Source organism: Podarcis melisellensis (genome assembly GCF_964234715.1).
Source record: "Podarcis melisellensis genome assembly, chromosome: 8".
In the NCBI taxonomy this organism is placed as follows: Eukaryota; Metazoa; Chordata; class Lepidosauria; order Squamata; family Lacertidae; genus Podarcis; species Podarcis melisellensis.
The window spans coordinates 53,869,826-53,976,388 of NC_138540.1; the positions used below are offsets into that span (position 1 = coordinate 53,869,826).

Here is a 106,563-nt window from a genome sequence, read left to right on the forward strand (position 1 = left end):
CTGCTTATTTGGTAATCTGGCACTGGAAAAGTAGCAGTGTAATCTGTGGGGAATGTCTTTGGCATGGGGAGGAAAAGGAGGACTGCTTGATCAGGGTTTAGGGTTCCAGGGAATAACTTCCATAACTTCCTTTTTTCATCAGCTAACATTATACGTGTTTTGTAGAGCTCAGATTTTGAACTGCACAAATGTTTCCCTTTCTAACTGTGCCTGGCCCTGGATCTGCCTGCTTTGGGTCTGGCTGGTGGACACAGCAGTTTCCGAGTCATTCCTCCTAAACCCATCCTAAACTCTGCTTGAAGGGCAGAGCCTAAGGTTTACAACATAACCTGTCCTCCTGCTCCTCCTAAGCTACCCTGCTTCCCACCAGTTTTGTGTTAAAGCAAAACTGAACTGCCATCCCAGTTAGCTTTTGCATAGAATTGTTTCGAGGGTCGGTGGATAAGTGGGCTCTTGCCCTTACATGCTCAGTAGCCATTTGCTCCCATCCAAGCTAACACTGCTCAGTGGTTGCTGAACTCCTTGCAACTTCCCTACTGATACTGTCAACCGTTCGGCTTCACACCCACCTGCCCAATTCAGCTCTCCTCCAGATATAGCTTGGGGTGATGATGATGATGATGCCATAGCAGAGGCACCAGGAGCGTCCCAGTCTTCCTAGCTGCTTCCTGAAGTCACGTCTCAAGTGGGCACAGCTGCACCGCTGCTAGGCCAGGAAGCCAGGGCAGGAGCCAAGTGTCTGCGACTGAAGCTCATTTCTCCTGACCTCTGGGTTAATGAATGCACACAAGGCAACAGAGGGAACCCTGTTCTCGAGGTGGACAAAGAGAAGCAGCCACTGGCAGCTGCCGGGGTAGTGTTTATTATGCAGCAACTGAACACAAGTGGTAGAGGCGGCACGTATAAAACTTGTCGGCAGAAGACAGGAGCCAACCAGGGTGTGGTGTGTGCACAGCACAGGGGAGCAAGGTGCAACCTGGCACCTGTTGCCTTAGTGGCTTTTGTGTGTGCGGAGCAAAAGCCACCAGCGAGAGCCATCAGGGATTGCTACCTAAGAGGACCCAAAACCAAGGCCTTCTCTACAGCAGGAAGATGCAGACCAAAGTGCCCCTGGTCTATGTGTGTGGAAGAACCTGCTTCCTTTTCAACAAGGAAGTGCATGTAGGGCAAGCATACTTTGTTATTTTTATTATTAGATTTATTGCTACCCCTTCACCAGCAGGTCCCAGGGCAGGTGATTTAAAATGGAAACCAGCTAAAACAGATTACAGTCCCAGGAATAGTGTGGTTCCCCAAAAGACCTATCTCAGGCACCAGAGCCCAGACATCCACCCCATTCTTGGCCATCAGCATCACTGGTGGCTTTGCAGGAGACACACAAGGTGGGTGTGGAAGAGAATATTCCCTTTGGCATTATAATCTCCACAAAATGATTAACGCACAACAGATACCTAACTAAAATGGCAATTCTGGGAACAAAATGGGAAAACCCAGAGCTACAGGCAGACATTATCCTATCGAAAACACAACTTTTAAAAAGAAATAGACACCACAGAAAATTGCTGAAAGCGCACTTGGAGGCAAAATGAGTTCCACGCTTCAAAACCTAAAGGTCAGCACAAATGTTGTGGTTTATTGGCAAGCTGTGAATGTTTTATTTTTTTGGTAGTTCTGAGCATTGAAAATTAATTGGCTTTTCAGTCTTTGCACTTAGGAGATGCACCAATATATTCGGCCCATCGAAGGCACGCTCCGAGAACAGCAGGCTGGCCCTCATCCCCACAGCAAAGCTGGGGTTTCATTTTCTCTTGCTGTTTTAAAGTTTCGGGATTCAACCATGTCTGAAGTTCTACTTGTGACCCGGTGCCCCCCTTTTCTTCTTCTTTTTTTGCACATGACTCTGCTTTGCTCCCATCAATGTAAAAGCAGGAGACAGCTTGTTGTGGTTTTAGAATGGAGGGGCAAGAGAAATTCGGTTTGGATGAAGGGCAGGGCTGGGGGAGACTGCTTGGGTTCAGGCCACAACCCCCACCCCACTACCACAGAGATGTCAACACTCACAGCAGCAAGTTTTACACCAGTGTATGCACAAAATTAGGCTCATTTTGCCAAGTCAGTCAACCTAGATATTGGATGACTTCTGCAACAACAATAGAGGAAGAGGGAAGAGTTGGGGCCAGGACCCCAAGTGAGGATCAGGAGGAAAAAAGCAGATGCTGCCAGGCCTGACCTGAACACGAGAACCTGGGTGCTCTTAAGAAAGGCAAAATGATGTGTCTTTTAAACAACAACTATTTGATGTGTTCTGGAGCTCACTTTTCTGGAAATAACATATTCAGGACAAATTGAGCTAGGCTTGAGCAAGGGGCTGAAGAGGGTCTCTCCAAGTAGGGGTGGTTTTGCTTTCTTCATGCAGACAGCCAGGTTTATATGTGGACTCCCACACACACACCCACAACCCCCCCCCCCAAATTATGTGCAATTGCTTACGCTGCATCATTAATTCTGCTTCCAAAGCTCCAGGTTTTCAAAAATACATGTAATTATTATTAAAGAGAGAAATAGTGTAGCGATAAGAGGCTAAAAAGCCTATAGGAGGGCAGTGGGCAGGAACAGGGCCTGTGGGGCAACTCCTTGGCATGGGGGTTTCCCTTTTCAGAATCAAGGAGATTGTGTTCCTGTCATTGTAGAGAAGACTGAGGAGGGCAATCATGTTTTAAATACAAATGAGAAAGGGAGGGGGGGTGAGAGAGGATTCTCAGTCTGCTCAGCTTCAGAGATTCAGAGAACAGGAAGACAAGCCACAATATGGTGCTAATTTCAAGCATAAAAATATTAATATCTGTAAAGCTGAGATGAAAACACCTAGAGAAGCCTCAGAAAGGGAAAAGAGTCATTAAATTAGATCTCCAGTGATTAGGGAAGGGGTAGGGGGTTCTTTGCTCTTTGGTCCTCATTACCATTGACAGAAGCAGAATAAATGATCATACTAGCAGGCCCGCTTAATTTGTATAACATGTACAGGTTACAGAATCCTTCCTGTTTACAGTCCAAAGAAATACACCCCAAAATGCTATGTGAAGGCACTTGGAAGTCACAGAAATCTATGTAAATCAATGCAACTTTGCTTCTTTTGCCTGTTGCGATGCAAGGCGGTTGGTAGTTGGAGGCAGAAACTCTGAGGCAAGAGAGTGGCCAAAGAGGAAGGGGGGCAGGCTCCCCCTCAAACATTGGGGCTGCTTGGAAGTGCATCTTGAGAGACCAAGGGAACTATAGCTGAGTTGCAAGGAGTGGTTGCAGAGTCTCTTTGGAAAGAACAAAACCTGTTAGGACAGCAGCCCTAGTGCCCAACTGATCTCAACATAAATCTCTCATGGCCTTGAGCCGAGTTCTGCAACCCTGCATAGGTTTAGTAAGGCCATCCTCCTTGCACCTCCCACTTTCAGGAAAATGCACACGTGCAATTTCCGTGGCCAATTTTTCAGGTGAACTGCCTGTGCGAATGTCTCATGCACTCAGTTCATGCAAGGTGAGTGTACATCTCCACCTTCCTTGGGAGAGAGGATATATTCCATGGACAAACTGGTCCTCAGCCTTCCAAAGCCCAGGGGTTATCCTTACACCAGCTCAGGTCCCTCCTCTGAGGAGCTGAATCATCGCCTACTCCAAAGTGATACAGGGGGGCCTCAGAAATCAAGCCACATGGTCACTCCTCATTCACAGTTACAGCACAATACCCCCAACAGCCTCCAAGGCAGCCCAGGAACCCAAACCCCAGGGCTATGTCTGCATCAAGGCTATTCCACCCAGCAGAGTCTGCTTCCAAGATATGCAGCAAAGACCAGGGCAATGGGAACAAAGAGAAGTAGGAAATGCGGGGGGAGAGGTAGGTAAGGAGCAGTAGTCACATAGTGGGAAGGAGACAGTCACACAGACATGCACACACACAGGGCACCCAAACAGTCCCTTCTCCAAATATCCCTGCGCAATCTCCTCACAGCAGTAGTAGCTCTGGCAATTACAGTAGAAAAGTTTCCCACGTTTTGCTCTGCAAATGAAGAGGCAGGGTGGGACGGGAAGCACCTTTGAAAATAAAAGTCAAGGTTTTCAGGATGTCGGTTACTGAGCCCAAGGGAGAACACATCTGCAGCTATCCATGGGCACACCAACCTGTCCAGGGCAGCCCATTGGCTAGGGATGGGGGGAGGACTCAGCAACTTGCCCTGGCAGGCAATGAAGTGTCTCTCCCACCCCCAAGGGGGCGGGGGGCATCAGGTCACAGTTTCTGGAGTACATGCACAGCAGGGGTGGCACAGACACAAATTGGGGAAGCAGGGCCCCCTCCTTCAGACCTGCAAACAGGCCTGGACTGCCATGCGTGTATTAGGTAGACGAGGGGGGACGAGACCCACAGGTTAAGAGAAGGCCACATGCCGCACCCTTTCCAAAGGGCTGTCCGTCACTCGGGCAGGCCAATCAAACAGGGGAGGTCAGTCACACATCCTCCACCTGCCCATGCCTGGGGGGAGGCGGGGTCTCCAAGGCTGAGGCACAAAGGTAGGGATGGGGGACCTTCCTGTGAAAAGACTCTGCTGGGAGCCATGGTCCAGACGAGCCCAGAGACTTCAAGAGCTTCTCCTCCAGAGATGCCCGGGGGAAGACAAGGCAGTTTCCCCACCTGTCCTGTGCTCCAAAGCTCTTGATGGAGCTTGGAGGTGGTGCGGAAGCAGCAGCAGCAGCAGCAGCAGTAGCAGCAGCCAGGTCAGCTGTGGCTTCAGACCCAGTCCTGCAGGGAGCGCTTGCAGTAGAGCAGCATGCGTGGGGTGCCCTTCCGCTGCAGCTGCACAATGACGTAGACGAGGCCCAGGATGCAGAGCAGGAGCAGGAGCAGCAGCGTCACCATGATGATGCTCATGGTCAGGGGGTAATCGTTAATGTGCACCACGATGTCCACATCGCTGCCATGGCCAGGACCCTGCTCCCGGCCGCCTCCCACGCCATCACTATAATCGTCCTCCGCTTCGGTTTCCTTGTCCTTCTCTGCAGGGTGAGTGTCCACGACATTGTCTTCCTCATCCACCACCACCTCCTCTTCCTTGTCCTGCCCCGGGCCATCGGGGCGGGAGGGGGGCTTGCTCACATCGGGCCACCTGCGACCAGGGTCGGGGTTTGTGGCCACCTCGTCGTGGCATCCCATGAAGTCCCGCAGGATCGACTTGGGGTACCCGGGTTCTGTTTTCAGCCGCTCATTGTCAAACTTCCAGTACATTCTGCCTTTGTAGAAGTAAGTGTAGGCTGGAAAACAGGAGGTGGTAGGCACTGTTAGTTGGGGTCCCTTTCCATGGCTCACAGCTTTTTCATGTTCTCTTTTTGCCCAGGCTTTCTCTGACTCTTAAGATCTGCTTTATGTGTTTGCTTTTTCCGAATTCCTGCTTAATCCACTTTTATATTGACTTTATACGTATTTATATTACTCTCTAACCGGTTTTGTTTTTGTGATATATTGTTTATTTTTAGACTATAAAACCACCTAGAGATTTTTGAAATATTAAGTTGTATATAAAATGCTTTTAAATGAATGAAAGAAAAAAATAAATAATGATATTCTAGTGTATTCTTAGCTGCTTGTATCATTAAGCATTGGCTTCCACTGTTACGAATTATTTGAAGCCCTTTGCGAACTAAATCACCGTATCATTCCCTGACTCTGGATTATCAATAAATATATTTAACCCTATTGGTCCTAATACAGATTCTTGCAGGACTTTACTATTCAGTTAGCTCCATGGTGAAAAAAACAATTCATTCATTCCTCAGCAGAGCGTTGCTGCTGTGATCATGCTTTACAGTCCACATGGGGGACATACTGTATTTTTTGCACCACAACGCTCACTTTTTTCCTCCTAGAAAGTAAGGGAAAATGTCTGTGCGTGTTATGGAGGAAATGCCTACGGGTAGCATGCCTACGGATTTTCCTCCTCTAAAAACTATGTGCGTGTTATGGTCGGGTGCGTGTTATAGAGCGAAAAATATGGTAATTCAAGCAGATGGGCCAGTAGCTCTCAAGAACTCCTTGGGTCATTTTTAAGGAGCTGGCTTTACATTGACTCAGTTCACACCTCATAGTAAACCACAGTTAAATCATGGAGTGTAGGGTAGCTTATTCCAACTTAGGGGGCCTGATCTGTGCCCTCTTTCTAAGCAAATTTTTCTAGCTTCCCAAAACTCCCAGTTTGGGCAATGGCAGCAAAAAGAAATAAAAAGTAATTTGGCTCACCAAGGATACACCTGAGAGGACCTGTTCTTTTCCTTCTCTCAGGTTACACAAAGAGGAAAGAAGCCGCCCCGCCCCCGGCTTCGAACAAGGATCATGAGTTTTGTTTCACGCCCAACAAACCACAATCTGAAGCCAAGTTTTCTTCTTGATTAACTGGCCGTGGTTTCTCGGGAGCAGAAAAAACCACAATCCCTAATTGAAACATGATGTGAAGCCGGCGATGGTGTCTCGTTCCTCGCTCTGCGTGAGAGTAAGGAGGAGTGAAAGGCTCCTTCAGAGGCAAGACTTACTGGGTGACCTGCAAATAGGGTTATCAACTATCCTCCCGTGGAGTAAGGAAGCAGACTTCAACAAGCTGCATATTGTTGCTACAAGACTGGCATTTCCACATTTGAATGCCAACTTGCTAGTTTTTAATTTAGCAGGTAGCTCTAAAAAGTTCTTTTATTTTAACAACATTTATATACTCCTTGACTGTAAGAAAACCTGAAAGTGGTTTACAAAAAAAGTTATTTTGCAGATCTCTTTCTTCTCCCCCCTTCCTCACAAAGGGTTTAGATGTGGGTCTCTTTTCAGCATCATCTTCAGCGCAGATGGAAGAACAAGCTTTGCTCTTCCCTGTAACATCTAATGCAAGGATCGCAAATCTGTAAAGGGCACCACAATTCCCATCACTCCCGAACATGAGCTGATGGGAATTGTAGTCCCCGATGTCCTGTGACCTAATGCCCGTCTTTCTCCTCTCTGGTGTCCTGCTTCCAACAGCACTAACGAAATATTCATTATTAGCGTTCATAACTTAAGCAACCTGCTCCTCAAGCTGCTACTCTGCTCACTATACCCAGAGTCCACATTTGTCTTGCCAGGTCAGAATCCTTTTCTACTTACTGGCATCAGAACTTAAGAAGGCTCCCTTGGGGGCATGAGGGATTCCGGCCCATACGCTGATCTTCCTTGGGTATCCTGGATCCACAGAATGGCTCTCCTCATCAAAGCGCCAGTACCTAGCATCATAGAATCATAGAGTTGGACCCCTGAGGATCATCTAGTCCAACCCCCCCCCTGCAATGCAGAGATGTGAATCACTGGCCCTTCTTTCACCATTCACCGTCCATACTTCTTTATCAAGTGCTAGTCTTAAAGGGCAGGAGGGAAGCGTTGTCCCTGAATTGGGGACTTCTTTACAGACCCTGCCCACACCTTTGGTAAATGCCTCAGCCCCTGGGAAGGTTAGGAGGCAAAATTCTCGGGATTCTCCAGCCATCTGAAGATCCTGCCACCGAGTGCTATTAGAAAAACTCACCAAGAATGCCTCCCTTGTTCTCTTATAATGACAACGGCGCTGGGCTGAGAGGTGCCGGAACTGAGTTCTGGTGAGTTCTGGCTGGGGAAAAAGCCCTGCTGCCGCTTTTCACATGCCAGCTACCCACCTGTCCCCTCTGAAGAAGAAGGTGTGCCCTGTAGGCTCCCACCAGATGGCTGCGTCCATCTTGTCGTAAGGAATGCCCTGGCCGTAGCTGGTCAGGGGTTGCGGGTAACCCGCTTCCAAATTTGCCTCACGGAAAAGCCAGTACTGATCCCCTGGAGGAAGGGCAGAAAAGAAAATTAGGCAGAGGCTGGGCCATGAAGCACACAAGAAGCCTGTCTTTCTTGTGGGGAAACACCCCCCCACACACACCTCCATGCCCAATTCTATGGCACTTATCAAGTCCTGCCTATTTCACCTCAATAATATGTATGGGGCAGGATGGGGTGAGTGGGGCAGGTTGCTGGTTTCAGTGCTGAGTGCAGGCGTCTGTCTGTTTACGCTACTTTTTAATCCTGGTTTTTCACACTTGAAGTGCATATTGTTCGGACCAACCTGATTTCTGTGACTGTCAGTTGTTTCAAACTGTTTTTTAATAATGTGCTTTAATGCTGCCCTGGGACCTTAGGCTGAAGGGTGGGTGATTCATTATATGAATGATGATAATGGTAATACAGAGGGGGCCAGAACACAACACTCAGCTTCCCCACCACCCTAAAGAGCACAGGAGGGAGTTTTAAGAACAGCTCTTTGGGCTGAACTCCAGGCCCTGAGGTAAAACACAACACATGGACTTTCTGTGGGGTGACCATGAAACGCCCGCCATCCTTTTGCTGACCCCACAGCAAGGAGAAGAGAAAGGAGTCTGTCAGGAAAACCCACAGGGGCACTTTGGAGTGGGAAGGAGAGGGAGGGAAAGACACACAGAATATTTCTCCTGTCTCGACAGAAGACTCAGGAGACCATCTATGGGGCCTTTGCTTTAAACTTCTCTCACCTCTAAAGAAGGCGAACCGCCCGTCTTGCCTCTCATATGCAGCATCGATGTTCCCAGGGAGGCCCCTCCAGAAGTGCCCAATGGGCATGGGGTAGTTGTCCAGCACCCGGTTATGACGAACCCGCCAAAACCAGCGACCCTAGATAAAAAAACACAGGGAGCTGCTTAACACCAAGTCAGGCCCAGTGGCCCATCCAGCTCAGTACTGTCTAAAATGGCTGGCAGTGTCCATCCCCAAGGTTTCAGGCATATGGAAATGAGGAGCAGTGAACCTGGAACCTCTGGCATGCGAATCAAGTACTTTCTACAGCCTCCCCCCTGCCCTGGGGAAAGGAAGCTCAGGCCTGCTGATTCTGGTCCTAGGGCATGACACCCACACCCTTCTCCTATTCACAGGTTCGCCCACAGGTAGGTGCCACCCATCATCATGGCAAATAAGGCTCATATCCCACTGCTTGCTGCCCACTGCAAGAGCTCCAGGCCTAGGAGCTCCAGGCCTAGGACAAGAGGAGGGAAGGGGTCTAGGACACTTGAACAAGTCACAAAATCTGGAATTCGGGGCACAGTTATTCCTGAGCTCCCCTCAACACCCCACTGCACAAGCCAGACTCTCATCTTGAAGCATCGCTCTGGTAACTGCGGAGAGAAACCATGGAGGCAGGACAGAGGAAGCTACAGGTACCTTGAACACAAACATCTCCCCACGGAGCATCGTCACTGTATCAAAATCCCCGTCGCAGATGTTTGGGCCGTACTGGTCTGGGTTGCCTGGGCTGGGGGGCTGGTCTGGTTTGCCAGGAGGGGGTGGTCTAGGAGGCTTGGGACCTGGCTTTCTGGGTACCACAGTAGGGAGGGGTTTGGTGGGCTGAGGCTGTCCCCCTGGAGGACCTGAGTTGGTGGGGCAGGAGGAAGAAAAGAGGGAGAGGGTTTTGTTTATTGCAACTTATATCCAGCCCTTCATCTGGTATAGGAGCAGAGCGTGACTTACAAAAAGCACTAAAATATATAAAAACACAATCAGAACTGTTAAAATATAACAAAACACACAATTCACAGGTAATCTATAACTTGACATGAAGTGAACCCCCAACAGAAGTCACATCAGACAATCAACTAGCTCAGTGTCAGGTCAATTCTCCCCCCAAAAGCCCTGGGGGAATAAACATATTTTTAACTGATGTCAAAAGCTAGCCAAAGATGGCAGCAATCACTTCTCAGCAGGAAGGGAATTCCAGAGCCAAGGCACCACCACAGAAAAGGCCCAGTCTCAGATCACTGCCTGGCCCTGCAGAGCTTAATATATCGGCTGGCTGATGAATGAAGAAGCTGCCAAACAAAGGGGAAGATAACACAGCATCTGTCTAAGACTCAAGCCAATCCTGCATTCTTGTTTATATGACAGCTGATGGTCAGTCCCGAAACACACACACACACACACACACCTTGTTTGCCTGGCACTCACCATAGAGCTGCTGGATGCCACGAAGGTCATCGTCTGGCAGCTGGAAGTTTTCTGTGTCCATCCACTGATAGAAAGGAGCCATGATGGCGCTGGGGTTGTTGGAATGCTCCAGGCCCAAGGAATGCCCCAGCTCATGGACGGCCACCAGGAAGAGGTTGTTCCCTGCTGACAACAGGGAAGGATCGTTCCCCAGCTCCACTCACTTCCGCACTGGACAAGAAACACTTCCCCTCAATTCCACTGCTTATTAGGCTGACGTGGAAGTGGAATCCCAGCCAACCCCACCCCATGGCCAACCACTAGGCAGGGCCCAGCTGAGGTTCCTGGTTTTCCAGGCCAATGTCAACGTCAGATCCCTTTGCCCATGGCAAGAAGAGCACTCCTTCCTTACATCCTTCTTCCTTACCAGACACGTCGGCATTCTCAAGGGTCCAGGGCTCATCCAAGTCAAAGTGCGCGTCTCCTCCCATACCGGGACCCGGGAAGTATGCATGTGCCAGAAAGCCCCCAGTGCCATCAAAGGGGGAGCTGTCCCCATGGAATCCGGAGGCAAAGAGCACCATGATGTCTGCTTCCTTCCTCCTCTTGTGCCGGATTTCATCGTATGGGATCTCCTGGAAGATGAGGGGCGTCACTTGTTCCCACACCTGGAAGGCTCGGCGGACGGCATCGTAAGAGTAGTAGAGCCCCAACTTCTCTGTGTAGTTCTGGATGCTGGGAACACAGAAGGACAGGCATTACTGGAAGCGGGTGGGGGAACCATGCAAGGCAAGCCTTCCCCACAGCGGCAACGCCACGTGCCTTTTAGTCCCAAGGAGCCCTTCAGCAGCAAAGATGCACACCAGCCAAAAGTTACTGAAAGGCAGGTGTAGCGGAAAGGCAAAGACTGGCAGATGAATTCCACAGAGGCTTACAGCAAGAATGAATGGAGAGTGGGCTGCCCTGCTCACAGAAGCAACTGGCCCCTGTTTCATATTGTGATTTCTGAGGCTTTGGTGCTCCAGAAAACGCAAGCAGGCAGAGGAGGAGAGGGTGTGTTGAGTGCACATCTGGGCAGGTCACCCTTTTGCTAAGAAGAGGCAACTTTGCATTTGATCTCGAGGGTCTCACCTGGGTTTTTTTTTCGTCCACTGTACCTCAACCCACATGTGGGTTTATATATCGCTGCTGCCACCACCACCTTCATGCCCAGTGTATGTGGCACAGCTGACGAGGCAGGCCATTTCCTACAGAGGCTCAGGTCACAAAAAACTGGTCAGCCTTTAATGTCCTAGACAATCTATAGGGAGAATGCTCCCCCCCCCTCCTGCAGGATCCAGACCCAGATATTCTAGGCATCTCTGGAAAAGCAGCAGGGACCAAATGAGGGAACTGTCTGTCCACTCGCAGCATAATCCATATGAATGCCATGTAGTAGCCAGTGCAAAATGCAAGGTAAAACTTCCTAGGCTAATTTCAGCTTCCTGTTTTTCAGAGATATTGCTAGTCTTTATGGCGGTGTAGAAATGTCAGCAAGGGGTGGGGCCTCTGAATTATGCTCCCTCCCCATCTTCCACTTTGCCCCTCCTAATGCTGCCCATCTCTCCTTTGTTTCTCAAAGCGTTTTGAATTCTGTAATTCCAGACTCTGCAATCTAAAGATGATTATCAAGCGTATTTCTGCAAAATTGCATCATGCACATTTTAAAGCACAAAGACATTTGCAAAGTCTTCAGGCTTCTGTCAACTCTACAGCCAGTTCCTGCCCCCCACCAAAGGTTCCTTCCCCAAACAGTCCTGCTTCATGCCTCAGCAGCTGTGGAACGTACCTGAAGCTCAGGTGAGCCTGGCTCCACCTCCGCCCAGTCAGTGCATAGCGTTTCCGCCGCATGTTGGCCTTGACTTGAGCCCCAATCTTGTCGGCGACGCCGCAGCGGGGCCGCTTCATCCACCTGCAAGCGACAGTCAAGCCTAAGCCCTTGGTACACAGGACACCAAGAGCCAGCACCCATGCCCACTTGCTCAAAAGTGATTCTCTTGCAGATATGAATTCAGGAATTCCCACATTAAAAGCTGAAGGAAGTCGCCCCCATCTCCACTTGCCTTGCTCTTGCAAAGTGCTAAGGTGAGCAACTGGGTGCTTGGAAGGATGGGGAGAGAGGGCGGAAACTCTCATCTAACAGAAAGATCAGTGGCAAAAGGATGGAGGAAGGAGGGCTGAGCTGGCTGCAGGAAGGAGCATCCTTCACAACATCCATTGTATCCTCCTGGAGTTCCCCTTGCCGTGCCTCAGTTCTCCAAGAAGGAGAAATGCCTCTTCCCATCACAGGTGACCTGCAGGAGGAAGACCTTCTGAACAGGAAAAAACTTACGCTTTTGTCTCTTCATCCAGAATGCCTGTCACAGGGATGCCATAGAAGCTCTGCATCTCAGAGAGGGCTGAGGAGAGGGTCTGAGCTGAGCGCAGGGTGGACATCTGGCGGTTGGACTGCGGAAGGTAGCCATAGAACTGTAACCAGCCCTGCAAGTGAAGAGGAGCCCTGTCACCAGTGTGCAAAAAGCCACACCACCTGCAATCACACAGCTGGAATATTTTCTTTCTGCTTTAAAACGCCTAAGCTTTTCTTATGTGGGGTATTGTCAAGCACTCCAAAAGTAAAGCAACTTTCAATGTATTTTGTGTCAGACAATTCCTTAAAATAAAATAAAAGAACCCTTCCTGTGCGCCCATGCAAGAGTTAAAACCCAGGACCTCCAGTTTAAGCCCTACTATCACACTGGCAAACTTTCTACAAATTAATATGTAGCCGTTATTAGGTGGTGGCCCCCATTTTCAGACTAGAAATTGAAGGGAGAAGGCCCTGCTACATGAACACATTTCTCAGGCTGGCAACCAAGACTATTCATGAAATAGGAATGGCCTTTAGCCTGCAGGCCAATTTTGGCCCACGAAGCCATTTCCCCCATTAGTGGTGTCAGCTGATGGGCAGGAGGACATAATCCTGCCTCATCTAAGAACAGGATTTTGCAGCCTAGGTATCAGGATTTAATCCCCGTTCATCATCTGATGAGCTAGGAATAAAGCCCTTTGTCCTTCTACTTGAAAAGGGTTGGTGGTGGTACCTGTGGAATTGTGTGGAACTCCCCCATACCCTGCTGACACCCACCCACTGCCCAAATGACACCTTTGCAATGGGAAAGCCCCTTTCAGACAGCCCCGGCCTCCCCCCTCTAGCTACCAGAGCTGCTTCACATAGCCCTTTTGCAAAAGGCAAGACTATTAAGCACCATAATGGCATTGTGTGACTGGCAGGGTGTGGCCCTGCCCACCTGTCCAATTTGGCCCAAGGGGCAGATTCCTACCCCTGGACAGATCAGCTCAGTCTGAGGTGCCCTTAGTCCATGTGGGACGTTCCAGCTAGCAACAAATCTTGTGAGTGGGTCGGCTTCTCAGCCAACTCCTGAATAGGACAATTGTCTAGTGAATGAGCAGCTGGTAGTCTTGTTGACCCGCACACTCTGAAGCACAGAATCATAAGCTGGAGGCAGACAACAGATTTTCATCAGGTTGGAAGTAGTGCAGCAGATGCCTTGTTACATGTGGAGGACCCCCATTCCTTGACTCGGTCCCCCATCATCCCTAGTTAAACTGGGTTTTAAAAATATGCTTTACTATCAATAATGCAGAATAAATATATTAATAACAATCATACAAAGAAAACAACCAAACAATAACAGAATCCATTTAGTATTAGTCATACATGAGAAGCACGAGTAAAAAACGTAAATTAGGATTAATTCACTTTTTAAGATTAATCATTACTAATTTTGTAAAGACAAGGCTACAATTTGCCAATAACAACTGCATGACAGAAATCTCCACAATTACAACAAGGGTAAGTAAAAATAAATAAAATATTAAACAAGAGCTCTACAAGTCTACAGTGTACAAGACAGAGTTCCCAAGATCCTGGTCACTGAACTCCATTGTCATGTCTTTTAGCTATCACAGGCTCCATAAATTTGCATGTTTCTGCTGGTATATTTGTTTCCTCTGCTCTATAATTTATATATTTAATAAAGTCAAATGAGACTGGGTAAAAGACCTTTTTCTTGACAGCCCTTTGTGCAGATGAACTTTACATACCAAATTTCCACCGTCGGTTTATCTGTGTACTTTCCAAAGTGTGTGATGGTCAGTTGCTGCCATTAGCAAGTAGCATATTATTTTTATAATCCAAATTTCGGCTACCCCAGATGTTCAAAATCACCAGGGTGGGAATTGCTAGTGTTTCTTGGTGAGTAATATATTGGACTTCTTCAACACGTGACTCCTGAAAATTGTCACTTTAGGGCAATTCCACCATTTATTTAATTACATTTATATCCCACCTTCTTCTCCAAGGAGCTGAAGCTGGCATACATGGTTCTTCCCCCATCTCATTTAACCATCACAACAACCCTGTGAGATAGGTTAGGCTGAGAGGCAAGATCACCAAGTGACTTCACATCTGAGTGGGATTTGAACCCTGGACTCTCAAGTCCTAGTCTGACACTCTAACCACTACACCACAGAGAGAGATATCAAGGTGGGAGTATGTGCCCTTTCCTTGTCCAACAAATCAGCAAGTCTGTGAAGATGACCAGGAGATGCAAGGCAATTAAACTGATGTAAGATGCCAGCAAAATATGGTTTTAAGCCAGGCATAAGCAAACACTGCACTCCAGATGGTTTAGGACTACAACTCCCATCATTCCTGACCACTGGTCCTGTTAGCTAGGGATGACGGGAGTTGTAGTCCCAAAACATCTGGAGGGCAGAGTTTGCCTATGCCTGTTTTAAGCATTGTTTCCTTGACAATGAGCCCAAGAGCCTTGCTAATCCAAGTTTCCCTCAAGCTGCACCGTCCCCATCAGTGCCGAGACCAAGATTCTTTCAAACTCTGACCTCCCCATGTCCAGTGACAATAAATTTTGGGAAACTTGCCCTTTTAAACCAATACAGCCACCCCCAACCTGTGCCCTCCAGATGTTGCTGGACTGACTACAACTCCCATCAGCCCACCCAACACACCATGCTAATGGGAGCTGCAGGGCACCAGATTGGCATAGGCAGACTTCACATTTGCCGCCTTGCACCATTCCTTCAAAGTCAGCCTAAGTTCTCACTCACGTCTCCGTACATTTTGCCTTGCAGGAAAGCAACTACTTCCTTAATACTGAGCCAGCTGCTCTCTAACACACCCAAAGCCTCCTGCAAAGTTCTCTCACCTCTGGTGGGGGGGGGGGGAGAGAAGACCTTGGCTTGTATTGCTCTCACAGGTTGTGAAGAGAGCATTTTTAAAAAATCCAATTGAATTATTAGAATAGAAATCCGGTCTTGGCACTGATAACATGCAAGTTGTAACTTAGCAAGAGAAGGCTCTGCTGAAAATGCTTCACCACCTCACTAAATGCAAACACAGACACCACAACTACTCATGGCAGGTGTGTGTGCTGTTGCTGCAGCCTGTGAACACATAGACCACTGGGCTCCCTGATGCACATCTCCTCTGAGACAGGAGGTCCTCCCAGCCACTGATTCAAGGGCATCTGCTGCCAACTGTGCCTGTTTTTAGAGCTGCAGCCCAAAGCTCTTCCCACCCCCTATTTATTTCCCCCCAGGAAGGTGTTTTGGGCTTCCCTGCACTTTCCTGGCTGTGCTGGGTGGTGCCACTGCAGGCATTCACCTGTCCTTGCAGCTCTAGCCCAGGTCCTGGGGCTGCCAACCTCTGCCACTCATGTCCAGGTGGGTGAGGACAAAACTAACCAGGATGAGAAGTTTGCAATCTTTTGACAAGAACCCCTTTGGTATCCTCCCCCCTTTTTTGTGAACAGTCATTCTGGAAAGCAGAGATCGCGTTGAGGTTCCCAGCAGCCTTCACCAACCTGGTGCCCACCAGATATTTTGGATCACAATTGCCACCATCCCCGACCTTTGCCTGTGCTGGCTGGGGCTGCAGCCCAAAGCATCAGGATAGTACCAACTTGGCAAAGGCTGTCCGGAAGACCGTGGCAGCCCAGCCAAAACAGGGCCTGGGTCCTGAGTTGATCTAGAACCCAGGGCTCTCCTCTGCCCTTTACACTTGGACTTTGCCAAGAAAGCTCCCTCTTCCAGTATTGGATCAAAGCTCTCCAAAGCTTAAGAGCAAAATAAAAGGCAACCCCAGCACCCATCAACCCCACATAATTTGGGCATAGCTGGGCACCTGTCAGGACATCAAGCCCGAAGCCCAAACAGACAAGAAGAAGAACTGAGCGCTCCTCTTCCCACGAGTTGCTTGTTCCAAGGCCAGACTCGCTTTCCCCCTATTTGTACTCGGCCCCTTCCCGGGCAGTGGGGCGGGAGCAGCCTGGGGCCCCCACGTGGGCCCTCGGCTGCTTGGGTCTTCCCCGAGCCGGCGCGCTGCGACGTTGCCCCACCGACTACCTGCGCTCTCCAGGCTGGTGCCCGGGGCGCAGGTGGCCGTCTGGAGAGCGCAAGGCAGGGCTCCTGGACGCCTCCCGCGGGCCCAGTCCGCCCCTTCCCCCCGGAGCGCCGCTCTTTTGTTCGGCCGGCGGGCAGGCGGGAGACCTTGCCCGGGCGGCCTGCCTGGCCAAGACGCAACAAGAAGCGCAGCAGAGCGGGGGACCTACCTCGGCGTCCACTTCGCCCGGGACCGGCCCCGCCGAGGCCCGCAGCAGCAGCAGAACCCCCAGCAGCAGCAGCAGCGAGAGCTGCGGGAAGCCTCCGCCTCCCATACTGGACGCTCCTCTCTCGGTCCACAGCACGAGCCGCCGCCGTCCTCGCCCCGGGCCTAGCCAGGCCCCCTTCGCTACTTGTCTCCCGCCCGCCTCTGCTGTTGCCGCCGCCGCCGCCGCGCCTCGGCCATCGCCTTTGTGTGGCGGGCTGGCGCTCCAGCCTCGGCGCTGCGCCCGTCCCGTCTGCTCGCCGCTCCCTCGCCCGGCTGGCTCAGCGGAATGCTCCAAGCGCCGCCCGCCCGCCCCGTCGCGCCCTGCGCTGGGCTGGGCTTGTGGCGGCCGCCGCCTAACGGCCAGCCGACTCACTGACCGCCCCTCAAGCCCAGGAGCCAGTCCGGAAGGCCCCCGAGGGACGGGCAGCTAAGCAGCCCCACGCCTCCAGGCTCAAACCGGAACGAGGCGGCGGCTTGGCCGTCTGGGCTCCGAGTCCACGCTTGGAGCTGTTTCAGGCATGGGAGGCGGGGTCCCTGTGCGTTTGCTTACTTAGGATTCGGCGGGGTCCCAAAAGCCTCGGAAGCGGCGGGAGGACTGAGACGAGCAGAGGATAGCTCACTTGGTGAGCGCATGGTGCTGATAACGCGAAGGTTGCAAGTTCGATCCCCGTATGGGACAGTAGCATATTTCTGCCTTGCGGGGGGTTGGACTAAATGACCCGCGGGGTCCCTTCCAATTCAACCATTCTATGATTCTAAGATATTTCCCTGCACTTGATCAAAGTTATCGCTATTTAGATGTCAAGACTTACACTCAGCACCATTCTATGGAATCATTTATTTATATTGTTATAATGAAACTTTCCCTCAAAAGGCAAGGGCAGAAGCGACAGGTGCAATGCCCAGCCTAACTGTGTTTACTCAGAGGGTAAAGCCTGCTGAGTCCAAAAGGGCTCACTTCCAAGGAAGCCTGCAAAGAATTATTGCCTTAGCAACTTTCATGTTCTACATTCAAAACAGCTTCTCTTCACCTGCCCCACCCCACTCTTGAAATTGCACAAGTTCACCTTGAATGTGGAGCAGCTTAAAGGCTAGAAAAGCATCTGCCACCCATCCTAAAAAGCTCCCTGCCTGGTTTTGGCACTTTTCTACCCAGTCTCACCAGGACCAGGGTAATCCATAAGTTGTGGATTTGTTGCCAGTTAGCACCTTCCCAGTTCCCTGGGCCAATAAAGCGAGATGAGTGCTGCAACCCCAGAGTCGGCCACAACTGGACCTAATGGTCAGGGGTCCCTTTACCTTTTAATATTTGGCTGCTCAGCAACTGTGGCCTTAATTAGACACCAGTTCAGAAGTAAAATTTCACTGAAGAGAGTGGGATTTCTTCCAAACAGAGAAGAGAATATGGGCTGTTATTAAGAACAGCTAGGAAATTCTGTTCAATGCAAAACCAAATAACTTGCAGAAAAGGTTTGGCCTTTGCCAACCTGGTAACCTCCAGATGGACTACAATTCCCATCAGCAGTCCATAACTTCTGGAGGGTGCCAGGTTGGCAAAGGCTGTTCCTAAACGATGATTGGTGGAGAAGGGCCACAGTGGGCAATAGAACTGGCCTGGCAAGAGCAACTCCCAGTGCAAATTGAATTCGTATTTTAACTCCTGCCCTTTTGCTTACTTTGTGACGTTGATCAGGACTTTGCCTCTTCCCTGGTAAACAAGAGTTCAGCAGCAACTGTCAGTGCATAGTTAAGAACCTTTCTTGGTTGGGTGATAAAATTAGGTATTCTTGTTTTCATCAATCGGGAATCAGCTTTGGCTTGGGTTTATTGCATTTTCTGCCAAAAGATATGGCATCCCTAACACAATCTGACCAGAAGTGCATTAAGGTCGGCACCATCTTTTTCTCACAGAGGTGTTTCCGGGCAACCAATAAGCAGGACACAGAAGATGACAGCTGCTTCTCACAAGGTGTATTCAGAGGAACTCTTCCTGTGACGCCAGACCTTCAGCACCCATAGCAAGGAGGAGGGCATAGCTCAGAGACAAAGTTGATGCTCTACTTGTAGAAAAGGCCAAGTTCCACTCTCGCATCTCTAGGTGGGCTAGGAAACACTCCTGACTGAAGCCCCAGAGAGTCAGTGGCCTATAGACAATACTGAGCTGGGTAGGTTATTAGCTTCAAGTGACACTTGAGAGAACTGCCTTGTCCCTTATATGCCTGGTGGGTCATCGTGGTCTGGAGGAGAGCTTCTCCTTTCAAGCCCCCCAAACATCAGAGGTTCACTGCATAGTGGTTTGGAGCAGGGCTCTCAGCCTGGCTGCACCTGTTTTGTGCGACAGCATTCCTGTCGAGATGCAACAGGCGCTCACTTCTGTGCTTCTGGAAACAACAATACTTCTGTTTTGACAAGCTTTTCCAGCTGGAGGAGAAGAGTCTTAGGTGCTCATTTTGTTTTTTATTTTTGTACTATTTTTAAAAACTTTTAAAAAGCATTTTTAATGTGTGTGTTTTTCCTCAATTGCTTTGACACAGATGCAGATGAAAAGGGTGGTTCATAAATGAATAATAATGAAGCAGCTTTATCAATTGCTGTCCAAATATTTGTTAAATGCTCCTTTACAGCCCCATTATTACAACTCGTGGGAGCAAACTCTATAAACTATGTATTGTACGTGGTGGTACAGCCTTCTTTAGCCTGGTGCCCTCTCTCTGGATGTTTTGGACTACAACTCCCATCAGCTATGCTGGCTGGGGCTTGTGGGAATTGTAGTCCAAAACATCTGAGGGCATTAGGTAAGGGAAGGCTGAGGCAAGACTTTAAATCTGTCCTGAATCCACTGCCAATCTATCTCATTAAGTGGGCCCACCTTATAATACTATAAGGGAGAATATTTTTTGGATATGTTGCATAGTTTTATAAACCTTCATTGTATTCCCCTTCCTTGCACAAGCCCCCCTCTCCCAGCTAAAATAAAACCTCAAACCCTTTAGCTTTTCCTCCTTATGAAAGTACTCCAACTAATTGGTTGCTTGGGTTATTTTTCTGCACCCCTTCTACAATGTATTTTAATTTTATTTTTTTAGTTATGACAACCAGAACTGTACATAGCATTCAAGTGTAGCCCATGTAACAGATTCATGTACTATGCTGGCTATCTTTGAGGCAGCAATGCTTCTGAATACCAGTTGCTGGAAACCTGAGGGGAGAAGGCTCTTGTGTTGAGGTCCTGCTTTCAGGCTCCCTGTTGGGCATCTGCTTGGCCGCTGTGAGAACAGGACTAGATGGGCCATTGGCGTGATCCAGAAGGGCTCTTCTTATGTTCTTATTTTCAGTCCATATCCTAATAATCCCTAGCATGGAATTTGCCTGCCCCGAGCATTAGAGACAGCAGCTCCAAACTGTTGATACGGTTTCTCACTGAAAATTCCAAGGCAGATTGTAACAGTAATACAAAACTTAATTCAAACCTTTGCAGATTTATTTACACTTATAAAAAAAAATTTAATACCGTCTTTCAGCTCCAATTGGCACCCCACCCCCCACTACCGCAAATCAAGGCTGTTTTTCCTACACTCTGTTCTTAAACCAGCTGTAAGTTGTATACCTGTCCTGTTTTACCCCACAGAACTCTGGTGTGGTGGCCTTTTGGGCAAGCTGAGAATTCCCTGAGAGATACCTTTATAGACCCTTTATGCAGCCCGTACCAACCTGGTGGCCTCCAGAAGTTTTGGACTACAATTCCCATCGGCCCCAACCAGCATGGGATGGGGAGGAAGACAGGGCAATTAAACCTCCATTAAGACGCAGACTGTGAAGTGATGGTAAGGAAAGCCAACTCAACACTGACCCCTGGTGGTTATCTGGCCAATTGACAACAACACTACTATGGTAAAACCCGATGCCTCTTCTCGCACCACCATGTACCCCAGTATATAGGTGGGAATCTGTACTTCTGTTTGTCATTTGATTAATTTTTAGCTAACAGCTCAGTCCGACAGCCAGGAGGCTTCATGCTCTCAACAAGCAAGGATGCTTTCGAGCAAAATGCCTCTTGTGACATCAGCTTTAGGGGCAGGCAGGAATCCTCTCAAACTTCTAATGGGTAATTTCTGTTGTCCTCCAGATCAGGAGAGATTCTACTCAGCTGTTGTCCACTTCAAAACTGAGCATTGTTTTCAACTGGCCCTCAAACTGAATGGCACTTTTGCATGTCACAACTCCCTCAATAATCATCCTGGCACAAAGCTGTGGCTGTTAATGTATCCTCTGCATTCTTTTGTAGCACTGGACCCTTCACCTTAGGCCCATCACTTGCAAGACCCTTAACAATGAGCAGTGGGGGCAAGGGGCTACCACCATCTTACTGCTGAGCCACGAATACCATTGGTGGCTTCTGACCATTCATTGTGTCCTGGCGAAAAAGTAGGTAAGGTCCATCCTCAGCTGGTGGCTGCTGCGGATTATTCTCCCAGCTCCTACCGTAAAGGGAAGGAGAAGATCTTCTTGCCAGACTTGCAGCGGACTTCGGCCCCAGGGATTCGCACAAGGTATGAAGAGTCCTCAAACCTATTCACAATCTCCTGGAAAAGACAAAGGAGGTGAGAGGGGTGGGAATTATGCAGAGCCCAGGAATCTGATTGGCCCCTGAACATTTCATAGGCAGCATGCTGGACGTATTAATATGTGACAAATGTGGGTAGGAGAGGGCTTATACTTCTGAATACCAGTTTCTGGAAACCACAGGAGAGGAGAGCATTCTTGTGCTCGGATCTTGTGCGTTCAGGGTTTCCCACTGAGGCATCTGGCTGGCCACTGCGAGAACAGGATGCTGCACTAGTTTGGCCATTGGCCTGATCCAACAGAGCTCTTCCAATGTTCTTACGGCTTTGTGCTCCCATCTGGGCCCATCTACTTTTGTACTAATTGGTTCTGAGGTCCATTTCAAGGCTGCTGGTTTTAACTTTTGGAGCCCTTCACAGTGTGGGTCCTGTGTGCAGGAAGGAGCACATTCTCCTACACAAACCTTCCTGTGTGCCTGCTCTGTCTCCCATCAACATTTAAATCAGCCTTCCCCAGATGTTTTTTGGAGCAGCACTCACATCAGCCCCAGTCAGCAGGAATTGTAGTCCAAGACATAAGGTTGGGGAAGGCCGATTTAAATAAGAGGGAGATGTAGAGATAGCTTTATAGTTGCAGAACCTTCTCTGTGGAACTCCAGGCTGAGGAAAGCTCAAGAATTCCTAGGTAAGCTTTTCCTCACCAGATGTTGCCCTGAGCACTTCTGCAAACTGAAAAGGTATCTCTAGAAATGCCAAGCCAGACACCTCTATTTCAGCCCCCTGAGCAAGCTAATTCCTTAAACCTCTATGCTCGTGAATGACATCCGAGGTGGTTACCTGCAACTCCTGAAGACAACTTTCAAGTTCTTCAGAAAGGTTTCCAACACACCACGCGAGGCTGAGATGGAATGAGGGATTCTGTACAGAAGCCAGGAAAAAGCAGGTGCTAAGAATCTGGAGAAGCTGCACTAACCCAGCTAGGTGCCACCACCCCAGAATTCCTGGTAGGAGCTGAGCACCCTTCTCTATCTTCCATGGAAATTAGACTCCAGGGCAAAGAGGGAGGCTTTAGGTGGGCTGGTTGGTTTCCTCAACAAGTTTATGTTACCACAGCTAGTTTATACACATATCACATGAGATCTGCAGTCTTATTTGGGAATACTGGTTGGGGCTGATGGCCAAAATATCTGGAGGGCACTCGGTTGGTAACTGTATATATATATCTATATCTATATCTATATCATATATATATATATATATATATATATATATATATATATATTATATATATATAATGTAATAAACAGTTTATGTAATAAACTGTTTATTTCCAGGGCCGTGGTCATTCAGCAGCAGCCTCTTTTTGCAGACTCCACTCCCTCCTAGAACAGTGGAAGTCTTACCTTGTAGAAAGAAGGGAGACTGAATTCCTCCATAACTCTGTCCACTTCAGAAACCAACTCCAAGAGCTGAGTGTGCCCAGAAGTTACCTCCAAGCCAATGAAGGTCCTGCAGAGAGATATGACAGAATCTTAGAGCAGTTCAATGTTAATGTTCAACGTGAGTGCCCACTTTGCCCCAGAAGGCAAAGGGCTGAGGGGGCACTAATAGAATGCTGCCCCACTTGAGGCAAACACTGGCCTCCCCCTCCTCTCTACCAACCTTGTCCTTGTGCGATTATTCTGCTTGTGCCAATCAAGCCACAGGATGGTTGGCAATTTCAGCCTGAGGACATGATGCAAAGCAGCCTATTGCTCTCTGAGGAATAGCCTCAGTGCCATTCACTCACCTGCTTTTGGGATCATTGGTGTAAACCTTCACTCGATCTGCTCTACAGGTGAACCTGAAATGGGGAAAGAATCCATCTGATTCCTTTGCAAGATGAAGAGGAGAAGGAGGACAGGGGAGAAGAAGTAAGGCATACTGAAACCCAGGGGCTGGGGAGTGCATTTTCTGATTTGCCCCTCCCTGGAGCCTTTAAGTCACTCTCTTCCAGCAATTACAGCTCTCCACACTTACCTTTCCCTTTGCTCCCTTTTACTGATCCAGGCTTTGCTGCTGTTCTCTAAAACAGCTCTTGCCACAGCCATTCAGATGTTTTGGACTACAACTCCCATCAGCCCCAGGCAGTGCCAGAATATATAGAGGGCACCAGGCTGTAGCAAAGACTGCTCTAAAGTATAAAAACTGCACACAAGTTTTCAAGTGGAATAAGGTCAGCTGATTTAGTAACCATGTGGAAGGGTGGGTGAGTTCCACGAGTCATTCTACATCATGATTCTGGGGTGAACAGGGAGAGGTGTCTTTTGGTGTGGGTCAATAATGCCCTGTCTGCCTCCTCACAGAAGAAGCACGGATTAAGAATATGCGCTGGGTCAAGGGGAGGTGGTGCCCAAAGTGCAAGAGGAAGGCGTGGTCTAAGGGTCCAAAGCATCTTACCTGGGGAAGGAAGCCAGGTGTTCCTTGAGGGACTGGACAACAGGGCTTATCCAGTGGTGGCGCAGGATCACACCCTGAGAAAGGCTGATGTGGAACTCTGCCATAGCCGTCAATGATGGCACGGATGCACGTGCACGCAGGAGGAGGAGCTGGAGCAGGTCGAGGAAGTCCTCCTGAGCCTGATCTGTACAGAATGGTAGAACAACAGTGGAGGATTGGAGTAGGTGGGTGCATGGGTCCATCTCTGCTAAGCTGCGGTGGCAACTTGGTAGTAAGTCATACTTTCCATGCCTCAAATCTCTTCCGTAAAATGTGGATTACAATGGCCTCCTCTACCCTACAGCCACTACCAACCAGTACCTGTGGATGGGTAGAGAAAGATGCTCTTTGTCTACCCCAAGCCTCCCCTAGTCATGACGGCTCTATATTACCTCTGCTATTGGAGGAAGCAGGGCATTATTCTGTATATTGGGTGGGGGAGAGCACAAAGAGCTGGAGAGTGTGATTGAGCTGGTGTTCTGGTTTGGGAGAGAACAAGGCAAGAAGCAGAGACCCCACGGAGTGAGTAGGTGAGGTCTGCATCTGGGCCTCCCTCAACACTTGCTGCTCGTTTGCTGCTGCCCACTGGCTGTGGAATGATTTGAGGTGTGCTTTGTTGGTGGGGAGGAAGGTAGCAAACTGGCAGCTTCCAGGAACTTTGGGGTAGGGGGAAAGTGATGGGGTGTTTTGTGCAGAAAAGGGAAGAGCTGCATGCTCACAGGTGTCTGTGAAAAAGCTCCATGGTGGTTTTGGAAAGGCACTCCAGATATGCCTGTAGCCAAATCCAGGGTGTGGTGTCATAGATATGGCTTAAGCCTCCTGCCAAGACTCAGGGTCACCCATGTAACTGGGGGAATGTTGGTCAGCTCTAATGAAAGGTAGGTGTGTGTGGTGGTGATGTCCCTATGAGGCAGACATAGGAGTGGACAAGATCATATCTGGAGCAGTGCTTTACACCGCAACACTTCATTGTGGTTAAATGATCTGTGGTGCTTCTGATCTGGTTTTCCCCCTTCCACTTCATATTATGAATAGGAACAAAGGAAGCTGCCTTATACAGAGTCAGACCACTAGCCCATCTGGATCAGTATTGTCTACACGGACAGTGGCTCTCCAGGGTTTCAGACAGGGAGAGTCTCTCTCATTCCTACCAGGAGATGCTGGTGACTGAACCAGAGACCTTCTACATCAGTTGTGGCATTCTATTGAGGTGTTTGACAAGAGCTATCCTCTTAGACTTGTTTAGCCTGGAGAAAAGATTGAGAGATGATAAAGGTAAAGGGACCCCTGACCATTAGATCCAGTCGTGACCAACTCTGGGGTTGCGGCGCTCATCTCACATTACTGGCTGAGGGAGCTGGCATAAAGCTTCCGGGTCATGTGGCCAGCATGACTAAGCCGCTTCTGGCGAACCAGAGCAGCACAGGGAAACGCCGTTTGCCTTCCTGCCAGAGCGGTACCTATTTATCTACTTGCACTTTGATGTGCTTTCGAACTGCTAGGCTGGCAGGAACTGGCACTGAGCAACGGGAGCTCACCCCGTCGCGGGGATTCAAGCCACCGACCTTCTGATCGGCAAGTCCAAGGCTCAGTGGTTTAACCCACAGCGCCATAGCCACCTTAAATATCTAAAGGGCTGTCCTATGGAAAATGGAGCAAGCTCGTTTTCTGCTGCTCCAGAGAGGAGGGCCCGAACCAATGGATTTAAATGACAAAAGAAAGGAGATTCCAACTAAACATCAGGAAGAACTTTCTGACTGTAAGAGATGTTTGACAGGAGAACAAACTCTCTAGGAAGGTGGTGGACTGTCCTTCACTTGTGGTCTTTAAACAGAGATTGGATGGCCATCTGACAGGGGTTGGATTAGATGACCCTTTGAGTCTCCTCCAACCCTACAATTCTATGATTCTGTGTCAGTAAGCACAGTTCTATTAAAGATGTCTGGTCAGCCACTGTGGCTCTGTGGGCACCTCCCTCCTTTTGCCCATTGGAATGGCACGTCTCTGCTATACAGATCAAACAGCTGGAAGGGCTCTGCTCCTTGGAGAAAAGGTACCATTTCTGGCTGAATCCCAAAGATGTGTGTTTCCAGAGTTTGACTTCCTAGGGACACTGGGGTCGGAGAAGAGGACAAAGACCAGAAGGGCACTCACAAGGAACGTAGACATGTGTTGCCCAGTTGCCTCGCTCATGGGGAAAGGTCCGCAGGCGGCCTCCATGCTTGCTGCTGTCGTCCACCACTGTCTCTGCCTCCTCCTGATCTCTGAACATACTTAGCACGCTGTCTGGCACAGGAAGGCGGGGAGCTGTTGAGCTGCAAGGCAGAGGGAGAAAAGAGAATTCCCAGCCCTTTTAATACCCCTCTTCATTTGGAGCAAAACAGGCCAAATGACTCTTGGCCCCTGGACACTGCACACGTTTTTCAGTCCATGCCCTACCCACAACTTCAGCACTCAGATGAGTGCAAAAATAAGTTGAGTGACTGGATACTAATGGCTCTGCAATGCATGGAGAAACAGAGGAACCCATCATGCCCAGAAAGAGTGAGGTTTGAGGAAAACTGGGCAGAAAAATATTTCAGATGACCACCTCCCTACATCAAATTTGTATCTAGAATTGGGTTTTTCCTGCTCTAGGGAAAGTACTGTAACTAAATACTTACTCTCTGCTTTTTGTGAAGAAGCAAAAACATTGTTGCCTTGTGAATTAACCGCAGCCCTGTACAGTATCTGCTTTATTTCAATTGCTATGCTGTTGATTTCAGTCTGAATTACATTTTAATAATTGTTTTAATTGTTGCAAACCTCTGGAAAACTCTGGTGGGTAGCAGGATGGGGCTGTGCCCCAACCCACTCAGCTTTGGGACAGAATAAGGAATGGTGGTACCTCAGTTGCTTGGGCTTCTGCAGAAGACCCCTGGCTCAGCTGGTGCTTTCTCCTGCCAAAAGGGCCCCAAAAGGGCCCCAAAGCTCAGACCTTGCCTTGAGACCCTAAGGGGCGGCACTGAGGAGCAGACACCAAACTGAGGTGCTTTAAAGGACAGCAGTTGGCACCAATTGCACCAGGAAGTGCATGGAACTGTTGGGAGGTATCTACCAAAAGGTGCTGGGAGGAGGAAGAAGGGGCAACAGCAGCACAAACCAGTCTAGCAACCTGGGGTGGCAGGGGGAGAGAGAAAGAAAGCAGGACCCAGCCCAACCGTTCCTGCTGCCTCTGAATTGTTCCCAATCTAGATGGTCCTTACATGCCATTTTATTTATTTATTTCTTAAAAGTTATACACTGCTCGATTGTAGGGGGGAAAACAACAACCTAAAAGCAGTTTACAAAAAATATTTAAGAACTGGTGCCCGAGTTTGCCTTTTTCCTTTTCCCTCCCCGCTCCGTCTTCCTTTTCTGCGTGTCTTTTTCGGCTGAAAGGGAAGGGGGGGTTTTCTGTGTTGAACTGATACGCCCACCTGTCGCCGGGAGAGCGGCGGCCTTGACGTCCCTCCACCGAGCTTGCGCCGCCGGCCTCGCCGCCTTCCCCTTGCGCTCCCGAGGATGCGCTCTCATCTTCCGAGTCGGAGCTGCTGTAGCCCACCAGACCTGCGACCGCCGCCACTCTACTCATGGCCGGCACGTCAGGATCCCCACTTCCGCCACCTAGAGAGAAAGAGGGACTATTGCGCCTGCGCAAAAGCGCCTCTTTTAATGAGCGAAGCTTGCTGAAGTCATGCTGGTGCCACCCGGCAGTGGCTATAGACGTTTAGACTCGCGACGCGTAGCGCGGGGAGTCGCTTACGGGTCGCTTCGGGAGAGCCTTTTCCCGCGCGTTCGCGAGTGGGCCTAGCGGTAAGACGAACGGTGGAAATCATCATGTTTCAGCATCGAATTGGTGTGTTTTGATATTTGACTTCGTAAATCGTATCGTTGTATCGCAACTGTGATAACTTTCTCTATTTAAAAATACATTTCCCCCCTGCAACTTGTTTTGTTATTAAAATTCATTACAAATACAATGGGAAACGAGGGCAAAATAGAAAATAAGTCAGTGGGGCTCATTATTTCTGAACTGCATGATTTCTCCCAAATATTTCCTAGTTTGGGTAAGTGCGGGAAAGCACCAGGTAAGCATCAAGACTAAGATGCATAGTCTTGTTTATAAAACCAGCTGAATTTTGCAATGAGTGAATTACTACAGCAATAGTATTTTAGAGCATTTTCCTATCATGGAAGGAACATTGTGAGATTGCATGATTAAGATCTCTTTCCTTTCCTTTGAAAGGTGTGAACGTTGACTATCCATTTCCAATATCATGACTTACAACTTTGAGTCTTTTGTTCTTCTAGTAAAGTTCACAACTCTTCAAAGCGTGATCCAGCTCCAATTTAACCAGATTTTAGAATCATAACTTTTCCTAAAGTGGTTGGGTTGTTTCATGAAGACTCCATGAATAAGGAACCTGTCAAAGCTGGTAAAATGCGGTCTTGACTATGCTACCACTCAGTGGATTTGTAACTGGCTGACTGACCGAACCCAAAGGGTCTCATCAATGGTTCCTCTTCATCCTGGAGAAGAGTGACTGGTGGGGTGCCACAGGGTTCTGTCCTGGGCCCGATCTTATTCAACATCTTTATCAACAACTTGGATGATGGACTCAAGGGCATCCTGATCAAATTTGCAGATGACACCAAACTGGGAGGGGTGGCTAACACCCCAGAGGACAGGATCACACTTCAAAACGACCTTGGCAGATTAGAGAAACTGGGCCAAAACAAACAAGATGAATTTTAACAGGGAGAAATGTAAAGTATTGCACTTGGGCAAAAATAAAAATAAATGAGAGGCACAAATACAAGATGGGTGACACCTGGCTTGAGAGCAGTACATGTGAAAAGGATCTAGGAGTCTTGGTTGACCACAAACTTGACATGAGCCAACAGTGTGATGCGGCAGCTAAAAAAGCCAATGCAATTCTGGGCTGCATCAATAGGAGTATGGCATCTAGATCAAGGGAAGTAATAGTGCCACTGTATTCTGCTCTGGTCAGACCTCACCTGGAGTACTGTGTCCAGTTCTGGGCACCACAGTTCAAGAAGGACACTGACAAACTGGAACGTGTCCAGAGGAGGGCAACCAAAATGGTCAAAGGCCTGGAAACGATGCCTTATGAGGAACGGCTAAGGGAGCTGGGCATGTTTAGCCTGGAGAAGAGGAGGTTAAGGGGTGATATGATAGCCATGTTCAAATATATAAAAGGATGTCACATAGAGGAGGGAGAAAGGTTGTTTTCTGCTGCTCCAGAGAAGCGGACACGGAGCAATGGATCCAAACTACAAGAAAGAAGATTCCACCTAAACATTAGGAAGAACTTCCTGACAGTAAGAGCTGTTCGACAGTGGAATTTGCTGCCAAGGAGTGTGGTGGAGTCTCCTTCTTTGGAGGTCTTTAAGCAGAGGCTTGACAACCATATGTCGGGAGTGCTCTGATGGTGTTTCCTGCTTGGCAGGGGGTTGGACTCGATGGCCCTTGTGGTCTCTTCCAACTCTATGATTCTATGATTCTAAATGCATCTTGCAGTTAGTTGGTAGTGAAGCCGTGGAGCATTTTTCAATCACTTCAGGCACAACTTCATTTCTGGAATCATACACATCAGCTTTTGCTAACCTGATAATCCAACATCTGGAGGGCACCAGGTTGGGTGAAAGTTGATATATATACTAGCAGTGACCTCAGTAGTTTTATTGCATTTTATAACCCACCTTTTTCTCCAAGGACTCAAGGTGGCATGCATGGACCTTCCTGTCCTCACTGAATCCCCACAACAACCTTGTGAGGTAGATTAGGCTGAGAGGGGGCAAGTGGCCTAAGGTCATCACCCAATGAGCTTCATGGCCAAGTAAGAGGATTTGAACCCTGGTTTCCCAGGTCCTACTCTGACACTCTAACCACTACACCACACTGGTTCTCCAAGGGCTTGCGCTCCATGGCACCAACAGCCACAAACAAGGTTTGAAGTGTGGGGGGGGTGGACCCCAGGTTGGCATAAGTACAAGAAAACTTTGGGAAACAAAACCTGTTTGGAGTGGGGAGACAGCAGCCTAAGGACTCCTGAGAATGTCAGATGGGCATGGAACTGACTGGATGACTGTTGAGGCCAAGGCAGGGGACAGAAAGCTTGGCGGAATCATCAAACTGTAAGTTGGGAGGGACCCCAAGGGTCATCTAGCCCAACCCCCTGCAATGCAGGAATTGTAACTAAAGAATCCCTGGCAGATGGCCATTCTTAAAAAGCTCCCATGAAGGAGACTCCTTCACCTTCTGAGGGAATCCGTTCCACTGTCAAACTTACTGGGAGGGGGCGGAGGGAGAGATGAATGGAATATCCTGGAAGAGGGCCGCAAGCCAGCCATGCTCACCCGCAACAGCCCCACTGACACTTGCTCTCCTTGCACACCCGCTTCTCTCTCTCTCTCTCACCCTCTGGACCACTTCGTGGCAAGGCCATCCGTTCTGCTCCTCCGCCTCGGGTCTAACGAGCCCGCGGGCGCTGCGCAGGAGACCTTCGCCCTCCACGAGGTTTGCCCGCAATAGAGAGAGATGCCTTGGGGTTATTATTGTTGCTGACCCGGGGCGGGGGATTTGGAGGCCTGGCGGCTTCTGGCGTCGGGGATGCGCAGCTGCAACTGGCTGCTACGGCACAGGCTGGGTGCGAAAGAGGATCCCCGCTTCCCTGCCTGCCTTCCTAATCCTGCTATGGGTGAAGCCCCCAAAGGATCCCAGCAGCAGCAGCAGCAGCAGCATCGGCTACAGTTTTGCCGGTAAGTGACGGAGTGGAGGCCTCTCCCCCCGGTTCCTCCTTCCTCACCCGGCCCGAGCATAGCGCGCCGCAGTTCTCCGCGCGGTCCGGCAGAGGGCGGCCCCGATCCCACGGCTGGGTCCTTCCCCTGCTGGACGCCGCCCCTTCCTCCTCCTCCTCCTCCTCCTCCTCCTCCTCCTCTGCCTCCTCCTTCCCCTCCTCCGGCTGGCTCGACGCCGCCGCCCCTCCCCTAGCCGCCGCCGCTTCGCCTCTCCTCACCGCTGGGACTGCTGCTACGCGAGGCCGGGGATCCGACGGGGCGAGCAGGCCGCGAGACACCTCCGGGCCTCGCTCTCCAGGTAGGGGAGAAGGGAGGAAGCTGGGCAGGGCGAAGCTAAAGCGCCTCTTTCCTCGCCCCGGAGCTCCTGCCCCGCCGGCCACACGGAGCCGAGCGGGGTGGCGGTCGCTTTCCCCGCGGGCGGCGGAGGAAGGAGGAGGAGGAGGAGGAAAAAGGCGCTCCTGGCCCCGAGCGGGGCCGCCTGCCCTGCTCCTTGGACGGAGTAGGCCGAGGCCCGGCCAGCGGCACGGGAGACGCCCCGATAACAGTGAAGGCGGCGCTCCCGGGCCGGCGGGGCGAGGCAGCCCTTCGCAACCTCTTGGCCGGCGGCCTTGGGCAACATACGACCCTCCAGGTGTGTAGATCGCCCCCCCGCAACTCCAGATGTTTTTGTCTAGCACAGCTGCCTGGGGCTGATGGGAGTTGGCGACCAGCAACATCCGGAGGGCGCCTGCCTGGCCAAAAAAAAAGGCTGGCATCTTGGCTGGGGGGGGGGGGGGACACCTTTGCGTTGCAGGGCGATGGGGATGAACCATCTCCATGGGCTCTGCAATGTGGAGAAGCCCTTAACAACCCAGTCACCCACCAGGGCATTTCTGCGGTCATGTTAGGCAGGATGTGGCCCTGGGCAATCTGAAGGGAGAGGACCAGTGAAGCAGCCTTTAGCCACACAAGGGCTCTGGACTGTCCAGCCTACATCTGGTTTCTTGGGGTGGGTGCAGCCCCCCAAGTCTCTGGCAAATAAGAACCTTTCTGTGCCACCTGGGATTCTTTTTTACCTGGAGGAGGGAATCTGGGACCATCTGTGTGTAAAGTAGATGCTGTGCCACTGAGCTGCAAAACCTGGCAAGGTGAAATTCTCTGTAAGTTGGAAGAGGGCAGATGTATGCAGCTGAGCATCTCTCTAAAGATAGGCTCAAGCAGAGAATCTGGCCAAATTATTGTGCCCTTGAGTGAGGAGATGGAGCTGCTTTAAAAACTTAAGAATAGCCCTCCTTTAAAGCCACCCTAGTTGGTGGCCGTCACTGCCTCCCATGGGAGTGAGTTCCATAGTTTTAACTATAAACTGCGTGAAAAAAGTACTTTTTTTTGTCTGCCTGAATGTCCCAGTGTTTTAAGGTAGTGGAGCAGAGAGTTCACAGTTACGCTGCTATATTGTCTTACACACCTTGAGAGAGTAGATGGATTGGCCACAGGGTGTACAGATGTTTCCCTGGGCTCAGTAGAGCTGTGATCACTAGAGATGATGGGAGCTATAGTATCAAAACATTTGGAGGGCACCAGTTTACAGTAAAATTCTTAAGCTCTAAGGCTGGTCCCCAGATAGACCAATTTCCAAGAAAACTTGTGATAGGTGGCTCTGCTTCACCAAACTGGAAGGTTTCTTTCCTATAGTTTGGCTGTGGATTTGCTTGCTTGAATTCTTGAGCTTTTCCCCTCTTGGATTGTTTCTTTTCCATGGGACATTTTGCTTCTGCTTCTCCACCACTTGATACCTGGCTGTTGCTAGCTTGCTTACATGGACAACCATCTTAACACACACACACCTGCCCTCATTGTATTGTATGGTATTGTCAGACCTTGGCATGAGGACAGTTGAGAAGCTCTTCCCATCCCCTGGGGCAGTTTTGTCATCTGCATGCTTATATCAGCCTTCCCCAACCTGGTGCCCCCCAGAAGATTTGGACTACAACTCCCATCAGTCCTGACTATAGGTTAGTGATGGTTGGGGCTGATGGGAGTTGGAGTCCAAAACATCTGGAGGGTACCAGACTGGGGAAGTATGGTTAATTGGTATCCAGCAGACAGAGGGGTTCAAAAGATGGGCTGAAGATGCAGTAGGGATTTATTTCAGATTTGTATTTTGTGCTTTCCAGATAGCTATGCAAATGCTAGATGCAACTTTGATTAGCGTTCAGCTTAGTGTTTGCAGAGCTGATGTCATATTGTCAACAAATGATGTTTGTCTACCTGGCTGCCTCTTTATATTAATTTTAAACTTTTTATTTTCTTTGTGCAAGGGTCTTCAAAGAATGAAAAACAATAATCTTGAGCACAGTACAAAATGGATTGTCCCCTTTGTGCTATGGCAGGAAAGACAGAGGTGAAGGCAGGCAGGTTGGAGGGACGGCCTTGACCCATCCCATGGCAGCCATGGAGAAGGTGAACTTGGCCTTTGAGTTACCCATTTTGTGGCTTGTACAAGTGCTTGCTGCTGTCCAGAGAGATGCAGCTTGAACTGTACACACAGTCCCTGGTGACATCCTGCCCTGTTTCTGGATGTTTATTTATAGCCAGCTCTGTTCCATGGACTCTTGATGGTGCAGTTTAGCAAATAACTTAGTAGTGTGGACAATCTTTGGCAAAGGAGAATTGTGACCAGTGGAAAGTGTATTTTGAAGCTCCAGCTTGGGCAGAGCCCAGTTTTCCAGAGTTTTCAATAATAATAATAATAATAATAATAATAATAATAATAATAATATTTATACCACACTCATCTGGCTGGGTTTCCCCAGTCACTCTGGGGTAAACTGGTTTGGGCTGAAAAACAAAACAAATCTCACAAAACTTTAGATGTGCATTTTTGTGTGTGGATATAAATAGGTCAGCCTTTGCCAACCAGGGATGCTCCAGGTGTTCCAGGCTACAGTGGTTGCTGACTGAATAATAATAATATTAATAATATTTTATTTGTACCCTGCCCTCCCCGACCAGAGCCGGGCTCAGAGCGGCTAACATCATATAAATAATACAATATGCATAAAAACAAGCAATCAATTTATTAAAATGCATCCCAAAATTAATTCAAATAAGTTAAAAAGTTAAAACCGGACAAATGACAATCCTCAGGTTAAAATTGAAGTGGATGGGAGTGCCTCAGGTCAGCAAAGGGTGTTCCATGTTGAACACCTGGGACAACGAGGAGCTATCAGAATGATGGAGATCTGGGCAGGAGGAAGAGGAGGAGAGAGTCGATCCTGGGAGAGCCCCTGGTTGTGCTCCCCAAATCAGTGAGGGGGAAACATGATGGAATGGGTATTCCTTGCTTTGGACATGATGGCAGGGTTGAACATTAGGAACAGAAAATGGATCTTGAAGAATTGGTGTGTACTATTAGTTCAGCAGGGACGAAACTGTAGTCAGAAGCGTGTCTTTCTCCGCATCCCAGCAAGCTGACCAGCTTTTTTCCAGAAGTGCCACTGAAACTAAAATGCCACACAGATCTCTGGGGAAAGGGTCCACTTCAAACTACCAGGTTATTAATAAATAAAAAAAACCTAAGACATCTGGGTTCTGGATCCATCGGTCATTTTCTTCTCTCCCCCGCAACATATATGCTACCCTAATATGTTTAATAAGCTCATATGACTGCATCAGGTTCTAAAGGTCAAAGATCCTCAGGTGTGTTTAGCCTGAAGGTTAGGCCATTGCAATATATTGGCTTACTAGCTTAGCTTGAGTCCAGAGTGTGTTCTACTTGTTTCCTGGATTCCTCTTCAAACTCTTTCCTACCCAAGCATATGAGAGGACAGAGAAAATACTCAGTTCTCTTGACATCACAGGCACTGTGTGCCCTACAACCTAAATTATCAAATTATCTACCAGGGCTGATGTTTTTAAAGGAAAACAAGCATGGTAAAGCAATATAAATGCTACTGGGCAAACTGTAGATTGAAAAGAGTATGAAAAAGGGAACCCTGGCCATATAGACTTACACAAAGGGATTGTTTAGGTCTTTTAAAAAGCATAACAACATTAGATAAGCCCTGAATCTGGGTTAGGCCGGACACCTCCATCTAGTCTAATATCCTGTTCTCTCAGTGGCCAGCCAGGTGACTATGTTTTAACTGAAACTTTTTATAACATTTTAACTCTTTTAAGATTTTTTTAAAAAAGTAAGTTCATCAAAAGATTCTTGTAGGATGTACAAAGAGATAAAATACAAAACAAACAGGAACAAAACCCGAAACTAAGGCATAATTTAGCCTGGATATTGCACCCCGCCTCCACAAACTCTAGCGTCACAAATAAAATGAGAAAGTTGGATAGCTTTCTACAGATTCACAATAAAAAATGTAAAGCACATTTCAAGAAGCACATAATGTTTTTGTCTCATTTAGCTCTGGTTTTCCAGCCAGTGACCAACAATGTTTGGGAATCTTGTCCAGCTACATAGATTTTTGAGATGCAGGTGAAATAAATTGACCCTCCTGTTGAGTCACATAAGTTATGAGAGGGGACCCCGTGCCATCAAATGTACTTTTCAGTTTGACCCCTCTCAGACATCAGTTGTTGTTTTTCAGCTCACTTTTCCACTAAAGCCAACTATTGCACCAAAACCTTTAAGACAAAATTGTGTGTGGTGTCCCCATTGATGCACAATAGGATGTTTTGTTCATTTGTTTATATGTTGTGGATGTGTTTGCCACTCTGGGCTCCTTTGAGGATATAAATTCAATAAATACATATGGGAAGCCCACAAGTTGGACCTAAATGCAATAGCACTCTCACTTATTGGGATTCCCAAAGCCATTGTGGCTAGTAGCCACTGAGAGCCTTCTTGTCCGTGTATTGTCTAATTTTTTGTTCCATAAATATCTTGTGCATGTCTGTCTATGCTGCTTGCAACTAGTGTGTGTCCCCTAGTGAAATAGACCTCCTCTTAGAGTTAAAATGTTAGTGGGGACAGCTGCTTGCTTCCAAGCTTCTTATTTTTTAAAAAAAAAATATTTTCCAAAGTTTAGTGCAGGATGTCTTGAAATGGGTGGGTCCTTCAGGAGAGATCTGCAGCCATTCCTCATTTGGGAGTTCTTGTTTCTTAATTAGTGAGTGTTTTGTTGCTAACTTCAAGACTGCCTTCCTGGCTAGCCTTGGAAGTGTCCGTTGATAATTCTCCAGTAGCAATTGCTTCAAACTGCAGAGCTTTTTTTTTAGTATAGTCGTGTATTTGGAACTTGCATGGCAGAGTTGTGAACAATGGTTGTGTAAGTTTTCAATATAAACTTTCAATATGGAAAAAGGTTTGTCCCTAGTTGGAGAAACACTTCTGCAATCTCCAGCCTGCGGTCTCTGGCCTAAAATAAATTTTTTGTTTGCTTGTTCTCCCCGCAGTTGTGGGTGGTGGGGAGGTAATCGTCAGTAGATTAAATAGACATTTTAAGCGAGATAAGCAGCTTTTTGTCTGAATTGCTGTCTTTCCTTGCAGGTTCCCTTCCTTGATACCCATTCTGGTGCCAGGCAAAAGGCCTCCTGCATCCTTTAGGATGTCCCGTCTGCTGGTGTCTGCTTTGGTTTGAGACGTACCGCGGTGGGGAATTGTTGCGCCCAGTGCGACGAGTTTGTCACTTCCAGGTTTGGGAGCAACTGCTGCGAACTCAGATCTCCTTAATTGATTTGCCTCAGTCGAGAAGCTGAAGCCCTTATTGTGGAAACCCCGATTTCTTTTCCCCAGCATGTCAGAAAGCTGGCCGCAGCAGCCCCCACAGCAGCAACTGCCGGCGCCGCACCATGCTGGGACCACTGCCCTCCCGGAGCATCCCATCACCTCCAGCGCTGTGGTGGAGAATCCCTTGGGCTGTGCCGTCTACGGCATCCTCCTCCAGCCGGAGCCCAGCAACCTGCAGCACCACACTTCCATCCCAACTGGCGGCGGAGAGCCCTCCACAAAATGCGGGCTGTGTGGACACGACTTGGGGCACCTCTCAAACCCCCAGGAGCACCAGTGCCTGCAGGGGGGCCATGACCGCTCCTTCCAGTGCACCCAGTGCCTGAAGATCTTCCACCAGGCCACCGATCTCCTGGAGCACCAGTGCCTGCAAGTGGAGCAGAAGCCCTTCGTCTGCGGCGTCTGCAAGATGGGCTTCTCCCTGCTCACCTCCCTGGCCCAGCACCACAACGTCCACAACGGCAGTGCCGCCGTCAAGTGCTCCATCTGTGAGAAGACCTACAAAGCCGCTGCAGCTGCCGTAGCAGCCCCAGAGGAGCCTGCGCCACCGCAGCAGCCGGCCGCGCTCAACCGGACTCCCGTGGAGAAGCCCTACAGCTGCTCCATCTGCCAGAAGCCCTTCAAGCACCTCTCGGAGCTGTCGCGGCACGAGCGCGTCCACACCGGGGAGAAGCCGTACAAGTGCAGCCTCTGCGACAAGAGCTTCAGCCAGTCCTCCCACCTGGTGCACCACAAGCGCACGCACAGCGCCGAACGGCCCTACAAGTGCACCGTCTGCGAGAAGGCCTTCAAGCACCGCTCCCACCTGGTGCGCCACATGTACGCCCACTCCGGGGAGGCCCACCTCTTCCGCTGCAACGTCTGTGAGCTGCATTTCAAGGAGTCCTCCGAGCTGCTGCAGCACCCCTGCACGCCAAGCGGGGAGCGCCCCTTCCGCTGCGGCGCCTGCCACAAGGCCTTCCGGCGCCCCTCGGACCTCCGGCAGCACGAGCGCACCCACAGCACGGAGCGCCCCTTCCAGTGCGACCTCTGTCAGATGAGCTTCAAGCAGCAGTACGCCCTCATGCGCCACCGCCGCACCCACAAGGTGGTTGCGGGCACCGCCGCCACGCCAGCGCCTTCCACCGAGCAGGAGCTGCCGGTGGGGCCGTTCAAGTGTTCCCTGTGTGAGAAGGGCTTTGTGCAGCCGGCCCACCTCCTCTACCACCAGCACGTCCACGGCATCGAGAACCTCTTCAAGTGCAACGCCTGCCAGAAGGGCTTCAGCCAGTCCTCGGAGCTGCTGCGCCACCGCTGCGTGCAGAGCGCCGAACGGCCCTTCAAGTGCGGGGCCTGCAGCAAGGCCTACAAGCGGGCCTCAGCCCTGCAGAAGCACCAGCTGGCCTCGCACTGCGCCGAGAAGCCCCTCCGCTGCACCCTCTGTGAGCGCCGCTTCTTTTCCTCCTCCGAGTTCGTGCAGCACCGCTGCGACCCAGCCCGCGAGCGGCCCCTCAAGTGCCCAGACTGCCAGAAGCGCTTCAAGTATGCCTCCGACCTGCAGCGCCACCGGCGGGTCCACACTGGGGAAAAGCCCTACAAGTGCCCCGCTTGCGAGAAGGCCTTCAAGCAGCGCGAGCACCTCAACAAGCACCACGGCGTCCATACCCGGGAGCAACATTACAAGTGCATGTGGTGCGGGGAGCGCTTCCTGGACCTGGGCCTCCTGCAGGAGCACAGCGCCCAGCACACCTCCACTGACAGCACGTACCCCGTGACACCTTGCCTGCCCTGAGCATCTCCCCCTGCTGGCGGGAAAAGGTTCATGTCATCCTTCAAGCCCTGTTGGCGCTGGGCTTAGGCTACAGCGAGCGACTAGGCCATGTGGGACCCTTTCCTTCTCCTTTGCAGACCAACCTGCGAACAGTGGAGGGGGTGGGGAAGGCTAGAGCAAGCAGCGGTGGCCTCTGTGTGAGCACTGAGCTCAGCAATTGGTCAATTCAGCCCATTTGCTCCTATGAATGGGCTGAGTGTACCTTTGGAACCAGCTGTGACTCAGGCCTGCTTTGCTGCTCCAGGTGCAGTGTATGTTTTTTGGGTCAGGATGAATGTTCCTTAAGCCTGCCAACCAAATCCAGATCCTCATCTTCCCCCCTACCCCTGCCCCTCATGATTCATTAGTGTCTGCAGAGGGGAGTGTGATATTCAAAGAAATTTGCTGCTTGAAATTTATAGGGCAGGACTCCGCAGCAAGGGAAGCCAGGCAGGTGAAATGGTGAGAGATGGACTTAGTGGGCGTGGCTTCCCTTAAGGTGCCATCCCTAGGGAAATTCTGCTTATGTGCGTCTATTCAGTTCAAGCGTACATCCGAGAGAGGGAAACTTCGAAGGGAACCAGCTACTAGATAGTCTGATTAGTCTTTCACCCTTATACATCCGAGAGAGAAGGTCCCAGAGCAGCCATGCCTTGTTTTCCTCTTCCTGGCTTCCGTTGTCCAAAACCGTCAGGGCTAGAGGCTTTTCATTTCCTCCAAACACCGGAGCTCTCAAGGTGCTGTCTAAGCCAGTGGTGTGAGTGGTCCCAGGGCAGCGTGAAAGGCCACAGAGAGGGAGGGTGTGGTGGAACACAGTTACATATTTAAACGTCTTCTAAAGCCAGAGCAAAGCTTCACACTGTAGGGTGGAAGGTTCTCTGTGTCGTTTCTAGGCTCTTATCAAAATGGAAGGAAAGTTTTTTGTTTTGTTTTTTTACGTGCAACTAAAAAAAGAATTTTAAAAAATGCGCTGCTAGATCTGTCCTGGAATTGTGATCTAGAGGAGCGCCATTTGCTTTAGTGGTATGATTGGCAATAAGATAAGCTACAGCTGGTATCACAGAGACTTTGGAAATGCTTTCTTTTGGGACCGTTCTGTGGGACACTCTGTGTGTGTGGTTTATTGCCCTTTCCACACTCAGCCCCCAAACTGTATTAAATTGGGAGGCTGCTGCAGCAGGTAGAGCAAGAACTGTCGGTGGAGCAGCCCTCAAAAAAAGCTTTTGTTTGTTTTTTATCTGTTTCACATGGGACACACGGAGTGGCACTGGGAAGGCCATTTTCTAGCCCTGGATCCATCCTGCCAGTTGCCCAGGACATGAAAAGAGGACAGAAGTGGATCATTGGGATGGGTCTGGCCAAAGTTGCCTCTCAAGACCCAGAGCCGTGTGCCTGTAAACATGCAGGGCCTGCTGACTTGTCTTTCATGACACCTCAACTGTATAGAACTAACTTTTATGGAGTTTGTCTTCATTATTTTTCATATTGCTTTTTTAAAAAAGCAGTTTAATATTCATTAAAAATCTGTGTAGCTCAGTTGGCTGTCCCTTGGAATCCTTAAAAGACGTCAGCTCAGGTAAAGTCGTTGCATTCTGATGTTACTGAATAGTGAGTTCACAATATGCTGCGTAACTACAGGAGTGACACCGGTCATGAAAATTCCTCTTCTGTTCCTTTTCTGGGGAGGAAGCTGGTGACCAAGAGGCCAGGAATGGTCTTGCAGAACATCCGGTTGTGCTCTGCAGCAGGCTGGGCAGATTGAATTGAAAAGGCCTGGGTGGGTCACCTCGTCCGTCGCCTGCTAAGCAGGATGTTTTGAAAGGAAAGGTCCCCTTCCCTCTGATGTCTGCTCAGGAACTGCTCAGGAAAGCAGGGAGGGTCCTTTTATGGGCAATTTCTTCTTCTTTTGTCCAAATGAGTTTCCAGGCCTGGTGTCTCCAGTGTTCAGCGGAGGAACCAAGGCAGCATTGACAAGGCTGCAGGCTCTCCCTTCCCAAGGCTCAGCTGCACAGGAAGCTCTTGCCTGCCAGTGATCTCAGTTCCATACTGGAGGCCTTGTCAGGGGCTATTCCCCCTTATCCCCACCTCCTGCTCAGAGAGGCCAAACACCATGCACAGGGAGAAGGGGAAATAGCTGCATGTTTGGGGGAGAAGGCCCTGACCTCCCCCTTTTGAAGGAGGTTTTCTCATCAGTCACCAGAAATGTGACTAGGAAAAATAAATCTGCTTGTGGTGGGGGCTCTCTGGGGCTCTGGGACTTAAAGATGAAAGGAAACAAGCAGCAGAAAAGGATTTGGCCTGTTTAGTTAGCCCAACCTGGTGGAGCTCCACGTTTTGGACTACAACTCCTATCAGTCTCCGTGCCAGTTGGGGCTGATGGGACTTGTAGTCCAAACCATCTGGAAAGAACACCATGTTGGGGAAGTCTGAGATAGCCAGTGGGCCTGTTCTCTGCCTTTAGGACATAGGAAACCAAACAAGGCTAAATGTGAATGCAGTCCAAGTTGCCTTTCTCTGTATGTTACTTTATTTGATGGACAGATTTATCCCACCCTTCCAAATAGCTCAGGGAGGTGCACGTGGTGGTTCTCCCTTCAGCCCCCATCCCGGCCCCATCTTTTTCCAATCCTCACAACAACTATGTGAGATTGAAAAAGTGCAGTTGGCCCAAATGAAGTTTCTGACTGAATTGAGATTTCAGCCTAGACTAAGTCCACTGCTAGCCACCAAACCCCACTACCACTGCTGTAGGGCTGGGCATTTGACCTGTAAGATGGTGGCTGGATATTTTAAAAGTATTGATTAGAATCATGGAAACAACACAGACATCATCAACATTTGATTTTAATTCATGTAAGACTGTCACTTTTTCAGCAACAAAGTTAAGCTCAAAGTAGCTCCCAACAATAAGCAAAACATTGCAAATAACATCCCAACAATTGTAAAGTATAATAACATAAAAATGCAGTAACATCAGGAAAGCAAGAATTAAGAAACTGCAGTCCAATACCAGCACATAATATGTAGATTTGAGACCTTGTGCCAGTGGTTTTCAACCAGTGTGCCGAATGATGGTCAGGGGTGCTGCAGGCAACACTGGTCTCTGTTCCTCTTTCCTTCCCTCCCTCCTCTGATGCCCTCTCATGTCTCTGCCTCCCAAAGGCTTGCACAGCTGTTTGTTACAGTAGCTCTGGCTATAGCTGGCGAATGGTGCCTCGGGGGCTGGCCAGGGGGTGTAGGAGCTGAGGCCGTCTCAGAATAAGCAAGCAAGCAGGCAAAGGAGCCTAGGCAGCCAGTCCTCCAGCCCTTGATGTTGGGAATGGACAAACAGGTCCCAGGCCCCTGTGGGGCAGTGTGAGGAGGTGCCTCTCTTTAAGGCAGGGGCAGCGGCAGTGGCTGCCCAGAGGACTCCCAAGGAGAGGGGAGAGGAGAAGACGCTGAGGGAAAACTCCACAAGGGAGGGTGTTCAAAAAAGGGTGAGAGGCTGCCAGCTCTGCAGGCAAAGGGTGACATAACTAGGCTCCTGAGCCCCACCGGGGTTCTGCAGAAAGAATGTACAGTAGTTGGTCAAGGGAGTCATGGACTCAAAAAGGTTGAAAACCTCTGCCTTATGTTAATGACAACCTTCTCTGCCCCTTCCCCTAGGGAGGAAGAGGTTGGAAGAGCATCCATAGGGCTCCCATTTCCCACTTTATCCCATCTACAGCTGCCTCAGCCAACTTGCAGTTGTGGTCCAAACATCTGGAGGCCACCAGGCTGGGCAAGTGACCCTTGTCGCTAATGACTGCTTGCATTCCACTTGGAAGAAACCTTCAGCTGTAGCAGGTAAACAGTGTGAAAGCTTTTGTCCTTGGTTGACGCCAGGCTTGTAACCCACACTGACTCACCCTTGCTAACAAATGGCACCACCGTGACATTAAAAAGGGCAAGTTGCACAGCAAGTTGCACAGCAGCATTCGTGGAATATTTATTGTACAGTACATCATTATTGTATTTAAACCCTGCCTTTCCCCCAGCCTGGGACTCAAGGCAGCTTACACAAATTAAAACACAGATAAAATACAAAAAGCTAAAAACATATAAAATATAATTTTAAAATAATTAAACTATAATAGAATTAAAACAACGCAAAAACAAACCTATTAAAATGCAGCAAAAACCACACAGCACTATTAAAAGCCCTTTCCTTAAAAAACGGTTCCCAAAGGCTTGTCAGAATAAAAAGCGTTTCACTTGCCACATGGACAACAAAGAGAGCCAGTCTGGCTTCTCTCGAAAGGGAGTCCCAAAGTCTGGGAGGAGCCACTGAAAAGGCTTTGGTGGGGCTGAGAGAAGGACCTCCCCTGAAGATCTCAGAGCCTGGGCAGGGTCTTATGGGAGAATATGGTCCTTCAGATAGCCTGGGCCTAAGCCATATTGCTCTGTTTATCCCAGTTTTTGGATGAAGACTGTTTCCCAAAGTGGTATCCATCTGGTGCTGGGCTGATACTTCCATGGGCAGAGAGGTGCTGCAGCAACCAATCCAACAGCCCTTTGCCCCCTGGCCAAGGGCAGCAGCCAAAGGATGTTTCACCTCCCTTCTGTGGCCCAAGGGCAATCTTGGTGAAAAGACTAGGCAGGGAGCTGACCAGCATGCCAACTCTACTTGCCATTAAACAGAAGTGCATGCGGATCTGTGACTTAACGATATACTGGTATCACCGGTGAGGACATGAAATGTTCTCTGGGAAGGGAGGGCAAACACTTTCTGATGATGCCTCATTCTTCTAGCCTACTGTGACAAAAAAAAAAAAACCAGAAGCTCCTACAGGCCCAATCCAGCACCTGCCTGGGATGTTCTGTGGGCTCACAACACGCAGGCCCCTTGTACATCCTCCCATTGCAAAATGTTGAACATTCCAAGCCATCCTGGGAACTCACTGAGGTATGTTTGTAAGTCTAAGCATGCCTCTTAGCCCTGCGGATGCTGAATGCATCAGCTGGGGACAGGGGGGTTGGCCCAAGGTCTCCTGCTCCACTCGCTTTGCCAGGATAAAGTAAGGGGAGCCAGGAGGAGGGATGAAGGAACCCTCCTGCTTCCTTCTCCCTCTTGGGAGTGCAGCCAGGCTGCTGCCAAGTCAGCCTGCACCACCTTTGCTCTGGCTCCCTGTATTTGTCCTTTGGGCGCAGGTGAAAGTTAGACTAACTGACTTCATGTGATGGAGCCCTTCAGGCTTGAGCTATACAGAGGCCAGAAATCGCCTCTCCTCGCTTCCATCATGATCACAACAGAACCACTTCATATAGCACTGAGACTGCAAACTGGGGGATAGGAGCTACAAAGAGACGTTCCCATCTGCTCCCCCTTCCTGTCCTTTACCTCAAAAAATGCATCCCCTACCAGGTAACAGTGCTTTCCCTTTTAAGTCCCACTACTCTTCATTTTGTTGCGGCAATACATTGAAAAGCTCTGGGCCAACAGGCTTGATGGCTGCAAAGAACCAAAGATGGCACCTCCTGAATCTGGTAAGACATGCTCAGTGAAGGCTGGCCAGCAGTCTCTTCGTTGTGAACCACTTTGCTGTAGCATGCTGGGAAGAAGGCCAAGACAGTTTTGGGGTGGGGGGAACTAGCTATCCTTGCTGCTCCCCTCCTGTTTCCTCATCCCCCACTTTGAAGTGTATTTTATTCGACCAGGAAACGCCTTCTCTGCACCTTCCTTGTTGAACCAATAGCATTTATTCCTTGTGGATGTTCAAAAGCTGAAGGAGAAGATTCATGTGGCTTCTTTTTCTGTGGCCTGTCTCCTAGCGCCAAGGTTGGAGATAGTGAGAGCGGCTAGAAAGCAACAGAAGAGACCATTTTGAAATTGGAGTCGCCCAAGGTCAGATCGCTTGAGCTGGGAGCATTGGTGCTGCTTCCTGGGCCATTAGTTGACTTAGGGGTGGTGTACAAAGAGTCTTGTCCAGCCTTGCCCAACTTGGTGTCCTCTAGGTGTTTGGGCTACAACTCCCATTGATGGCCATAGTGAATGGGGATTGTGGGAGTTATAATCCAAAGCACCAAGATGGTACCTGGAGGGTATCAGGTTGGGGACGGTTGGTGGTGGTTGGTTTTGTCCATGTGCGAAAGATGAGTGTTCTGAATTCCCATCTTTGAATTCCCGATTCCACTGTCCATCCAGTGTACTAAAATGACTTTTCCCTGCTGAATGAAAATCTAGTGCAAGTTGTACTCTCAGCAACCACTGTCCTTTTCTATACATTCATTTACTGTGTCATAAAAGCACCATTCTTTGAGGGGGGTTATTCATACACATTGAAAACCTTTTCCTGTTCAATTTAAGAACATAAGAAGAGCCTGCTGGATCAGGCCAATGGCCCATCTAGTTGAGCATCCTGGTCTCACAATGGCCAACCAGATGGCTGTGAGAATCCTTCAAGCAGGACCTGAGAACAAGAGCACTCTTCTCCACTCCTTCCAGCAACTGGTATTCAAAAGCACTACTGTCTCTGACCATGGAGGCAGAGCAGCAGTATGGCTTGTAGCCATCAATAGCACTCTCTTCCATGAAACTGGCTAACCTTCTTTAAAGTCATCTAAGTGGGTGGCCTTCACTGCCTCGTGCGGGAGTGAGTTCCATTGTGGTTCGAGTCACATCCAGTTTGGCCCCCAGATAACAAGGCTCTTCTTAATGAAAGCCATGTGTGAGCCTGAAGGCTTGCTCCAAAAAGAGCAAGATCAAAGCCTGCCCAGTTGACAATGAACCGGTTGTATCGGCTCATGAGCATTGATGGCTGGCTAGCCTTCATTCAATAGCATGTGACTTTTTCCTCTCTCACACTGAATTGGGTGGGATTTAATTTTTTTGGCCCCTTTTGTTCCTTTGGGGCCAGCAGATCCAGTTACCTGTGTGCTGATCCAAAGCTCCTGTAGGTATTGCTGCAACAAAACAAAAAGGCGAGTTATTCAAGGGTTATGGGGGAGGTGATTGTTAACCCTAAGGGGATTTAGGTGCATGTGATGATACTTACACAGTGTTGTAAGGCATGGGCTTTGGTCCATATCTACTCAAACTCGGGTTCTGGTTGAGGCAATACTAGCATGAAACAGGGGAGAAAGATGATGCTTTAAGTTTTCAATTGAATCTTAAATCCAAGGTATGTGGGGGTGGAGTGCAGAACCGAACACAAAATATTGCAGTGTAGTGCATCTGTTCAGAGTACCAGCCACATCCTCTCTGGGGATGCTCTATTTCCTTTTATTCCCTTCCCTACTCAGTTATCCATTCACCCCACAACAGACCCTGTGGACTGGAGACCCTGGCTGTGAATGTGCCCTTCTTAGGAAGGTTAGGACTGAGAATCTTTTCCAGCCTGAGGGCCACATTCTCTTAAGAAGCAACCCTCTGGGGACCTGTATGCCAGTAATGGCCAGAGGCAGCAAGGGGCCAGAGGCAACAGTTGTGACTCTTAACCAGCCCTCCAGATGTTTTGGGACTACAACTCCCATAATCCCTAGCTAACAGGACCAGTGGTCAGGGATGATGGGAGTTGCAGTCTCAAAACATCTGGGGGGGCAAGTTTGCCTATGCCTGCTCTTAACCTTTTGCCCAACAGGGCTTTCTGCCTGCCACACAACCTGAGGCTTCTTTCTAAACACACACACACACACACACACACACACACACACACACACACACACACTGCCCTTCTTCTCTCCCCCCCACTCCCAATTCTGCTTCCAAGCTAACAAAATTCATTTTCAGAGATTCAAGGATGTTTTCCAGCCAGGAAATGACCTGAGAAAGGGGCAGTGAGAGACATAGCTTGCAGAGAATCCCAGGGGCCAGAGAGAGGCAAAGGGGGCCGCATTCAGTCCCTGGTCCTGAGGTCCTTACTCCGCCACCCCAGGTTCAGAAATTCTCTCCAGGGCATCCAGACAAAAGCTGCTTCAGCCACCACCTCCCACTCCTCACCCCAAATATGCACACTAGTGAACAACAGTCTCTTACCCGCCAGGTCTGCGTGACGTCGGGTTTTAAGTACCTCACGGCATAACAGCTGAACCCAAGAACTGTGAAAGAAGCACAGAGGGCTTAATCTCCTGGTCTGCCTTGCCAGCTGTGGCTGATGCAGCTAAGTAGCCACAAGTGCTTCTGGCGTGTTCCTATGCGCAGGCCCACAGGGAAAGCTGGGAATGGCAGGGATTTGGCAAGACTTGCTGTGCGAAAAGCAAGTGCCCCAACTCCTTCCTTCTGCACTGAGTGGCTTCAGAATGAGAAAGTAAAGGAAGGTCAGGAGGGAGGGCAGAGTCAGTCCATGCAATGCTGGGGATTGCTTTGGGATTCCTGCATTTGAAAAAGCTGCCCATTCAAGAAGGGAACTTTACACTTCGCCACTCATAGGAAACCATTTGGGCTGTTAGTAGCATGTCTCTGTGGCCAAGCATTGCCCGGGGCTGATGGGAGTTGTGGTGCAAAACTTCTGGAGGGCACCAGGTTGGGGATGGCTAATCCTAATCATTTCCACTACGTGTTGCTGAAAGACATCAGGGATTGGTGCAAAGGCCCTCGTGGTTCTTCTGCCTTCCAGTTCACAGAACCTTCTTTCTAATCAGTCCTGGCTTGGGAACATTTTTTCATGACCGTTCTATGACTTGGCAAAATCACCATGTGGACAAAGCAAGACCACAGGCTGGGAAGCACCTGGAAGAGTTTTAGGGGTTGATCCGAGACCTTGCCATGTACATCCCAAAGGCCACTCCCTGGGGAAGCTCTCACTTTGAGGACCTGATCACTCCAGCAAATGGCTGTGGTGCAACTTCCTGAAAGACAGAAGGATGCTGAAGGCAGCTGTACCTCCTACCTTTTTTGCTAAAATTGGGCACCTTGAACTCTCCTGCGCTGGAGACGAAGCGAGACCAGTCGTCCATAGCTCTGGTGTAGCTGGGCCATTCCTCCTGGTTGGTGCTGGGCAAGAGAGGCGCCATCTTCCCTGCTCGGTACTTTTCAGTCAATGACTTGCCCAGTTCTGTCATACCCTGAGCAATGACAAAGTTACTACAAGGCGGCCCTGCAGTCGGACGCAGCGGAGCACAGAAGAGTTTCCTGCGCTCAGTTTAAGGGATTGCATGTGGTGATGCCCATCTCAATTTCTGAGGGGGAAATGTGTGCAGATCAGCTTCCCCCAGCCTGGTGGTCTCCAGCTGTTTTGGACTACAAATCCCATAGGGGCTGGTGGGAGTTACAGACAGTCCAAAACTGCCAGAGGGCACCAGGTTGGGAAAGGCTGGCACAGAGCACACAATGAGTAGTGGCAACAGGTAGATGGGCATTTGTGCCACTTACCCCATGCAACCACCTCAGGCTTTGTGAGAGATGGTTAAGTGCAGCTGCATGTTTCTAGGAAGCATGTATGAACACACATTTTTTCTGCTTTGAAATGCATGTTCAGAATGCACTGATGTCTCCAAGGAGTAAGTATGACTTTTAGAAGGCATCTGAAGGCAGCCCCGTATCAGGAGGTTTTTAATGTTTGATATTTTAGTATGTTTTGATATACGCTGTGAGCCAACCAGAGTGGCTGGGGTGGGGTATAATAATAATAATAATAATAATAATAATAATAATAATAATAATAATAATAAATTTAAAGCCTCCTATCTCCCTTCCCCCCAAACACACACCAGGAGGCAGAGAAGTTGCTTCCTATTATAGAAGCAGCAGCTCATCCAGGCTCATCTTTTAAAAGTGACACGATAGAAGTTTATGCATAGTCGGAAAAGTGGACAGAAGAAAGTTTTTTCTCCATCTCTCATGGCACTGGAACTCATGGACATTCAATGAAGCTGTATGTTGGGAGGCTCAGGACAGAGAAAAGAAAGGACTTCTTCATGCCGCTCATAGTTAAACTATGGAACTCACTTCCACAGGAGGCAGGAATGGTCACCGACTTAGATGACTTTAAAAGAGGATTAAGACTAATTCATGGAGGGAAAGGGCTGTCAATGGCTACTAGAATAGCCATGATGTCTGCCTCCACAGCTGAAGGAAGCAGTGCTTCTGAAGTTGCTGGAAACTACAGGAGAGGAGTGCTCCTCTGCTCACGTTCTGCTCACTGGTTTCCCATAGGCATCTGGTTGGCCACCGTGATCCACCTGAAGGCTCTTCTTATGATCTTAAGTTAACGACTGTGCTTTGCTCAAAAAAGCAAATGGGGTGGGGATGGGCGTAATGCACGGGCCACTGAAGGGGCAGCCAGTTAAGGTGGCCGGATGTAAAACTGTAGAGGGCTCCTGCGCCTTTCATAGTTGTGTGGAAGAGGGAATTGCAGCAGGTGAAGTGTGCCATGCAAGCAGCATCTGCTGGAATCCCTACTTCATCCAACTATGAGAACTTCAGGAGCCCTCTCCACTTCCTCACCTGGCCACCCAACACTCTGCAGAGATGGATGGACCACAGGATGACAGCGACAGCAACAGCAGCAGCATTTGATGGCAGTGACTCACCAGGGATGGGAGGCGCTGGGTGGGCACTCCAGCCAAGGTGAACGTTGCATTTTCAAAATCATCTTTGGGGGAGGGGAAACAAACACAAACAAGAAACATGAGTCAGAGTTGTCAAGATTACCTTCCCCATCCCAGCTGGCCAAGGGCCCTGCCTCTCTGAAAATGTCAAGTGCATTGCAGAACGTGCCACTACACCAGAATCCTGGTTTTGGTTTTAGAATACAGTGTACGAGTTCCTGGTCCTCACCACCTTGATGCATAGGTGGACTGAAGGGGAAAAAGAACAGCCTCTGAGGTTTCTAAGTAGATCTGCCACTCACTGCCTCCTGTGCTTCTCGCCTGCCACAACCTCCATCTCCTCCCTCCAGTGTGGTCGCATCCTCCTACCACCTGCTCCTCTCCAGCCTCTTCCCCCTCCTCCTCTGCCACCTTCAGCATGCCAGGGCTTCCACAGTCTGCTTCCAGATGGTGGCAGCAGCAGAGGTTTTTTGCCGCAAGTGGTGAAGCATCCTGGGCCAGCCCTGTACTCACACAACACCACAAGCAGAGCAAACTCGGGTCTGGCTTGGCTCTCAATACCAATGAGCCATTGGCCCGTTACCTTTGCAGCAAGTGGTGGTTGTCCTGCAATGCTCGTCTGTGAGCTTGAAGGCCGCGGTGTCCATATCCATCTGCCTTAGCGTCGGCAAGCGAGGGTGATAGATGTGATGCTTCACTCCAGACAGCATGACTTTTCTGGGCTCCAGTGGGATGAGGACCGCCGGAGAGGCGTAGACAGGAGGAGCATCTTGAGGACAGAGGGTCAAATCCAGTGTTTGGGCCATTGCTGCAAAATTAGCCAGAGGAAAGGGAAAGGGGAGTTACCACCTTGCCCATGCTGTCCTCTGGGCAAGTGAAGGCACCCTCCGTCCCTCCTGCAGAAACTCTTCCTTGAGCTAGAGTTATCTTGAGTTCACTGTTTGAAGGAGTGGCCTCCTCTTACCAGTGGAAGATGTGGGGGGCAAGATTTTTATTCACCAAAATGTCCTGGGCCAGCCCTGGGCATCCTTCTGAACAAAGGGCATGCATAAGACTGGTTTGCAAAGGTCCTCAGGCTGGGATATGAGCCATGAAGCTCTCAGAGGACGCTGAACACTAGGAGGATCACAGAAGTCTTCTGACTTGTTCATAATCCCTTCCCCTTCCATGCAAAATTATGAAGAATAATAATTTTCCAGGACTTAGAAATGGTTTGAATGCATAACTGCTGTGATCAGGCCACTGGAATCCATGCAGATCAGGGGTGACTGACTTCCAGCCCAGGGATCTGATCAAGCACATTTTTCAGGTTTCCCTAAGACCCAGTGGCAAACCTTGAGGTCTCAAATCTTGCTTTCCATTCTATGCAATAGTTGCAGAACCCCTTGCAGCGCCCCCAAGGCTCCGTGCCCGGTGTAACCAAACAGGTCATGTTCCCCTAAATCTGCCTCTGAAAGACCCCACCAATTTTGGCAGTCATTGTACAATGGATTTAAAAAATAATAATTAACAGTGTTGGTGTCGGCAGAGAGCTTGAAATCTGGCTGGCATCTATGGACTATGTCTTCTATCAGCCGGTAGGGTTTAAAGGCACTTAGGCTTCTGGGGATTGTCATCTAGAACTGCTGGGCGGCACCATCTTGGGGAAAGCTAGTTTAAATTAAGTTACGTTTCCAAGCTGGGATGTAACAGAGACCTGTGATGAGCCTAAATCAAAAGTGGCTGCTTTCCATCTCCTCTGACATGCACAAAGAGAGGGGAGGATGTGAATGTGAGCCTACAGCTTCTCATGGTTCGTGGAATGCTGACATCCAAACTGATCCTGTGCTTGCTGTGTCTCAGAGCAGCAGAAGGAACAGAGGTGCAAAGGGCTGTATAAAAATGCTGGAGGTTGCTTGGGGAGGAAGTTCCTCAGGAAACAAAAGAGCTGGCTTAGGAGTGAACTTCCTCTCTACGTTTGCAAGGACTGTAGCGGCTGCAGCTTCCCAGCTCACAGGGACACACGCAAGCAACATGTGTCTTTTATCAAATGTGTCAGAACAAGCAGGGCTCTGCAGGTCCCATTTCCTGCTTCCTGTGGAAGGAATTCGAGGCAGCCTTCAAAAGCAGCATAGAAAATGTCTTTCCTCCGACTCCATGCACTCAGGACCTGCCAGGCGGCTGTCACAGTTGCAGGAGTTGCAGCTCTGCATCACTTTTCCATCCCCACCTCACAATTGCTAATTTGCTGCCCTTTCCATTGAATTATCGTCCTTCCCCACCCCCAATCTGGCAGGCCTACCAGTATTTAAGCAGCCTTATTGATTGCCAATAGACTTGCTTCAAAGAGAGTCTCCTGTGCAATGCTAAGCAAGTGCCTCCTGTGTCTTTCACAGAGTTCCAGCGGCAAAAAAGCCCCCATGGGGCCTGCCTCAGGGCTGGAGGGCAAGGAGTGTGGCACACACAGCTCTGCCTTTCAGCACATGTCACTGCCACTCTGTCTGCCCCCTGAGGCACCTGCCTCACTCTCCCTAAAGATGGGGCTGAGCTGGCAACCAGAGTGGTTTAGGGAGAAACCCATGGAGCTCTAGAAGATGAAGATTCCTCCTGGCAGCAGTGCCAGTCTCCTTCAGGTGCCTTCTAAGACGTCCTGCCCATGGCTCATGGAGGACAGTCTTTTGTCTGAAGGACTCTCTGACCCAAGTCTGGTTCAAGATCAAGAGCCCTCGGAAGGGAGCAGTGCGTGGGTTTTCCACCAGCAGCTAGGATCCCCCACTGCAAACTGAGTGGACACAGAAGGCTCCTTGTCACCACCTTCCCCCACACCAAAAGATGCATTTCTATTCAACTTACAGCATTTATTTCTAAATTTGCTTCTATGCATGTCAATTAGCAAATGCAAATATAATGCAAACCTGTCTCTTCTTTGCATGAGGGGCCGCTGAAGCACCCTCACACCCGCAAGTCCACAAGAAAAGGGAAAGGAATACCTCATCCAAGGGGAGACCTGCTTTCTTCTCTGAACTTGTTTCCCGTTCCAGGGCTGAGGGCTCACTTGCCCCTCCAGACATTCTTTGTATTGACCCCCAATTCTCCATGGCAACGGGAAGCCAATACCCCAAGGAACAGTTGGGTGATGAGGGCAAGGTTGCTAGGTGACTAGAGCGATGTCACTGGAGTTACCTGGTAACGGGTGATCTCCCCCATTCACCAGGGCTGAAAGAAGGAAGTGTCGAGCCTGAGGTTGTAGTATCTGCTGTGGCCACTAACTGGCCTGTGCAGGAAAAGGCCAAAGAGAAGTTCTCTCTCTCTCTCTCTCTCTCTCTCTCTCTCTCTCTCTCTCTCTCTCTCTCTCTCTCTCTCTCTCTCTCTCACACACACACACACACACACACACACACTCTGTGCTGGTCTGGGAGGAAAGGAATTCAGAAAAGAATTGAAAATAAAACTGCCAACATAATAATGCCATTAGAAAAACCTATGATGTGACCACTTTTGGAATACTGTGTACAGTTCTGGTCAGCTTACCTCAAAAAGGATGTTGTAGAGTTGGAAAAGGTTCAGAAAAGGGCAACCAAAACGATCAAGTGGATGGGGCGACTCCCCTATGAGGAAAGGCTGCAGCATTGGGGACTTTTTAGTTTATAAAGTTATACATGGCATGAAGAAAGTGGGTAGGACTCGTGGGTGGCTGGTAAAGCTGGCTGTTGGAAGATTCAGGACACAGTGCATAGTTAAACTGTGGAACTCACTCCCACAGGAAGCAGTGATGGCCACTGATGTAGATGGCTTTAAAAGATCCAGCACAACTTGTTGGTGAATGCTAGACAGGGGTCAGCAAACTTTTTCAGCAGGGGGCTGGTCCACTGTCCCTCAGACCTTGTGGGGGGCCGGACTATATTTTGAAAAAAAATGAACAAATTCCTGTGCCCCACAAATAACCCAGAGATGCATTTTAAATAAAAGGACACATTCTACTCATGTAAAAGCATGTGGGCTGGATCTAGAAGGTGGCTGGGCCAAATCCAGCCCCCAGGCCTTAGTTTGCCTACCCATGTGCTAGAGCAATAGTTTCCTAGCAACCAAGGTGTTAGCTGGGGAAAGGACATTTGGATGATCCAGGAAGAGACTTGCTACTCCATTCTTCCACATATGAGCAAGCCTGGTAAGGAGCAGGCCTATTCAAAGAGATTAGGGGCAGTAGAAAATCCTGTTAGCAGCACAGAGTCAGTGGGAAAGGGATCATCCTTTAATTGACAGCATCTGCAATGACACAATTAACTTGACTGGCCTCTGGCTCCCGCAGATTGGTCCTGAAGATTGAGAACCCACTCCATCTGCTTTTGGCAGTGGCGTGTGAATGTTCAGTATACTCTTTGTCCAATGCTAGTAAGCCGTGAACGAGTCATATATGGAGCTTTGCCTGCAAAAGTGTGAATGTGGCTACATACACATTAGCATCTTGGACTGCAGCGAGGTCATTCCCAGCCCCACACTGCTGGACTTCAAGTCTCATTTGTACATTGCGGTGCACACCAAAGAGATGTCTTTGCCTGATGCCCATTACCTGAGTTATTTCCCTGCAAATACAGCACCCCTGGGCTCCAGTTCACTGAAGTTGTCATCTGAGCATGTGCAACAACAGCTGTCCAAAATGTATACACCTCATCCGAACTACAACTTCCATTCTCAAATGGGATGGAAGCAGGTGTGAGGGAAAACACTTTGAACTGCAGTATTTCTCAAGAAGCAACAGGATAGATATGGATTGTTGCCAATGTCATGTGTGCTCACCTTCAAACACCAGCAGTGGGAGTGTGCTAGAGTTAGGTGTCAACAGTAATGTGTTGCTAGCTAAGCTCTTTCTGCTCCAGGGCAGATGTTCTCTCATTTGGGTGGTGCCTCGGGTTGGGCTGCTTTTCTCTCCTGGTTTTTAGAACAACTCAGCCTCCCTAATCCAATTTGTTTACTGTGTTATCAGCTAATCCCTTTCCCAGCTTCTCAGAGGGTTGCATTGTAGCAGGAGAGCCAAGGACCTTGTTCTAACTAGCAGCGACAACAAGGGAAGTCTGCAACTCTTGCTGCCCTACCTTTCTGCCCTCGGAGGAAGAACCACCCCCGGCATAAGAGACAACAGGACCATGATGGCATCCACGACTCTTTAGCCTTTCTGCAGGTAATTTCAGTTTTCAGTGGGCTAGACTGAGTGGTTCTATAAAGAACCGTGGTAGAGGACCTTCTTAGTATGCCAAATTTTCCTGAGTTAGTCCCCTTGCATCTCCAGGTAGGAGGCAGAGGAACATGTTTGAAAACCCAGAAAGCCACAGCAAGCTAGTTCTAGACAATCGGCAAGATGTTCCTGCAGATAAGGCAGCTTCCTATTGAATTAGAGAGCTAGGATAGAATTTGCAGTAAGGCTTTGTTGCCTATTGAGGGTGCTATATGCTCAAAATGCTTAATAACTGCTGGCTTGTGTTTGGCTCCCTGTCTTGGCACTGCTTGAATTGTTACTGTTGATGAAGTAAGGTGAGCTTGTTTGGGGAGAGGAGCCATAAAGCCATGTGCGTGTGTTTTTGTTGAAGCCCTGGGATCCATTCAGTACATCAAAACAAGTGTTATTTCACACTTTCCAGTGCATTTTCACTTTCCCCTTCACTTATCACAAAAAGTTTGATCTTCTGGGGGAAGTGGGTTTGTGGAGCAAGATCTCCCCATCAACTCTCATTGTGCAGCTTAAATGTGTGAATTAGAAGCCGCCCAGAAATGCCCACAGACTCCCCCAGTGGCACATTTGTGGGCTTTTTTTTTTCCTGGCAAGAAGCAGTAATGAAATTCTGCCTTCTGCAGGTGGCAGGATGCTGGGCTGGATTGAGAAAGTCGTACCGCAACCTCCTGTCAGCTCCCCCATCGCTATAGTAGTGGGGAAAGACACACAGGCTGACCAAATAGCTGTAGAAGCTGGGCCTGTATCTGCAAGGCAGGTGAGTGGACATCTCAAAGGCATGCTGAGGGTGGGGTGGGGGCTTTGTACCAGGGCTGGTTCACTCATGAGGCAAGATGGGGAGACTGCCTCAGGTGGTAGTATTCACGGGGGCATCAGATCCTGATGTAGATCTTCCTTCCTCACACATTTCTTCCCTGGTAGGAATGGGTGGGAGGCGCAATTTTGGCATCCGCCTCAGGTGCCAAAATGTCTTGGGCCAGTCCTGGACCATACTAATTCCATGGACTTTTGACATGTCATATTCTACCTTGGCAAACACAAGCTTGATCTTAAGGGCCAGCAGTGGGAATGGCGTGGTGAGAATGAGGTGAGGTTTACTACTCAGATTACTACAGGACAACTGAGAATGGATCAGCAGCAGAGATGATCACACGTTGGGATGTGCTTTCAGGTGCGATCTGATGTGCTTTATGAAAACAAGAACAACAACAACTATCCTTAATTTACAGAACAAAAGTGTTTGGCCACTGAAAAGTGATAAAAGGAATAGAAGAAAAAACACACAGGACAAATCTTTTACCACGTGGCAATCTATTCAATACACAATTGATAATGGTCTTAAATAAAAGCTCTACAGAGCATTGTTGCAGATATGTTTAGTGTGAACAGTATGGTCTGAACTACACTCTTTTTTTAAAAAAAAATGTTTCCTATCTGTGACATATAAGATGATTTATGTGCTGTCCCCTCACACAAGGTTTGGATAATCTGTATGAATTGATAAAGAAACAGTTACATTAATGTATAACCTGGTACCTGATGAGAGGTGTGGCAGAGAAGGATTAGAGATGTTGTGCTATATGCTTGTAATATAAAATTATTACATTTATTGTAATAAATGAAAATTATTTAAAGAATAAAATTAAAACAAGAGCACACAACTGGAGTGTGCTATGCTCACCTTCTGCACCATTTATAAAATGAGCTTAACTCACCCTGCTGTGCTTGGGCTTTTCAATCAAACTAATTGTGTACACAAATGCAGCAGGTGGCAGAGTTGAGTCTTGCACAGCATGTAGTGTAGATTGGAGGCTGTGTGTGTTTAGCAGAGATGCTTAGGAGGATGGTGTTACAAGCATGTCCCTGTTTACAACTGAGAAAATGTTGGCAGGTCTGCAGAGGGTTGAAGAGCTGATGTTGCTTCCAGGCTACTTTTCACTTTGTTAGGACAGCTGCAGCTTTTGCAGCAAATGCAATTGTCCAAGGCAGCCTTCCTTCCCCAACATGGTGCACTCCAGAGGTTTCAGACTCTACAACTCTCACCAACCCCAGCCAGCACAGCTGTACGATGCTTGGGCTGGTGGAAGTTTGGCTTTGCTGGCTGGGGCTGATGAGAGTTGTAGCTTGAAACATCTGGGGGGGGGGACTGGCTGAGCTAATGTGATACACCTGGCTGCAGTGTAATATGCTGCCAGCCCTTAAGACTATGATAAGAGCCTGCTGGATCAGACCAATGGCCCACCAAGTCTAGTAAGGTGTGCTCACAGTGGCCAATCTTAGGACAGCCCTCCCCTCTCTCATCCCCGAGTCCATGATTTATACAGCAACACAGTGAAAGAAATTACAGAAAGGTGTGTGGAGGGCTTTGAGCCCTCGTCCAAAGGCTGATATTTAAGATGAGATGGTCTGCTCATCAAGTAGGCAGAAGAGAACTAACTGGTTGGGCTTGAGCAAGATGCTTCTGGCTGATCTTCTCTACTACCCTCTGGGTGCTATTTCACTGCCTGAGAGTTGTTCTCTGATTGTGGTTTCTTCTCTCTTGTGAATCCTCAAGCTGACAGAAAAAAGTCCCAGGAGTGCTGCAGAAGGTAATAACTTGGGGGTGATGGGGAGGGGAAAGAAGAGTACATGTGTATAAGTCCTGGAGACAAGGCAGAGTTTGGATTACAATCTCTCAATGCTCCTTCTGACAGCCTCTTTATTCACCATTCATTTTGATTTGCTAGTGCAAAGCTTATGCAGATGTCCTGCCCTTACTGAGTGTTCATTCTGATTTGCTTCCAGGGCAGTTATATGACAAGGAGCATTCAGCCTGGTTCACTTGCAGGGTGTTTACATACGGTATCTTCCCATTAATAATTTGCTGACCACATACTTCAGTAAATGTCCCTGGCACTTCCCAAACTGCAAGAAGTCCTATTTTGTTAGTAGATTTGTCGTGGGAGGGTGAGTGGAGAGCTCTAATCCACTAGGATGGCACAAATCTATGTTTCTGGTATGCCTTTGAATCCCTCCTGCAAATTACTGACAGGTGACCTACAGGTGGGTTCCAGCAGCTACTGCTTTTGGATGACATCTCTGCAAATGAAACTGCAAATGCATTTCCTTGTTTGCTTAGAATCTACCTTCATGGCTTGACTCTGCCTCCAGAAGGCTTGCAAAGTGGGAGGGAGTTAGAATGAGTCTGGGGCCCCCACACTATTTTTTGGGTTGTTACCTTCTCCTTGACCATACACCCCTTCACAATTCTGCACTGTTGGCCATCGTAACTACCTCTTGTGCCGCCAACATTTTCAGGCGCATCCTTGAACATTAAAAGTACGGGCAGTGTGCAAGGATGGCAGTAGAGGAGAGGGGTGCTGTGGAACCTCGGTGCACATTTCCAAACTTCAGGATCTCTCTTGAAAAGTTGCAAAAATGCAACCCTGTCCCTTAAGGAGGTATCATGGGGGCATCACCCAAAAAATCTTCTGTGGCTGTAAATGTGATCCAGAGAAATCTTATATGCTCCTGGAAATGCAAGTAGCACCCAAGGATAATTTTAGCTTATAGCTTGGCTTTTCCTCCATTTAGGGTTCAAAGAAAATGCTCGTGATTCTGTCTCAACAACAGACAGGTACCTGCCATTCTTTGTTTCTCTCCCCCTTATTTTACACATGTACCCTGTTTCCATCTGGGTTCCTTATTCTGAATTGCGGCTAAAAGGAATAGTATGGGAAGGAGTCATCTGTCTGAAGCTTTCTAGCACACACCGAAAGGCTCCTTTTTAAGGTGGTTTACTCAGAGGATGGTGGCAAACTGTACAAAGTGAGGCCTTCAGGGGTCTCCAGAACTGCCCCCTTGTAGAGATGCATTGATTTTAGACCCTCAAGTCACCACTTTGGGCAAGATGAGGAGGACTGTTAAGGCAGAAGACAGACCAAAGGCAAGTTTCATATCTGCATTACAGACCAAAATGCCCCTAGTATTTGTTACAGAACCATAGTTCCAGGAGCCAGCAGTTAAGATCCACACGCTGAGTTTGTGATCTGGCTATACTCACATATGTTGGGAACTCTAGCATGGGTGAGAAGCAAGATCTGGGAACGATGGGATGGGGAGCTTAATTCCTTTCTCAGCCTTTTCAACACCTGCCCTCCTTCCCATGTGGCAGCTGAATCAAAGGCCCTGCTTTCTGCAATTCAGGGTGTGCTCATCTGAATAGCACCCTTAAATGACTGGGTGGTTCTGTGTATATGTTTGGGGTGATAATGGGGGGGGGGACCCCATTCCTTGCAGCTAGCTGCCTTCTGGGTGGGGAAAGGTCTTGGCTCTGCTTCTGCTGTTAAGGTCTGGAAGGAAGGAAGCTTCTTTGTCCACCCCAGTCCTCCTCCTCCTCCTTTGCAGCCCTGGCCGAGGAGTCCTCTCCTGGATATCTCAGGGCCTGGAGAAGGTGATGCCACAGCCAGCACAGAACTCTCCTGTCATGCTGCAAGAGGCTGCCAAGAGCTTTGAAGCCAGCATTGATATCCCAGACGTGGTGAGTAAGGGTGATCCAGTTTGATGGCAGTCTTGCTTTCATCCTGAAATGTTTCCAATGGTGAAATTTATTTTTTTGGTCTGTGTTCAGACAGAAGTCCAGAGCATAGAGGAGGAGAAAGAGGAAGAAGAGGAAGAAATAGGTAAAGTGCTTGTGTGTGTTTGTGCGTCCCCCACCTGTGAGTGGGCACTGAAGTTTGTTCCCTGACATGATGTATAGAGGGGTAAAGGTAAAGGTAAAGGGACCCCTGACAGTTAAGTCCAGTCGCAGACGACTCCGGGGTTGCGGCGCTCATCTCACTTTACAGGCCGAGGGAGCTGGCATTTGTCCACAGACAGTTTTCCGGGTCATGTGGCCAGCATGACTAAGCCGCTTCTGGTGCAAAGGAACACCAAAACCAGAGCAGCGCACGGAAACGCTGTTTACCTTCCCACCGGAGTGGTGCCTATTTATCTACTTGCACTTTTTGGCATGTTCTCGAACTGCTAGGTTGGCAGGAGCTGGGACCGAGCAATGGGAGCTCACCCCTTCGCGGGGATTTGAACCGCCGACCTTCTGATCGGCAGGCCCAAGAGGCTCAGCGGTTTAGACCACAGTGCCACCCGCCCCCATAGAGGGGTAAGTTGCCTGTAAATAATTGACCAGCATGAGAGGCCCCCTATTCAATCATAGCTGTGCAGTTTCTCATATCTTTAATACTCCGCAGAGTTCCTCTTCTCTGTCCCTCAGGTATTCACAGCAGCTCCTGTCATTAAGTCAACGATTTAAGAATCCTCCTTAAACTGGACACTGGGTAGGATTGCAGCAACAGGAAAGGGAATGTTTAATCACCCCCCCCACACACACACACAAAATGTCATGATGAATGTCTTCCCCTAACATTAAGGACCAGGGAAAGGAAGACTTATTATTTTTAATTTTGCTTTATTTCTTTCTATAGTAAGATGCGAATAAAAATATATCTACGCAGTGTACAAACATAATTTAAAACCAATAGCAACAACAACAAAATACAGCAAAATACACTGATGGAAGAGAAGTGCAAAAAGAGTTATCTGATACGAAGGTTATAGAAATGATAACCTGGCCCTTTCCAGCAGACGGGGCGAAAGTATCTTCTTTTCCAATCCCCTGTTCTCTCTCTCATTTCTCCTACTTCCACCAGTCTCTGTGATTGATGAAGAAGAGGAGCAGAATGAACTGTACTACAGCTCAGACAACAACGCCCCTGATAAAATGTAAGTTTTCCCAAACCCACCAGGTATTTTGAACTTTGCCTGTGCTTGACTCCTAAAAACATTATACAGAAGTAGAAATTTCAAGGTGGAGAGTCTGAAGATGAAGCTTCTTAGTAGGAACCCCTCCCTGAAGGAGCAGTTTGGAGTGCCATTTATGCACCTTTAGCTATGCCGCCACTTTGCTGGGAATGCACAGAAATGCTCTATGATCTTAATCTACGGCCTCGGCCCAGTATACCTGAAGGAGCGTCTCCACCCCCATAATTCTGCCCGGAAGCTGAGGTCCAGCACCGAGGGCTTTCTGGCGGTTCCCTCATTGCAAGAAGCAAAGGTACAGGGAACCAGGCAGAGGGCCTTCTTGGTAGTGGCGCCTGCCCTGTGGAACGCCCTCCCATCAGATGTCAAAGTGATAAACAACTACCTGACATTCAGAAGACATCTTAAGGCAGCCCTGTTCAGGGAAGTTTTTAACGTGTGATATTTTACTGTATTTTTGGTTTCTATGGAAGCCGCCCAGAGTGGCTGGGAAGGCCCAGCCAGATGGGCGGGGTATAAATAATATGTTGTTGTTGTTTTGTTGTTGTTGTTGTTGTTGTTGTTTATCTATGTACTAACTAGCACTCGTGCAATGTTTGACTGCAATTTCCCACAGAAACAGAATGAATGGAACCACAGGAGGGAATCTTCTTTGTGTATTCCTTTTAGTTCTATAATGTGGACACACACACAAAAACACTCTCTCTAAATGTGTCTTGCTGTAGCTGTGATGACTGTTTTATTGTGGACTAGTAAGATGAACAATCCTAATCATGTGTCCCTTTTCTCTTTATCTCTTTCTTTGAAGTGGTGGGAAAAAAGTGATCACTTGGATTTGGGAAGGATTTGGGAAAATGATGCCTCAACCTGAAAACATGAAAAAGATGGAGGTATGTGCAGACAAGACACAGAACAAATAGGAAAACAGATAAAAGGCAACAGTGTTATTCCATTTAAACAAAATTCACGGAGACTGCAAAATAATACTTTGCTGCGACCACCCAAGGCTCACAAGGTGGTGTGTGAGATTTTGACGTACACAAAACTCTTCCTCAGGTTGGTGTGTGTGATAGTGTTTTTTTCTCTAAAAAATAGAATATAATGAAGTTTGCTTTCAGTCTCTTGGGCTGCACAAAATAACTAAGCTGGGCTGAATTGTTGCAGAAGCTCCCAAATGCTGTAGAATTCATTAATTCGTTTGAATTTATACCTATAGGTTTTTAATTTTATAAGGAGGCTCTCCTGGTACCTTCATTACATATCTTTAGATGCCAGGCAAAAACATTTCTCTATAACAAGGTTTTTGCCTGATAAGCATTCAATGGACTTTCAAATGTGTTTGTGGGAAGGTGACTATTGGCTTGTTTTTGTTTTATGCATTTGGGGTTCTCATTTTGTCTTTTTACGTTGTGAACTGCCCTGTGATCTTTGGATGAAGGATGCTTTTCTCTGAACTGCAGGCTCCTCCCTACCTGCCACTTGCAGCCTTTTTCTACTCCTTTGTGAAAGCCTTTGAGGGAGCAGAGCTGGCATTCATAATACAGGCTCCTCTTTTTGCTTTCTCTCCATTTGTGCTACCAGGAATGGACCCCAGGAGACCAGGCTGCACAACGGGGTGAGTGACTGGCTTTGGGGTGCCCTAGTGATTTGGCTGCAGGCTCTTGGAGGAAGGATGCTAACTTCATTCTCCAACTCTCCCCCTCCCACCCCCTCACAGCACAGAAAGGGAGTTTACCTGCCAGCCCTCTCAGTGAACCAGGGATGAAGCACCGGGCCTCGACTGACACCCTGTCCACTCGGAGCCTCTCTCTCTTTCCTCGAACACTTGGCGGTGATGGGACCAGGTCAGTGTGCAGAGCAGCCTTGCTTGGGCAGTTGGAACCAGCAATTCAGGTGCTTATAAACAGATTTGGAAAACGTTCGGGAAAAGGCAACCAAAATAATCAAAGAGGATGAAGCAACTCGCCTATGAAGAAAAGTTGCAGTGTTTGGGGCTTTTTACTTTAGGGGAAGAGGTGACATGATAGAAGTTTAGAAAATGATGTACGACCTGGGGAAAACGGATAGAGGGAAGTTTTCCTCCTTCTCTCATAACTCTAGAATTATGTGAAGCTGAATGTTTGACAATTCAGGGCAGATAAAAGAAAGTGCTTCTTCACACACCACACAGTTAAACTATGGAACTCACTTCCACAGGGGGCAGTGATGGCCACCAATTTGGATGGCTTTAAAAGAGGATTTGATAAATTCATGGAGGATAAGGCTACTTATCTACTGTCAGAGGCAGTATATATTTCTGAATACCAGTTGCTGGAAACCCAGGAGAGTGCCTGTGTGCTCATGTTCTGCTTGAGGGTTTCTCAGAAGCATCTGATGGACCACTGTGAGATCAGGATGCTGGACTAGATGGGCCATTGGTCTCATCCAGCAGACCCATCTTATGCTCTTATGTTTCGGCTTTGTCGGGTCACCTCACTGAAGAAGAGAAGACTTCATGACTGAGGCCCTGAGATTCTGGACTTGGATGTGTCTCCTACTGGCTGAGTGTCAGTTGACATATTCCTCGGAGGTGTTGGGTCTGTTGCAAGGGCTCTTCAGAGAGCTGTTAGTCCCCCCCAAATTGTGAGTGTGGTTCTAATAAGGATCTTCTTCTGACCAACAGTGTTATTGACTGGTTTGTTCAGGGACTGGAGAAAGTGATGCCACAGCCTGTCACCAAAGTGAAGGAAGATGGACAGGTGAGGAAGGGTCTATTGGGTACCCTTTTTAATGTTCCACTGGTGGACCAGTTTCTTCTTTGCTTCTCCAGTGCTGTCCCAAATCATTCTGGGTAGGTAAAATGAAATGGGGGTGGAATTAAATTCAGTGGTGATCTGAGTTACTGAGCAGGATATCAATTTTGGAGATTACATTAATTTAGGATGACTTTTTATAGAGATGATTTAGGGGGTAATGGGTTCTGCCCCTCCCAATTTTACTCTCTTAACCACTTGTGAGGTATATTATGCTGAGGGGTGGTGACTGGCCCAAGGTCACCCAGTGAGCTTCATAGCCAAGTGGAGCTTTCAGCCCTGGTCTCTCAGTGTTGTAGTCTGACATACTACACCAGACTTGAGAGAGGATGGTTTTGAACCTCTTTTAGGAGCTGATGGAGCAGGCAGATATGAGACAACAGAACTTGCCCCTTGACATCACACTTTCTTTTCTCTTCCCAACAGAGTGCAGAAGCTGCAGACCTGGGCCCAGGACAAGCAAGTAAGTCATAATGAGTCATTTCCCATGGTGCTGTTTAGGTGGCAGCTTTTCTTAGCCATTTCTTCTCAGAGGGTTGGTCGCAGGTGGGCTTCTACCCCTCAGATCCAAGGAGCTTCATTTATGATGCACCTTAACAGTTAAACTTACCTTTGCAGATATCAGGGAGAAGTTCCTTTGAATGCCCCCTTATTATGTGCGAGGCAGATCTTTGTCAACCTGGTGCCCTCTGGATGTTTTGGGCCAAATCTTTCCTTCATACCCAGCATCATACATCCATGCCCTCTGTGGGAATGTTCAGGGTGGCAGGAGAGGATATACTGTTTATTAATATCCTTCCTAACTTGCACTAGCAAGTTCCTTTACTTAGCAGAGTTTACTTTCCCCTTCTCGTGCACAGCAGAAAACTAGCTGCAAACTCGTGTGACTTTAAGATAATACGCAATTCAGTCTGGCTTGTCCAGATTGAAATGTGTTCTAATATTTTCCTGGTGAGACACCTTGAATCCCTCCTAAAAGTATAAAGACACCACAGTTATTCATAAGCAATAAAAAGAAAGTTTACTCACAATCAGGCAGAGCACAGTGTGATCCCTGAAGGCACGCTTTAGGCTTAAAGTTACAAACTTATAAAAACAGGTTTACCCCATAAGGAGGATGACCTGAGGGACTGCTTGGCTGGCAGCCAGCAGCTCATTCCAGGAAGTTCAAAGGATGAAAAGAAGATGGAAAAGAGGGAGAGTGGCAGCATGCCTTGTCCTTTTACAGGTCTGGAAAGGTCACGCCCACCCACTAGTCACATGCAAGGAAGGATGCTCCAGGCCAGGAGGAACAGGAAGTTTCAACTGGCTGGACCAAACATTCCCTTGCATGTCCACTCTAGGAAAACAAGGAATGTTGCATTTGACTGCTCCCAGTGGATTACATCCCACACCCTCAACAAGTGATGGGAATTGTAGTTCAAAACAACTGGAGGACACCAGGTTAAAGAAGGCTACTGTAATGACATTTGGTGAGTGCTGAATGAATGTTTCTGAATGGTGCCTTGTATGAGGAAGTTCAGTTAGCATCCCGGGGACTTTGTGGTGGGTGGGTGCTTTTCCATGCTGCTGATAACTGCAGCTCTTGATGTTTGCCATGGATAATTGTTTGCTCAGCACCTCTACTAGTTTATTTCTATGACCAGGTTGGAAGGGGGCATGCAATTGTATGGCTTGAATCGAATGTTAGACTACCTCTCCAGCCCTCTGCAGGATGACAAGCCTTCTGTGCTTCGCAGGTCAGGGATTGGAGGATCCAAACCAATTTCAGTGGCTGTCTAGCAAGCTTCCTGTTAATATGATTTTAGCATGTTGCTCACTGGCCTGGGTGCTGAGCTCCAGTGCATTTCTGTGGGCATGGAGAAGGGTAATACCATATATCTATATATGTATAAATTGTTCTCAAGTTTAGGGAACCAAGGGACACAATATTTGTTGGTCACCTTCCAGGGGCCACATGCTAATGGTGGATGAGGCCAGAGGCAAAACTAGGTGAAAAGTCAGGTTTCTCTACTCCCACACACATCTCTCCATCCTCTATACTGGCAAACAAGAGACATTTTCACAGGTCAAGGAAACAAGTGAGTTAGTGAAAAGCACTCTGGAAGGGAGGGTAGCAGAGCCTGGGGAAGGGGGTACAGGTAACCCACCAAGAACTGGAATTGCTCTTGGGAGGGGGAAGCTAAGGGTTTTTGTTGTGTTTTGCAGCATTTCAAATGGGTTTATGTTCCCAGTGAGGCTGGGAAAACATCAGACCCCTTCCAACCCCCCCTCCCCGTCCAAATTCTTCCTTTAACTTCTTCTCCTTTTGTTTCAGGGAGCAAAGGGGCTTAAGTGCCTCTGAAACAAAGGGACACTGAAGATTTGAAGACTTCCTTTTCCAAAAAATGAAACCAGCCTGAATTTCTAATGCATCAGGAAGAAAAGACTTTGCACGTTTTACTTTTTTTTCTAAATTAAATAAAGACTAGCTTTTAAAAGAGCAATCTGAACATGAGGTGGAGGTAGCCTTATTGCTTAGCTGGTCATGAAAGAAAAAGCAGTGTCCTATGTGAAAATCATAGAAAACATTGAATTGTAGAGTTGGAAGGGACCCTGAGGGTCATCTAATCCAACCCCCTGCAAGGCCACAATCTCAACTAAAGCATCCATGTCAGATGACCGTCCAATGTCTGCTTAAAAACTTCCAATGAAGGAGAGTCCACCTTCTGTGGGAGTCTGTTCCACTGTCAAACAGCTCTGACCGCCAGAAAGTTCTTCCTGATGTTTAGTTGGAATCCCCTTTCTTGCAACTTCAGTTCATTGGTTTGGGTCCTACCATCCGGAGCAGGAGAAAATAAGCTTGCTTTATGGGAGGGACCTGACAGTATCCTTAGTTTCCAGGACAACATTCCTGATGGAAGCATTTTAACCAAATAGGCTTCACTAGTCAGCAAGAACTGCTCCCATGTTGCCTTCCCCAACTTGGTGCCCTCTAGATGTTTTGGACCACAATGCCCTTCAGCCTCAACCAGTGTGCACACTGTCTGCGGCTGATGGCTGTTGTAGGCCAAGCACCAGGTTGGGGAAGGCAAGACTGGTTGAATCAAAGGTAGGAGAAAGGTAAAGGATGGCAACACATTTTGGATTTGGCATTGGGAGGTCAGAGACTTGGACTGGGGAGGCCTGTTTTTTATATTTTTGTATTCCCCATGTCCTTCATCCACTTTGTTTCTTGATCCAGTAGTGTTTCTCCTCCAAAATAGTCAGAAAATAGTCTTTTATTGCATTCAGGAATATATATGGCAAAGCCGGGAAATGAGAAAAGCTACAACTCACCCAATATTTTTCTTTGAGTAGCTCTCTCATGTAGACAAAGTATTTCTGTCTCTTCTTCTATCAGGACATTATAGCTTTACTAGTTGGGGTTTTTTAGATCACCTTTTGGTCAATTTACAAAGCTAAAACTATTATTTAAAACACAATCCAACCATAACATCTTAATTAATGTACACAGTGTTAATAGAAACACCACAAAACCCATCAGATTAATATTAAACTGAAGCAGCAGAGGCCAGCCATCTCCTAAGGCTTTCATGCTGGGTGTTTCATGTGAAATTGATTGTTCAAGTCATGTTTTATTGGGGCCCAGTGGATGATGTGAACAACAATTTGCAATCAGCCTTTTCCCAACGCTGCTTCCATCTCTTTTCTTTCTTTCTTACTACTTGCTTACTTACATAGAAAATTGGATGTTTATAAGAATGGAAGCCCAGCACAATCTGCACAGGTCTTTGTGCCCTCAGCCCTACAATCAGAAAAAGTGCAATATCCCTCAAAATCAATTGCAATCCCACCTGGAGCTTACAGCAGAGAAGCAATCAGTGTTTGGATGCTTCTCAGGAGGAAGCAGCCTTAATGGAAGTTTTCACCAGTTCTCTGATGAAGAGGTCAATAGAACAGAGAAAGCTACCATGAAAGTTTAGGCTTTCAGCCCCCTACCTAGCGATCTAGATTTTATTTTCAGGACCACACATGTCAATGGTTTCAACATGTACCATGACCTCCCCAGAGCTATCTACTAGACTATCCAAACAATCTGTCACAAATTAAAAGCAGAAAAATGTTCCCTTTGTAGATGAGTAACTCAAGACAGTTCATCAAGCCCACCTGATGTGCATATCACTGACTTTTATACAACAACCTGGTTTCTCTTTCTGAATTCCAGACTAGCAACAGGTGAACACTATTGTCCTTCTGAACTTATTAGAAACTACACAAGATATCATTATTTATTAAAATTCTAAACCCCCTCCCCTTAATCCAAAGATCACAGGGTGGTTTACAAGATAAAAACACAAAAATACATACCATAACATGAAACAAAAACAATACTGCCCCCAACAGTATATATTATCCCAGTCATTCCTCAAGGAATTCAGAGCAGTGCACATGGTTTACCCTTGTGTTCATTTTGTCCTCCTCACAACAACCCAATAAGTGGGTTAGGCTGCAAGGGAGTAACTGGCTCACTATGGCCCAGTAAACTTCATGGTCCCTCACAATGAGATTAGTTGCAACTGCCGACTTCTCTCCTTTTGCCCCCATCTGGTGGGAAGAGCTGCTGCTTTTCTTCTTTGCTTGAGGGATAGGAAGCCTCACGTCCAGGGGCCAAAAGTGCTCTCCACTCCTCTCTTATCCAGTTCATAGGACTCCATGTGTGTGTTTTTCACCAGGTTGTTATTGAACAACAATCATGCCTCTTGCCTGTCTGTGTGGAGGATTGAGTGGTGTGTGCAGAAAGAGAGTAGAAACCAGACTGCTATTCGAAGACAAAATTTACATACATTACTGTGTCGTCTTTTGCCTCTGCTCTTGTCCACCATTGGCATGTGGGTCCCCAGAAGGGAATACGGCCAGCCCTGTTTTACTTATAGAGCCCAGGGCAAATGAAGATGTCTGGGGGCATGTGGGTCTCACTAGTGCTACAGTCACTTTTCTCCCGGAATGTAAGTCCACCTTAAAATTACAAGAATATAGCCCACCCCCACCCCAGGCTCCCTCCTTTCACAATCCAAAGCAAAGCAGAAACAAACTCTCTGATCTCCCCACTGGCTCTATCTGACTGTCCTGCTTGGGGACCAGTAAGCAACATGCCAGATTCCTCCACTTCAAGGGGAACAAGGAATGGATTAATCTGCCAGTTTCTGATTTTTCCAGTCTTAAATTCAGTTTGCCATATTTTCACATCAGTTTATGTTTTTTGTTTAGTTTTTAAAGTCATCACGACAATTAATCAGTGCATTTCTCATATTATATGCCTTCCTCCGTGGAAGCTGGTCCATTAGGGCACATGGGGCACTGCCCCGCCAATATCACTCTGCTCTCAGCCAGACCCCACTTGCCAACCTTCTTACTTGCAACTGGTCCAAGGAGTGCTGCCGCCTATCAGCTTCCTCCTCTTTGGTCTCAGTTTTGCCTTTATAGAGCTCAGCAGGAAGGAGGAGGACAAAACTAGAATTAGATCAGTCTGTCACTGGCTCTGGCGCCACCTACTGTTGGTCTCCCTGCCTTCTACCCTATCAATCCCAAAGGGCACCAGCTGCCACCACTGACACTCCTGTGGGCAATTTTGCTTAATATTTCTGCAAGCAGTTTCCCCTGCTACATTATTTTCACAAATATACATACACATTTTTATGCACACTTTGCCCTGAGATACCCAGTTTTGTATGGATTTTTTCGGTTAGAGATCTATACCTACAAAATTCAGAAAAGTTTGCATTTTGGCTCGTGTGTTGTTTCCGCAAGTGCTGAGTATGTAGAAACTGAAGCCACCCCATGTGTGGAACTGCCTGATATCTCAGCAAATGCATATCCCAAATTCATGTTTCATGAGAGAATGCACAGGAGGAGGCGTTGCCAGAGAAAGGTGAAGGGAGATGTGCTTCAATTTTCGCAAGTGCCTGCCAATTCTGCCACGCACCCAGCTGCTGACTTCCTTCTGGCTTTGGAGTCCTGCTTGGGGCACATGGGATAACTTAAAATTATCTGGGGGGGGGGGGGAAACATTTGCCAGAACCAAGTCAACAACTTGAGAAGTTTTGTGTCTGAAGAGGACAGAATCGCTGCCTACCGAAGAGGGACACAATGAATAGTAATAAGGTGATCCCATTTGGGCTTTGCCACTTAGCATCTGTGCCTATAAATAATTAGATGGCTCTTCTTGCCCAGTGGTCCCTAACCTGATGCCTTCACCATTTTATTTCAGCCTGCACCTTTCCCACAAGACAGAGCCATGTGGAATTCTTGGTGGAAGACCATGAAATCCAAGAGGAAGCGATGTGTTGGTGTGGCACAGCTGAGTGGACTGTGGGGGCACCTCCCAGCCCCCCAAAGCAGAGGTAGGAAGCCAAAGCAGGGGAATTAGGAGGAAGAATATCTGTTGCTGTATAACTTGGTAACTAAGGTTGCCATATTTCAAAAAGTGAAAATCTGGACACAAAAGTTGCTGAGTTGTTTTTTGGGCAAAGTTGTTGAGCTGGGGTTTTTTGGGGTTGTTTTTTTTTTTGCAAAATCTCGAAAAAAGTTTTTGAGCCCATTTTAAGGGAATTTGCTGACATGAGTTGCCATACACCAGAGGTTTCCCGGACATGTTAACATTGGTAACAGAATAGAGATGTTAAGGCACTCAGAGGACCTCTCTCTGCCACAAAGGTCCTGAATTCAAACAAAGGCCATTGATTCTTCTTTGCCCTTCCTCTAAACATAAAGGCACAGCTTGCGCTGTCTCTGAACTGCCCTTTAGATTGTGATTTGCTACATTGCTCTGTACATTGCATGTTCAAAGCTCTGCTTTGCTATTTCTTTCAATGTGCAGACCCTCCCCATAACCGATGTTTCCTTTGTGATGAGGGAAAGAGACAGGACAGTTCAGTATATTTTCTTGAGGCAAAAGATAAAATGTCTCCTGTTTCCTACACAAAAGTGAAACAAGGCTTCAGTACTTCATACTTCAGTGCTGGAGACAGGACAGCATCTTCTGCTGTCTCCTCTCAGATGTTGTTGGACTACAACTCCTATCACCCTTATCCACTGGCCATGTTGGTTGCAGTTGATGGGAGTTGGAGTCTAACAGTACCTGGAGGACAGCATGACCTCCATCCCTCTGCTAAAACATAAACACAAGGGTTTTCATTCACTTGATCCATCCCTTTATCCTCATATAACTTAATGCAGATGTGGTCAGATCACTCAGTCAAAACCTGTCTCTGTGTTCAGAGTTGGCAGCCAAAAACTCTGGCCTGTTCCTGAGCACGGAGATCATGGTTGCGTACACATTATAGCTTTAAAGCCCATTCCAAGCACATCCTTTCCCTCAAATAATTATGGGCACTGTAGTTTGCTGGGAATTGTAGCTCTGTGAGGGGTAAGCTACCATGCCCAGAATTATTTCAGGGAAAGAATGTGCTTGGAATGGGCTTTGTAGGTACAGAGTGCACACAGCCCATGTCATGAAACTGACCAGTTTTTTTTCCAAAGGAAGGAAAAGCTGCTGTACCAGATGCATAATTGATAGGAAGGTAGCTTTTCCTTCTTTAGCAGAACTCTGTTAAAAGGCAACTATCAGTGATCAAATTAAAAGGTCAAATTCTGACAGAAGGATACATTTTATTTATTAAATTTATATCCTTTCCTCTGCACAACAACCCTGTAAGGTGGAGTAGGTTGACTGGCAGTGAGCTTCATGGCAGAGTGGAAATTTTAACCCTGGTCTCCCCGGTCCTAGCCCAACACTCTAGCTGCTATGCCACACTGGCATTCGTCTCATGATAAATGCTAGATTTATCATGTGTGGACTAGACAATAAAATAATTAGTCTTTAAGCAGCCTTAGATCTGCAACAAACTTGAAAGGCTTATTTTTCTGTGCTCCCTCATCAGATGGAGGCTTCTATTAGCAAAGTACATTCAAGGGCTTGCCTATTATGTGTGGTGCCTAGTAACCAGGCTGTGACCCGTTTTCCTCCCTGGCAACTGCTCAGCTTCTCCTAGCAACAGCATCCCTTTGGTCCCTCAATGTTCCTCTGTTGAAGCAGGGAGGGGGGATATCTTCGGGAGCCGGCTATGACAGCTCAGTCTAGTTAACAGGAAATAGGATCTGCATGTAAACTGAAGGCAAAGCAGACACAGGAAAGAGTCAAAAGTCTCAATCTTGGAGCGGTTGCCAGTTATTTGAAAAATACATTAATTAAGAGAAGGCTTTCAAGATTAGCAGAGCATCACAGGGCTGAATATAAGCATGGCTTGACGTGCTATACGCTCAGGGGAAACATGGTTTGAAAAGGTGAGTTTTGGGTTTGTTTTTTTCTTTTGCAAAATATTTCTGAGGGGTCCAAAGGCAAAAAAATGAGGGAATAAGTTAAAGATTTTTAGAAAGGTCGCTGTGTTTGCCTCTTGTTGCAAAACCAACAAGGAATCTTTTGGCACTAAACGCCAACAAAATTATTATGGCACAAGCTTTCGGTGTACACTACATTCCACTTCATCAGTTGCATGAGGTATTGTATTGAGTTGCAGGTGCCTCTATACATGCTTGTGGAGGAAAGAATTGCAAACGGTGAATGAGAGATAGTACCTTAATGAACGCAACTGTAAACCTCAGTGTTTTGTTTGAGCAAATTTGATTTAATGTGTTTTGTTGGTGCAATCAGACCCTGTGGAAAGGAATGATGCTTTGGCTGAGGGAGTCAGCAGGGCGCATGTTTTGTTTACTGGCAATGTGCCTGCTTTGTGAGGGGTGGGGATACGCCGAGAAAGAGCTTGCATATTCTTTGGACTGCTGAGTGTGTGCAATGAGCCTCTGTATATGCTGTGGACAGAGACACATTGCAGCCCATGGAGGGTGGGCAGGTTTTGTCCTCACTACAGCAGTGTCAACAAATGCTATGCTAAGGTTACCAGATTTTTTTTCAGTGAATCTGGGGACACTTTTCAACTTCAATGGATTTTGTATGGAGACTGATTTGTAAATCTGGGGACTGTCCCCAGGAAACGGGGACGTCTGGTAACCTTACTATGGGCTGCATCCTCCAAAGCTCTCTCTACTCAGAGCAGACCCATTGAAATGAACAAACCTTACTAACTTAGCTCCATTAATTTTTTGAATGTGTTGACTACTCTGAGTAAAACTTAGTTGGAAACAACCTCTTGCTGTTCTTTCTCCCCATAGGAATGAGCAGCACCAATTCATTTAAACAGAAGAGAGGACAGAGTGCAATCATGGACAAAGGAGGAGGCGGAGGCCAGGCTTCATCTGCTATGCTAGGCCTGTCTTGGGTTCAGTTTCTTTGTCATGCTGGCGTGTGACACAGTGCTAAGGAGGACAGGCAGAGAGGGGGGAACACATTCACACCATATATCTGAAGCACCATGCTACAAGTTTAAATAGCATTGAGGCTCCTATTCCCCTCACTGAACAGTTCCCAGAGTGGTTTAATAGGTAGTCCCTCTACCCAGAGAATTCTGGGAACTGTAGCTCTGTGAGGGGAAGTCAGGCCTCCTAACAGGTCCAAGCACCCTGAACAAACTACACTTCCCAGAATTTTTGGGGGGAAGCCATGATTGGTACCATAGTGCTTTAAGTATATTGTATGAACGTAGTCTGAGAGGGGGAGAGAGTCATCCTTGTTAGTAGAAATGCCAAGAACCATGCACTGTCCACCTTTGCTCTGGGCCTATATAGTCAATATTCAGATGGAAAACCGCCCTGTAATTCTCCTTATTCTTCCAGGGCATTTCTAACACACGTTAGCTTCAATATGACTTCAGGGTTTGCTAATCATTGCTGTCTGACTGTCTCTCTTTTGTCCCTTTTAGGGGTGCCTCTGATAGCTGCACCTTTATGGTAGCTGCTTCAGGCAAAGTCGAGGAATTGGATGCTAACTTAGGCCCTTTTCCACAGGTTGGTTGGTTATTTATTTATTTATTTATAAAAGCTATTTTATACCCGGTCTTATGGCCCCATAAGATGGCTTTATAAAATAGGGAAGGGGCACACTGTCACAACATAACAAAATCTGTTTAAAGACAGAACCTGAGTTTTCAAAACAGGAAATGTTCTTCAGAATAATGTTGTGGTTTTTTTGTTTTTAAATTAAGGTAGAAGAGGAAGAAACTGAAGCAGCCTTAGTTACACCTCAAGGTACTGTATATAGAATGTGCCTGGTCCAATTCTGTGCAGGCCTGCAATGTGGACACAAAGCTCTGAGCAGGCAAGAGCTGTCCTGTTCTCTTCCAGTGAGCATACACCGAGCTTTGGCCTAAGGCAGCCTTCACCAGCCTGATGTCCTCCAGATGTTTAGGGCTACAACTCCTGTCAATTGCACCCAGTATGGCCAGTGGCCAGGGATGATGGGACTTGTGGTCCAAAACATCTGGGTGGCACTGGGCTGATGAAGGTTGGTATTGGACAATTTTTGCAAGCATATGACTCTTGAGTGTGCAGACACAGATGTGAATGTTGAATTAATTATAAACCAAAAAGGTTGCATCATGGTCATGAAATCTCCAGCTGTTACAAAGCTGGTCACAGAGACCAAGAAGTCCAACAGGGTAATAAAGAACATTTTAGGGGACTGAGTTTGTAAAACAGCTTGAAGCTGCACAAGCTCTTTGGGGAATGAGTGGTGGTGTAACCGCCACATCAAAATTTGTCCCTGAAGTGACTCCATTTGCATGTTTGTGCACCTTCAGAAATACAATATTGTTACAGGCCACCCCAATCCCTGTCAAGCTGTGCACAGGATTCCAGGGGTCTTGGCTCTCAACCAGGGCCTGTGCTCCTTTGGAGAATTGAAGATGTGTTGAAAGCTGCCGTAGCTTTAAGAAATAAGATTTATCCACAAATTTGTACCTTCAGTACAAATGGAGTCCAGATGTTACAGCATGGTCATCTCAAGAGGAACTTGTTCCTCACAGCAGTGCAGTGCTGGAATCCAAGGCCCAGTTACCCTGACAATTTTCCAAATCTCCTGTCTGTCTTCATACCTTCGGGTGGGGGGGAGGACAGTTCTCTTGCATTGCCAATGGCCCTCAATGGCACTTTATTGTTTCTTAATGACCCTAGCTTGGCCAGGTCATTTTCCCAGCCCAGGAATTCCTCTGCAGGTTGTATATACCCTTCATGTCCCAAATAAACAAAATCTTACCATTTATTAATTTCTAGGGTTTAGGATGTTCTCTACCCCAACTTATAATCATATAATCACATCTTACATATTGGTTCAGTTCTAAGGGTTTCAAATGTATACAAAAACTAGTATACTCCCCTGTGTGAGCATCCCTAGCCTTCCAGAGCAGCACACTGAGCAGTCCTTGTTCCCTCCAAAGTGGAAGCCTTAAAAGCTCTTTCCATGCTAGGAAAAGTTCTTCACCTTGCATGAATTTAACTTGCAGAATTTCAACCAACTGACCTTCAACCACGTATCATTGAAGTTGCATGAGTTAAATGAGATCATACTGTGGTCAATGATGATTGTGTATAACATACACACATACGAAATGGCTGGTTTGGAACTGGGCAACACCATTTTTCTCATGTAATTTTATGTTTGCTTTGTTGCAGCTTCAGATCCCCTTGGCCCTTGCTTGGAGCCTCTAGCTGCCTAGCCCCACCATGTCCAAGCAAAACCGCGACGTTGAGTTAGCCCGCCTGGTGCATGACAAGCCACTCAGTCATCCTAGCTCCTCCCCCTCCCGTCGCAGCCTAGCCGAGCAGCTGCCCAACGTCCCCAGCTACCGCTCCACCACTGCCGCTACCTCCCGCATCCCTGTCCTTGTTGCCAGAAAGCAAAAGGCTGGTGTGACGAACCCCAGTTTTTTGAAGGAAGAAGGGTCATCTTCTCACACCCAGGGTAACGTAGCATTTGCCATGGCTTTGTGCGTGCAGCTTTGTGTGTCAGGCTTCCTTCGTTTCGTCTGCCTGCGTGTGTCTCTTGTGTCTGCTTCAATACATGTACATCCAGTAGCCATAACTTCCAGACATGTAGCTGTGATGCAGTTTTGCATCAAAAGAGAAAAGGCCAAGAGTTGCTCTGCTGTGCTGAAGGTTGCAAATGGCCTTGCTTCACAAATTGCTCTATTGAAGGTGGCAGGCAAGACCTGTCCCTTTTGGGTATACTTTTTAGAGTAGGAGTGGAGAACCATTTCTGCCCAGCAAGCCAGATGCTTATGTGCCAACTCTGGAGCCCCCCCCCCAATTTAAAAATACATATCTTTATTTAAAAAAATAAAAAGCAAATGTAAACCAAACACAACTGGGCAGTTGTTCCATTACCATTGAAAACAGTCCCAAATGAATTCAAGGAGCATTAATATGTGTAGCATGGTGAATGCAGTTTTGAGAGGTAGGTGGGTGGGGCTGTCCACCTGTCAATCCCCTAAAGCCATAGTGACATCAGGTGACACTGTGCTTTGAAGTCCCATTGTTGGGACTTCAAAGCACAGTGCGGGGGATGTTTGAAAGCCCTTTTGCAAATAGTCCTGTGCTGCTTTTTGAAGAAGCTAAGTTAATTAATTTTGAAGAAATAATAATTCACAGTATATTTAAAAATATTGCATAAAAGCTTGCTTGGAGTTTGCACTAAGTTATTATCTCTGAAGAGTAATATGTGCTTCCTATCACTACAGGAAGGAATAATCAAACCTCTTGGTGTTTGAAACAACTTGTCATATTTGAATAATGTGCCTAACTTTTCATAGCAATAATTGTACATCTGAATGCATTTATACCTTCCAGTTAATTATTCCTGTTAGTTCTACAAGATAGTTATCCAAATACAAAAGGGTATCAATATGAATCTATGACACAGTTTAACATGATAACACAGAATCAACAAGATGATATAAACATTTACTTTATCAGGGTATTATAACTAGAATTTATACTCCAAATATTAAATATATTTTATTTATTTTATTTCAACCAATTATATACTATGTAATCACAATCAGTATACAAGAACAGTGTACAATTAACACAATCAGTTGAAAGTATTAAAAATTAAAATATTTTGAATTGGTTCATGAAAAATAATAACACAAAAACTTTGTTTTAATTTTTTTAAAAACCCACAAAATTTATTATATACTTTGGCCATTTGAATTGCATGGAAAAGAAACTGTATAAACCTGGGATAGGACATTTAAGAGGTGGCTATGTTTACTGAAGGTGTCTGAAAATACAGTTGGGAATTAGGAGGTTGTAGTTTCAGGTGTCTTTTGATCAGTAAAGGATCTACATCTTGAACATTTTGGTATGAAGAGCCTCTGCTAGTGATGTATCCACTGGTTTTATCTGTCTTCTTGTTTTCTTCTGGCTCATTTCATATATTTTCTTGCCAAAGGACGGCCATCAGGGAGATACCCCACTGTGAACATCAAGAATAGGAATCCCAAGAATGGCTCTTCAGGGCTGCCAGTATTTGCCGGCCGTGCTCAGACCTCACCACCAAAGAAACCCCAAACCCTCGCTGTACCGGTTATAGCCAAGGCTCCCAAGAGGTATGCACCCATAATGTTTTAGTACCTAAAGTCCAAAAACCTGTCATTTAGCATCCATGCAGATTCTTGATTTATCGAGGAGCATTGACTTTTAACTGGGATACAAACCTGGGATAAGCATTTGCATACCTTTGGGTACACAGCTGGGGTGCATAAATGGGTTTAAAGCTTATGTCAGAGCTGATCCAATATTTTCCCACTGGCTGAGGCTGATGGGAGTTGTAAATCTGCAATGTCTAGAGGGCAACAGGCCAGCAAAGGCTGAATTACCTTATGGGCCAACAACTAGTTGCTAACTTCTTTGTTGTTTATTTTGTTTTTCTGTCAAGTGTCCTAAATCTGTCTGGCACTCTGTTAAAGTGGTTTCTTTCTAAAGACTCAGGGTGCCTTTTATGGGCAACCTTTAATCTGCTTGCACCTTATTAGTTCTCCGAATCTTAATTTTTTGTCTTCCAAATAACATTAGTTTGTGATCACAGCTGAGCTACCAGGGCCAAGGACAATCTCACAGCTGAAGCTGCTGTTTCAAGGCAGCAACAGCAAGACATTGATACTATCAGCGTGGACTAAATTTAGGACTCACTTTTTTAAATGGAGAGAATGTTCTGATCGTGTGTACCAAAAAATACCTGACCTCTTTCTTTCCCCCCATTTCAGGAGGACACGCTCTTCCCAGGAGGAGACTGTGGAGGAGCTGAAAGTGCCATCTCCAAGCCCCTCACCGGTCAAAGCTTGGCCGGACCTTTCCAGTCCACAGAGAGAAGGATCACTTTGGTACAACACTAGAGACTTTCATTTATACGTGGCATTTATATTCTACCCTTTCTCCAAGAAAGTCAGGGCAGCAAACATGGGGTTCTTACATGTTATCTTTGCAGTATGTTTACATCAAACAAGAGCTAGTTTGACCTCACTGCATCTTTAGCATGTAGTAGCTTAGTTTGTTTGGTCTGCAGACCATAAACATCAGATACATTGTAGGGTTAGCAAGACAAGCGCAGCGTTTTTAGAAAAAGTGCAAGATATGCTTTCCCTTGTAAGTGTCCAGCAGTTCCTAAGAACATAAGAAGAGCCTGCTGGATGAGGCCAATGGCCCATCTAGTCCAACATCCTGTTTTCTCACAGTGGCCAATCAGATGCCTCTGTGAGAAACAGGCAAACAGGACCTGACCTCCAGAACACTCTGCCCTCCTGTAGCTTCCAGCAACTGATATTCGGAGGCATAGCAATCATGGCTACTAGTCATTGATAGCCATATCCTCCTTATTTTATAATAGGCTGCAGGAGAAGGCTGCATGACAGACTTTGCTAGAGTGTACTCCAGCCCTCCAGGCTGCAAAGCAAAGAATGTAATGAATGAAAGTCAAGCCACACTGAAAAGCTACCCACCAGTCAGTAAGAAACCTATAATTCATCTGCCTATAGCCTCCATCCCAACTTGGTGGTGCCCTTCAGATATTTTGAACTACAGCTGCTATTGGTCCTAGCTAGCCACCCCAGTCATATGATGCTGAAGTTGATGGGAGCATAGCCACACTGGCCGGGGCTGATGGGAGTTGTAGTCTAAAACATCTGGAGGGCACCAAGATGGAGAAGACCTACAGCTTGGCATGTGGGAGAAATTAGGTTTCAGTTCACAATTTATGTACCTAATTCACGATTCCCAAAATAATCCACAATTTGAAACGAGGTGAACCTTCTAAATCCGCACTTCTCTGAATTTTGCAAAACTATCAAAATATGAGTATGTACAAAATGTGTATATTAGAGCAAAGGGCGCAAAATGCATATATTATTGAAAACAACATACGAAACTGTATTATATTAGAGAAAATTGCTTGCAAATATTGGCATATTAGGCACAATTGCATTTAAAAAATGTGTATATGAGGAGAAATGGTCCCTCCTTCACTACATCTTGCTAAAATTGGGCCTAGAATTAATTAATATAGCATTGTTCAATGAAAAGGTTTTCATTCATAATATCACTTCTGGTGATTATAGCATTAAGCAATGGGAAAGTTTTCATTCATAATATCTGGCCTGGTTTTACTATAGTTTGCCAGATCGCAGCAGCTCAACAGCGAGCCAAAACAGTGCAGTTATCAATGACCGTCTGCAAGAACTGGTGCGTCTCTTTAAAGACCGAACAGAGAAAGTGAAAGAGAAATTGATTGACCCAGATGCTTCTTCTGACGATGAAACCCCCATGGCGTGTAAGTGAGACCAGAACCATCTATTACAAAACTTGAAGGCTCTCCTTTTTCCGGGGGGGGGGGGTGTCCTGTGTCTAGCAGGGGGTTAAAGATATTCAACCTATTTCTGAAACATCTCTCTGCTCCTTGTCACCTTCTGACAAGCTCTTTTTCAAGGGTTGCCAATTGCTTATTGCAACATGACTTTTTGAGGTTTCTGAAGCCATAGTGCACTTACTTAACTGAAGCATAAATAAGCTTTGCAAAGCTTGGACTCAATCAAACTAGCACTTTGCAGCAGGGGTTTAGCTTCTCTTCAGCTTCCTTAGGATGGGCAGCATAAGCTTTGCTGGACCCTGATAGCTGACCCCGATGGCTGCTATGTCAAAGGTCTTCCTGATTAGCAAATGGGCGCAGCAACTTTCCAGACACACACTCTCTCTCCATCCTTTGATACCAGGTTCTTCTAGGTGAAGCAGAAATCAGCTGCATGTAAAAACTGACTCTGGGTGTGAGTTGGGGGGGGGGGCATGACCATCACCAGAGGATGGGTAACTTGAGCACCAAAATACATGGAGGAAAACAACCCTGGCCTTCTGTGTCTAATGATTAAAGACTCAGAAGCAGCATTTCCCAACCTGATGCCCTCCAGACATTTTGGACTCTTGGTCCTATCTACCCCAGTTGGCTTGAGCTGAGGGGAGTTGCAGTCCAAAACATCTGGAGGGCACCAGGTTGGCACCACAGTGCCCAAGCATGTGCAGAGATTTTTTATTCTCGCTGTTGAATAACTGCAGCCTCTGCACACCTAGTATCAATTAAGATGGTCAAAGGCTGGCTAAAAACAATGGTTTTGATTCCAAAGTTTGCCTGGTTTTCACTTGTTCCCATAGCACCTTCCAAAGAAAAGCCTCCAGAAGAAAAAGAGGGAGCGAGTGAGAAGGGTCGAAAGAAGCAAAGTCCCCCACGTGCAAGAAAATGCCAGTTCCCTAGCAGCATTGACCCGCTCACCAGTGAGTACCTGGAATAGGCTTTTGACCGAAGAGCCTGCTGTAGAATATTAAGCAGGGGGGGGGATGGCCATGTCAGTAGCTCGTCCTACTCTCGAGTAGGACCCTGGCAGAGACACATGCCCGACTGATATGTTCTCTCCCTCCTGGTCTTTCATTTGGGAGCTTCAACAGCTTTCTTCTGCCCGAACATTACAGCGACCGATGCCAACAGACATCGGCACACTTAGGGATCCGCAGAGTCTTCGCAGCTTGCGTAACAGACCTCAGCAACTCAGCATTTTGGCTAATCTACTTTATTTACATATAAACACACCCTGAGCACTGCAACATGGCTCCCTCTCTCTCTAGCATCAGACAGCAGAGAGAGGACAAAAGTCCCACTTCACGGAACACAGTAACACAAACATCCTGTCTCCGTCACTTCCCACTTTGTGGAGTCAAAACAGACACCGTCATGTGATAGACAAAAATCCCATGACTGCAATTATGGAGCAGGAATTCTAACAGGAACAGGCCAGAGGCTGATGGGCAGGTTGCTTGATGCTGAGCATCTCTTTTTGGAAACAGGCACTTAAGAGGGATAAAGCAGTGAACTCCATTTTTAAGTCAGCCAACTTCATTCAAACCTCCTGAATGATCCTTTGGATAAGTCCACACTCCTTCAAATTGCACTATAAAGTGCTCAGCTAAAAAATAAAATACCAAAATGCATTTAAAAGGTGCATTTTAGTACAAAATACATTTAGAAATTCACAAATATTCTATATGTGCTTTGTGACATAACACATGTGTTTGTATTGTAATACAAATTTACAAACCTCTTTTAAAATATTGGAGGTTAATATGGAAATGGGATGGAGTGGAATTGTGAAGATGCATTCAAAATTGACAGAGACCAGAAATAGACTGTTTCATCCATTCCAAACAATTCAAATGTGAACAGAATCAAATTCCTGCTCCATCCCTACCTGGAATCCCTAGGCCAGTATGTAGATGTCCCCAGATTTTCAGATGGAGACCTAAGGCTGAGAGATAAATGCTTGTCTAAGGCCACCCAGTGAGTTCACGATTAAACTGAGAGGTGGGTGCTGGAATGGCTCCATCTCTTAATCAACTTTATTCATAGCAAAAAAAGAACTATAGTGGAGAACATTCATGGAGCACATTTATGGTTGAGAACTACTAATTCATCTTGCACAAAGTTCTCATTCTCTGATCCCACAGGAACTGGTTTGCCTTCTATTTTGAGGTCCTGTTATTTTGGACCCCCATGCTGCTGTGCTCAGTTCCTATAGTTCCACTGAGTTACCCTAAACAAGAGAAGCAGGATATGTTCTTGGCAACTAGCAGAGCTCCTGAGTCTGTTCTGGGTTTTCCCCTCCCACTCTAGATCTGATGTACATCTTGTGGCTCTTCATTGTGGTTTTGGCATGGAATTGGAACTGCTGGCTGATTCCAGTCCGCTGGGCTTTCCCGTTCCAAACACCTGCAAATGTTTACTACTGGATGGCTGTGGACTATTTCTGTGACCTCATCTACATTTTGGATATCAGCATCTTTCAGGTCCGCCTGCAATTTGTCCAAAGAGGAGACATCATAGTAAGTGACACCCATAAGGTCTTTGTTCTATTGGATTAGCCCCTGACGTTTTGGGACGCGGGTGGCACTGTGGATTAAAAGGGATGCGGGTGGCACTGTGGGTTAAACCACAGAGCCTAGGACTTGCCAATCAGAAGGTCGGCGGTTTGAATCCCCGCGACAGGGTGAGCTTCTGTTTCTCGGTCCCTGCTACTGCCAACCTAGCAGTTCGAAAGCATGTCAAAGTACAAGTAGATAAATAGGTACCGCTCTGGCGGGAAGGTAAACGGCGTTTCCATGTGCTGCTCTGGTTCTCCAGAAGCGGCTTAGTCATGCTGGCCACATGACGCCAGCTCCCTTAGCCAATAAAGCAAGATGAGCGCTGCAACCCCAGAGTTGTCTGCGACTGGACCTAATGGTCAGGGGTCCCTTTACCTTTTAGTCCTTGAGAAAGCCAAGCATTATGAGGAAACCAGGCCTTATGGGGAACAGTTGAGGGAGCTGGGAATGTTTAGCCTGGATAAGAGAAGACTGAGGGCCTTTCACACTTCTACTTGTCCTGTGCATGGGAAGCATGTGTCTGAACACTTTCCTGCTTGTCCCTTTCCTTTGCTCCACCGCTTTCCCCGAGAAAACACACTCCTTAGCACCAAATTGGAGCAGACAGCAATCCGCAGAAAACCTGATTGCAGTTTGTTCTGATTCAGTGCTAAACCACAGGTTTCCCCAGGGGAAAGCTATATGAGATTATAGCCATATTCAAATATCTAAAGGGCTGTGACACAGAAAATGGAGCAAGCTTGCTTTCTGCTGCTTGAACAAATAGATTCAAATTACAAGAAAGAAGATACCAACTAAACAGTAGGAAGAATTTTATGATGGTGAGAGCTGTTGCACAATGGACTGGACTACCTCAGAAGGTGGTGGGCTTTCCATCATTTGAGAACCATCCAGTGCTGCAATCCTATGGGCTTATCCACACTTCCTCTTGTCCCACTGCTTCCCCCTAGGGAAACGATTCTTTCGTGCTCATTAGGAACAAACAGCAATTTGGGTTTTCTATGGATTGATGTTGGTTTCCAATTTATCACTAAAGAACAGGTTTTCCCTGGGAATATAGTGGGGCAAGGGGGAAATTGTTCAGACCCATGCTTTCTAGGCACAGGCCAATGTGGATGAGCCCTGTGATTCTGTGAAAACCCTGTGTGGCTAAAGATCACAAACCATAAATGAAGAACCTGTGGCTCTCCAGATGTTGTTGAACTCTCTATTTCCAACAGCCAGCACATCGGTGATGATGAGAGTTAGGCTCCAACAATGTCTGGAGGGCCACAGGTTCCCCAGCCCTGCCATTGGGCAAGCTTGTTTATCTTCACCGTCCAAGGACCTCTCTTAGCTGTGGACACTTTGGATCTGACAGAAACAGCCAGTGTGGGGGTACCCATAATATATTTTAAATTTTGGTTGGTGGACAGGCTTTCATTTCTTGCTTCTTTCCTGGCTGTGTGGCTGCCCATTATTTACAAATCTCTGATGGATGCATCGCTTCTTCCACTGTGAAACAAGTGGTGATGCCCCCTCTCCTTTTGCCTCCCCTTCCAGACTGATAAAAAGGCCATGAGGAAGAACTATCTGAAGTCAGGCCGTTTCAAGGTCTGTACCATTTTCCTTACTTGTTTTAATTCAGCATTCTGCCAGCTGGCACCCTCCAGATGTTTTGGACTACAACTTAGGGGCACCTGTTTGGGGAAGGCTGTCATATGTAAAATGATCAGTGCCTAGAAATTAAGAGTTGCATCATTTTAGTTCAACTACAGCAATTTTAGTTATATGAAGCGCTCATCCATGCCACAATCAAATATTACAATGGTAGTTTTGTTTTTGATATAATTCACTTATGTAAACAAATGTGCTTTGCAAAGTTGCAAACAGTCCTACTTTGAGGAGACTTTTAAGTTCAAGGTCTGGACAGGGCTGAACCTGACAAATATCTGGAATCTCCTGATGAAGGATCTCAGTACAGAAGAAACCACCTGGGGCTCTGAGCCCCTGGTGGTTTCTCCTGATGGGGACCGTACTCAAAGAGTTTGGCTGGCCTCTTTCATCACAGGATGCCAGTGTGTTTTGTTTTACATGCAACATTGTCCCTCCTGCTGTCTTTTCTCCCATCTTCCTGTTTCCCAGGCTCTTGCCTTGAATATCTTTCTTCTCTGATGTCCCTTTGCACTGTTTCATCTCCTGCTTGCTGCTTTTCACCCCCTCCCTCTTTCCGGCTCACCTCTGGGGCTAAGAGCCCCAGGCCCTTCCATCTTTTTCCTCTTCCTATTTTCCCCTCCTCCTTGTTGTCCTCGCAGAGACAGCAGAAATGTCCCTTTATAACTTGCCTCTTTCCCTTCTAGTTTCATTTATTTATTATTACATTTATATCCCACCTTTCCTTAATGTAGCTCAGAGTGGTGTGGTTTTCCCCATTCCCATTTAATCCCCACAACAGCCCTATGAAGGAAGTCAGGCTGAGAGACAGTGACTGGCTTAAGGTTACCCAGTGAGCTTCATGGCCAAGTGAGGATTTGAGCTCTGGTCTCCCAGGTCCTATCCTGGAACTCTAACCACTACACCACACCTGGCCTCTACCTCATCCCTCTGTTCCCCTTGCATCTCTTCCCTTGCCCTTCAAAACCACCCTGGTTTCTTAGCTCCTGCACCGTGGCCTTTTAACAGGTGCTGAATGCTCTCTTTGTGCCTCTGATGGGAAGCATTCGCCCCACTTGGATTGCCTGACACCATTATGTGGTCAGAGGCAAGTCACTGTCTCCTAGCTCCAGTTCCGCACATGAAAAGCAGAGATGCTGAGATGACAAACACAATAAGTATTGTAAAGCCATTTAAAGGTGCCCTCAAATTACATGCAGTGTTGGCAGATCAAGTTGCTAATATTTTTTTTTTGGGTGGACTGTGTGCCTCTTTCCAGATGGATGTGATCTGCCTTCTTCCACTGGATTTTCTTTACCTCAAAGTGGGTTTCCATCCTCTCTTGCGCTTGCCTCGCTGTTTAAAGGTGAGTCAGGACGAGTTACGCTCCTACAACCTATTTTCAAAACTCTTTTTGTTGTGTTTTAGTAGATGTGCAAAACAGGGAGGGGGAGGAAGAACATTTTCCCTTTTTTGCTGGGCTTGCTGAAAGTGGGAAATGCACTTGAGGTATTTATTGAAACCTTTAAATATTTGAAGGGCTGTCACTTTGGGCTCATCCAGAGATCCTAAATTTGCAGATCCTTCCATTGCTACCATAGACTGCCTTGGAAGGTGGCAGACTCTCCTTTCTTAATAAATTAAAAAATTGTCCAGTAGCACCTTAGAGACCAACTAAGTATGGGGTGGGGTTTTTCTCAGAAGGGTAGTAGGAGATGGGTGATTGACTCAATGGGTATGGTAAACCTGTTGACGACTGCATTAGTCCTACAGGAAAAAGCATCGGATAGTATGCAGATGACCCAAAATAGCTTTAGCATGTGTAAGAAAAACCCCACCCCACCTTCCCACTATATATAAGGGTCTGGTGACTTCTGTTTCAGTGTATCTGAAGAAGTGTGCTTGCACATGAAAGCTTATACCCAGAACAAACGTAGTTGGTCTCTAAGGTGCTACTGGACAATTATTTAATTTTTTAATTTATTTCAACTGCGTCAGACCAACACGGCTACCTACCTGAATCTCCTTTCTTAGACATTTTAAAACAGAATCTGGATAGCCTCCTGCTAGGAATTCTGTGGCAGTGGCTTGATCTTGATGACCTTTCAGGTACCTTCCCTTCAAAGCACTTTCAAGGAATTTGATTCAGGTGCTGCTGAAGGGACACCCACCAAATCATTATTTCAGTAATTAAGAAAAAGTGCTGGGAGCTTTTCCAGCTAATTTTATTGTGAAATATTTCTCCATTTGTCCCTGAACTGCTCTTGGTGCTCATCTGTACTTTTCATTCTGTCCCACAGTACATGGCCTTCTTTGAGTTTAACAATCGGCTTGAAGCTATTCTGAGCAAGGCCTATGTTTACAGGTGAGGTAAGCTTTTGCTGCTGACCCTCTTCACTCTTGAATGCAGCTGCTATAGGAAGAGGGGAGACTCAGGAGCATTGCAGCATTTTAGTTCCTTTCATAACTTTCTCTTTGTACAGTGGTACCTCGGGTTAAGTACTTAATTTGTTCCAGAGGTCCGTACGTAACCTGAAACTGTTCTTAACCTGAAGCACCACTTTAGCTAATGGGGCCTCCTGCTGCCGCCGCGCTGCAGGAGCACAATTTCTGTTCTCAACCTGAAGCAAAGTTCTTAACCTGAAGCACTATTTCTGGGTTAGCGGAGTCTGTAACCTGAAGTGTATGTAACCCGAGGTACCACTGTACTGATTCCCCCCCACAAAACTGAGGGATCACCTACCCTTAACTTGTCTTGTGCCTAGAAAGCATGGATCCAAGTGTTTTTCCACTTGCCCCACCGCTTTCCTCAATAAAACCCACTCTTTAGTGTGGAAAACAGAGCAAGCATCATTAAGAGGAAAACCAAATTTGCTCTATCAGGCTTCCTTGGGTGAAAGCAGTGGGATGAGCAGAAGCCTGGATGAGCCCCGAGACCTTCTGAAGAGAAAAGCTGCATGTTGATCTACATAGTCTAATGTAATTCCATTATTTCCAGAATTCACAGCATGTGACTTTTTTCAGAGGGCAGCAGTTGTGTTGGGCTGTTGAGGTGAAAACAACCAAGCATCTCGTAGCACTTTAAAGCCTAACCAATCTGTTATGGTAAAAACTGGGTGGGGGTTAGACAAATTTTTAGATAAGGCCAATGCCTTTTTCCCCTAGAACTCACTAGGTTCATGGCAATCTGCCTTCTGCCCCGACTACATTTTCACAGGGAGACCTCCAGCGACCATCATTGATTGACCCCTGGCCCCTTCTCACCTCTGCACGTTTTAAAACTATTTTTGAAGTTGCACATAGATGATGCTCCTAAAAGAAAATCTGTATGAAGGCAAACTTATGGAATAGGAGGGCCAAAGTGTCTACTTTCCATTGGCATATCCAGTGTAACTACCATATAACAATCACTATAATATAAGCTATTTGTTCCTAAGACCATACATAAGTACAATTGACCACTAGTGGCTCTATAGGTTGCAAATGGGAATGCAGACATGAAAAGTGAGATTGTTTTAGAGAACAACTTAAAGAGTATTTTGTTAACATTGTCGTCTTTCTTCACCCTCTTTGTAGAGTGGTAAGGATCACAGCCTACCTGCTCTTCAGCTTACATGTGAACTCATGTTTATATTACTGGGCATCCTCCTCTCAGGGGTTGGGCTCAACTGCCTGGGTCTACAATGGGGAAGGAAACAGGTACTCATTATATATTTCATTTCTGCATTGCTATAATCCAACCACCCCCAACACGGTGCCTTCCAGATGTTTTGGACTACAATTCCCATCAGCCCCGGCATCATAGAGCCAAAAAATCTAGAAGGCACTAGGTTGGGGAAGGCTGGTATAATTCATTGTTACAGGATAAAAGCAGTAGTAGATCAGTTGCTTGGGCATTCTTATCCTCTCATATCTTTTTTTTTATAAGCTATATCCGCTGTTATTACTGGGCTGTCAAGACTTTGATAACAATTGGAGGACTGCCAGACCCAGAGACCCTCTTTGAGATCATCTTTCAGCTGCTCAATTACTTCACAGGTGTCTTTGCTTTCTCTGTCATGATAGGTCAGGTAAGAAAACAATCCATGCCTTTTCAGTACACAACAATCCTTGTTCCTCCCCCTGCCCTGATTCTGCCCACCTAGAGGGGGTTAGGATGCAGTGAAGGTTTAGGATGCAGTGGACTCTGCTGACAGGATGCCTCTGCCACTGCAGAGGTCCCCACTGTGCCCACCAAAAGTTGCAGGCAGAAGCTACCATTGGCAGTACCCTTGCCAATAAACCCCTGAAACAGAGCATTTTAGAGGGTGGGGAGGTGTCCAGCTATTGGCAATGGGTGCAATTCTGGCACCTCTGCTACACCAGTCTGGAGGAGGCAGAGTGAAAATTTGCAGTTTGACTCGCCCACTTTCTGCCCTGGCATGAGTTGAGGAGTATTCACATTTTAAAAGTCTGTTAAAACAATGCTGGGGAAGGGGAAACTCATTAAGAATGTAAGCAGATGCTTATAAAGTGTTGGGCTCTGTTGTGTGGAAACTGGGACTTTTCCCAGCCTATTCATAGATAAAGTTAATATCAAGGCATTCCCAGGCTCTCGACTCTACAAAGTGAATGGCCACCATTCAGGTATCATGTTCCAGTTGAAAGAAAGAAAGAAAGAAAGAAAGAAAGAAAGAAAGAAAGAAAGAAAGAAAGAAAGAAAGAAAGAAAGAAAAAAAATTACCCTACAATCTCATATAATAAAACATCTCAACATGAGTTCTGGTTTTATTTCAGGACTGAAGAAATTTGCAGCTACTTGCCTAGCCGTTTGTTTAATTCAGGCCACATTCATTCTATACATTTAAAGCACAATTACGGTATATACGCGGGTGGCACTGTGGGTTAAACCACAGAGCCTAGGACTTGCCGATCAGAAGGTTGGTGGTTCAAATCCCTGTGATGGAGTGAGTGCCCGTTGCTCAGTCCCTGCTCCTGCCAACCTAGCAGTTCGAAAGCACGTCAAAGTGCAAGTAGATAAATAGGTACCGCTCCGGCGGGAAGGTAAATGGCGTTTCCGTGCACTGCTCTGGTTCACCAGAAGCGGCTTAGTCATGCTGGCCACATGACCGTGAAGCTGTACGCTGGCTCCCTTGGCCAATAAAGCAAGATGAGTGCCGCAACCCCAGAGTCGGTCACGACTGGACCTAATGGTCGGGAGTCCCCTTTACCTTCACTATACTGCTTTGAACAGTCATGGCTTCTCCCAAAGAATCCTGGGAATTGTAGTTTGTTAAGGGTGCGGAGAGTTAGGAGGCCCCTATTCCCCCCACAGTGCTACAGTTTCCACAGTGGCTTAACAGTCAGTCCCTCTTTACAGGGGACTCTGGGAACTATAACTTACTCCCATTAGTAACTCAGCCTTCTGTGAACTGGTGCTCCCCAACCCCCATGATCACCTTCTATCAGCACAGCCACCTGAAGCTTGGAGCTTGGGAGCTTTAGTTTGAAGGCATCAGGTTGGGGAAGGCAGGGATAGTTCAATGGTGTAGGTAGGCAATGCTGAACAAAAATCCCCTGAATGGTTTTCTCTTTATCTCACACAGATGAGAGATGTTGTTGGGGCTGCCACTGCTGGACAGACATACTATCGGAGCTGTATGGACAACACAATTAGATACATGGCTTTGTACAAAATCCCCCGATCTGTTCAGAATAGAGTCAAAACGTGGTATGAGTACACTTGGCACTCTCAAGGCATGCTGGGTAAGACTGAACTAGGGCTTTGAATATTGGCTTCATAAGGTGTTCCTCTTGTTGTTCAATATGGCTTAGGTCAAGGCTAGCTAAAATGGCGCTCTCTGGATGTTGCTTGGCCCCAGTTCCCAGCACCCTGTCCACTACCTATTGACTGGCTGCAGGGGCTGTCCAACAACCACTGGAGGGTGCCATGTTGGCTACCCCAGTTTAGGGCCAAACTAGCCATAATTTTGAATGCATATTTACATTTCAGGTGAATTGAATGACACAAGTAGCAGCCACAGGTGGTGGGGGAGTGGAGGGGAGAGGAAGAGACTGATAATTACAATCAGGGTGAGAAATTTAACCTTTTCCTTCCCTGCTGTGGTTCCATTGATGCCAATAGGACCTTTTTCTCCTATGAAAATATCAGCTTTGGAGGAGTGGCTTTTCTGTTGGTGTCTGGACTACTGCACAGGCAAATCAAATCACATTAATTCCAAATCACATCAATTCCAAATTATACAGCCAGATTTTTAAATTTTTTGTTGCGGGTACCCATACTCCAAGCTCCGAAAGGGGACCGAACACCACTCCTGCTGCTGCTTTGATTAAACAGTTCTATCCAGTTCTGTCCAGATAGTCTTTTTATTATTTTCTTCATCTTCTTGTTGTTATCATATATTCTTTTCTTTATGATCTCTGATAATCTTCACAAGCGGGTGAAAGACGAACATCTCCTGCGTGGGTTTTACACTCTACAAAAGTGTAGAGTGTAAAGGACATAAAGGACAGACGCCATTTCCACACCTCCGTTAGAAACATTTCCACAGTCTGTCCGCTGATTCACAGGCTTGCCACCTATAATTCAGAGGGTTCTGCCAGGTCAAGATAACGTTCCAATAACCATACATTCGCATTCCAATGACCCTGGTCCTCCTCCCTCTCGTCCTCCTTAGGCAAGCCTGTCTTCTCAAGACTCAATTTATAACTGCGTCATAAAGTTTTCCTTCCATCCACCAGTCCTTTCTTTAGTCAATAATTATTTCCCACACAGATCTTAGTCTCTTGCTTGTGATTAGTAATGACAACATTTCTTCTCTCTAGAGAGGAGGATTATTGGTACTCACATAAGGCAAAAAAAAAAAAGTTTTTCCTCCCCCCTCGTTCCGTTTAACTCCAACATACCAGTCTTTTAATGATGATTCTTCACTTGATTTATTGTCCCGCCCGTTGCTCCACTTACAGAGATCACATTACAGTGGTGCCTCGCAAGACGAAATTAATTCGTTCCGCAAGTCTTTTCGTCTTGCGAGTTTTTCGTCTTGCGAAGCACGGTTTCCCATAGGAATGCATTAAAAATCAATTAATGCGTTCCTATGGAAACCGAACCGCCTTCAGACCAGGTCTGGGGACAGTCTGTCCCCCGACCTCTTCTGAAGGCTGTCGGGGGCGAAAGTCTTTGCTTCCCCCCCCCCGCCTGCCTTCCCGGGACAGCGGAGACTTTTCCGCTGTCCCGGGGGCTTTTAAAATGCTGGCGGGCGGCAGCGAAGGCTTCGCTGCCGCCCGCCAGCATTTTAAGATCGCCCAGGGACAGCGGAGGACTTTTCCGCTGTCCGGGGCGATCTTAAAATGCTGGCGGGCGGCAGCGAAGCCTTCGCTGCCGCCCGCCAGCATTTTAAGATCGCCCAGGGACAGCGGAGGAATTCTCAGCTGTCCCGGGGCGATTTAAAAGCCCCCGGGAAGGCAGGCAGGGGGACAAAGACTTTTGTCCCCCGCCCACCTTCGGAAGAGGTCCTGGACCTCTTCCGAAGGCGGGCGGGGGACAAAAGTCTTTGCTCCCCCCTGCCTGCCTTTCCGGGAGAGCGGGAAGGCAGTGCTGCCTTTTCCGCTCTCCCGGAAAGGCAGGCAGGGGGGAGCAAAGACTTTTGCCCCCCGCCCGCCTTCGGAAGAGGTCCAGGACCTCTTCCGAAGGCCGGCAGGGGGCAAAAGTTTTTGCTCCCCCCCCCGTCTGCCTTCAAAAGCCGTCCGGGATAGCGGGAAGCGCTTCCCTGCTATCCCGGACCGCTTTTAAAATGCTGGCGGTGGGGAGCAAAGCCTTTCGCCCCCGCCGGCCTTCCTGGACCTCTTCTGAAGTCCGGAGGGGGGGAAAAGGCTTTGCTCCCCACCGCCAGCATTTAAAAGAGGTCCCCGAGATTTCCCTATGGGCTTTCGTCTTGCGATGCAAGCCCATAGGGAAAATCGTCTAGCGAAGCGTCGCAAAAACCGAAAAACCCTTTCGTCTTGCGGGTTTTTCGTCTTGCGAGGCATTCGTCTTGCGGGGCACCACTGTATTCAGCAGTCTTTACTCCCAATTTTCACTTGATGTATGTGCAATTAGCTTCTTTACAATTATAAATTTCCAATTATATATTTCGAGCTACTGCGAACCAGTGCGCTGATTGGAGATAGCATCAGGAAGAGCAGACTTCACTCGAGGGCTTGTGCCAAGTGTCCACACCCCCTTCTTTTGAATCCGGGGGTGAATTATGGACCCCACTGGCAAGGCAGTCCCCCCCATCCCCTTGGGGGGGCAAGGAAGGCTGCATACTTCCCATAGCAGCCTCTTAATTACCTCATGTGGGTCGGAAAGATGTTATTGTCGGCCATCTTCCAATGCGCCCCCTGGTGGCCCCCCTGCTGTTTGAGTTTTAAAATATGTGCACAGGCAATTCTCTAATCCGCGGTTTCAGGAAAGGCAAACTCTTCCTTACACTTCCTTTGCTGCAGACGAATCGGAATTACTGATGCAGCTGCCAGACAAGATGAAGTTGGACATTGCAGTTGATGTGAACTATGACATTGTTAGCAAGGTGCCTCTTTTTCAGGTATGGTCCACACCCCCTCAGGGATTCGCTTACTTAAATCCAGACATGTTTGTACAAGCCAACTGATTCTTCCTTCCTTTGCATTCAGGGTTGTGACCGGCAGATGATTTTTGACATGCTGAAAAGGCTCAGATCTGTGGTGTACCTGCCCAATGACTACGTCTGCAAGAAGGTAACCAGCTTTGTCTAAGAAGTGAAAAGTAGGGTTGAGCTGAGTTGAACTGTGGAATGAGGGGTGAGGTGTGGGAATACTTGCATGACATTTTAAGTACCCAGTTTTCAGTGACTTTGGATTCAGTGACTATGAAAATGTTTGTAGTGGTTGGCAGTCCTTTCTGCACTATACCTTGATAGTATTGTTCTCCATTATTCAGAGTCATGGCTTCCTCTCACCTCCTCCCCCCAAAAATCCTGGGAATGGTAGTTTGTTATGGGTGATACCCCTTACAGAGCTAACAATTCCCAGCACCCTCAACAAATTACAGTTTTTGCTGTTGTAGCTCAGTTGGTAGAGCATGAGACAATCTCAGGGACAGGGGCTTGGATTAGCTGACCCCCACGATACCTTCCAACTCTACAATTCTAAGATTCTATGACATGAAAGCAGCAATAAAAATAAATAGAACAACATTCAAAACTTGGGTAGTCAGTCTGAAACCTGAAGGGCAAAGGATCCCTGGTGCTGCAAAGAACACTTTTCCTCCTTGTTACTTCAGGGGGAAATTGGCAGAGAGATGTACATCATTCAAGTCGGGCAAGTCAAGGTGCTCGGAGGACCTGATGGGAAAACGGTGCTTGTGACTTTGAAAGCTGGATCTGTGTTTGGAGAAATAAGGTCAGACAGATGGAGAATGTCGATGTGGGGAGGAAACTGGGCTTGGCAACAGGAAGGAGAAGAAAGGGGCTCAGAAAGATAAAAGTATAGTCATGTACAGTCTTGCTTACTTTTCATCCAAAATGAGATCGGCAGATTTTTCAGGTAATTTTTCCCCCTTCAACTGAAAAAGATTTCCCTGATGATAAGAGAAGTCCTGATAACAAAGAAATATAGGTACTTTGACTATCCTTTCCACCTTTGAATCTTGAAACTGAATGGCTATAAAGAGATGTACATGGCAACTATCTGATTTTGTTCTAGATTTCAACTACAGAGGGGGCTAAATATACTTTGGCTAACAAATACACTCCTAATCAATCAGGATTGTATGAAGTCGTCCCCCCCCCAAAAAAAAATTGGACAAATGACTGGAGGGTCTATAATAATAGGAGAAATTCAGTGGAGTTATTGCACATTAAAGTAGATAAATCATCTAATAAAAAAGGAAAGAATGAAATCATTCTAACTGAACAATTGAAGCTCTCTCTTGGAGACATAGAAATCCGCATGAAATAGGCTATACTTATTATTCAATTGTCCATGAGTCATATTCCTGCAGAGTTTTTACTTCTCCTGAATTAATACAGAAAGAGAAATCTGTATCTATAAAGACAGTGACAACAGGGTTTTCAAAACTCTGAAGAATTCCATCACCTAATGAGGAACACAGAATGCACCGTGCAGAACCCAGAAAGCAAATTATGATGCCTTGAAAAATGACACCTGAAAAATTATAGTTTACCAATAATCTGTACCCATTTCCCATGCCTCCTTCTGCCAAACTCTCATTATGGAAATGCAGAAGAGCAATTTGGTTCAGGGGCAGCCCACCCATGAGGCAAGGTGAGGTGACTGCCTCAAGCAGCAGAAGCCCATGAGGTGGTGTTCCACACAGGCATCTCGCCACCTCTGCTGCCAGTGGAGAAGCGGTGCTGGCAGGGGCACCTGTTTCTGGTGAGATCTCACAAGATCTTGTGGAGTGTGCAGTCATACAAGATCTTGCTGGAAGCTAGTTATTTCATTCATGCTGAATGAGGTCCTCAGGAGACGCTGAGAAAAAAGGCACAGGAGCCAAGCTTAGTTCCCCACTGTATTCAATAGTAGATGTTGAGTTATGGAAACCAGATTGAGTCCCCAGTTGATGTCTTTTTCTTTTTCTTAGCTTACTAGCTGTGGGAGGTGGAAATCGACGCACAGCGAATGTTGTGGCTCATGGATTTACTAACCTTTTCATCTTGGAAAAGAAAGATTTGAATGAAATTTTAGTGCATTATCCAGAGTCTCAGAAGTTGCTGCGGAAGAAGGCCAGGTGAGCTGCAGGATAGCCAGGTGCTGGTATGTTTGTGCACAGCCATGCTCTCTATCAAGTCTGAAATTTCATGAGTCCAAGCTGAAATTTAGGCTCAGCAGCTCATTGGCTCCTAATATTCCCAACACCTGAACAATGTGTGAAAATACCTGTTTTCCCTTTCTGTTCTTAGGAGAATGCTGAAAAACAACAGCAAAACTAAGGATGACAAAAGCAAAGGCATCATCATTCCTCCAAGAGCTGGGACTCCTAAGCTCTTCCAAGCCGCCTTATTCGCTGCAGGAAAGATGGGAGGCAAAGGGCGGTTGGCTCATATCAGATGGAAATTGAAAGAGCTGAAAGCTATGCAGGTAAATGCACAGAAAAAAGTAGCTGCAAATGTCAACAGTGAGTTCTCTCTGGAAATGGGGTAGAAGAACCTAACAAGTTAGGAAGTTCCATGGTGTTTTTACAGCTGGGACCCCACAGGGGAAGAGCAACTGAAGGAGGGCTGTTTTTGAGCTGAAAAACAATATAATGAGCAGCAGGGAAATGGTTAAACACTTATCTCCCTGCCCTGCCACCATTCCACTCAGTAGCACCAGCATCCCAAGGCCACTTCTCATTTAGAGATGTTGGGACTTTGTTACCTTTGGTTCAATGTGTCTGATTTCCCTAGCTTTCTAAAACAAAACAACCTTTCCGCTAGGCAAGACTTAATCTATGCAAGAGCTCTGGATTGGCATGTTTTCAAAGCTTGGACTGAAGCTAGAGCATATAAATAAATAGGGTTCTTCCTATTTATTTATAGCTTCCTCTAACTGCAAGCTCGGTGCCCCAGTGTCAACAGGGATGGTAGCAAAACAAGGTCACTGAGTGAACCTAAATGTTTGCCAAAATACACACATTTTTTGAAAAACACAAAAAGGAAGCAACTAAAACCCCTTCCTCCCAAAGAGCTCAGTGGACACCAGGAGCACAGAATTTTCCGGAATTGTTATGCTGAACAGTGGGTGTCAAGAGGGAGAGCTGTTTCAGCCCTGAGCAACTCCTAGATTCCTGCCGGTATCCCAACTGGCTGGCTAGCACCAAAAGCACTTTGGCTATGGGGTGAGAATATACTTTTGTTCTATGAATACTACTGAGAGTCTCTACACATCAGGGACTAGAAAGATAAATTATTTTTGGATTGGTGAGGGTTGTTTCCAGGCAGACTTGTGCCAGACATCTCCCTGCCCCAGATACCAAGCATGCCCCATATTCAGGTAACCACCAGTGTGATACCTTTGTCTTTCAGGAGGCCAGTGCCACTCCAGTTCCACCTAAATCACCAGCCAGTCATAGATCGCCAACCGTCTCCCAGAAATCAGTTCCACCTAAACCATCAGCCAGTCATAGATCACCTCCCGGCTCCCGAAGATCAGTTCTGCCTAAATCACCAGCCGTTCATAGCTCACCAGCTGGTCCCCAAAAATCAGACGACTGCAGCAGAACAGAGAAGATTATCTCAAAATCTTCAGATCACTCTGTTACAGTTTGCATAACTCCAGCACCTAAAGGTGATGAAGAGATTCTCTCCGTAGAGATTCTAGACAAGGACGAAACTAAGTAGAAAAGTCCAACTAGCTGACTGTCTTGCTTCTCATAGAAGGACACTGCCATAGGCCATAGCCTGAGGAAGGCACTTTAGTGACTATGGATCACTGCAAAATATGGATAGGCTTGGGCTCTTCCAACATTCAGAATGTAGCCTCCAACGTTGTGCTATTAGATGAAAAGATGGCTGGAAATCCATCTCTTTTAAAATAAGGTCTAGAATTATTTGCACCCTCAAGGTATGGGGCTTTGTCCATACCTTGGCAGAATTTTGCACCCCTTGTGCTCTCTTTAATTCACCCTCATCTATGTGACATCCTCCTTGAACAACGGGTCTCCCACACTTTCCCCATCATGAATCAGGACTTGCACAAGGCATTCCCACAACCTCACCGGGCAACTTCATCAAGTGCAGATAGGAGGTAAATAATGCCAGTCTACTTTCCCGGGGTTTCAAAGCCATTGCCTTTTATTCTAGCCTTGATGGATGTGGTGAAAATTGTTCCTCTGCCTCTGTTTGATCTCCCTGCCCTGCTTACAAACATTTGAAGAAAAATATGGTATGCTTTAATGCCCAAATCTATATTGATCTGGTGGACTGTCGTATTTCCACATCTAACTGATGCATTGCAGTCCCTGGAGTGTACATGCATAACTTGCTTAGCCCAGCCTTGGCCATCCTCATGCCTCACAGGAGTTCTGGACTCCCATCATCCCCAGCCAGCATGCTCCAGGCAGTAGCAAGAGCTGTACACTAGCCTTGACCTAATAAACCGGCATTCTTTCTCCTAGTCTCTTCCTTATTTCTTGTAACCTGTTACCAGTGTCCAAATGACTATTGTCATTTCTGTGTTTTGGGGAATTCATTAACAACCTTTTCCTTGCAATGTAAGCTGAGGGGCAAAGAACACAGCGCAACAATAATTATTTAAAATGTTAGCAGCATTGTAACAAACAGCATATGCAAAGTAGTAGTGTCTGCAGGAAGGTTAATTACATTCCAAATGCCTGGGTAAACAGAAAAGCAGACCATTAGCAGAAGGGTGTTTTTGTTGTTAAGCTTTTGCAAATTAACTCATGGACCAAAACATCTAATTAACATGCCTCGCTTGATAACATCTGCCCCATGTCAGCAAGTGAACACTATTGTCTTGCAATAGGAATCATAGGCAAAAAATGGGCAAATGGAATGGAAAATGAGCAAGTGGATTGAGGCTGAGTGCATATTACTCTTTATTCCAGCTCCTGTGTGCTTCCAAGTCTGATGTTCAAAGCTGTGTACACATTATGTCAGCCCCAATCCATATCTATCATGTAGTTTCTCAAGAAATACTCCTGTTTGAAGCGTTTTCCCTCAAAGCAGCTTTGATTAGATTTGAAAATGCAAGCTGAAGTCAAGGTGAGGTGTGTACAGCTCAGACAGCCATTGCACATGTGCAGATGACAACACATACGCAGATGACTGCTTCACTTAATTGGAATTTAGGGGGGTTGCGGAAACAAATCAGGTAATGTGATCAGTTGAGGACATTTCTACATCACAAATGCAAATGTGGCTTGAAATGGCACTGAGGGGAACAGGAATGTGTTTTAAGACGCTTAGTAGCGTTACTGAGCCAATCATTTAGCTATCCAGTAGGTGGCAGCAAGGGAGCCTAAATTGGTACACCATAAAAGAAAAAGACCTCTTGCACTGTAGTAAAGCTTTTGCATCAGGGCCCAGGTCCAAATCCTGGTATCTCCAGTAAGAAACGAGGTAGCATGGGAAAGGTGAAAGAGAGATGAACATAGCTGGAGAGATTTGTAACCTTCCACTTAACATTGTCCCTAGAAGCTCCAGTGCTGGGAAACTGCAGAAGGGCTTTCTGAATGGACAAGCGAGTACTGTGACATAATAACTGGGCAAAATACCAATTGGATCCCTCTTATAGCCATTTGCCTGAAAAGCATTCTGCTTGCTCCTTAGCAGCAAGCTAGACTTACCCATGGGTGAAGGAAAGACGTGTCGGAGGAGAGTCCTCAAAGGCTCAAAGTTCCTGGAGGAATCTCCCATGAACACGTCACAACTCTGCCCTTTGGACACTCCTGCGACACTTGGAACTATGTGTCCAGCACACAAGGAGAGGTGAGACGTCTGGAGAGACAATGGAGGTGGGATGTGGGTGAGGGGGGCTGATGATGACCCACCACAATTTTCCTGACTCTTTCTCCTCATGGAACACAGTCAAGCAAAATCCAGCCTAACTATTACACACTGGCAATGAGTTCCTTGGGGAAAATTGAGGTATCCTGAGTTTTATCAGGCAATGGGGAAAACACCCTCCCCAAACAAAATCTGCTAAGCTTCCCATCCCTAAGCTGCATCCCCAGACATTCCAGGAGGGATGGAGGAGAAAGCCACAACTGTGAGCTACGGCAGAGTTCGGCCAAAGGGAAGCGGGCAGCAGGGCAGCAAACACACATGGCTTAGGAAAGCTGAACTGGGAGGAAGGATGAAGGAAAGAGGTGCCATGGCCAACTCTGCAGACAAGGAAGGGAAACTGAAAATGTAGTACACATTTTTCCTAATAATACACATTTTAAATTCCAAATTTCACCATTTACACCCCGAAGTGGCTAACAACACTACAATACAGTATACAAAATTTAAAACCTGAATAAAAAATTCAGTATTTTAGAAAGTAAAGCATTTGAGAAGCATTCAGGGTGTAAGGTTTGACCAGGTGCCTGAAACTCATTTGAGGCGGTGCCTTTATAACTTTGTGGGAGGGAGTTCCCTAGAGTTGGGCCCATCACGCTGAAGGCATGACTCACTGTGGACATGAGTTGAGCTTCTGGCCTATAGGGAACCATTAATAGTGCTTTCCCAATGATCTCAGTGATTGACTTGGGCTGTACGTAATATACATGTCATATGATCACATCTGGCTGTAAATACAAATTGGGCAATCGGGAACAGGGCATTTAAACAACTGAAACTAAAAAAGAAGCTCAGGGACACCAATCCTCCAACAGTTTGAAACCAGCAAGGGATTGGAGAAAGGAGCTAGTGATATGGATAAATTCAGCTCGGCTGCTATGGCTGGGCTCTTCCTCTCCTAACTACTTGGAATCATAGAATTGTAGACATGGAAGCTACCCAAAGGGTCATCTAGTCCAACCCCCTGCAATGCAGGAATCACAACAAATGAATTTATGACAGATGGCCATCCAACCTCTGCTTAAAAACCTCCTAGGAAGGACAGCCCAATCAACTTCCAAGGTTGTCTGTTCCACCGGGGTGTGTGTGTGTGTGTGTGCGTGTGTTTGTGTGTGTGTTTGAACCTGAGACAAACAACAAAACACTCCCAATCTGGGGAAGAAGGGGTGGGTGAAGATCTACATCAGGAACAAGCAGGGAATGAAGAAGAAGAAGAAGAAGAAGAAGAAGAAGAAGAAGAAGAAGAAGAAGAAGAAGAAGAAGAAGAAGAAGAAGAAGAAGAGTAGTAGTAGTAGTAGTAGTAGTAGTAGTAGTAGTTTGGATTTGATATCCTGCTTTATCCCTACCCAAAGGAGTCTCAAAGCGGCTAACATTCTCCTTTCTCTTCCTCCCCCACAACAAACACTCTGTGAGGTGAGTGGGGCTGAGAGACTTCAAAGAAGTGTGACTAGCCCAAGGTCACCCAGCAGCTGCATGTGGAGGAGCGGAGACGCGAACCCGGTTCACCAGATTACGAGTCTACCGCTCTTAACCACTACACCACATTGGCTCTCTACTTTGGGGACAAGGGAGGGGAACGAAATCAACCTTACTTGGTGGATGAAGTGGGAACCAAAGGCCATTGCAGGGGTGGGAAAGGGGCCACTCTGAATCATGTTGAGTGGGTGCAGACCCCAGAAGACCCCAGAGGGCAGCTTCTGCTATTTCCTCACTAGGGGAAATGTATCGTTTCTGCTGTGACAGCGGCAGCAGGCAATGCATTCACTTGAGGCTGGATCTGCTACTGCTGTGGATCCTGCCGTCCAAGGCAGTGGTCTCACCTTGCCTCATGGGGTGTGCCAGCTCTGTGTTTCACTGTCAAACAGCTCTTATTGTTAGAAAGTTCTTCCCAATGTTTAGTCTGAATCTCCTTTCTTGTAATTTGACTCTACCCTCTGGAGCAGGAGAAAACAAGCTTCCACATTACAGCCCTTCAGATATTTGAAGATGACTATCATAATCACCTCTCAGTCTCCTCTTCTCCAAGGTGGAATATACATTGTTAGAAGGGGGAAGAGAAGGAAAAGTGGTATTTCTGAGCACCAACTAGAGACCAGAGTTGTGGATTTCCTGCCCTTCGAGATTTTCCCTCTTCACCGCCTTTGTTTCAGCCTGGTTACCTCATGGCAAATTCTATTCCAAGGAGCTCAGTAAGTAAACATGTGGGGGGAGTCAGGGATCCATCACAGCTCTGCAATGCACATGGAACTTCCATGCAGGAGCTGTCCTGCTTTGTATGTTAACCTGTCAATTTATGGGGGGCGATAGGAATGCAGGCAGCAAGCAGCAGGGAAGGAGGGGAATTCAGGTCACATTTTAATTGTAGCCTTCCTAATTCCCAGAACATTACGTAAGCAGAAATGCAGTTACCCTTCAGACTTCGCTGAATTTTCCAATACTGAAAAATGTATACAAATACGCGTAGTGAAAATAATGGGAAAATGCATTATATAAGGGGAGATGGCATGCAAAAATGTGTCCATTAGCTCATTAAAAATGAGCACTAAAGCCCTGACAATTATGACAAAATGATGCAAAAATATGAACTGAACTTGGAATATTCAGAAACTGAGCGAGACCAGAATTGACAGATTGGCTGATTTAGCACACCAAAGAACAGGGCTTTTATTTATTTGTTATTTGTTTTTTTAGCATGGCTTGTTTTAGGCTGAAACATAACTTATTTGGCATAAGAGGCTTTTGTCACATTCGCTTTGTGGTCTTTTGGGGCAGTTGGAGACATTCTCCAATGCCAAGCCTGATTATTAAGCTCTCTTTCAGAATGGATGGTTTGCTATGATTCTAGCTCAGTTAATGAATCCCTTCATCTGTCAGAGAATAAATCGGAAGTGTCACCTAGTGCTCCTGTCACTGTGACTGTCCCAGGCTCATTCAAGCATCTGAGACTGCTTCTGGACACAGCACAAGGCCTGAGGGTGTCTCTGGAGCACTTTTAATAGTTGCTTCTACACAATGTCTCAAATGCATGTGGTGGGTAGTGGAGGGTGAAGGAAATCTTAAGCAGCAAGGAATCCTTGTATCTCAATTTGCTTTGGGCTTAAAAGGAAAGATACAAATCCCTGCTAATGAGATTGTGCTGCTGCTATTTTCTTCACTATCCCGAAGGAGGTAATAGCCTCTGGTCATCTGGTTTCATTGGCTTAATTCTTTAGGGCAGCCTTCCCCAACCTGGTGCCCTCCAGATGTTTTGGTCTACCATTACACAGCTGACACGGCTGCTGTGGGGCGGGTATTTATAAGCAATGAGGAAAATGTCTGAGATTATTGCTCTCAATTCTGTTACGAGCAGTGACAACTGTCAGCACTGATGAACTCATTTGCCACTTCATATTTTGGGTGTCACCCCTCCTTAGCCCCCCTTGCATAGCAGCAAGCTCCTCTGGACTCAAATTTTCCCCATCAGAATTCCTGTCAGGGCTGCCCCTACCCCTCAATTTAATTCACAGCTGCCAAGCAGTGCCTGTTCACATACTGTGCTTAGAAGAAATGAACTTATCTAGACTTTCGCCTGTGTGGTATAACCAAATTTAATTGGGTGGATGGGGCACCTGAGTCTCTAGTCTCAGTAAAATTGTGACCAGTGCAGCACAGCACAAATGTAGCTTGTTCTCTCTGGAATAGACACAAGGGATCAATTTAAATGAAAAACCATTATGGAACAGAATGCTATTATGCCTAGGAAATGAAAAGGCTATTTATTAGGTGGAACAGATAGACTACCCAAGGGGTGGGTGGATGTGTCCATTTCAGCTTCTCTCTGTTTATAATTTTTTCACCCTTAAGGTCAGCTTGTCCCGTTACACCATCTATTTGCAAATTTTTATTTTAAAAGTCCACCTTTTGAAAATGTTATGAATTTGTATGCATGTTTCTCCTAACAGATGCATTTTTTGCACACAATCTGGCCTAGTGTGCACATTTTTGCAAGCACATTTCCCTAATACAAATACAGTTTTATAGTTGCTTTCACTGATGTATGCCCTTTTGTGTGGACTTTTATGGTAGGAAAACTGCATCATTAAAAAAATTCAGATGTGCAGATTATGAAGGGTAACTGTGTTCAGATTCACTTATTGCTTCAGGAGGTTAGAATCAGGAAGGTTTCTCATTTTAGTGAACCAAATGAATTTTTCCTCCATTCCTTCCAGCTATTGATATTCATTCTGTTCCCTCAGTGGCCTGAACTACAGTGAGAGGGAGAGAAGCACAATAATATATGAGCAGTGAAAAGTCTCTCTTTCCCTGTGCTGTAAGTACTTAAAAAAAATAAAAGGGCATTATTTATATTCTGCTGGAGTGAGGGGAGTTATCTGGCAAAGGCGAGGAAACCAGAAGTGGGTTTGTTGCAGAGGCACTTGACAGCGGGCCCACACTCAACTTTTTTTCTGAATGAGGGGTGTGAGAGAAAGAGATTGCAGTTGCTCACTAGTGTCAGAAAGGCACTTGGCACATGCTGGGATGTACTTTTCTTCCCATGCTCCAGGACTCAGCACTTGTGCTCAAGACAAGGTGTATGGGCTGAGGCCTGGTAAGTCTTGGTGCAAATTGGGTCGATTTTAGAGTGCTTGTTCAAAGAGGGGAGAGTTATGAGAAAAAGAAGCTGCTTTGTTTTGAAGAGTTGCTGCAAAGGGGGGGGGGGGCTAGGAATCAGCTGGTATGTGGAAGAAAACAGAATGCCTGTGTTATGTGGCTGAGTTTCCTGGCAACAGAAGGGGGAATCAGTGCTTAATTTCTAGAAAATTCCTTGGGCTTTCACATAAGATCTGCTTCTGGGAAGGAGAAAGGCTGCAGTTGAAGGAGAAGCACTCTGCATATGGCAAAAGGTACTGTACTTGTATCATTAAAATGCAACTGTTATTTCTGCTTAAGAATTCTCAGCTATGAAGTCAAGATCAGTCACTGAACCATTGGGCAGAATCCTTAAAGGGAAATATTTTGTGCTCTTGCAGTGCCTTGGCTTTCCTCAGTTCAAATATGGGACTAGTATATATTAAATAGTATAAATGCATACAGTGGTACCTCAGGTTAAGTACTTAATTCGTTCTGGAGGTCTGTTCTTAACCAGAAACTGTTCTTAACCTGAAGCACCACTTTAGCTAATGGGGCCTCCTGCTGCTGCTGCGCCTCTGGAGCATGATTTCTGTTCTCATCCTAAAGCAAAGTTCTTAACCTGAAGCACTATTTCTGGGTTAGCGGAGTCTGTAACCTGAAGCGTATGTAAACTGAGGTACCACTGTAATTCATTGTTCCAGCACATACATGTATCTGAAGCATTGTAGTCTGGGAGTTGCTTCACTGCTTTTGCCTTCTGTCTTCATGGACTTAATCTATTGCAGTGGTAGGCTGAAGGTAGATTGGGATCTAGATTGGTTGATCTGGGGCTGATTTGCTGCAAATCATCTGAGTTTACAATTAGCAGCAACAAAAATGCTTCCCTCCTTCTTTAAATTAAGCTGCTGGGATGTAGGGGGTGGGGAGGAAACCAGGAGTGGATTTTGTGTAACAAGTCATGAGTTATGGTACTAAAAATCAAGTTATTGCATTGATCATGTGCTCACGAGGCATGGTCTCTTCTTTAACCCTATGCTGCTTGACTCCGCCCCCCCCCCAGCCACCACTTTATATCCAGCTCTGGTTCATGGACCTTGAGCTTCTAGGACAAAGTACAGTAGATCATGTAAGCCTGGAGTTTGCCTACCTCCTAATCTATGGCATTCACCCACTTGTAAAGATCCTGTTTGCTGCTTGCAGCATGTTAAGAGTCTCAATTGTCTGAACTGTGTTGGCCCCACCATGCCATTACTGCTCATGCTTTTCTTATCATCTGTGAAATGTTGACAGGGAAATAGCAATATAAATAACCAAGGTGCTTATATCATGATCATATATTGAACTCAATTAAACACTTATTTGAACCTTAATTCCCCCCCCCCAATCATATTGAATTGTTGTTGATCTATTTTAGTCTGTATTTAGTTGGTATTCCTCAATTGCTAACTTCTTGTAGTTGATTCTTTTCATTCAAGACAATACATTTCTTTCAACAAAAAAGAAATTGTGTGGCTAATCGCTGGAGAGTCTCTTGGAAATGCTGTCAAGGCAGTAGAGGATTGTCCACTCTAGTTCATGTTGGTTTTGTGTTCATTTAAAATGAAACTAATACATGCCTTAGTGGTGAAGACTCTTAAAAGAAATGATGACTCATATGAAGACCGTTTCATGCTATTGAAGTCTCTAGAAAAACAAAAACGAAAACCTTTCTGAACCTTCTGAGTTCAGGAGAGCCAGTTCGTATTTTATTTGCACAGCAGAGTGCAATGGAGACAGAAATCAAAACATGTCTATATTTAGTGTGCCTTCTGCATTAGCTAGTTACTGCCTCAGGCAAATGTTTAACCTATATTTGTAAAACTACCCCATAACTGCCAGTGAAGCAGGGAATCTACTGCTCCAAATCCAAACACAGTAACACAGAAAGCTTTTCTGTTGAACAGACCCATTACTACTAGAAAGAGGTGGAGGGAAAGTCTGGCCTGTACAGTATCAGTCCATCTAAGCATCTCAACATGCTACTCTACTGCCCTTTTCAGGTAATCAGGTTTCAGTGCAGTGGTGATTCTCATCTGTCACTGTTAATTGCAAAGCCAGTAGTGAGGGAGTGTATCAGGCATCCATAGTCCTACCCAGAATTAAGCTGCTGCCCTTGCTTTTAGACTCTCCTAGATGAAATGCATGTGTTGATTCAAATATATCCATCTGAGTGCAACCTTCGACAACCCGGTGACCTCCATTTAGGACTATAACTTTTATCAGTCCCAGCTAGCTGGGCTGGTGAAGACTACAGTAAGAATTCAAAATGTGCATTCATGTATGGCAATTATCTGCAAATCAGTGTGGCTTACATAAGACAACTAGCACCCATCTTTCATATGAGGATTCTGCTTATGTGTCACACTCAGCATGGAAGATGCCATGGCCAAATCTGAGGAAATGGTTTGTGACATGGTACAAGAATATCTCGATTTTTGTTTTGAGGAATGTCTACCTATGCAAATCATGGTTATGGACCATGTGTTTTCAATGGCCTTTTATGTGGTGGGACCTTTATTTTGGAGGTGCAAATGGTATAAACTTGACTTGACATTCTGGAGCCAATCTAAGGCCCGCCTTTTTACCTAGGCTCTTATGAGTAGCTAGATGCCTATGCAACTATAATGTGGTTATAATGTACTGCTGATTATCTGTTACAACTGATTGTTTCATTGGGTTTGTTAGATGTTTCTTTCTTTTATTGTTTATCACTGTTGGGGTTTTTAACGGTCGTACCTTGGTTTTCGAACAGAATGCATTCTGGAAATGTTCAGAAACCAAGGTGTGGCTTCAGATTGGCTGCAGGAGCATCCTGCAGCCAATCGGAAGCTGCAGAAGTTGCGCTGGATGTTCGGCTTCCAAGGCAACATTCGTAAATTGGAACACCTACTTCCGGGTTTGCGATGTTTGAGTTCCAAGTTGTTCATGAACTAAGCTGTTCGAAAACCAAGGTACGACTGTTATTGTTATTACCAATTCTGGGATTCACACAAAAGGCAGGATATTATTAACTAAATATATGCAATGTCAGGCTATAGTCTATTTCATATAACACTTGGTTCTAAAAACAGGCAGGCTGGAGACAGGTTAAAGCAGAAGTTTTGCTCTGGCTTCAGATCAGGTGAGCTAATGATAAGGGAGGTTGTACTCACCCTGTTTGCCAAGGTCTAGCTCTTAACTTTCTGAAGGTGTACCTAACCTTCAAGAAAACCATTCTCCTTGGGGAGGGAGACTACAGCTCTTTTTGTACTGTGATAACTTGGCCACAGTAGTTTACAGACCCTCCATGTGCCCCTATTTTCCAGGGATGTTTCTGATTTAGATCAGCCATCCCAGTTTCTGATTTCAACCTGGAATGTGCCACTTTTCTTAGGATGTCCCTATTTTCATTGGAGAAATGCTGGAGGGTATGGAGTTATCCAACCTCTGAGCCATCTGAAGGAAATCTTGTACAGGGAAAGTTTTTTTAAAAAAAATTAATGTTTTATTATGCTTTTATATATGTTGAAAGCTGCTGAGAGTGGCTGGGGCAACCCAGTAAGATGTATAGGGTATAAACAGTAAAATGATCATTATGGAATGGGACGTCCCTATGTTTCATTGGAGAAATATTGGAGGGTGGAGTCTACTCAGACTGCTTGTCTAAGGTCAGTGGTTGGTCTCATCCTGAGCCTAGGGGAATTAGTGCAAACACACAGTCCCTTGTCTTGGGCCCTGGTGCTGCTGGGATTAAGAGTACGCCTTATGTCTTGGTGAAAATGGACACGGCTGCCAAGATGAGCAAGCACTGGAAGTGAGGAGGCTGGTGTGTGAGGCCTTTCCATTTCTGCTGTCTCTGGGTGCCAGCCAGCCAGAGTCTTACGAGCCTTCCAAATGATAGCTTCCTTCCTCTCAAGTGTTGGGACCATCCCATTCTCCTGCCTGCTGTGCTTTCTTTGGGGATCTGACAACCCAGTAAGATGTATAGGGTATAAACAGTAAAATGATCATTATGGAATGGGACGTCCCTATGTTTCATTGGAGAAATATTGGAGGGTATGAGTTTATGCTCTATAAACTCCTGCCTGAATTACTGCCATGTGCTCTACATTGGACTTCCCTAGAAAACACTTCAGAAGTTGCAACTAGTGCAGAATACTGGGATCATGTTACAGTCAAACGTCAAACCTCAACTCCCGAAGGCCTTCGTTACTGTACTTTTCGGCTCCTGAACGTCAAAAACCTGGAAGTGTGTGTTCCGGTTTTTGAATGTTTTTCGGAAGCCAAATGGGCTTCTAGAACGGTTTAAGTTCGACAACTGAGGTTTGACTGTATAATAATCCTGAAAGCACTGCTCTGGTTGCCAGTGACTGGTGGTGCCAGTACAAAGCCCTAAATAAGGCCTAAGACACATTCCTTCAAGGACTGCGTTACCCACAACCAGCCAACCCAAGTTTTGCCAACTGCAGGGGTGGGAGACCTGCCTGGGAGCTGTGGGATGAAGCCTTTTTACTGGTAGCACCCTGGATCTACTTTTGTTTTTAATGCTGTGTTTTTGCCAGCTGTCCTAGGCTCTCAGGAGGAGGGAGTGCTTAAGAAATAAAATAATGGTGGTGGTGGTGTGATTAAAGGCCTTATCATTGTTTTTAATTATCTTTTGAATGCTATAGCTTTGAATAAAACAGAAGTTTTAAAATGATAATTTTACTGCTTTATTCTTTTCGCTAATCCTTTTGGGTATTTGGCTTTGCATTTTTTACAATTAACATTTTTATGAAACAAATAAAATCATACAATAAACATGTCCCTCCGAACATTCCACCACACTCCCAAGGTGGCTAATAGAGGCCAGGATTTGCCCAGGAAAGTAAAAGCACCGCTGTTCGGGTGGGGGAAAAAACAGCGGGAGCTCCTCACTCCCACAGAGGCAAATGAATACCGTTAC

General features: G+C 46.9%; 5 protein-coding genes across 12 annotated transcripts; 2 read left to right on the forward strand and 3 right to left on the reverse strand.

Moving 5' to 3' along the window:
* Window positions 1-1,613: 1,613 nt before the first annotated feature.
* On the reverse strand, window positions 1,614-30,715 carry MMP15 (matrix metallopeptidase 15). The gene is made up of 11 exons (XM_081921687.1): window positions 30,705-30,715; window positions 16,696-16,799; window positions 12,393-12,541; window positions 11,850-11,972; window positions 10,449-10,756; window positions 10,043-10,204; window positions 9,263-9,468; window positions 8,581-8,719; window positions 7,708-7,858; window positions 7,166-7,281; window positions 1,614-5,295 (listed from the first exon to the last, which is right to left on the reverse strand). Coding segments are annotated over exons 1-11 (1,980 nt in total). The 5' UTR covers window positions 30,706-30,715; the 3' UTR covers window positions 1,614-4,774.
* On the reverse strand, window positions 20,193-27,386 carry USB1 (U6 snRNA biogenesis phosphodiesterase 1; the record flags this gene model as incomplete). 2 transcript variants are annotated; one of them, XM_081921694.1, is made up of 7 exons in its annotated part: window positions 20,193-21,316; window positions 22,133-22,213; window positions 22,699-22,804; window positions 23,085-23,138; window positions 23,735-23,918; window positions 25,928-26,088; window positions 27,232-27,386. In XM_081921694.1, the coding sequence occupies 7 exons, from the start codon at window positions 27,384-27,386 to the stop codon at window positions 21,212-21,214; spliced, it is 846 nt and encodes a 281-aa protein (XP_081777820.1). In that variant the 3' UTR covers window positions 20,193-21,211. The 2 variants fall into 2 exon arrangements, with proteins under 2 accessions (XP_081777820.1, XP_081777821.1); XM_081921695.1 differs by lacking the exon at window positions 22,133-22,213.
* ZNF319 (zinc finger protein 319) lies at window positions 27,573-39,663 on the forward strand. 6 transcript variants are annotated; one of them, XM_081921689.1, is made up of 3 exons: window positions 30,817-30,914; window positions 32,914-33,055; window positions 36,099-39,663. In XM_081921689.1, the coding sequence occupies exon 3, from the start codon at window positions 36,346-36,348 to the stop codon at window positions 38,107-38,109; it is 1,764 nt and encodes a 587-aa protein (XP_081777815.1). In that variant the 5' UTR covers window positions 30,817-30,914; window positions 32,914-33,055; window positions 36,099-36,345; the 3' UTR covers window positions 38,110-39,663. The 6 variants fall into 6 exon arrangements, with proteins under 6 accessions (XP_081777819.1, XP_081777818.1, XP_081777814.1 ...); XM_081921693.1 differs by lacking the exons at window positions 30,817-30,914; window positions 32,914-33,055 and adding an exon at window positions 27,573-27,650; XM_081921692.1 differs by lacking the exons at window positions 30,817-30,914; window positions 32,914-33,055 and adding an exon at window positions 30,364-30,577.
* A 4,159-nt stretch (window positions 39,664-43,822) lies between these two features.
* SPMIP8 (sperm microtubule inner protein 8) lies at window positions 43,823-51,748 on the reverse strand. 2 transcript variants are annotated; one of them, XM_081921842.1, is made up of 8 exons: window positions 51,528-51,748; window positions 49,217-49,441; window positions 48,616-48,677; window positions 46,974-47,148; window positions 46,121-46,182; window positions 45,141-45,205; window positions 45,016-45,048; window positions 43,823-43,944 (listed from the first exon to the last, which is right to left on the reverse strand). In XM_081921842.1, exons 2-8 carry the CDS (start codon window positions 49,437-49,439, stop codon window positions 43,914-43,916), a joined length of 651 nt encoding a protein of 216 aa, XP_081777968.1. In that variant the 5' UTR covers window positions 49,440-49,441; window positions 51,528-51,748; the 3' UTR covers window positions 43,823-43,913. The 2 variants fall into 2 exon arrangements, with proteins under 2 accessions (XP_081777968.1, XP_081777967.1); XM_081921841.1 differs by having other exon boundaries at window positions 51,603-51,746.
* A 31-nt stretch (window positions 51,749-51,779) lies between these two features.
* CNGB1 (cyclic nucleotide gated channel subunit beta 1) lies at window positions 51,780-95,580 on the forward strand (the record flags this gene model as incomplete). Its single annotated transcript, XM_081921774.1, has 32 exons — window positions 51,780-51,798; window positions 54,463-54,596; window positions 56,394-56,427; window positions 57,413-57,455; window positions 58,169-58,358; window positions 58,449-58,536; window positions 59,524-59,596; window positions 60,441-60,522; window positions 61,214-61,247; window positions 61,350-61,476; window positions 62,295-62,370; window positions 62,851-62,887; window positions 68,675-68,807; window positions 72,282-72,366; window positions 74,065-74,317; window positions 75,809-75,965; window positions 76,623-76,739; window positions 78,024-78,181; window positions 79,054-79,173; window positions 80,564-80,772; window positions 82,354-82,404; window positions 83,723-83,809; window positions 84,744-84,808; window positions 86,020-86,142; window positions 86,372-86,513; window positions 88,029-88,188; window positions 90,931-91,028; window positions 91,117-91,200; window positions 91,745-91,863; window positions 93,068-93,214; window positions 93,387-93,564; window positions 94,491-95,580. 32 exons carry the CDS (start codon window positions 51,780-51,782, stop codon window positions 94,803-94,805), a joined length of 3,738 nt encoding a protein of 1,245 aa, XP_081777900.1. The 3' UTR covers window positions 94,806-95,580.
* Between the last annotated feature and the right edge of the window lie 10,983 nt (window positions 95,581-106,563).

Excerpts from the sequence above, each read along its gene's own strand:
- MMP15 (XM_081921687.1), bottom strand. Across the intron at positions 10,205-10,448 it reads TGAGAATGCCGACGTGTCTG|GGAACAACCTCTTCCTGGTG; the intron begins GTAAGGAAGAAG and ends TGTTGTCAGCAG. Across the intron at positions 5,296-7,165 it reads CTTCTTAAGTTCTGATGCCA|CCTACACTTACTTCTACAAA; the intron begins GTAAGTAGAAAA and ends CCTGTTTTCCAG.
- ZNF319 (XM_081921693.1), top strand. The coding sequence starts at position 36,346 with ATGTCAGAAAGCTGGCCGCAGCAGCCCCCACAGCAGCAACTGCCGGCG.
- SPMIP8 (XM_081921842.1), bottom strand. The coding sequence starts at position 49,439 with ATGGCCCAAACACTGGATTTGACCCTCTGTCCTCAAGATGCTCCTCCT. Across the intron at positions 45,206-46,120 it reads ACGTCACGCAGACCTGGCGG|TATTGCCTCAACCAGAACCC; the intron begins GTAAGAGACTGT and ends GTTTCATGCTAG. Across the intron at positions 43,945-45,015 it reads AGCTTTGGATCAGCACACAG|CCGCTCTCACTATCTCCAAC; the intron begins GTAACTGGATCT and ends GTTGCTTTCTAG.